General features: G+C 42.9%; 1 protein-coding gene across 1 annotated transcript; it reads left to right on the top strand.

The window, feature by feature from the left end:
- The first annotated feature begins 24,904 nt into the window (after nt 1-24,904).
- Nucleotides 24,905-73,926, top strand: LOC144602797 (ras-related protein Rab-18). Its single transcript, XM_078415927.1, has 7 exons — nt 24,905-25,089; nt 34,192-34,247; nt 42,440-42,501; nt 61,018-61,090; nt 61,200-61,318; nt 71,530-71,596; nt 71,935-73,926. Exons 1-7 carry the CDS (start codon nt 25,004-25,006, stop codon nt 72,108-72,110), a joined length of 639 nt encoding a protein of 212 aa, XP_078272053.1. The 5' UTR covers nt 24,905-25,003; the 3' UTR covers nt 72,111-73,926.
- The last annotated feature ends 43,189 nt before the right edge of the window (nt 73,927-117,115 follow it).

Raw genomic sequence — 117,115 nt, 5'->3', positions numbered from 1 at the left:
ATATAATATTTGTTTTACAGGAACAGAACATGCATTTAGCAGTATTGTGGCTTTGTACACCACTAAAAACTCAAGCAAGTTAACATAACATTTTCAGAGGGGTCTTTCAGTGAGAATGTTTTGTAAATACAGAAACCTCATCGGATCATTGATTTCTGATGATTACTCTGAAGCAAGGTAGTAAACTGGCACTACAAATAGAGGAACAACGATAGCATATTCTGGATTTATAGAGTCATAGCATTGTAGAATCATACAATCATAGAAGTGTCAGATTACAAACAGGCCCTTCATTCTATTAAGTTTATGCCATTCATTATGCCTATTTATATTAATTCCACATGCCTGCATTAATTTCCTACCCCTCTGTACTCCATTCACTCAAGTATCTTTAAAGATGACTTTTAAATGTTGTTGCTGATCCTGCATCCTCCACCTCCTCTGGTACTTGATCGCAGATAACAACTACTCTTCATATGAGAGGCTTACCCCTTTGTTAACTGTATGTTTGTGTTGTCATTTGTGAGCGGAGCACCAAGGCACATTCCTTGTATATGTACATACTTGGCCAATAAACTTATTCATTCATTCATTCATTCATTCTTCTTGCATTTGAGGCAGCAGAAGTTATGTAACGCCCTCCAGGCACTGTAGCCAGTGCAATGTGCTGTTGTCGAGGGCCGTGAGGTCTACCCCTCCACCAAGGGGTCGGAGGACAGTGCAGTAAAAAATGACGTGCTGCGCTGTTTGCTGGTCTGCTCCACACACGCAGACTGCTGATGAACACAACCCCCAACGATGCATGTTGGCGTTGAACCGGCCGACCCACTCTTTGCGGGGTATGTCCGAGCCGGGTGGGGCTGTGGTGTTCAGTGCGACAGTGAATTGAGGAGGTCGCGATGTCTGTTCCCAGCTGGTTCTCCATGCTCCTAGTATGTTGAAACCGGAGCCACAGAGGGTCGCTGCATGACGGGAGAAAGGGTGATGAGATGATTCATGACGAATGAATGATATTCATTCATTCATTCATTCATTCATTCATTCATTCATTCATTCATTCATTCATTCTTTCATTCAATATCCTTCAAACCTCCCATCCATCTTAAATCCATGCCCTCCAGTTTTATATACTCAGATATAGTACTTACATAGCTGTATTCCTCCGGACATTCTGTCCAGTGAAATGGCCAGTGCATCACAAACAGCAGAATGTCCAATATTTTGCTGTTCTGACAGCTGAAAACAAAGTATGAAGATGGCGTACATTGAAACAGGAAAGCAGTTCTAATGCGGGCAACCTCTGAAGACTGTCATCAGGTGATTATGCAGAGATTAAATTACCAAACATTCAACTTAAGAGTCCTGCACTGCCAAGAGATATGAATTCAAATCTTATTTTGGTAGATGTGGAATTTACAGTGTAAATACGATTAGCAAGATGTGGCTTTGCAAAACATTCAGTTATAACAAACCACGGCTCTGAAGCAAAGAAACATCGCCACCTACAGGTTCTTCTCCAAGCTGCAAGCTATTCTCGCCTTGCTGTTCTTTGACTGTTACCAGCTTTAAATTCTGGAACTCTATCCACAGCAGCATTGTGAAAATAAATAAATAAACAAACAGATAGACAGACACACAGATAGACAGATAGACAGATAGACAGATAGACAGACAGATAGACAGATAGACAGATAGATAGACAGACAGATAGACAGATAGACAGATAGACAGATAGACAGATAGACAGACAGATAGACAGATAGACAGACAGACAGATAGACAGATAGACAGATAGACAGATAGACAGACAGATAGACAGATAGACAGACAGACAGATAGACAGATAGACAGACAGATAGACAGATAGACAGATAGATAGATAGATAGATAGATAGATAGATAGATAGATAGATAGATAGATAGATAGATAGATAGATAGATAGATAGATAGATAGATAGATAGATAGATAGATAGATAGATAGATAGATAAACATAGCACAAAAAGTAAGGAAATTTGTGTTTGGTAGATTATTTCTTTGTTGTAACAATGCTTCTTGGCAATAAATCTTATACCGTTGGAAAGCCTGTTTATTTCCCTTTTAAATGGTGCCACATTTGTAAGGAACATGCATTTGTGGGATGAGCAGCAGAGCTGAGTATATGGGTTGCGCCCATGAAAAATTTGCCAAATCTTCTCTGCCAATGCCAAACAGCTTATTCTGCCATTGACTCTTGTTCGGTGTTGTTTGGTGGATTGGATGATTGAAGTCTGAAGAAACAAGACATATTGTCAATTTAACAATTTATTCATTTAATAAACAGGAGCCACAGTAGCGTGTGGAAGAACCATACACAGCCATAACAGCCTGGCACCTCCTCCTCATGCTGGTCACCAGCCTGGTCACACACTGTTGTGGGATGGCATCCCATTCTTGTCAGCACCTGGGGGTACCAGAAGCTCAAAACAAGAGTCAATAGCAACAGCAGAATAAGCTGTTTGGCATTGGCAGAGAAGATTTGGCAAATTTTTCATGGGCGCAACCCATATACTCAGCTCTGCTGCTCATCCCACAAATGCATGTTCCTTACAAATGTGGCACCATTTAAAAGGGAAATAAACAGGCTTTCCAACGGTATAAGATTTATTGCCAAGAAGCATTGTTACAACAAAGAAATAATCTACCAAACACAAATTTCCTTACTTTTTGTGCTATGTTTAGATAGATAGATAGATAGATAGACAGATAGATAGACAGATAGATAGACAGATAGACAGATAGATAGATAGACAGACAGATAGATAGATAGATAGACAGATAGATAGATAGACAGATAGACAGACAGACAGACAGACAGACAGATAGACAGACAGACAGACAGACAGACAGATAGACAGATAGATAAATCCATCCGTCCGTCCGTCCGTCCGTCCGCCCGCCCGCCCGCCCGCCAGAGTGACGGGAGTGCTGGCCAATGGGGGGGGGGGGGGTTGCTGAGCCGACAAGTTGCCGCTAACTTTAATAAATGCGCTCCCCCTGCCGGGAGGACAAGTTGCATTTTCGATCCCATCGATCTGATACAGATGGTCCCTGATTTCCACTTACGGTGCTTTGACCTACGATATGTCGACTTTGCGATGGTGCAAACGGAGTGGGTGGGGGGGAGGGGAGGAGGGGGTAAGGGGGGTTGAGGGGGGATGGAGTCAGTGAGTGGGTGAGGGAGGGGAGGTGAGGGCGGGATAAGGGGGGTTGAGGGGAGGGGGGATAAGGAGGGATGAGGATGGATGGAGTGGGTGGGGGGAGGGGACGAGGAGATTTGAGGGGGGTGGAGTTGAGGAGGGGAGATAAGGGGGGTTGAGGGGGGATGGAGTGGATGAGTGGGGGGGTGGGAGAGTGGAGGGTGCTAGACCAATTTTAGTGCCACCTTAATCACCATTGTCTTGTGGTTCAGATGGTTGTTATATTTTAATATTTTTCACGTTTTAATCTTTAAAAATCACTTTTTTCAACTTAAAGTCCCCGGGAGGATCACGGCTTCTTAATTGGTCATCACGCCGTCGGCAATGTCCTTCTTGTCCTTGGACGGTGTACATTTTGGTTCCAATGAGAGCCATGATCCTGCCAGCGCACCATTTGTTTTGCTTGGTCGTATAATTGCGATAATATACGTAGTCGCCAATGTCGAATTTGGACTTGTTCAACTTCGTTGGCTGAGTGCGTGTTAGAGTTACGGGTCGGGTTCAAAACTGATTGGGGAGAGTGCACCTGACGTTCGAGCATCATCTCCGCTGGCGTTCGACCGGTAATGCAGTTTGGAACAGTTCGATACTGCTGTAAGAAATCGCGCCATGCCGATTGTTTCGATTTCTTTTCAATTTCTACAGCGCGTTTCATGGCTTGCTTGAAAACGCCGACGAGCCGCTCTGCCTCACCATTTGAGGGTGGAAGAAAAGGTGCTGATGTCAGATGCACGATTGAGTGATGTTTGCACCAGTCACTGAACATTTGCGAGGCAAATTGGGGTCCATTGTCGCTTACGATTGTTATGGGCAATCACCAAATGGCAAACAAATCGTCGCGCGCAGAAGTGGTTGTTTCGGTGGTTGTTTCGGTGGTTGGATATTTATTCATTTTGATAACATGTGGCCATTTCGAATGGGCGTCCATGACGACCAGCCACATGTCCTCCAGGAACAGTCCGGCAAAATCTATGTGGATTCGCTGCCATGGTTGGTCGGGGACGGGCCATGGGGAGGTCTTTTCCGGCGGATTCAGCGCTGTTTCGGCACATGGTGTGCAGTCCTTGCAGTGGTCGGCTATATCGGTCTCGATATTCGGCCACCACACATGCATGCGGGCAAGCGCCTTCATTCGCACAATTCCAATGTGTGTCTTGTGCAACATTTTCAGAATTGGTGATCGCAGTTCCGTCGGAATGATCACTCGACAGTCGCGGAGCAGAATGCCATCCTTTGAGGAGATTACCGTTTGCGCATTCTGGAATGAGCGGAATTCCTTGTCCAGCTTGGGACTGTCCGGCCACTCCTGAGTGCCAAAATGTTGTACCTTCGACAAAATGGGATCTGTGCTCGTATAGTTGCCGACCGTCTTTGCGGAGACGGGGAAATCGGTGATGACCCACGTGTTGAGCAAGTTCACGTCCGTCTCAATTTCCCTAATTGCCTCCTCTTTATCAATCGGTAGACGAGACAGTGCATCGGCATTGGCATGCTCGGCAGACTGTTGGTAAATGATGCGGTAATCATATCCCATCATGATCAGGGCCCAACGTTGTAGACGCTGCAACGTCATGACAGGCAAACTTTTCTCCGGACTGAAAATAGTCAGCAGTGGCTTGTGGTCGGTGATGAGCAGGAAATGTCGCCCACTCAAATATTGGTGGAACTTCCAGACACCAAACACGATCGCCAGCGCTTCTATCTCCACTTGGCTATAGCTTTTCTCGGCAGTCGTCAACGTTTTGGATGCAAACGCGATTGGTTCTTCCTTGCAGTTCTGCACTGTTTGTGAGATTACAGCGCCAAGACCATACGGCGATGCATCGGCGGCCAGCGAGATTGGCTTTGATGGTCATAGTGGACCAAACGCGTCTTCTGGGCGAGCATCTCCTTCAACCTGGTGAATGCATGGTCACACTCTTTGGACCAGTGCCATTTGACGTCCTGTTTTCACAGGTTGTTCAATGGTGCACACAAAGTCGAAAGTGCCAGTATGAACTTGCCATAGTAGTTCACCTTGCCAATGAAGCTTTCAAGCTGCTTCACATTTTCGGGCGTCGGCAATTTCACAATGGGGTCCACTCTTTCTTCCGATGGCTTCAGACCACTTGCCGAGATCACATGTCCGAGATATGTGACCTATTTTCGGAAGAATGCGCACTTGTCCATGCACAACTTCATGCCGTAGTTGTTCAGTGCCGTGAGGTCCTGTTTTAGGTTCTGCAGGTGTTCTTCTTCTGTCCAGCCAGTGACAATTATGTCATCTAGGTAGGCTGCTACATACGGAATTCCGGCAACCAGATTGTCGACCAGTTTCTGGAAGATGGCCGGCGCCGGTGCCGATCCAAATGACAACCGGTTGTATCTGAACAGTCCCTTGTGCGTGTTGATCACGAGCAGGTTTTTTGTCTCGTCGTCCAGTTCCACTTGGAAATACGCGTTGGACATGTCCAATTTCGAGAAGTACTGTCCTCCTTGCAGCTTGGTATGGGGTGTTGATCAATTGAAGGTTTACTGTCACTTTGTAGTCGCCACAGATGCGCACCTTGCTGCAAGGTTTCTGAAAGACAACTATGGGTGTGGCCCATTCTGAATGGTCCACATGGGTGATAATTCCCATTTCTTCAAGACGGCAGAGTTCCTTGCCGACAGTGTGTAAGATTTGAGAAGTTTTCCCTCATTTGGAAAGCAACACCAAACCAAAGAGCTGCAGTTTGAACATTTTAAACGAGAGACTGGGGCTGATAGCGGAGAAAGGCTGCGGTCAGATTACCAAAGGATGTCACAATCCGTGGGTCCTAAAATGGCCGCAGGACCTCGTGACCAGCCACAAAAAGTAAAAACCTTACAACCCAGTCTCTAGGTTTCTGCAAAGCCACGGCCAGAACAATGGATGGGTATTGGCCATGCAGAAACCTACGAAACCAGGTTGAAGTCCAGACACTGGGGCGCTGACATCAGCATACTCACAATGCCCCAAGCCGACCTAAACAGTTCATCTCGTTAAGGGGGCACAATAGCCCATAGAAAACTACCAGGTAGGTGATGGGAAACCAGTTAAACCCATCACCTCGCAACGAAATACCAATTAACACCATCTGGCCATCCCCGGTATCCCCGGACATAAGCGCAGATCAGAGAGAAAACTCATACATATCTTTTTAAACAAAGAGATTCCAAGATCTGGCGGGAGATAGGACGGGTCAGAATAGTATAACTGGCCACGACTTTTGGGTTTTAAACTCAAGAAGAAAACCTGCAAGGAACGCAAGCAGGCAAGAAAACGGAGTAAAAAAAAGCAAGTCAAAACTCGAGTCAAACCACGCAGAGAAAACCGGGTTCCAAGAAACGGACGCGAGAAGGAAGAAACGACAGGCAAGAAGAACGGATGCAAGAGAGAGGAACAGGCACGCAACTCGAAGAGAAATACTGAAAAACGAACAGCCAGTAACCCCAGTAATAGCCCCATGGTGAGCATGTACTCCAAATCCTGCATATCCTGGACATAGTTTAGTGTAGAGGGGGAGGGTGGTTTGAATAAACGTTGGGTGTGTGAAGAAATATGTGTTGGTCAATTTTGCGATGTGTCGTACGTTCCCCATCTTACAGTCGTGTATATGTCTTGTAGAACTGTGTGTTTAAGAATTCAGCGAAAAAGGTATTCGTGTATATGTCTTGTGGAACTGTGTGTTTAAGAATTCAACGAAAAAGGTATTCGTGTATATGTCTTGTGGAACTGTGCGTTTTGTGATTCATAAGTCAAAGGTATTCATGTGATTCAATATGTGTTTAATAGGTATGTCATATAGCAATGTATAAATATTCATGGACAATAGTTCCAAGCGCTAAATAAAAGCCTTTTCATTTAAACCCTGGTTTTCAAATGTGGTCTGGTGGAATTTTTCTGCACTATAAGAGCTCCTGCATCTAAGTCCAGTGTCTAGAACCGTAAGGGGTGAGTGGGTCGAACCACTCACGGGGAACCAGTGTGCGCGGCCTGGTCAAGGGATCAGAGCAAGGCACGGGGACCTTAGGTCGGGCGAAAGCTCGGCGCTGAAACCCCTTACAAGTAATGGCGACCACGAAGGGACCCTGGCAGCAGGATGATAGTGTACCAGAAAAAGATTTTAAAACTAGGGATGTAATGGACGAGCGCATTGCGGACTATGTTTTTAGCAAGGTGAATATCACCAAACAATGGATGTGTGGCTTGTTAGAGAACAAGCGCCCACTGGATGCAGCGATCCGGTGGACGGCCAGTAAAGCCCACAAGAAATCGGTAGAGAAGGCGGTCTGGCTGACCTGCTATAAGAAGCAGGTCCAGCTTTTGGACCGCGTGGTTGTGGCACAGGCAGCCCAGATCAGGGACCTTCAGGAGGAGGTAGAGGAGAAGGCTGCGGGTGGGAACCAATTGATCGAGGCTCTGGACTCTTTAAACAAGGAGCGCCGGGTCGTGACCAACCGCCACGAAGCCAGGGTAGAGCTGATGGAGTGTCAGATCACTGAGGCTATGCGCAGTAAGGGCAAGCTCAGGGAGCAGTGCGCTTACCTGAGCCGCCAGCTGGAGACCCAGGAAGAGAAACTTAAGGGAATTAGGGCAGCCTACAAAATGGTTTTAGAGGACAGGTCGGAAGGGGCTGACCACGGGGCCTGCCTGCAGGAGATAGAGGGTCTGCGGGGTGCTTTAAATAAAGCAAGCGGGCTGGTCTGTTTGATGAACCCCCCCCCCCGCGGGCCAGTCACTAGCGGGTGCGAAGGTCCCGGTTCAGGTCCCCAGAAAGACCATGGTGGCTTCAGCCCCCAAACTCCGCGATCCCCCTAGCTACGAGGCATCCTGGGAAAGGGGTAGTGTAGGGGAGAGAGAGAGAGAGAAGCTCCCGGTAGAGGACTCGGCACCGGCGCCCATGTGCCCGGTCCTGGAAACCAGACAGGGACCCACCATGCAGAATGGGGACGCCGGACCCATTCAGAGCGAGATCGTGGTGCCCCACAGCTCCCAGCAGTTAAGAGCTATGATCGGGCATGTAACAAAATTGTCCGGATCAGGGGACCCTTCGCTGCATTTCAGGGAGATAGAACAGACCGCCGCAATCAACGGTTGCGACGAGGGAGAACGGGCAAAATTGTTGCTGTTCTCCCTGGACAGCTCGATCCTCCAATGCCTCTCAGACGAGATTAAAAGAGGGACCAGGACCTACGATCTCCTGCGGGACGAGGTCCTGGAAGTCTTGGGGGTGGGCGATGAGGGTCCATTTGCCCGATTAGGGAAGACCCTCCAGATGGAGGGAGAACCCCCAAGGGTTTTTGCGGCGCGACTGTGGACAGTATACCAGAGCAGTTGCCGCACATCCCCGCGCGGGATGACCTGGTCGGGAATGGGAGAGCCCAGTGGCTCCGATGCTCACGACTCACGGTAGGGTATAGAAATACCCGGAGTACGACCACCCGGCTAGTAAAAGGGAAGGTGCACGTAGCGGAGGCTACTGCACCGGCCCAAAAGGGGTGGCGACAGGAGGATAACCCTACCACACAGTCCAAGTGTTTTAAGTGCGGTAAGGTGGGGCACTGGCGGAAAGATTGCAGGGTCCACATCAAGGAAGATAGGGTTGGCACCACCCAGCGCGCCGATGTCCCAGTTAAGCCCGAGATCATCGAAACGATGATCGAGGTGATGCGGTCCCTCATGACAGCACAGGGGAAGGTGGCAGTTGCCATCGGCTCCCCGGGTACGGGGGACACACTGGACATTCCCCAATGACATCAGCCCGCACAGCCCGCCTATCTGTGTCCTCTCCGCTACGATGCGTGGAAGAGGCCGCTTGTGGAGATGGTAGTGGAGAGGCAAAGGGGCAATTATCTGTTGGACACGGGGGCTTCATGCACCGTGGTCCACACAGAGGAACCCTTTGACTCTCCCCTGTCCACAGGGGTCCCTTTCGCACTGGCGGGGTTCACAGGGAAGGAACAGGCTGGCGCGCGTTCCATCCCGCTGTCCGTTCATTTGGGGGCACTCCGCACCACATGGGAGTGTATCCTAATGAAGTGGACAGAAGGGGGTGGGAAGGGGATCATTGGATCCGATTTTTTAGTAAGCCATGGGATCCTCATGGACTTACGGAACCACTGCCTTTGGGTGGACAAGGGCGGTAAGGGTGAGATAATGGTGATAAAGGAGGGGAAAGGGACTCTGTGCACCATGAAGCCTCCCGAGGGTTATGATCTCGAGTGCATGGTGGCGGAGGTCCCGGCCGAACTACAAGAGTGTGTGGGGAGCAACCTGGACGCGTTTGCGACCCACAAACACGATTGTGGTAGGGTAGTGGGGTTCGAGGTCAGCATAGACGGGGACCCCATGATCAGACCCCAGAGGCAGTACAATTTCCCCAAGGAGGCAGAACCCGATTTGGAGATAGCCATATCTTCACTGGTGCAGCAGGGCGTGCTGAGGCCGATAGCCACACACGTGAACTCTCCATTGTGGCCGGTTAGGAAACCGGATAACTCATGGAGGGCCACGGTGGACTACTGGGTCCTCAACAGTAATATCCCCGCCTGCGCACCCACGGTGGCAGCAGTTGCCGACCTCATCGGAAGTATCCCAGCATCCGTGACCACGTTCACGGTGCTGGATATTTCCAATGGGTTTTGGTCCATTCCGCTGCGGCGGGAGGACCAATACAAGTTTGCTTTTACTTTTAAAGGGCAACAGTATACCTGGAACTGCTTACCACAGGGTTTCCACAACAGCCCCAGCATTTTTCACCAGTGTATGGCGGATAACCTGAGGGAGTTTAGCCAGCGCCACCAGGTCATGCAGTATGTGGACGACCTCCTTTTGTTCACAGACACAAGGGAGGAGCACGGTCCACTGCTGACCGAGTTGCTAGAGCTGCAGGCTAGGAAGGGTTTTAAAATAAATCCGAAAAAGGCACGGATCGGTCTGCCAGAAGTAAAATTCTTGGGTTTGACCATCCGCGCTGGGGAAAGGGCCATAGATCAGGCTAGGAGGGAGTCAGTGCAGGAGTTGCCGATTCCCTATACAATAACGGGTGTGAGGTCTTTCCTGGGACTGACCGGGTATTGCAGAGACTTCATCGAGGACTACGCGGCCACCGCAGCCCCGCTACTCCGACTCCTACACAAGGGAGTGGAGTGGGCTTGGGATGAGGGTTGCCAGGCCGCGTTCGAGAAGTTGAAAGGGGATCTGCAAACCGCACCAGCCTTAGGAGCCATAGATGGGGAGAAAGGGTTTTCTCTGGAGGTGGCAGCCAGTGGGGACAGCCTGAGTGCCGTGCTGCTGCAGGAACGGCACGGTATGCTGCGACCAGTGGTGTACTCCTCCAGGGTGCTCACCGATGTGGAGAGGAGTTTCTCCAATTGCGAGAGGCACCTTTTAGCCACGCATTGGGCTGTGAAGAGGGCTTTAATCTTCACAGGAACCTCTCCAATCACTCTCCTCACCCATCACACACCCACCCAGATGCTTTTGGATGGAAGGATCAAGGATGGGACTGTCAGCAGCGCCCGCATCGCGCGCTGGACCCTCCTCCTTTCACAGATGAATCTAAAGATTGAAGGTCTGTGCGGGCCAAAGCTCGCGGCAAATTTAATATATCCCGGAACGGCCCATCGGTGTTCCGTGGAGGGGGTCTGGGACGTCGACATAGGTCTACGGGCTGGGATCCATCCCACAGGCCGGGAGATCTATGTGGACGGCTCCAGCACGGTGTCAGCTGGCGAACGACTCACGGGATGTGGAGTTTATGACCCCAAGGCAGGCATTGCCTTGGCAATTAAGCTCCCCAGTCTCATGAGCGCGCAGCAGGCTGAGCTGTCCACAGTGGCGTACGTTATCACCCACCCAGAGAGGTTCCCAACCCCGTACACGATCTGCTCGGACAGTATGTTCACCTGCAATTCGTGTACAGAGTACCTGGCCATCTGGTCCCGTTGCAGATACACTTCCTCAGACGGGAGGCCTTTAACCGTTAAACCCCTGCTAGAGCAGATTTTAGCAGCAGTAGGGGAGAAAGGGGAGGTTTTCATCCATAAGGTAAAGGCTCATTCCGCCACAGAGCCCCGGTGGGATGGCAACAAGCAGGTGGACGCCCTGGCTAAGGAGGGCGCCCGCAGTGGCATTTTTTGGGACCCCTATGGGCACAGGCGGATAGCAGCGATCCAGGGTAAGGAGGGTTACGTCGGGACCCCAAAGGTCACATTGCCTCTGGACCTGAGGACCGTCCAAGCTCAGGATCCTGTTTTCAAAGCCGTCCTCAGCGCAGTTAGCGAGGGCGAGCAGGTAGAGGGTCTCTACGGTAAGGCGACCCTCTCCGTAAAAGAAGGCATGCTCTTCCATGCCGAACAGTGGGTTGTGCCACAGCAGCACAGGAGGGAGTTCCTCCAGCTGGCACATGAGGGTCCAGGGGCAGGGCACCCCGGACCGGAGGTTACGTGGCAGCGGGTAGAGCAGGCGGGATGGTGGCCGGGGCTTAGGGACGAGGTCCGTGAGTTCTGTGCCAGCTGCCTCGTCTGTGCTGCCAATAACCCAGACCCCCAGAAAAGGAAAGCGCCCACGGGACACGTCAGGAGGGTGGAGGGACCATGGCAGTTGATCCAGATCGACTACATCGGGCCCTTGCCCACCACCCAAGGAGGCTATAAGTATTGCCTCGTCCTCATTGACGTGTTCACAAAGTGGGTGGAGGCTTTCCCCTGCAAGGCAGCTACGGCACTGGGTACTGCTAAGATCCTGGTCCGGGAGGTGTTCTCATGGTGGGGGCTCCCTCGTTTTGTGGAGTCCGACCAAGGGAGTCATTTCACCGGGCAGGTAATGCAGAACACCCTCATGCTCCTGGGCATTGAGGGGAAGTGGCACGTAGCCCACAATCCCCAGTCATCAGGGATTGTGGAGCGTCAGAACAGGACCCTGAAAGAAAGGCTGAGGAAGGAGGCTACGGGCTCGCCCCAAAAATGGGCGGAGGTCCTGCCCCTAGTCCTCATGGGGATCAGGGCCAGCCAGTCTAAGAGCACGGGATATTTCCCATACGAGCTGATGACTGGCAGGGTTATGCGCACTCCCACCCATGTTCTGGCCCCGGTGCTCACGGAGGGTCAGCTCGAAGAGGTTAAGAGGGACAGGTTTGTCCAGAACCTCTTCGAGCATCTAAAGCAGGTCCACGGGCAGGCGGCTGGGAACATGGGAAGGCAGCACCTGGGTAACAAGCTGTTGCTGGAGCCGCGCAAGCTGCAGGAGTGGGAGGTAGGAGAACTAGTAATGGTTCGGAACTACGCTAGGGTAGGTAGAAAAGATGAGGTACGAGGGTAAACTAGCCAATAATATAAAGGAGGATAGCAAAAGTTTTTTTAGGTACGTGAAGAGGAAAAAAATAGTCAAGGCAAATGTGGGTCCCTTGAAGACAGAAGCAGGGGAATTTATTATGGGGAACAAAGAAATGGCAGACGAGTTAAACCGTTACTTTGGATCTGTCTTCACTGAGGAAGATACACACAATCTCCCAAATGTTCTAGGGGCCGGAGAACCTAGGGTGATGGAGGAACTGAAGGAAATCCACATTAGGCAGGAAATGGTTTTGGGTAGACTGATGGGACTGAAGGCTGATAAATCCCCAGGGCCTGATGGTCTGCATCCCAGAGTACTTAAGGAGGTGGCTCTAGAAATAGTGGAAGCATTGGAGATCATTTTTCAATGTTCTATAGATTCAGGATCAGTTCCTGTGGATTGGAGGATAGCAAATGTTATCCCACTTTTTAAGAAAGGAGGGAGAGAGAAAACGGGTAATTATAGACCAGTTAGTCTGACATCAGTGGTGGGGAAGATGCTGGAGTCAATTATAAAAGACGAAATTGCTGAGCATTTGGATAGCAGTAACGGGATCATTCCGAGTCAGCATGGATTTACGAAGGGGAAATCATGCTTGACAAATCTACTGGAATTTTTTGAGGATGTAACTAGGAAAATTGACAAGGGAGAGTCAGTGGATGTGGTGTACCTCGACTTTCAGAAAGCCTTCGACAAGGTCCCACATAGGAGATTAGTGGGCAAAATTAGGGCACATGGTATTGGGGGTAGGGTACTGACATGGATAGAAAATTGGTTGACAGACAGAAAGCAAAGAGTGGGGATAAATGGGTCCCTTTCGGAATGGCAGGCAGTGACCAGTGGGGTACCGCAAGGTTCGGTGCTGGGACCCCAGCTATTTACGATATACATTAATGACTTAGACGAAGGGATTAAAAGTACCATTAGCAAATTTGCAGATGATACTAAGTTGGGGGGTAGTGTGAATTGTGAGGAAGATGCAATAACGCTGCAGGGTGACTTGGACAGGTTGTGTGAGTGGGCGGATACATGGCAGATGCAGTTTAATGTAGGTAAGTGTGAGGTTATTCACTTTGGAAGTAAGAATAGAAAGGCAGATTATTATCTGAATGGTGTCAAGTTAGGAGGAGGGGGAGTTCAACGAGATCTGGGTGTCCTAGTGCATCAGTCAATGAAAGGAAGCATGCAGGTTCAGCAGGCAGTGAAGAAAGCCAATGGAATGTTGGCCTTCGTAACAAGAGGAGTTGAGTATAGGAGCAAAGAGGTCCTTCTACAGTTGTACCGGGCCCTGGTGAGACCGCACCTGGAGTACTGTGTGCAGTTTTGGTCTCCAAATTTGAGGAAGGATATTCTTGCTATGGAGGGCGTGCAGCGTAGGTTCACTAGGTTAATTCCCGGAATGGCGGGACTGTCGTATGTTGAAAGGCTGGAGCGATTGGGCTTGTATACACTGGAATTTAGAAGGATGAGGGGGGATCTTATTGAAACATATAAGATAATTAGGGGATTGGACACATTAGAGGCAGATAACATGTTCCCAATGTTGGGGGAGTCCAGAACAAGGGGCCACAGTTTGAGAATAAGGGGTAGGCCATTTAGAACGGAGATGAGGAAGAACTTTTTCAGTCAGAGGGTGGTGAAGGTGTGGAATTCTCTGCCTCAGAAGGCAGTGGAGGCCAGTTCGTTGGATGCTTTCAAGAGAGAGCTGGATAGAGCTCTTAAGGATAGCGGAGTGAGGGGGTATGGGGAGAAGGCAGGAACGGGGTACTGATTGAGAGTGATCAGCCATGATCGCATTGAATGGCGGTGCTGGCTCGAAGGGCTGAATGGCCTACTCCTGCACCTATTGTCTATTGTCTATTGTAGTTTCGAACCACTCTACACGGGGCCCTACAGCATTGTAGATAAAGCCAGCCCCATGGTCTACGCCGTGAAGATGCCCCGGCAGATTAAGTGGTTCCATGTCAATCAGTGTAAATTGTACAGGCCGGGGGCACAGGGGTCAACCACAGGGGCCAGCCCTGTGAGTGGGGACTCAGCCAAGAATGAGGCAGGCCACGCAGACAAGTACGGTTGCCTGCGTGAGGGGGGAGGACATTCTCCAGGAATGGAGAGTCTCGCGTTTTGGGTGGGATTCGGACGAGGAAGAGCCTGATCAGCTCGACCAGGGGCTGGATCCCATTACGGAGGAAGAGGAGTCGGAGGGGGACGACAGTAACGTCCTCGACTCAAGCACCAGGAAGGCGGGGGTAGCGAGCGAAGGCTCACCACCTGTAGATACAGGCAGAGTGAGGCCGGATGCCGCGGGTATACCCAGCACCAAGGGGGCAGAGCTGGATGAGGCGGGGCCAGGGTCGGCAGCTGCGGGGGGTACCCGAGCTGCGGCACGGCAGGAACCGGTCCTCAGCCAGGCTGTCCAGGGGGAAGTGTCTAAGGTGATCCTCCGTAGGTCCAGCAGGAAACCCCAACGTAGAAAGTTTTGGCCAGAGGTCAATCACGCCCCGAGGTACGGGAGCCAAGTAGGGAGGAGGGAGCTTACGTCTCGGAGGGGACCTAGCCCCCGACAGGCAGCAACAGGCTGCGGAGGATCAAAGGTGGGAGACAGCACGGTGCAGCCACAGGAGACGACCCGCTGCAGCCCTGAGAGGGATTAGCTGAGCCGCCCTGGGAAGGCGGCGCTGTATTATATTTTAGGTAATATAGATAAGGATTAGGTAATATAGATAAGGATTAGGTCATATAGATAAGGATAGGTATTTTAGATAAGGATAAGTATTATAGATAAGTTTTGTGGGGATAGTTAGTTGTAAATAAAGTTGATGCGTCCAGGATGTGTGGGTGTGGGGTGCAGGCTGGGGGTCAAGAGACCCGCCCGCAGAGGCGTTAACAAAGCCAAGCGCTCCCCAAGAGGCTGGCTATACCATTCTTCTTTATCTGTTTTCTGGAGTGGAAGGAGGCACTCGTGTGGTGGATCGTTGCCACGGCGATCGAATGTGGGTGGGCCTATCGGGGCCTCACCAAGGACATCATCGTCTACGGCTGCTCCGGGGACACGGCTCCCATCGCGACCGATGGGACTGGAAGGAGAGAAGCGGAGGAGACCGCAGTTTACTTCCATGAAGGCCGGTGGCCGGGATCGAACTCTTCAGAGTATTCCAGCGCCCCAGGTTTTGCTTATCGGGACACTTCATTATTGTGCCCGAGAGTCAAGATCATCGCCCAAAAGATCAGCGCCACCGTTGGCAAAAGGATCTGCCTGGTATGCACGGGGAAGGTCCCCGCGAGCAGGCGGTGGTGGCTGAGGAAAACGAGCAGGACAATGGCCAACTCCACTGTTGAGTGGGAGAGACTTGACAACGACGCTCACAGGACTATTTCTGGGACTAAAGAACAGTTGAGTGTTTTTGGGACAAATGGTGGGAACCGGATGAGGGGATTTATATGTGCATGTGGGGTTCGAGGTATCGCTGCCCCACGGGCAACAGCATATTTTTTCCAGAGACAGTGGCAGGATGACGGTAAGGGGATGAGGTGGGATGTTAGCTCGCGGGCTTGTGGGGTCCCCCTTTCCCCGATCCCGGTAAACGCCACTGAACTCATCACACGACCACGCATAACACCTCCCACAGTTCCACTGGCAGTAGCACAGGAGGGTGAGTGCCCAAAAACCACTAAGGGGCCCGGGAATGGCCTGGTACTGATACCGACTGACCAGGTATTGTACCAGGGGGTGCACTACGCGGTAGCCTCGGTGATCTTAAACCTCACCGAGGTGCGGTTGCCGGAGTGGTGCCCCAGGGAAACTGAAAGACTAACCGGGTATATCAGGGAGAATGGAGAGACCGTTACGTGCGGGTGGGCGAGCAGGACCCAGCCGCAAGCTGTTAGGAGGACGTGCCCCCTCCGCACCGAGTAGACTGTGTTTTTATATTGTCCTCTTCGAATTTGTATAAACTGTGTTTTTGTATTGTCCTCTTCGAATTTGTATCAAGAGTGATTGTGAAGGAATGTACAAAATGTATCGTTTTGCTGTTGTGTTGTTTTCATGTCCTACATTAAAGCTGACACCAGTAGGAGGATGGCGGAGGCGTATAACAGTATAACAGTATAACAGAGCTTTATTTGTCGTTCGGTACCGAAGTACCGAACGAAACTACATAGCAGTCATAGAAAAAAAGAACACAAGACACATAGCCCCAACACAAACGTCCATCACAGTGACTCCAAACACCCCCTCACTGTGATGGAGGCAACAAAACTTCCACTCTCTTCCCCACGCCCACGGACAGACAGCTCGTCCCCGACCGACCCGCACAGTCCCCGCAAGGGGATGGAAGTCCCCCCGGCCGAATCGCACCGGGCGCTGAAACGTCTCGCGGCCGAGCCGGGCGATGAAAGGCCCCGCGACCAAGCCTTGCGCAGCTAAGTCCCGTGGTCGAGCCGCACCAGCGATGTAAAGTCCCGCAGCCGAGCCGCACCGGGCGATGTTAAGTCCCGCAGCCGAGCCGCACCGGGCGATGTAAAGTCCCGTGGTCGAGCCGCACCAGCGATGTAAAGTACCGCAGCCGAGCCACACCGGCCTGGGACGAGGTGTAGGTGTATATGTTTGACATAAAAATGTACACACTTGTAATATAGTTTTGCCCGGGACACGGGCAGTAAAGGTCAGCCTAAAAGATGGGGACTGTACGTTCGCAATGAAACACTAGTTTAGTTAAAACCTCAGGGGTCTGGATATGGAGAATCGGGAAAACATTGCTCAACCACATTATTTAATTGATTCGATAAGCTGGGGTTATGCAAATCAACAGGAGGGACTGTAAGAATTGAGAAGTTTTCCCTCATTTGGAAAGCAACACCAAACCAAAGAGCTGCAGTTTGGACATTTTATACGAGAGACTGGGGCTGATAGCGGAGAAAGGCTGCGGTCAGATTACCAAAGGATGTCACAATCCGTGGGTCCTAAAATGGCCGCAGGACCTCGTGACCAGCCACAAAAAGTAAAAACCTTACAACCCAGTCTCTAGGTTTCTGCAAAGCCACGGCCAGAACAATGGATGGGTATTGGCCATGCAGAAACCTACGAAACCAGGTCGAAGTCCAGACACTGGGGCGCTGACATCAGCATACTCACAATGCCCCAAGCCGACCTAAACAGTTCATCTCGTTAAGGGGGCACAATAGCCCATAGAAAACTACCTGGTAGGTGATGGGAAACCAGTTAAACCCATCACCTCGCAACGAAATACCAATTAACACCGTCTGGCCATCCCCGGTATCCCCGGACATAAGCGCAGATCAGAGAGAAAACTCATACATATCTTTTTAAACAAAGAGATTCCAAGATCTGGCGGGAGATAGGACGGGTCAGAATAGTATAACTGGCCACGACTTTTGGGTTTTAAACTCAAGAAGAAAACCTGCAAGGAACGCAAGCAGGCAAGAAAACGGAGTAAAAAAAAGCAAGTCAAAACTCGAGTCAAGACACGCAGAGAAAACCGGGTTCCAAGAAACGGACGCGAGAAGGAAGAAACGACAGGCAAGAAGAACGGATGCAAGAGAGAGGAACAGGCACGCAACTCGAAGAGAAATACTGAAAAACGAACAGCCAGTAACCCCAGTAATAGCCCCATGGTGAGCATGTACTCCAAATCCTGCATATCCTGGACATAGTTTAGTGTAGAGGGGAGGGTGGTTTGAATAAACGTTGGGTGTGTGAAGAAATATGTGTTGGTCAATTTTGCGATGTGTCGTACGTTCCCCATCTTACAGTCGTGTATATGTCTTGTAGAACTGTGTGTTTAAGAATTCAGCGAAAAAGATATTCGTGTATATGTCTTGTGGAACTGTGTGTTTAAGAATTCAGCGAAAAAGGTATTCGTGTATATGTCTTGTGGAACTGTGCGTTTTGTGATTCATAAGTCAAAGGTATTCATGTGATTCAATATGTGTTTAATAGGTATGTCATATAGCAATGTATAAATATTCATGGACAATAGTCCCAAGCGCTAAATAAAAGCCTTTTCATTTAAACCCTGGTTTTCAAATCTGGTCTGGTGGAATTTTTCTGCACTATAAGAGCTCCTGCATCTAAGTCCAGTGTCTAGAACCGTAAGGGGTGAGTGGGTCGAACCACTCACGGGGAACCAGTGTGCGCGGCCTGGTCAAGGGATCAGAGCAAGGCACGGGGACCTTAGGTCGGGCGAAAGCTCGGCGCTGAAACCCCTTACAAGTGTCGATCCGACTGAACGGAACTGGTCTTGGTTTGAACTTAGGGACGGCATTGTCTTTGAGTATGAGCCGTGCCTTCATCTTTGTGCAGTGCCTCGGCTTGTCGGTGATCGTGGACACACCGAGCACTTCAATAGAAATGGTCTCCACGATTTGGTCGACTGTATTTTGTGCTTTCTTGCCCTTTCTCCGCTTTCCTACGGATTGACACACTGCCTGGAGATGACCTTTTCGTTAACAGGCATAACAAACGGATAGACGGACACTCACGGTGATGATGAGCAGTCGCGCCGCACTGGTAGCAGGGTTTCAATCCTTCCCCCACAGGGGGTCGGCTCTTCTGAAACTGCCCCTTCTTCTCCGGATTTGTTCTGGTTCGATCAAATGGTTTCTGGCGTTGCGGACAAGTCTGACGAACTGTATGCACCTCTTGAGGGGGCTTCGATGCTGTATCGCCGGCCATTTTGTGCAATTCTTTACTTAGCAGCTCTTCAATGAGGCGTCCGATTCCTTGAGAATCGCCTGCTGGATGAATGCGTGCCTGCAGCCCGTGACCAGTCTATCCCGCAACGCATTGTCTTGGCACTTTTTGCAGCAATGAGCTTTAAAATCACATGCCTTTGCCTTGGTGCGAAGTTCGGCAAGAAATTCAGTGATAGATTGCCCTTCCTGTTGCACCGTCTGACTTTCTTCGTAATGCCACTGCAAAGCCGCTGTGATTTCAGCATATGAAACTTCAGTTACTTCTTCTGTAAGTAAATTTTGAAGTAGTGCAAAAGTTTCTGGAGACATTGATGAACACAAGACAGCCTTCTTCCTCAGGTCAGTCGTAATTGCCAAACTTTCAAAATAAAACTCAGCGCGCATTAAATATGACGACCACCTTTCTCGCTCGGGATCGAAACGATCAAATTGCAGAGACATGTTTAAAAACATTGGACACAATCCGGTCTCCCGTTCCTGACACCACTTTCGTGTTCTTGTTCTACGTCTGTATGAAACTTTGCGAGTCTTCAAGGTACAACAGAAGTTTTTATTACAGTAACTCAATGCTGGCAGCAAGACAACTAAAATGGCTGCCACCCCACAATCTGACTACACACTCCACACTGTGTACAGCCAAGATAACTATATACAAAACATCTCCCTTTGTCCTGTGCAGCGCCACCTGCTGCGCGGGAGGAGCAACGGGTCCTCCCACCCCACACAGTACACCAAACACCACAGCGGGGGCTGAGGGGAGGATGAGGGGGGATGGAGTGGGTGAGTGGAAGGGGCAGTGCCGGAGAGCTCCTAAGAGTGGAGGGGGGGGTGAGGGGAGGAGGGGGGATACGAGGGATGGAGTGGGTGAGGAGGGGAAGGGGAGGAGGGGGGATAAGGGAGGTTATGGGGAGATGGAGTGAGTGAAGGGGGAAGAGGAGGGGGGAAAAGGGGGGTTGCGGGGGGATAGAATGGGTGAGTGTCATCAGTTGGAGGAGGGTTGCTGGGCTGGGAGGGTATCTAGAGAGAGTGAATCACATAAGAGTGCCACTGAAGAGTTATGTAGATATTTAAGATAAGACACAAAATGCTTGAGCAACTTAGCGGGTCAGGCAGCATCTCTGGAAAAAAGGAATAGGTGAAGTTCCTTCTCCCGTCACGCAGCGACCCTCTGTGGCTCCGGTTTCAACATACTAGGAGCATGGAGAACCAGCTGGAAACAGACTTCACGACCTCCTCAATTCACTGTCGCACCGAACACCACAGCCCCACCCAGCTCAGACATGCCCCGCAAAGAGTGGGTTACCCTGAACCGGCTCCACACAGGGGTCAGCCGGTTCGATGCCAACATGCATCGTTGGGGGTTGCGTTCATCAGCAGCCTGCGTGTGTGGAGCAGACCAGCAAACAGCACAGCGCGTCATTTTTGACTGTCCTGTTGGAGGGGTAGACCTCACGGCCCGCGGCAACAGCACATTGAACTGACTACAGCGCCTGGAGGGCGTTACATAACTTCTGCTGCCTCAAATGCAAGAAGAAGAGGTGAAGTTTTGGATTAGAACCTTTGGTAGGTGCATTGAATATGGATGTCTGGAAGTCTTGATACAGCTCTATAAGACTTTGGTTGGTCCACATTTGGAGTATTGCGTGCAAGCTTTGGAGAGAGTATTAAGAAGGTTTACCAGAATGCTGCCTGGATTACAGGGTTTCAGCTACAGGGAGAGGTGGATAAACTTGGATTGTTTTCTCTGCAATGTTGGAGATTGAGGGGAGACTTGGTAAAGTATATAAATTGATGTGAGGCATTGATAGAAGATATTCAGAACCTTTATCCCAGAGTGGAAATGTCCAACTCTAGAGGGCCAGGCTATAAGGTGAGAGGTGGGAAATGTAATGGAGACGTACAGAGCAAGTTGTTTACACAGAGTGGTGGGGGCCTCAAACGCATTGCCAGGGGTAGTGATGGAAACAGATACAACAGTGGCATTTTAAGAAGCTTTTGGATAGGCATGTGGATTTGCAGAAAATGGAGGGATATGGATCACTTGTAGGCAGTTGAGATCTGTTCAGCTAAGCATCATGTTCGGCGCATTGTGGTTCCTGTGCTGTACTGTTCTAAGTTCATGCTCTATGTTCTTAATTCTCACTTTTTTTTCTTGGGTTTTGCAAGATTGTACTTAAAATGTAAGTTTAGTGGCTTTGTATATAGCAGTATTCATCAAAAACAACTTTCTTTCTCTGCAAACATTTACACTAAACTTTTATGAAATGTTATTAAATATTGTCTTTAAATCTTTTCGATTTTGTGCTGCTCAAGGTCTGCCATCTGGTGGAATTTATGGTGAGGCTCGATGTGGAAGTTTTAGAGGGAGATCCCGAGATTAATATTTCCTGTTCTAAAACATTTTACTGGGATGAACCAAGAAAGTTATGACCTAAATTTTATCCTGCGAATTTGGGCTCAAAGCTTACTTGTTTTACAAAAATTGAACCTGAGATTTTCCAGGGATTATGATGCTGTATGTATACTGTTGGCTTTCCATCCTAGGTAGCCAAAACAAAGAGTAATGTCAAGTCCAAAGAGCATGAGGACAGAGCATAATATGCAGATAAAGCAACAGTTATGAAATGTTTTCACAGCCTCAAGCTATTCCAAAGAAATGTACATTGAATTACTTTTGAAGTATGTTCACTGTGGGAATTTCACTGTTTGCATACAAACATCATTGCAATAATGACCTAGACAACTTATTTTGAGGGATGGGTAAATATTGGCCAGGAGCCAGGTGATCATCCCTATGTATCAAAATGATCAGTCAGGCTAGAATTCTGTGCCCAGATTATCGGAGATTTAATTGAATTCCATTATGTGTTCCTGTACCTCGACAAAATAAAAAATAAAAGCTAAAGTAGGCCAATGACCCTCCTATGTTTATTCTCACATTTAATAAGACTATGGGTGATTTTTTCCTTAACTCTGCTTTCCTACATTAACCCCTACGCTTCCCTTAATAACTGAAAATGTCCCCTTTTCTGCCTTGAATATATTCGGCATTGTGGCGCAAATGAAACAATCACATAATTCTGTGCTTAGATTAAACAGAGAGAGAAAAAAGTACGTTTGAGCCATCTTTGACTTGCTGGGGTCAGGTGGGGTGGGAGGATGTGAAGAGGTCTGTTGCCACCAAGAGCACGATCCCCACACTATCTCTGATTATACAGGTGTCAGAGGTTTTGGGGAGGAGGCTGGAGAATGGGGTTAGGAGGGAGAGATAGATCAGCCATAATTGAATGGCAGAGTAGACTTGATGGGCCGAATGGCCTATTTTTTGCTTCTATCACTTATGATCTTATCTACAAAATATGTTTTTTTGTACACATTTTGAATATGAGGTACTGCTCTTAATCAATCCAAAACAAGGAAGTGCACGATTGCCAATTCTAACCCTCCTGTATCTCAAATAATGCCTCTGGGTAGGATCTGATTACTGCAAAATATTCCTTTGATTCAATCGAAGATAGACACAAAATGCTGGAGTAACTCAGCGGGACAGGCAGCATCTATGGAGAGAAGGAATGGGTGACATTTCGGGTCGCGACCCTTCTTCAGACTCAATCAATCACTTAATACTTGATTATTAACTGTAAATCTCCATAAACCATTTGTAGTCAGTTGGCCTTTCATCACTTTCTGCATTCCTATAAAAATTAATTATGTTTGGATCATGTTTGTAGTTTTTTTAAATCAATTTTCCAGCAGCAATATCACTTTAGCTATTTTACAGCCTATCTATCTTGATTCATTAAACCACAGAAGAATTTCCTGAATATGCCATCGATGTTGTCGTCTTTCAACATGTCCTTCTTTTAAACCATGCCCATATTTGCCCTGGAGTTACAGTAAAAACTGCTAAAATTGCAAAAACAAATCCCACGACTTCCAATGAAAAGATATTATCATTTTCCATTTTTTCTACCAAACACATTCACTTCACCTGTCTATATCCCCATGAAGCCCCTCTGTCCTCATTCTTGTTCACATTGTCATCAGCCTTTGTATCATTTGCAATAGACATTACCATGAAAACCTGTTGCACTGCAAGTACAAATCCAAATATTGATATTGTAGAAAAAGAGGTTCAAGGGTGGGGCAGATGGACCCAAAACATCACCCATTCCTTCTCTCCCAGGAGCGTCCGGCTGAGTTATTCCAGCATTTTGTGTATATCTGAAGGATGGGGCAATCGGGGTGAAGTATTGCTGATTTTGATTGTGGTTTAGGCATAATGCATTTTGGTATATAACTTAAACTATGCATAACCACTGGCAATTTCTAACCACCAAACTACCTGTGGTATACCGAGCTTCTAAACTAATGTAAATATTTTATTCTCATCTAATAGTATAGCATACAAATACAAGGTGCTTATGTCACACACAAACAATCTTCTTATTGAGCCCACTTCACAAGATTAGAAATGGTTCAGCCGGAGCTGAACACACTTCTCAGCATCTGCGCACAATGGTGTCTTGCGCTTCTTGTGCAAAGTGGTAGAAAGATTGGTGGAAACAGGTCCCCAACATGAACCCTCTTTCCTTGACCCCATATAAGCAATGATGTTATTACATGCTTAAGGGAGATACAGCAGTGCAGCCATTAAGTGTTCATGCCTTGTAGCTCCACTGCCCTGGGTTTGAACTCAGATGCTTTCAATGCGGAATAGCACATTTTCCCTGTGCATTCCTGATGTTCTCTTGAATTTCTTCCATGCCCCAATGACATGCTGGTCGGTTAACTAGCTACTCCAAGTTATCCCGTGGTGTAGTTTTATAGCTACAGTGCAGCGCTGTAGCAAAACATATCAAGTTGAGATAGATTGCAGAGAACTTGGTATAACTAGACCAAGTGGACCCGTTGGGCCCAAACCTCTCCTGCATTGGTGCGGGACGACGGTAAGGTGGGCCTAAAAGTGTCGCGCTATCGTGTACCGTTTTGGCTGTAGTTCAGGAACAAACAAACGAGTTTTAGTATACAAGAGATAGGGCTGATCAGCATGGACCAGGTGGGTTGAATGGGCCCATTTCTGTGTTGTACGTTCCCCAGAGGTCGGCAAGGACCCACTGACCTCCTTTATATACTTTTAGAGATGATGAAATACACCAATGGCAGATTTATTTTTTTTAAATGGGGGGGGGGTGATACCAAAAAGAATAGAACCAAAATAATATTTTGGTCCCTTTTACAGCATCACTTGCCATTTGTTCCAGCATTCCACTACAGTTACACTCTGTTCTCATCCTAAAAGGTTTTTGAATTTAAATGGGAGTTGCCATAATGTAATTTCCTGAAATGTGGGAATTTTCTGATTCACCTCGCCGACAAAAAACGCCCCACACTCAATGAAGGATCCCGACCCATTCCATCCACAGATGCTGCCTGTGCCGCTGAGTTGCTCCTTTGTGTCGTACCCTGGTAACAGCTCTAACTGCGCTGCTGTGCTGCCAGTGATAAACACACACCTTCACCTTCTCACGTCCTCGCTTTGCGTTTTAGAGGGTAAATCGCCAGACGACAGCAGGCTGGCGTGTGTTGTCTCGCAAGTGCCTGCGTCGCGGAAGAGGCGCGGCTCCGACGAGGGGGCGGGTCGTAAATCGGATGCTTCGTTTGTTGGCCGGGCTGGCGTGAAGAGGCAGAGGGGGTGATTTGAGAGCGGATGCTGGTGGAGGGAGCGATGGACGAAGACATATTGACCACCCTCAAGATCTTGATCATTGGCGAGAGCGGCGTCGGCAAGTCCAGGTGAGGCAGTGCCCGGGTGGCCACTGGCTCCGGGCCGGCTCGGCTCCGACTCCGAGCCGCTGCGCCGTAGGCCGCGGGCTTCCTGACGCAGCACAGGCACAGCTGGCGGACGTTGCAGCCTGGTCTCTCTGGGCTTCACCTCATCCAGCTCTCTCCCCGAGAACAAGACTGCATGGCAGCATTTAGCGACGGGCAAGATCGAGGTGGTAGTGCGGGTACACAACATTGCCAGTCTTCGCAGCCTCAGTGGAAAGAGAAGCAGTTCAGGTCAATCGGCAGCCGCACTGCCACCTCTGCTCTGGCTCTGACATTACTCATCTCCACAAGTCATATTCTAACTATATTACATTAAACCCTAACCTAACCGTTTATCTAAATACCACTTGCCCCAAAATAAGCATTCCCCGACTTGATTTGATACCATTCTGCGGAAACTTTAACTTAAGCCAAGTGGAAGGTGCAAACAAACATTGAAATAAACGTAATAAGCTGAGGAGTAGCTGCCAACAACTGTGATATCTTGAGCTCAGACACAGAATAACAAGTTAACTCATGACTGCACTGTGGTTTATTCAATCATTTACAATCAGCCACCAAAGGTGGCGCTATTACAACTCTTCCACCCTAATTTTTTTTAAAAATCCTTGTGGACATTTTGTTTTGAATATAACAAACGGTATGAAATTATTACAATCTTGTCTTGATAGTTTACTTTTATATAACTTGAATAAAATGAGGGCATCATGCATATATGTTGCATATACAATGATATGTGCATGTCAGGAAATAACTTCACAAATTTAACCTAACCACTGGGTTTCTCCTTTCTGGATATCTTCTCTGACCAAATGTTTCTGACTGTTTAGAACCACTTGGACTTATTTTTAATCGAGTCAAGCCTTCCTTTTGACTTGCATTCATAGATTCCAGACCATCAGTCAATTTTGTTTGACTGTCAACCCCCCTTGAACCTCCATTTTCAGGCTGATTCAAACTCTCACCAACTTGTGTGCCTTGTACCATTTCTGGTTCATCTGGTACCTGTACTTGAGTGGTAACCCAATTATCTGACTCGTCTAATTGGTCTGATTTCAACCCTGTTTGTGCTTGCATAGGCATGACATGGTCAATGTGTACTTTTCTCACCTTTCCACTTCCAAACATCTTGACCAAGTATGTCTGTGGTCCGCACTTTCTCACTACTCTTCCAGGTAACCACTTCACCCACTTGTGATGATGGTTTTTCACCTTTACCTTCTGATTCAACTCAACACCTTTCCTTTACTTCCGTCATGGTATGCTTTTTGTTTCTCCTGTTTCTCATCTACTGTTTGAGCCAAGTTTGGTTTCAACAGTGAAAACCTGGTTCTGGGTTTTCTTTTCAAGAACAGTTCAGCTGGTGTTTGACCAGTAGTGGTGTGAGGTGTGTTTCGATATGTAATCAGAAAGTTAGCCAGTTTGTGAAACAAAGACAACTGTCTTCTTTGGATTTGGATCCAGCAGTTGTTTGACTAATGTATGCTTCACAATTTGCACTGTGCGTTCTGTTGCTCCATTGGAAGCGGGATGGTATGGAGCGACTCTAGTGTGTTTTACAGCATTCCCTTTCCTGCACTCTTGACAAAAATCTGTCAGTGCGAGTAGCCTTCCGAATGTCCTCTGATGTGATAGGTAACTCATCTACATGAGAGAAGTAAAACAAGTCCTCTCGGTTTGGGATAACCTCCAATTCCAAAGGTAATCTAGACATGGCATCAACATTGCTGTGCTCTGCTGCCTCACGATACTGAATATCATACTGGTATGCAGACAATATCAATGCCCATCTTTGCATTCTGGCTGCTGCCAGAGTTGGTATGTGTGCTTTTGGATTTAGGATCATTGTCAACGGCTGGTGATCTGTCTCGATTACAAACCTTCTACCATACAAGTATTTGTGAAACCTAACGCCAAAAATCAATGCAAGAGCCTCTCGCTCTATTTGCGCATAATTTCTCTCACTGGCATTGAGTGTTCTAGACGAAAATGCTATTGGCCTTTTCTCTCCATTTCCTAACACATGAGAGATCACAGCACCAACACCGTATGGTGAAGCATCACATGCTAACTTCATCGGCTTATTGACATTGTAATGAACAAGCATTGAACTCTCTGCCAACTGAGCTTTACATGACTTGAAAGCTTGATCACATTTACATGTCCACTTCAATGGTACATCTTTTCTCAAAACCTCATTCAAGGAATGTAAACAGGTGGACAGATTTGTCACAAACTTCCCATAATAATGCACTAATTCTAAAAAGGATCGGATCTCAGATATGTTCCTGGGAGTGGGTGCATTCTTGATCGCAACAACTTTACCCTTGGTGGGGTGTAGACCATCCTTGTCTATCTTATGACCCAAGTACTCTACCGAGTTCTGAAAGAACTCGCGCTTCTATGCCTTTACTCTTACACTGTGTGTTTCAAATCGTTTGAGTACCACTTCCAACCTTTCATCATGTGTCTGCCTGTCAGGGGCTGAGATGATGTCATCCAAGTAACACACCACACCTTCAATTCCCTCTAGAATTTGTGTCATTGCCCCTTGAAAAATCCCTGGGGCTGATAATATACCAAATGGAAGCTTATTGAACTGAAACAATCCCAAATGCGTGTTAATAGTTAGCTTGGATTTAGATTCGTCATCTACACCTAACTGCAAGTAGACATTTGTCAAGTCCATTTTTGTGAAGACTTGGCCGCCTGTGAGGGTACTAAACAAATCCTCTGCCATTGGTAGGGTATCTGGTATGCTATCTTCAAGTACCTGGTTTACGGTCACTTTATAATCCCCACAAAGTCTAACACTACCATCAGGTTTAGGTACAACTATAATGGGTGTGGCCCATTCACTACTTTCTACCTTACTGATAATGTTCTCAGCTTCAAGTCTTTTCAGTTCTTTCTCAACCTTGTCCTTAAGAGCTTACGGCACAACCCGTGGTTTGCAATGCACTGGTGTCGCATCCTGCTTCGCGCGTACTTTAGCCTTTTACCCCTTGATTGGCTCTCCCTGGTCGCTAAACACCTTCGGATGTTGCTTCATTTCGTCCTCCGGACACTTTAATTCTTCACGAACGAGGAATATCTCGTTCCAGTTGAGCTTCAAGATCTGTAGCCAATTCCGACCTAGCAACACAGGTTTATCTCCCTTTACAACTATGAGGGGCAACTCCGCCTGTTGCTCCTTATACCTAACTGGTACATGTACGCATCCTAACACTGGAATCTTCTCTCCAGAGTAACCATGTAGCTTGATTCGCTTAGCTTCCAGAGGAATTTGACTCGGCTTCTCCCGATACACCAATTCTGGAATCACGCTCACAGATGTGCTCCTGTGTCGACTTCCATGCTAACATGAACTCCATTCAACTGGACTTGCCCGGACACATTCTTTGTCTTCCGGTTTACTAGCTCATTGCTGCAGATGGTGTATATCTCGAGAAGCTCTTCCTCTGCCTGCAGTTGCTCCACAGAATGCAGCTTATTTGTTGTTGAACCTTTTTTCTGCTTAGCCTTTCGACAAGCCTTCCCATCTTGTGACACGAGTAACACTCTGCCTTGAAGAACGGACAAGACTGTGCTAGATGTGAGCCCAAACAGCGATAGCATGATTTTGCAGTCGTCTTGCTACCCTTCCATGGATAACGATTCTCTGACGTCTTTGTCGACTTATCCATCTTTAGTTTGCTGGACTGCAGCTTGTTCAACTCTTCCGCTGGTTGTCTAGAAGTTGTCCTGACTTCTCTAGAACCCCTTTCTGCCATATCCATTGACAAAGCAGTTTTACAAGCTGTTTCAAAGATCAGGTCATACACCGCCATCAGCTTACTTTGGATGTGCTCACTTCTCAGTCCACACACGAAACAGTCTCTTAACGCCCGGTCTTGGAAATTTCCAAAATTACAATGAATTGATAACCTCTTGAGTGTCACGATAAAATTACTAATATCCTCCTCTGGAAGTTGGCATCTCGTTCCAAAACGATAGCTTTCAGCTATTTCTAAGGGCTTAGGGTCATAATGTTCTGTTAACTTCTTCAGAATATCCTTCAAAGGTGTGTCTGGTTTGGCTGGAGCTAATAAATTGTTTACTGTATCATAAACATTGGGACACATTTCAGTGAGAAAAATTGCTCTTTTCCTTGTTTGAGTTGCTTCATTCAACCGTCTTGATTCTGCATCAGAAACTTCTACTTCAGTGATGTTATTTGCAGCAAAAAACATCTCTAAACGTTCGATGTATGTACTGAACGTTTCCCGGCTTTGCTGGAACTCACCCAATCTTCCGATATATCCACTGGGCACCGCCATTTTAGATTTTTAAATTTTTTTTAACAGTCGCAGAATTCAACTTTGTGACCCGATTACCTGCTTTCCTTGACACCAAAAGTTATACAACCTTTTCCGTGCCTCTGCAGAATTCCTTATCTACACAAACAAGTAAAGCTGGGGAATTGACGATCCTACTCTCGTCGCCAATTTGTGATATCTTGAGCTCAGACACAGAATAACAAGTTAACTCATGACTGCACAGCTGCACTGTGGTTTATTCAATCATTTACAATCCTCCACAAAAGGTGGTGCTATTACAACAACCTCAAAACTTAACACTCAACATTGGAAGTCCTCATCTCTCAGCTCCTACATTTAGTTATCCTGAATTATAGCTACTGTACCCTACAGCTAAATTGCCCATAACAACAGTCATAGTATCCTTGAATCCCAAAACTTAAGTTAAACCATCTATCACAACTGTGTTAATTTCAAGCATTAATGACACCCAATCTTAAAGATTTATAACAAGAGCAAACGGTCCTCATTTCTCTTAACCCATAGAAGAGTACAGAAACAGGATCTTTGGCCCACAATATCCACGCTGGACTTGATGCCAAGTTAAATGAATCTCCTCTACTTGCACATGATCCATTTCCTGTGACTATCCAAAAGCCTTAGACACACTGTTATGCTATGCCTTCACCACCCCTGGCAGTTTGTTCTAGAAACCCACGATTATCTGTGTAAAAACAAACTTGCCTGACCCATCTTTAAACTTTGCCACTCTCACTTTAAACCTATGCCCTCTTTTTGACATTTTTAGTTCTAGCCTACCCAACCACTCCCTATAGCTCTGGCCCTCGAATCCTGGCAACATCCTTTTAAATCTATGCACCCTTCCCAGTGTAATAATATCCTTCCTATAGCAGGGCAACCAAAACTGGACACAATACTCCAAATGTGACCTCCCAATGTGTTCTGCAACTTTAACATAACATCACAACCTCTATGCAATAAACTCTGTTAGCTATTCCTCAGTCCACTTGCCCAACTGATCAAAATCCTGTTGTAATTTTGTGGGCTGAGTTTATTCTGACCGGAACCCAGAGGCTGAAGGATGATCTTACGGAGGTTTACAAAATTATGAGGCTGGTGAGTATTTGGAATGTGCTGTTGGAGGAGGTAGTGGAGGGAGGTACCAATAAATGTTTAAAACCATTTGGATAGGTATGTGAACAGGAAAGGAGTATGGGGATATGAACCTAATGCAGACAAATGGCATTATTGTAGAAAGGAATCACAATTGGCATGGATGAGCAGGGCTATAAGTTTCTATACATTTCTGTGATTCTAGGACGCTAACTGACAATTCACACCTTTAAAAAAAAAAAGGGAAGATTTCATATTTATCCAGTGAGACAGATTGCAGTTTACTATGGATGCAGAACTGAATAAGAAGTTACCATTAAACATAGGCACCAAATAGTGGCAGATGGAGAACCTTTTACTCGCTCTGGCAATGTGCTAAGAAAGACATGATTACCCAATGTTGCTGCGATGATTAGGGGAAGTGCTTTGAATAATTCCACAGGGATAATACCATGGACTAATACAGAATGGAAACAGGTCCTTTAGTCAAATTAATCCATGCCGATAAAGATTTGCAACTCTCTTTATTCAAGTCAAAGGTGCAGCCATGGGCCCTAGCTATGCCTGTGTTTTAGTATGGGGGGGAGGGGAGGCTCCTTGTTCCAAAGGTACACCGCATCTCCCCTGACTCTTTCTCTGCTACATTAACGACTGCATTGGGACTGCCTCCTGCATCCGTGCAGAACTCGTTAACTTCATCAACTTTACCACTAAATTCCACCCTGCCCTCAAATTCACTTGGAGTATGTCCGACACTCCTCTTTCGTCAATTGCAGTCTCCATCACGGGGAGCATACCATGTACAGTCTTCTACTACAAAATCACCAACTCCTACATTTCTGTGGGCTACATATCCCCACCTCCCTTTGTGTGGAAAAAGTTACCCCTTCAGATTCCTATTAAATCTTTTCCCCTTCACATTAAACCTATATCCTCTGGTCCTCGATTCACCTACTCCGGGCAAGAGACTCTGTGGATCTACCCGATCTATTCCTCTCATGATTTTAGACACCTCTGTAAGATCACCCCTCATCCACCTGCACCCCAAGGAATAGAGTCCCAGTCTACTTAACCTCTCCCTATAGGTCACACCCTCTAGTCCTGGCAACATCCTCATAAATCGTCTCTGTACCCTTTCCAGCTTAACAACATATTTCCTATAACATGGTGCCCAGAAATGAACACAAGACTCTAAATGTGGCCTCACCAATGTCTTATACAGTTGCAACATGACCTCCCAATTTCTTTATTCAATACTCTTGACTGATGAAGGTCAATATGCCAAAAGTCATTTTGACCACCTTTTCTACCTGTGACTCCACCTTCAAGGAACCTTGCACCTGCACTCCTAGATCCCTCTGCTCTACAACACTCCCCAGAGTCCTACCATTCACTGTTTAGGTCTTACCCATGTTAGACTTCCCAAAATGCAACACCTCACATTTCACAGTATTAAATTCCATCAACCATTCCTCAGCCCACCTGACCAATCGATCAAGATCCTCTGCAATTTTTCTCAAGCATCTTCACTATCTGCAAAACCACTTTTGTATCGTGTAAACTTGCTAATCTTGCCATGTATGTTCTTATCCAAATCATTGATATAGATAACAAACAGTAACAGATCCTGCACCAAACCCTGAGGTACACCACCAGTCACAGGCCTCCAGTCCGAGAAGCAACCTTCCATCTTCACCCTCTGTTTTCTTCTATGAAGCACATTTTCTCTCCATTCAACTATATCTCCTTGGATCCCATGCAAGCTAACCTTCCAGAGCAGCCTACCATGTGGAACCTTGTTGAATGCTTTGCTGAAGTCTATATATACAAAATCTGTAGCTCTGTCCTCATTGACCTTTTTGGTCATGTCTTTAAAAAACGCAATCAGATTTATGAGACATGACCTCCCTCGTACAAAACCATGCTGACTATCCCTAATAAGCCCTTGTCCGTCTAATTACGTATATATCCTTTCACTCAGAATACTCTATAGTAACTTTCCAACTACAGATGTTAAGCTTACTGGCCTATAGTTCCCTGCATTTTCCCTGCAGCCCTTGTGTAAAGGCACAACATTTGCCATCCACCAGCCTTCCGGCACCTCTCCTGTATTTAAAGACAACTCATAAATTTCAACCAGGGCTCCCACAATTTCCTCTCTAATTTCCCACTATGTCCTTGGATATATTTGATCAGGCCCTGGAGATTTGTCTACCTTCATACATGATAGTACCTTCAGCACCTCTTCGACCGTAACACTGTCTGCTCTCAAGACACTTCCATTAACTGCCCCAAATTCATCTGTCCTCCTGTCTGTCTCCTGAAAAATACTCATTGAGGACCTTGCGCATTTCCTGTGGCTCCACACAGAGTTGATCGCTTTGATTTCTGAGGGGTCGCACTCTCTCTCTAGTTCCCCTTTTCCCTCTTATGTATTTATAAAATCTCTTGGGATTGTCCATAATGATATCTGCCTGAGCTATCTCCTGGCCTCTTTTGCCCTTATTTCCTTTTTTAGTTTGCTCCTTGGTTCCAGAAACTCCTCCAGGGATACACTTGACCCTAGCTACCTATACCTGTCCCATTCGGCCTCCTTATTCTTGACCAATGCCTCATTTCCCTCGTCAGCCAAGAAAGTTTGCTTTATTTCATAAATTGCTGTATTTAATATCTTAACATTTTTCATGTAAAATCTGTAGTTAAAAATTGTTTCGTCCTAGGAATCTTTTCTACTCTATCAGTTCAGATGGTCATATCAACAATAAATGTCCCTCTTTTTATTGGGCTCAAATGTTAACTTTTAAACTACAAATAACTGAGTCTATTCTTGCCCAGTCACAAATTACTGAAAGTCATTTCATTCACAGTCCTTGTCAGAAATGAAATGTCTTGTGAGTAACCAAATGCTGTTTTATTAAAGAATTTCTTCATACTAAACTGTCACAATTATATTTGGGCAAGTTATTCATTTTACTAACGAGTGTCCAACAATTGGACTTATTTATCACAACAAAAAAAACTTCTGTACAAACTTAGTTGCTCAAGCAGCATCTATGAAGGGAAATAGAGAGATGATATTTGGGGTTTGGAACGTTCTTTAAAACTGGAATAGAAAGGAGATAGGTGAAAGAAAGTGGCATGGAGGAGAGATACTGCCTGACTCCTGAGTTTCATCAGCGGTTTGGTTTATTTTCGTCAAGGTTCCAGTATCTGCAGATTCTTGTGTCTCGACTTACTTATCAGAAGAATCAGAATCAGAATTACATTTATTGTCACCCAAAATAAACAAGAGCTTTTGTCATCCACAGTCCAACAGTAAGAGCAATAAAATAAGCAATTACACAACCACAAACCAACACAAAACAAACAAAAAAGAAACATCCATCACAGTGAGTCTCCTCCAGTCACCTCCTCACTGTGATGGAAGGCCAGAATGTCTTTTCTCTTCCCTTGCCGTCTTCTCCCGCGGTCAGGCTGTTGAAGTTGCCACGTTCCAGGCCGCGCCGGACGATGAAAGGTCCGCAGCGGGCCGACCCAAGCCCCGCGATCCGGGGCGGGCGAAGACGCTGCCACTGCAGACTTAATAGTCTGACATGTCCTGTTTGTACTGTGAACTGTTGTTTTTATTTTTCAGCTTACTACTACGGTTTACAGATGATACCTTTGATCCAGAGCTTGCAGCAACAATTGGTGAGTTTGTTCGGCAGTAGATTAGTGATAAGAATCTTGTGAATAAGATTATTGGAATAATTTCATGCAAAAATGTATTGAAACATCAGCAAAAGTCAAAATTATTAATAGCTATTAAAAAAACCTGACTAAGAACCAGGAATTTAAGATTAAAACATATAAGTGCTGGAGGAACTCGGTGGTAAAGCAACATCTGTGGAGGGAGTGGACATATGTTTTGGGTTGGGTCCCTCCTTCAGACTGATTGGAATGGGGGGGAGAAATCAGGAAAAGAGATGTGGGACAGAGTCTGGCAAGTGATAGGTGGTGACAGGTGAGGAGGTGGTTTGTTTGGCAGATGAGTGGAGTAAGTGACACAGGCTGGAGGTGAAAAGAAGACAAAAGGGTGTCAAGATAAGGCCAGCAGAGGAGATATGAAATATAAAGCTGGAGAGAGGGATATGGGTGGAAGGTGAGAGGAAAGGGGGGGGGGAGGGAAGGAAATGGGGGACTAGGGAATGGTAAATAAGTTTAGGAAAGGATCAAGGCGATTCGGGAGGGGAACGGATGGGAGAAATTTGTGCACACGGGGTAGGGGTATGTGCATGGGAAAGAGAGGAGATATTACTTGAAATTGGAGACCTCAATATTCATACTGTGAACTAACCTACTAAAGCAGAATATGAGGAGCTGTTACTCCAGTGTGCATGTGAACTCAACCTGGCAATGGAGGAGGCCAAGAAAAAGAAAGGTCAGTATGGAATAAAAAGGAACTGCTGATGCTTGTTTACACCAGAGATAGACACAAAATGCTGGAGTAATTCGGCGGTCATGGAAATAGGAAGGGGAGTTAAAATGGTTAGCATTCGGGAGATCCAGCAGGCATTGGCAGACGGACCACAAGTGTATGGCTAAATGATTGCCTTGTCTGATGCGGTACATGAGTTTTGAAGAGGTGTATGTGAATCTTTTCGCCTGGAAGAGCTGCTGGGGTTCCCGGATGGAAGTTGGTGAAGGGCTGAAAGAGCAGATATTACAACTCCTGTGGTTATGGGGCAAGTACCTGGGGTGGAGGCTCGTTGAGTAGGAATGGATGTGAGCCAAGAAGTGGAAGGCATGGCCTCTACAGAAAGAAGAAAGGGGTGATGAAAAGATATAATTAGTGGTGGGATTACATTGGAGTTGACAGAAATGTCGGAGAATGTATGTTGGATGCGGAGGCTGGTGGGATGAAAGGACCCGGGGAACTCCTTGTTCCATCTGGGGGGAGCGAGAGCAGAACTGCAGGACACAGAGGAGACAAAGGTGAGGGCTCCATTCACATCAGTGGGGGGGGGGGGGGTGATTGTGAATCCACATTTACTGAAGAAAGGGAGTATCTCGGATCTCCTAGCATGAAAAGCCTCATCTTTCGAGTAACTGCTGCAGAGGTGGAGAAATTGAGACTAAAGAACAATGTTCTTGTAAGAGGCCGAGGGGAGGATGCAGAGGGGGAAGGGAACCCATAGAGAACTGGGTTGATGATTTTGTAGTAGACATCTGCTCCCTGTAATGGAGATAGATTGAGAGAGTGTCGGAGATACTCCAAGTGAATTCGAGTGCAGGGTGCAAGTTAGTGGTGAAAATGATAAAATCAACGAGTTCTGCATGGGTGCAGGAGGCAGCCATGATACAGTCAATGATGTAGTGGAGAAAGAGTTGGGGGAATGATGCTGGGGTATGGTTGCAACAAAGAGTGTTCAAAGTAGCCAATTTAAAGACTTTGCCATAGCTGGGGCGCATGGCTACAGCTTTGACTTGAAGAAAGTGAGGAGTCAAAAGAGAAGTTGTTGAAGCCGAGGATAAGTTCTGCAAGCAAGGAGTGTTCGTTGAAGGGAACTGATTGGGTCTCTGTTCAAGGAATAACCAGTGTTTCCCCCGAGACCTACCCTGTTGGTGAATGGAGGTTTAAAAGGATTGAATGACAATGACAAAAATGAAGAGCAAGCTGGTCCAGTTAAATGCGATGGGTCCTTGGAATTGAAAGATATGGAAGTGTTGAAGAGCATGTGAGGTTTCTTGGATGTAGATCGGAAGAGACTTAAGATGAGTGGTTCTAAAAATTAAGGAACTTTATTGTGTAATTTCTCCGTTCTTGCTATTTCTTTGCACTAATGTGTGCAAATAGCTATGAGCTGCAGATTGCACTGTAGAAATAGAATCCTTTGACTTTTTAGCATTTAGTGTAGGTTTTGCACCTTTGTTGCAAATAAGGTTAGGTGTGAAATAACATTTCAAATTTTACTTGGGTTGAAAAAGCCCCCTCTTATTATTGTTTAGCTAAACCAGGTTTCTTTTGAATTTTACTCATGACAGGAGAATATTTTGAACTTGTGTTGTTTTTGGCAGATAGACAAATACCCACTGAAAGCCTTATCATTAAATGCAGAAAGAAGCCTTTTGGCACATGATGCCTGTGCCAGCCTGTGTTATGCAATTAATCCCACATTCCTGAATTTTCAAGTACTTAATCTGTTTTCTTTTTGAAAGTCAGTATTGGAGTTATTTCCACCACTTTTAGGCATTGCAGTCAAATCATTTCAAGGATTCCTCACAATAGTCATATTGCCAAGTATTTTAGATCATTGTGGTTACTGGCCATGCTGCCAATGGAAACAGCTTCTACCTTTTCACTGTCGTATTTTCTTAAAACTTTGAACACACCTACCAAATCACTCCTTCAACCTCTTCTCCCCCATAAAGAACAATTCTGATATCTCATGTCTCAATTTGATTCATTGTTCAGCCATATTTTATTTCTGATAAATTTCCTTTCCTCCATGATGTCAAAAGTGAAGATTTGATTTGAGTATGTTAATTTCCTTTCATAATTCTTCAGATAATGGAGCAGCTTGAATGTGCTTGCAGTAAAACTTAGACAGTGTGCTTCAGTCGGTATTGGCGATTAACATATTGGCTGGCAACAATACTTATTAAATGTGCACAAATGCTCAATTAACGTAAGACATACTTTAATACAATTTAAAATCATACATAGATTATACTACTCAAAAACTAAATTAAATAAATTTTTCCCTAACGTTTCACCAATTTGTGATAAATGCCATTGTCAAGAAGCTACTATAGCGCACTCATTCATCTTTTGTACAAAAATTCAAAAGTTTTGGACTGAAATTTTTGAAATTTTCACAAAAGTGTTTAAAATAAAAATGACACCAAAGCCAGAATGGATTATTTTCGGAATGACAGAAGGTAGTTCGGAATTAAATGCGTATCAAAAGAATTTATTTGATTACAGTTTAATAATAGGAAAAAAATTAATCTTAAAATTCTGGAAAAATGCTCCTATACCAACATTAAATATGTGGATTTCAACTATGTTTGAAACACTACATCTGGAAGATATGAGACTCCGCCTGGAAGGAAAATCAGAACGCTTCTATCAGACGTGGTCTGCATTTATAGAATTATTACAAAGATAGGGTGGAGGAGTACCTCGGGCCTTGGTAGGGGGGGGACGGAAAACTATCGAGTTGGTGGATTCCTTTTGCGTGATAAAAGTTTTTTTTTTTCTTTTTTTTTTTTTTCTTTTTTTTTTTTTCTCTCTTTCTCTCTTTCTTTCTACTATTTTTCTTTTAAAGCCATAAAATTATGGGGTACAATGATTGTAACAAGATATATGTGAAGTACATTGATGTATTTAACCTCTAATAAATAAATTTTTTAAAAAAACAAAAAAAAACAACAAAAAAAAAAAACATATTGGCTGGCACGTGTGAAGCATGCCATGTTCAACAAGAGATTCTATCATCTCCCTTGATCATTGACATTATCTTTGGAAAATCCTTCACACCTAGTATCCTGAGAATTGATCAGAAATCTAAATCTATATATCTATCTATATATACTACTAGAACTCAGATCTTTATATACATATTTATATATATATATATATATATATATATATCCGTATGTATCTATGTATTTCTGTGATTTCGCCAAAACGGTAAACCATAGCGCCCCAATTTTTGTGCCACCTTAATCACCACTCTCGCAGCAACTCTTTATAACAACTTTCATTTAAATCGGTCTTTTTTTTTTTAAGTTACAGACATTTTAAAGTTCAAAAATCTCCTTTCTAAACACCTTTTTCCAAGGGCTGCTGTGCATATGACGTCACCATAGGGCACGCACGGACTCTCTCTTCACTCGCACAAACAGATGGACGCCATTAGCGGAGCTGCCCGCCCGCAATCAGGGGCTCCCCTCTCTCTCCCCTCTCCTCTCTCCCCTCTCCTCTCTCCCCTCTCCCCCACAACCGCCGCAAGTAATCCCAGCTCGGATAGGCCACAGCCGCCGCGGCGGCGCTGCCCGTCTCCAGTAGTCCGCCGCTGTGGGGGTGGGAGGGAGAGTGCGACTGGGGAGGGGCAGGGTGGGGGGGAGAGGGGTTGGTGGTGGGGGGAAGAGAGAGTGGGGGGAAGGGGGGTGCTGGGGAAAGGGGGGTGGGGGAGAGTAAGAGTGGGGCTGGGGGAGAGTAAGAGTGGGGCTGGGGGAGGAGAGAATGGGGGGTGGGGGAATGGGCCCAACGGGGCCCACTTTGTGCTTCTCTCCTCTCTCCCCTCGCTTCTCTCCTCTCTCCTCTCTACCCTCTCCCCCACCACCGCCGTGAGTAATCCCAGCTCGGCTTGGCCACAGCCGCCGCCATGCTGCCCGTCTCCAGTAGTCCGGCGCTCCCTCCTCCCTGAACGCTCGGTAAGTGGCTTTCGCCGCCAACGGCTCCACGGAGGGGAGTGGGTGTGGGGGGCGAGTGGGTGGAGGGGAGAATGGGGGTAGGAGGGGGGTGAGGGTGGGGGAGGAGAGAGTGGGGAAGGCAGGGGGTGGGGGAGGAGAGAGGGGGGCTGGTGGGGAAAGGGGGGGTGATGGAGATTTCATTCATTTCTAAATCTTGTGTCTCTTACCTACTTTAAGCTGACTCTTAATATCTATATTGTTGCTGTGCAACTTTTAATTCATTTAAACCATCACTGCAACACAGGCCCCAGCACCTCCTCCTTCTTCAGCGGCCGCTTCCACCGATGGCGTCGTCGACAAGGGCCGCTTCCACCGACGGCCTCGTCGCGACTTCAGTAAAATGGCGGCCGCTCTCCTCCTCCTCAGGCTCTGCCATCTTGTGCGTGCCTCCCACCGCCGTGCTGCCCACCTCGCGTAGTCCCAGCTGCGCCAGGCCCAGCCGCCACCGCTGACCTCTAGTAATCCCAGTTCCCGCCGGGCCAACCGCCGCCGCCCGCCTCGGGTATTCCCAGCTCGGCCAGGCCACAGCTGCCGCACCGCCGGCCTTGAGTAGTCGCAGCTCAGCCAGGCCGCCGCCGCCGGCGCTCTCTCCTCCTCCCTGCACGCACGCCCAGTGGTAACTGGCTTTCCAACAGGTCCATGGAGGAGAGTGGGCTTGGGGGCCGAGTGGGTGGAGGGGAGGGTGGGGTAGGAGGGGAGTGGGGGTTGGGGGAGAAGAGAGTGGGGGAGGGAGGGGGTGGGGGTGCGGGAAGGAGAGTGTGGGGGGTGGGGGAGAGTTGGGGTGGGGGTGGGAGGGAGAGGAGGTCAGGGGAGAGTGGGAGGAGGAGGGGTGGGGGGAAGGGGGACAGTGGGGGTGGGGGGCAGGGGAGGGTGGGGGTGGGGGGGGTGGGAGTAAGAGAGAGAGGGGGTGGGGGGGAAGTGGGACAGTGGGGGGCAGGGGAGAGTTGGGGTGGGGAAGAGGGGAGAATAGGGGTAGGGGTGGGGGGAGGGGTGGGGGGAGGAGCGAGACGGGGTGGGGGGAAAGGGGAGGTGGGGGCGAGAATGGGGGTGGGGATGAGGAAAGAGTGGGGGGTGGGTAGGAGGGCCGAGTGGGGGTGGGGAGGAGGGAAGATTGGGGGTGGGGTGCGGGCAGGGAGAGTGGGGATGGGGGGAGTGGTGGGAGGTGGGGGCGAGGGAAGGGGGGAATAGGGGTGGGGAGGGGGAAATGGGGGTGGGTAGGGGGGATGGAGTGGGTCAGTGGGGGGAGGAGGGGGGGATAAGGGGGATTGAGTGGTGGGGTTGAGGGTGCTGCACCAATACAGGAGAGGCTTTGAGTCCAGGGCTCGCTCAGTGACACCCTCTTCCCCCCTCTATGAGGAATGGGTCCACTTGGTCTAGTATATCATAAAGGCAAGTGAGTGGCTTTTAAGCTGCTACAAATGAATCATTAGTTAACTTTCAAGGCTTTCCTGCTGTCAACAAACCCTTCTTAAGACGGATTGTGCAAGAAAGAACTGCAGATGCTGGTTTGAATCAAAGGTAGACACAAAATGCTGGAGTAACTCAGAGGGACAGGCAGCATCTTTGGAGAGAAGGAATGGGTGACGTTTTGGGTCTTCAGACCAAAGACCCGAAACGCCACCCAATCCTTCTCTCCAGAGATGCTGCCTGTCCCGCTGAGTTACTCCAGCATTTTGTGTCTATCTTCGGTTTAAACTAGCATCTGCAGTTCCTTCCTCCAGAATTAAATTTTCACTAGCGTCAGGAAAAGCAAGTGTAAAAAGTCTGCAATTGCATCTCATTTTTGAAAATGTATGAGTGCAGTATATTTTAAATGAAAATGTTGGCAGTAAAATGCAATCTGCCAATCTTCTGTAAGTCATAACAATTGTGGAAATAGTCAGCAAAGAATTTACAGTAGTGCACTTAGGGTGCTCTTAATGTTTGGTTCAAATGTCTGTTTTTGCATAGTAGGTTTTTAGTAATATCCCTAAGAATGAATAATGTTGCCAATAGATATTAAAAATATATTAATGTTTTGTTTAAATTGTACACAGTCACCAAATGTCTAAAAAATTAAAACAGCTGGCTTTTTTTAATCGGCAGACTTTATTGAGCATAAGGAATCTAACCAGGCAGCATTTAGGTTGAAAATCAAAGAAGTGCAGATGCTGGACATCTGAAGAAAACTCTGATGAGAAAACCCCGGTAATTCTGGGCAATGGCCGTGGAAAGAGAAACACAGTTAATGTCTTGGGTCGAAACCCTTTGTGGGACTGGGAAAGTGAGAAAATGAATTGGTTTTCAGAGATAGAGAATGTGGAAGAAGGGAAGGCATGGGTAGAGAAATGAATACCACTAAAATGATGAGACCAAATTATTATCTGTAACAGTTTGAAGCATATTTTGTTTCTTTGTGCGGTGTGTTAAAATGAGGTTGTGGGACATGCCCAGCAGGCCAAACTCTATTTACTAGCAGTATAGTTTAGAGATACAGCGCAGAAACAGGTCCTTCGGCCCACCGTGTGCGAACCGACCAGCGATCCCATACACGAGCACTATCCTACAGACTAGGGACAATTTACAATTTTTGTCGAAGCCAAATTAACATATAAGCCTGTATGCACCTTTATACCCACCTAATGAGCCTATTGATATTTTTTTGCAGTCTGCGATTTTCTGATCGCCTGCAGAATCCCATTCTACACATTCTTTCTGTCACTAAAGTTTCCATTGACCATTAACAACTTTTTTCTCCAATTGAGTCTATTCATAATCCACCTTAATACTTTACCTTTGGTCCCATGGGGTTTTATTTTCGTGATCAATCTACTCGTCGGGCTTTATCAAATCCATAAACTATGTCAGCTATGCTGCGCTTATTAACTTACAGTCCATTCAACTTAACTTAACTTAAATATTAGTTTATTAATCAAACACAGCTGTTCCTTTAGAAATATGTGCTAATGAATGATTTATTTGTGCCCTGTATGCTGAATTATGCTGTCCCTTATTTTTCCCACCATTGATGTTGGGCTGGCTGTTCTGGTCCGTGCAGTGAACTGGGCTACATCAACAACTGCAATTTCTCAAGTTCTTGCGAAGAACTATTCCCAAACCAAGCTGTGATGCTGGGAAAATCCCTTGTATTGATTGCTAAATCATATTTCTATCATTAAAAAGGAGCAACTTGCAGGACTGTAGAGGAAGGGCATGAATTAATTTTTGCTTTTTTTCTTAAGGTGACACCAGTGGAATGCTGCCTCTAGGGCTGTATGTCATCATAATTTCATAAAATGTCAGGACTAGTTCACTCCAAGTGTCTCTCAACAGGAAAATGCAAAAAGATTCTGAACGGATTGGGATTATTCAAGGATTCAATTGAACGTAAAAGTTACTTTGGAAATGATCTGCAAATTTTAAAAATCAACTTTTTTTTGCAGGTGTTGATTTCAAAGTGAAAACAATTGCTGTAGATGGAAATAAAGCAAAACTTGCCATATGGGTGAGTATAGGATTTGAATAAGAGTTTTTAAATTGAACATACATGCTGTTCTCCGTTGGAAATGGATTAGTAGCTTAAAGCAAGTTACGTTAAAGACAGGAAAAATAGCTACCCTGGAATCATTGCGTAGAATTGTGTATAAAAGTAATATGACTGTATTAATCATCAGTGCAAACCAAAGTTTGGGCTGAAGGGCCTGTTTCCCTGCTGTATGACTAATGGCTCCCATTTTTAATAATTACCTAGTATGTTACTAAGTTTACAATAGAAAAATGTATTTGATGTCTTTATATTGATTGATTCTACTTTGTTCATTCTTAATTGTAGGAAAGAGCCACGGAATAGTCCTGCTGCTCTTCCTCCAAAGCTCTGCAAATTTCTCCTTTTCAATTGTTAGAAACTTGGTAATCAAATCATAAACAATTTAAAGTTCGCACAGAAATGAATTTAAAGTTGCACAGCAACAATATAGATATTAAGAGTTAGCTTAAAGAAGGTAAAAGAGACAAGAGATTTAGAAATGAATGAAAGGACAATTAATAGTGGTAGATGCATAATAGGCGAGAGTTCCATAGATGGGTTCTTGTAGGTTATAACTATGCATCTTTGCATGCAAGTGGAAAGTATTGTGGTCCTTGACTTTTTGAATGCGTGAAATCTCGTAGATATTGTGTTGGCCCTTCCTGCTTTGAGGAGATGTTTATTAGAAATTGCCTGATAAAGATCAAGCTTGAACTAAAGTTGAAGGTTTATATAGTTGATAGTTTACAACTAACTTTGATAAAATCTTGACTAACTCCCAGAAGTGCATTTGCAGGAGTCTATATTGTTCAGCACCCCAATATTGTTGTCCCATCCTGGCGTGTGGGTTTCCACTTGGCCTGTAAAATGCGCACCTGAAGTACATCGCTTGATTTAGCTACCTTGCAGTTGTTCTAATTCATGTTGATGTTTTTGATGCTATCAAACGTCTTGCTTCTTGCACTTAATTGCTGCATTTGGTCCGCTGACACCCCTCCCCCTTTTACTTCCGTTATTTTTGCATGGAGCTATAACTTGGATAAAAATTTTGAATATTTTTTGTATTATCTGTTTGTTTGCTAAGTAATTAAATAATATTTTGCAGCACAGAACTAGGTCACTTTTGCAATAGGTCCATGATGACAATTGCTCCTCTTGCCACTCCATTGTTCCATCTAACTTTTGTGTCTATTCTGTTCCTTTCTCTCATGTGTCCCAGAGCTATCTTTAAATGCCTGATACTTTTGTCTCGTCTGATTATGGTAGTGAGTTTCACACTGTAACTCACTGAGTAAGGTTTCTTATTAGTTGTTGTCTGCATGGGTACAAGGTCTGGCCTTTGCTCGTCCCACCAATAAAAGCATTCCGTCTAAGTCTACCTTATCAAAGCTTTTTGTAATCATAGATTATATCTGCTCAATTTTATTTTAAAGGAAAAAAAATACCCTAGCCTATAATTAGAGATTATCCCTATCAAGAAACGACCAAGTTGAAATAATATATATTTTTCTGAATCCTCTGAAGTGTTTCTAAATCATTGTAATATGAACAGAAATGTTCATGTTTATAACTGTTGGTGCATGAGTTTAACGCATCATTGTTTGTCATTACTTTCCTTCTAGAATAAAATACATAATTGGTTTATTGACTTTTGTTATGACCTGATAGCTGATAATGCCCCTTTAACTAAATGATGCACCTCTGTCCTTAGAAAATTATGCAATTGATAGATTCTGTACTTCATCTCTAAGGCTAGCCTTTCTCTCATATTCGTAAGTTATATTGAACCTTTTGCTGAATCCATTGGAGAAAAATGGGAGAATAAGACTAGGTGATGATTCTAGTCAGCAAAGGTATCAAAGATGGTCAGAGTCTCACTGTACATAAAGCACCAAAAACTTGGTGGAGCACATAGCCAAGATAAAACAAACAAAGGATGTGGGAGTATTCTTCCCTCCTGATTGTGACAAGAATCTGGTCATCTGGAAACACAAATAAAATATCTTGTTTCCATAATTTTGTCAATCAATAAATTAGTTCTCTTGAGTTTACTACTCGAGTTCCTCAGGAAAGAAAGCCATGAATTATATGCATGAACTATAAAACCCTAAAATTGCGTGGCCTAACACTTCTGAATGGTTTAAATTGAAATTAACTCTGACAAGTGCAAACTATTGCATTTTAGTAAGGGCAGGGCTTGCACAGTAAATGGAGAGTGTTGTAGAACACAAAGAGCAAGAGGTACAGGTACTGGTTCCCTAAATGTGGTGACATAGGTAGACAGGGTGGTGAAGAGAGCATTTGGCATGTCTGTCTGCATCGGTCAGGACATAGAGTGATGGAGTTGGGATGTCAACTCCATCACTCTATAACTCTATAACTGTAGAAATTGCTGGTGAGACCACACTTGGAGCATTGAGTGCAGTTCTGGTTGCCCAACAATAGGAGGGTGTCATTAAACTGGAAATTGTACAGAGAAGATTTGCTTGATTATACAGGACTAGAGGGCTTGGGTTACAAGGAGAGGCTGGATAGGCGGGGGCTGTTTTCCCCGCAGCAAAGGAGGTTGCGGATTGACCGTATACAGGTATATAAAATAATGAGGGGCATAGATAAGGTGGGTGGTCACAATTTTTTTCTCTCAGGGCATGGGTATCTAAAACTAGAGGACATGGATTTAAAGTAAGAAGGGAAAGGGATCTGAAGGGCAACTTTTTAACAGAAAGTGGTGGGAGAAGGGAATGGTGCCCAAGAAAGCGGTAGAGGCAAGTACAATTACAATGTTTAAGAAGTTTGGACAGATACATGGATCGGAATGGTTTGGTGGGATTTGGGCCAAAAAACAAGCAAATGGAAGACTAGCTCATATACATGGGTGAATTGGGCTGAAGGGCCTGTTTTTGTGTTGTATGACTCTATGACTTACATTATACCTTTGCACTAAATGACAAATTAGTGACAGCCAAGCAAAAATGATTAAATTAAAAATAGAGTATAAAAATCTCTACATACCTGCAGCGTTTGATTAACCATGTCATTTTTACTCTTGATGGACTGAGTTTCCATCAAACTTCTGTTCTGTGCGTTTCACAAAACCAGAATACGCCAATTCAGTACAATTCGGCTTCACAGTAAGTCTGTATTTATCATTTTGCTTACTGTCCTTAATCCTTGGTCTGCTGCAGTGATTTTTTTTTACCAATTCTTTTCTTCAGTAAGATAATTAGTCATTAGGAAAGAGTTTGATTTTTACCTGCATTGAGCACCTTTTCAGGAGAGGAAATCCTGCTTCATGAATTTAGTAAGTGACTTGTTTGCTAGTCCAATTAAGATAAAGTATGATAGATACAAAAAGCTGGAGTAACTCAGCATCTCTGGAGAGAAGGAAAGGGTGACGTTTCGGGTCGAGACCCTTCTTCAGATAAAGTTTTACTGGTGCTTCTATTTTGGATCACCACACGTAAGTAACTGAGCCAGTTCAGGAGCAAGTATTTATCTTTGACCCCGGGGAATATTTTTGGACTAGGGGCTTTCTTTGCCTGCATTACGTCAATTGGAGTTTGTCCAGTTAGAGAACACAATTCAACATGTATCTACTGGTGACTTCCAATTTAATTAAAAATAATAATTTATGGCTATAGTAGCACATGATATAGATTAAGCTAAAATAAAATTGAATGACTAAAACTCCATAGAGATTGCCTTGGACTCTGTAGTAGCTTGATTATCCTAACAGTACATCAGCGAACTAATCCCAATAGATTTTACTTTTCCACAGTACAGGTGCCAAAAAGTGTTTTGCTTAGTCTATTTGCTCATGATTAGTATTTGTGAACGGAATGGCAGACCTGTATGGTCAAGCGAACATCCACTTTAGGCAAGTCTGTAATTGAGTAATATGAACTCTTGATGACTTCAGCTGTTTTAGTCGTCCAGTTTTTTTTTTGGAAGGCCCAGGCTTTCAATTTTTTTCTGTAGATGTAATATTGCCTCTAATAACTGCCTTGGCCACTATTCATAGGAGAATTGGCAAAATTCCCTCCTTGTGGTTATTCTCCAAGAACATGGCAATTTGATTTGTAATGTGAAACAAGAATCTGGTTATCCAAAAGGGAGCTGTTGAAGCATGACTTAAACTGTCTGGCGGAACATGCTTGGTTAGGGTAAAGGGCATTGTGATCCAATCATCCTATTGACCCAATTTCACATTGGAACAACGTGGACAGTGAGTGGGTTGAAATGAAGAATGATTGATTTAAAAGTATGAGTAAGATGTGGCTTAACAGAAATGATCTCATTCCACTTGTATAAAGGCAAAGTGCCTATCTGTATTAGTTGGCCTTGCAGTCTCGGCAAAGAGCCATTATGCTGGTGGGTAAATTATCTAGTGGGGTATTGAGAATGCAATTATTATTTCTTACAGGTATGTGAGGCAAAGCCAGGAAAATGACAGTGCCAAAAGTTTAATGTTTGAGCATAAATGCTGACATCTTAATTGTTTTGCTTTCTGGGCAGGTAACATCGAACTTAATCAGCCAATACTCTTCCCGGAGGAGGAAAGGTTATCCTCTTTTCAGAGTTTCTAAGATGTATCAATGTAATGAGTCTCTTGTGAGAAGATTACATCTGCTTTTTTATAAAAAGGACATGCCTTATATTTGCACCTGGGAAAGATAGTTCTCTTTTTTCTTGAGGAATGTTTAATTTGTTGCTTAAGGGCAATTAAACAACACTGATCTAAAAACACGAGTCTAGCACTGCCACAGCCCAGCATCATTTGTAGATCATAAAACAATTTATTTAGGGACTGACATAATTCAAAGTTAATCGTACGTTATATTTAGTACGTTATATTTTTATAATGGCATCCAGTTGTGCAAGAGAATTTGCTGTGCATTTCTTGTTGTACAATGGAAGGCTTTATCTCTGCAGGTACACCATCAATTTTCCGGCACCCTTGGTTCCAGAGCCTTACAAGGTTATCCATGTTGTCGAAACAACAGGTCATGTAATAATAATTCAACAATATCTCTGACCCACTAATTATACCCCTCCTGTGCCTCTAAAGCACCATGAAATACTAGAAAGTTATATAAAACAAATATTAAATGTAAATTAAATTTACAGGAAAACTTGCATTTCTTGCATGGGCAGCCCGGGTGCTGATTAATGAGTTGCCCTCGGAAATCCCGATGATGGTTGGATCAGTGGCCGCCTGCAGGTCCGAAACGCTTCTTTCCCAGCAGGACTACCAGGCCAACCCCCACCAACCTGCGATTTGTCAAGAATGCTTGCTGTCCCCGCCATCCGCTGCGAGCCTCCGAGAGGTCGAATGGTACCGACACCGTCTGCCTAGGCTGACGGGATGCCAAGATACACCCCTGCAAAATTGGCCTCCGAGGTCGGCTGTGGGAACAGATCTGTGGGCTCTAGCCAGACCGTAGTTCAGGTGCCTGGCCACGGGGCAAATTCAACCCACTGACCGGATGTCCGGCCGTGGGAATCCCGATGAAGTCGAGATTGGCCACCGCTCTCATAATTTTGTCTGGATTAAAGGAGGTGCCAGATCATTAGTTGCCTGAAAATTGGTGGTATACCTGCATCAACCTGTTTGTACGAGGTTATAACTAATAATTACAAACGAAAACGCTGGGCCATTCAGCCTTGCGAGTTTATCGAGTCATTCAATTAGATTATGAATGATCAAACCTTAATTCAATTTATTCACCGTGGCTTCATGTCACGTCATTTTCTAAACCAAACAAGAGTTAATAAATAAAAATGGCGGGTCTGATGCTTCAATATTCTCTTGCATTCCACACAAAATCTACAAAGTCTTAGGACCCCTTGTTTCAAATCAAATTCAAAGAGGTGGAGAGAAGGTGAGTTGCATTTGGATTATGACAGTACATAGGATATCCCTGGAGGATAGTTCAGTGAGGTTAATTTCTGGATGGAACTGAGAAATAAGAATGGGGTGATCATTTTGATAGTCATCGGAAATTAGAAAAGGAAATATGTAGGGAGATCTCAAATAACTGCAAGAATAATAGATGTGTAATTGTGGGGATGCTAATTTTCCGACCTTTTACAAGGTTTGCCATAGTGCTAAGGGCTTGAATGGGTAGGAATTTGCTAAGTGTGTTCAGAAAAAAAAATCCTAATTAATAAGTAGATGACATATAGGAAGGGACCTAAACTTTATCTCCTCTTAGAAATATGGTCTGGCAAGTGACTGAAGTGTTAATGAAAGAGCACTTTGGGACCAGTGCCCATAATGTTATCGTGAAGAAGGGTTCCAACCCAACACATCACCTATCCATATTCTCTGGAGATGTTGCCTGACCCACTAATTTGCTCCAGAACTTTGTCTCTTTTTGTAAAACGGCATCTGCAGTTCTTTGTTTTTTCATAGTTTTAAACTATTTATGGAAAAGAATAAGACTGATCCAAATGTTGAAGCCCTAGATTGAGGTATTTTGGTGGTATTAGACAATATCATTAAAAGTTGATGAGGAGAGGCTGTTTGCAGGTAAAGTGACATCTGGTAAGTGGGAGGCTTTTATATGTGAAATAGTGAGAGTTCACGGTCAGCATGCTCCTGTTAGAGTGAAGGGCAAACTGACAGGAGTAGGAATCCCTAGATGACAAAAGAGATTGAGGTTCAAGGAAAAGGAGAAGGCATATGTCAGGCATAGGCAACTGGGATCAAGTAAATCCTTTGAAGAGTATAGTGGATGTGGGAATGCACAATAAATCAGGAGAGCAAAAAGGTAGCTTTGTCAGACAAGACAAAGGAGAATCCAAAGGCATTCTACGAGTATATTAAGGGCAAAAATGTAACTAGGGAGAGAACAGGGCTCTTTGAAGATCAGCAAGGTCATCAATATGTGGAGCCACAGGAGATGAGTGAGGTGTTAAATCCATATTACTCATCAGCATTTGGTGGAGAAAGACATGGATGCTAAGGAAATCAGTGATGTCTTGAAGATAGTTTACATTACAGAAGAGGTGTTGCTAGCCGTCTTGAAATGCAAAGTAGATAAATCCCCTGATCAAATGTATTCTAGGACATTATGGGAAGTTGGATAAGAAATTGCAGGGCCACTTGCAGAAGTATTTATATGATTGATAGCCACAGATGAAGATTGGAAATTAACTAATGTCGTGCCTGTATATATGAAAGGCTGCAAGGATAAGCCTATAAACAACAGACAGGTGAGTGTAACATCAGTAGTGAGTAGTCGATTGGGAGGAATTCTGAAAGACAGGATCCACATGCATTTTGATAAGCAAAGTGATATGGCTTTGTGCTTGGGAAATTGTATCTCAGCGAGCTAATTGAGATATTTTAGAGGTGACCAAAAAGATTGATATGGGCAGTGTGGTAGGTGTCGTCTATGTGGACTTTGACATGGTGCCACAAAGTAGGCAGGTCTGCTGGTTGGATCACATGGGAAGCAGGGTGAGCTGGCCATATTTTACAAAATTGGCTTGAAGGGAGGAGATAGATGGTGGTGGTAGAGGGTTGTTTTTGAGATTGAAGCCCTGTACCAAGCGATGTGCCACATGGATTGGTGTTGGCTTCACTGTTGTTCATTATTCATGTTAACGATTTGGATATGAATGTAGGTGGCATGGTTAATTAATTTGCAGATTACACTAAAATTGATGGTATAGCAGGCAGTGAAAATTTTATCGAAGATTACAATGGGATCTTGATCAACTGGGATAATGAATTACTGATAGAATTTAATTCAGATAAATGCAAGATGTTGCATATTGGGAAGACAAACCAGGCAAGTACTTGCACAGTGCTTGGTGCATGATAGAGGTAATGTTGTGGGGGTGCAGGTCCATAGTCCATAATAAGTCCATAGGGTGTTGACATGGATAGAAAATTGGTTGGCAGACAGGAAGCAGAGTAGGAGTAAACGGGTCCTTTTCAGAATGGCAGGCAGTGGCGAGTGGACTGCCGCAAGGCTCGCTGTTTACCATATATATTAATGATTTGGAAGAGGGAATTAGTAGCAACACTAGCAAGTTTGCGGATGACACAAAGCTGGGTGGCAGTGTAAACTGTGAAGAGGATGTTAGGAGGTTGCAGGGTGACCTGAACAGGTTGAGTGAGTGGGCAGATGCGTGGTAGATGCAGTATAATATAGATAAATGTGAGGTTATCCACTTTGGCGATAAAAACAAGGAGACATATTATTTTCTCAATGGAGTTAGGTTAGGTAAGGGGGAGGTGCAGCGAGACCCGGGTGTTCTTGTACACCAGTCACTGAAAGTTGGCGTGCAGGTACAGCAGGCAGTGAAGAAAGCTAATGGAATATTGACCTTCATAACAAGAGGATTTCAGTATAGGAGTAAAGAGGTTCTTCTGCAGTTGTATAGGGCCCTGGTAAGACCACATCTGGAGAATTGTGTATAGTTTTGGTCTCCTAATTTGAGGAAGGACATCCTTGTAATTGAGGCAGTGCAGCGAAAGGTTCACGAGATTGATCCCTGGGATTCTAATTCCTTCATCCAAATTATTAATATATATGGTGAATAGTTGCGGCCCCAACACCGAGCCTTGCGGCACTCCACTCGCCACTGCCTGCCATTCTGAAAAGGACCTGTTTGCTCCTATTCTTTGCTTCCTGTCTGCCAACCAATTCTCTATCCATGTCAACACTCTACTCCCAATACCATGTGCTCTAATTTTGCTCACCAATCTCCCGTGTGGTACCTTATCAAAGGCTTTCTGAAAGTCCAGATACACTACATCCACTGGCTCCCCTTCATCCATTTTAATTGTCACATCCTCAAAAAATCCCAGAAGATTATTCAAGCATGACTTCCCCTTCATAAATCCATGCTGACTTGGACTTATCTTTTTACTGCTATCCAAATGCACCGTTATTACCTCTTTAATAATTGACTCCAGCATCTTCCCCACCACCGATGTCCCTCACTCCTTTCCTTGAAAAGTGGGATATCCTTTGATCTTGAGCGTTTGAATTTCCAAACCAGGCCGTGATGTAACCAGTTAATATGCTCACCACCATACAGCCATTCACTATAGTATTTTGCAACATACTGAATATCCTCAAGCGTCAGAGGAAGTAGAGGCATTAGTGAGCTTTCTTTGTCATTACATTAGTGTGTAGGGCCCAGGGCAGATTATCAGAGATGCCCCTGTATGAAACTTTGGACTGTAGCAGTGAGAGATTGAAGAAGCCAAAATCGGCGCAGAGTTTAAGGACGCTGCCACTGACAGCATTGGGGCAGGCGTTTTCCTTGGGTTCACCCTAAAGAAGAATCTTTTGACATTGACCCTTTTGACTCATTGTAGTGTAGTCTTGTATGGTCACAATAAAATTTGTGAATGTATCACTCTACGATTAACGAAACACAGCAGTCCAGCTTATCATCACCTGTATCACCTTTGCATGAATTGGCGATCTTTGTTTTTAACACTCAAAGAAGCTCTTGATGTTTTTCAATAACAGGTTTTTGCCCCTGTTTTGTTGATTTAAGTGTAATCTGCCATACTTTAATTTCCCCTCTTCAAAGACATAATTTTAGTATCTACTTTGCAAAAAAATCTGTCAAATACTTATTTGTTGGATTAAACTGTGACTAAATTACATCAGAATGCATGATACGTTTTCCTTTCTTTCTGCCAATTTTTCCCTGTTCTCTGAACGTATTGACTATTTGGGTAAAATGATTCCATTGCTACTAATACCTCACCTTTTAAGTCGGTCTCAACATACTCCAGGCACAAGCTTTACATACTGAACTATAAAGAACTTTAATGCTTAACGTGGTCTGTTGCGAAGCCTGAAATCACTTGTGTATGAAAACAAAACTAAAGTTACTCTACTGGAACAGCCATTTTCTCCAATTCATGCCATTTTAATACTTTTGGCAGGGGATTTAACTTTTCCTTGTGTCGAGCTTCCCCTGATGTCTCTAATTGAGTCTGACAGGTCCATACAAAATCATTTGTGTAATTCCAACAAGCAGTTGTTGAGAGGTCACAATCATCAATAATAATTCACATCTATAAACACTGAATATGCACCATAAATGTAAAAGATTGTTGATTATTTAGCTGCAATATGAATTTTGAGCATGGCAGTAAGTAGAAATCTTTTAGACTATATGATTGCAAAATATTTCAAATGTAATGTTCAATGTCACTTAAGCAAACCTCAATAACTGCTCATGCATATTGTGTTTGCAAACTTTTCACCTTATCATACAATATTGTATTTGGCATCTTTAATGGCATCTGAAGACCTCTAAAACTGGCAAATTTGTTGACAAATTATTTATGCTTTCATAATGCATGGATACGATTGGTTTAGAGGGTTATCGGCCAAATTAGTGTAGATGGGACATGTTGGTCGGGATGGACAAGTTGGGCCAAATGGTCTGTTTCCTCACTGACTAAGTGAAATAAGTAATGAATTAAAAAACATCTTTGTTATAAAAACGAAATTACTTTCAAAACAAAGCAAATTAAAATATCTTTTCCATTTTAGCCTAGAAAATAATGACCTCATTTACTTAAAATTTTATCTGCAGTATAATGGTTAAATGTCATGTATGCAGTAGTATATTTACTAAATAAGCTGGCAAAATAATGGAACTTTACAATAGCAGGAACAAATACTAAAATAGGATTTTATTTGTAGAAATATGTAAATTGTAGATAATTCTTCTGACTCAAAAACATTATTGTTCATGACTGTAAATGCTGGCACTTCTTTCCCAACAGCAGTTGGGAAGACAGTACTGGTTTACCACGGTAGACACAAATGCTGGAGTAACTCAGCGGGTCAGGCAGCATCTCGGGAGAGGGTGACGTTTCGGGTCGAGACCCTTCAGACTGATGTCAGGGGATGTAGTCGGAGATAGGAAGACTAGTGGGAGAACTGGAAAGGGGAGGGGATAGAGACGGGAAGCAGGGACTACCTGAAGTTAGAGAAGTCAATGTTCATACCGCTGGTGTGTAAACTGCCCAAGCGAAATATGAGGTGCTGTTCCTCCAATTTGTGCTGGGCATCCAGCGGTATGAACATTGACTTCTCTAACTTTAGATAGCTCCTCTGTCCCTCTCTTTCCCTCCCCCTTCCCAATTCTCCCCTATAACTCCCCTGTCTCCACCTATATCATTTCTTTGTCCCGTCCCCCCTGACATCAGTCTGAAGAAGGTCTCGACCCGAAATGTCATCCATTCCTTCTCTCCAGAAATGCTGCCTGACCCCTTGAATTACTCCAGCATTTTGTGATACTGCTGGGGTGTAAGCTGCCCAAGCGAAATATGAGGTGCTGTTCCTCCAATTTGCACTGGACCTCACTCTGACAATGGAGGAGGCCCACGACAGAAAGGTCAGATTGGTAATGGGAGGGGGAGTTAAAGAGCTGAGCAACCGGGAGATCAGGTAGGTTAAGGCGGACTGAGTGGAGGTGTTCATCGAAACGATTGCCGAGCCTGCGCTTGGTCTCGTCGATATACAGGAGTTGACACCTGGAACAGCAGATACAATAGATGAGGTTGGAGGAGGTGCAGGTGAACCTCTGCTTCACCTCATAAGACTGTTGGGGTCCTTGCACCTCCTCCAACCCCATCTACTGTATCTGCTGTTCCAGGTGTCAACTCCTGTATATCGGTGAGACCCAGCGCAGTCTCGCCGATCGTTTCGCTAAACACCTCCGCTCAGTCCGCTTTAACCTACCTGATCTCCTGTTTGCTCAGCACTTTAACTCCCCCTCCCATTCCCAATCTGACCTTTCTGTCCTGGACCTCCTCCACTGTCAAAGTGAGGCCCAGCGCAAATTGGAGGAACAGCACCTTATATTTCACTTGGGTAGCTTACACCCAGCGGTATGAACATTGACTTCTTTAACTTCACATAGCCCTTGCTTTCCCTCTCTCTCCATCTCCTCCCCTTCCCAGTTCTCCCACCAGTCTTACTGTCTCCGACTACATTCTATCTCTGTCCCGCCCACTCCCCTGACATCATCTGAAGAAGGGTCTCGACCCGAAACATCACCCATTCCTTCTCTCCAAAGATGCTGCCTGTCCCACTGAGTTACTCCAGCATTTTGTGTCTACCTTCGATTTAAACCAGCATCTGCGTGCGGTTCTTTCCTACACAAATTGCTTTGATCCTTGGATCCATTTTGCTCCCATGGAGTGTGAATGGTTTTGAGACAGACTGGGTAGTAGACCCCAATAACATTTGCTGTAGTGTTTCTTCTTCAAAAAAAAAGAGCTCTGGCATGTCATCTAGTGGCTCACTTACTTAGTTCAAGAGTGTCTGGAATTGTTTCTAATCAGATCTTGATGGCATGTCTGTCCAAGATTTGGTGGCATCATTGCTGATTTTTGAAGAATTAAGTGCTTCCAAGATAGTGCCCAACCCATGCAAATATTTGTGTGCTTGCCGCAGAAGCAGATCTACAACCACATATTACAATCGCTCCACACTATTACACTGTAAACGACTCGATTGTAATCACGTATTGTCTTTCCGCTGACTGGATAGCATGCAACAAAAGTTTTTCACTGTACCTGTGAATACACGTAATTATAAACTAAACTAAACTGTAAAAAGTCTGAATCAATCTATGACCTAATGTTTCTAAAAATTTAATATTCATTGTATCATTGAGGCAAAACACTTGCCTTTCCCATTCCATCAATCTGATGGGACAGGAGAGGTTGTTACTTGATTTCTCAGTGACCCAACCTGTATTCACTGTCTTTTTACCTTTAAAGTGGCTCAATGTTTTCCAATTTTGTTTCTTCTTATAACAATACAATCCTCCCCCCCCCCCCCCCCCCCCCCCCCCCCCCCATTCCATCAGAATGAGTAAACTATTGTTCTCAGCTCTGTAGCTGTGTACATTCAATACAAGGTTTCAAGGTCAGTTTATTGTCACATGTGCTAATTAAGGTACAGTGAAATTCGAATTACCATTCAGCCATACTAAAAAAAAAGCAACAAGGCATACAACTACATAAAGGTTAACATAAACATCCTCCGCAGCGGATTCCCACGTACATGTACATGAATAACATTACAAAATCAAATATGAAAAAGAGCAGGAAAAAAACTTAATAGCTCTATTGGGAATAGTTATGAAACAGAAGATAGAAACAGAAGAATTTTGTGTTTTATCGCTAACTTTTTCTTTTGAAGTGGACAATGGTTTTATTTTAAATCAACTGGAATGAAAGGGAGTCTATTGAAGCACATAAGTGAGATTTCTTTATGAAGTGACAATTTATTTTGATTTCAATGTTTTGAGGATACATAAATGGAAATTGCAAATCTATGAATCCTAATTAAATTATTTTGCTGCCCCATGTGATTTGTAAAGTGCCAAAAAGGAAGAGAAAAGAAGAGAAGAGAATCTTGATTGTCAGTAGATTCACAGCAGACACTTGTTGATTGCCATCTGTGACACTCTGTGGCACCAAATGAACGATGCCTGAGCAGGGATGATTTAAGATGAACATAGCATTCAACTTTAGAACTGCATCCCAATTAGGATCCGACATAAACCCAGATGGGGGAGCGGCAGAACTATTGTTGGAATCCGCTTTGATGTTTTTTGCTGTGCAGAAAACTAAAAATGGGATCTCAATGAAATGTGTAAGTGGACGCATAGGAATTTTTTTTTTGTCCCAGTTAAGCAATGTAGATACATTGGTGCAAGGGCAATACTCTGCATTGGATATTTCTCTGCCTTTTGAATTATTGGGATAAACTTGAGAACAATTTATTTTAGGTAAGAAGATTTTCCCAAAGTATGGAATACAATAAAAAAAAAGTATCAAAAGCCTGTAACTGTATGAATTACTTTGCAAATGCCGAACAAATTTACTTTTAAAATAACATAATACTCGTTCCACTCTTTTAGAGGCAGTGCCACTTCATAACAATACTTAATGCAAAATAAAATGTCCTCACATTTTTCCATGCAGCCCCTGCACATATCTTTAGGCATGCCTTTAAACCTTTGCATATGTGTTCCTTGCTCCCTTCTATGACATTCATATACCCAGATCAATAGGAAAGTTAGGGCTATCAAGCAAGTCATGAGAATATCAAAATAAATTTTATTTGTTTCCATATGTGGACCTGCAATAGAATTTGTTTTTAGTTCATCTTTGCACAAATATTTATCTCCTTTGACAGTTGCTAAATATGGGTGAGGTTTCTAAATTCCACTTCAATTTTAAGGACTGGTTAGAATTAAGGGCATATGTGATGACTTAACTGTAATGATTTCCCTGCTACTAAGACAGTCTCAGTGTTTATAAATCTTTCATATTCTGGAACCATGTGGATTACTGTCAGGAATCTTTTCTTCTCTGAATTGTAGGGAGTCCAGGGACTTTATTCCTACCCATCATTTCTTGGGTTTAAAAGCTTTTCATTCTTGCAAGTAAAATTCATGGTTTAGCTCAGCTACACATTTTATTCTAGACATTTTGGATTAAACATCTGGATCATTTCCTTGCTCCTTAGCTTTCCATTATACTTTCACTCCAGCATTTTGTGTCATACTTTTTCAAATTTAGTTTAGTTCAGCGATACAGGGCGGAAACAGGCCCTTTGGCACACTGAGGCCACGCCGATCAGCACATTAACACTAGTCCTACACACACTAGGGACAATTTACACTTGTACCAAGTCATTTAACCTACAAACCTGTACGTCTTTGGAGTGTGGGAAGAAACCGAAGAGCTCGGAGAAAACCCATGCAGGTCACAGGGAGAACGTACAAACTCCATACAGACAACACCCGTAGTTGGGATCGAACCAGGGTCACTGGCACAGCAAGCGCCGTAAGGCAGCAACTCTACCGCTGTGCCGCCAATGTTATCTTGGCTCATTTTGTCAAAATCGGGTTGGAACTCCTAACAGGGCATATTTGTCATTAGCTACTGGCTACTTGGGTGAGTTTAATTTTTAGGAATGGATTAAGAATTTTTGTTATTTATTTGGCAACATTTTATCCAATAAATTTGGTTGTTGCTATACTTTGGCCATAGGGGGGCGCTTGCAGCCAAGGTTTGATATTTGTTGCTCCTGTGACTGATCTGAAATCCTCGTACAGTTATTGCTGCAATCAGTGGAAAACATTAGATTTTATGATAATTGCTTTTATACATGATAAGTGCGAAGGCCATCGGTTTGTGAAGCATATACAATTAGTTTATTTTATGACAGTTTGATACTTAATCTAATGTTGCTTTGTCAGAATTTTCTATATTGTAATAGGTGTTGTGATTCTTCTCCACATAGACCAATCACACTCTAAATATAGGAATGATTTCGCTAAACTGTTTTTCAAAGTTAATGTTTTAACATTATGGTCTCTTTCAGGCACTTGTAAGTAGTTTCCAAATATTATACCAGTTATATCATGTAAACATGTAAAATTAACATTCTTCGCCAGAAAGTTCTACATTTTGCAAATTTGCAAATTTGCAGATGATACTAAGCTGGCGGGTAGTGTGAATTGTGAGGAAGATGCAATAAGGCTGCAGCGTGACTTGGACAGGTTGTGTGAGTGGGCGGATACATGGCAGATGCAGTTTAATGTAGATAAGTGTGAGGTTATTCACTTTGGAAGTAAGAATAGAAAGGCAGATTATTATCTGAATGGTGTCAAGTTAGGAAGAGGGGATGTTCAACGAGATCTGGGTGTCCTAGTGCATCAGTCACTGAAAGGAAGCATGCAGGTACAGCAGGCAGGGAAGAAAGCCAATGGAATGTTGGCCTTCATAACAAGAGGAGTTGAGTATAGGAGCAAAGAGGTCCTTCTACAGTTGGTGAGACCGCACCTGGAGTACTGTGTGCAGTTTTGGTCTCCAAATTTGAGGAAGGATATTCTTGCTATTGAGGGCGTGCAGCGTAGGTTCACTAGGTTAATTCCCGGAATGGCAGGACTGTCGTATGTTGAAAGGCTGGAGCAATTAGGCTTGTATACACTGGAATTTAGAAGGATGAGGAGGGATCTTATTGAAACATAAGATAATTAGGGGATTGGACACATTAGAGGCAGGAAACATGTTCCCAATGTTGGGGGAGTCCAGAACAAGGGGCCACAGTTTAAGAATAAGGGGTAGGCCATTTAGAACGGAGATGAGGAAGAACTTTTTCAGTCAGAGAGTGGTGAAGGTGTGGAATTCTCTGCCTCAGAAGGCAGTGGAGGCCAGTTCGTTGGATGCTTTCAAGAGAGAGCTGGATAGAGCTCTTAAGGATAGCGGAGTGAGGGGGTATGGGGAGAAGGCAGGAACGGGGTACTGATTGAGAGTGATCAGCCATGATCGCATTGAATGGCGGTGCTGGCTCGAAGGGCTGAATGGCCTACTCCTGCACCTATTGTCTATTGTCTATTTAATTTGAGAAGTTGCCACACTCAGCCAAATTCATTAAGTTTTACATTTACTTAATGAATCTGGTTGAGTGTGGCAACTTCTTAAATTTAGCAAATAATGATTTCAAGTAATGAGATCATCAATGAATTTTAAAGAATAAATCAAAATATTAAATGAAGCATGCCTTATAATAACATAATTTTGTTACTACCTATAAGAAATACTATTCTCATAATGCATAATTGCCTCATTTTGATTACATCTACCATTTTTTAAATGGACATTTAAAATGCTTTTGCAATGGAAACAACTTTTATCTTTAGTTTACTGGCTAAATCTCTGCTTTCATGCAAATTTGTTAAGTAATTAAAGATTAGGGGGATACACAAGAAACTCCAGATGCTGGAAACTTGAGCAAAATGCAAAGTGCTGGAGGAATTCAGCATGTCAGGCAGCATCTGAGGAGGGAATGGATCAATGACCTTTCAGGTCAGGTCCCTTCGTCAGACTGATTGGAGTAGGAGGGAGAAGGTTGGAAAAGAAAGATGGGAGCAGGACAAAGTCTGGTCTGAAAGTCTTCTATAGAGAAGTGGGTTGATTAGCAGATGTGTGGAGTTAGTGACAAAGGCTAGAGGTGAAAAGGCAAAAGAGCGTCAAATAAGAAGAGAAATGATTAGTTAGTTGGTCAAAGGAACCCAGGCGTGCTGCTTGCACACGTCACCAAAGGCCAACATGCCAATGCAGCAAGTAATTAAGAGTTTGATTAAAGGAATGAAAAAGACATGCTGCATTGTAAAGGGTCTTGGTAAGACCTCATCTGGAATAATAAGTAACATTTGGTGTCCTTCTGCATTGAAAGAAAATTAAAAATGGCTATAACTTTATTGTCATTCTTTTCTGGAACTACAACTACAAACCCAAATTTATGCAACATTATATACTAATATTATAAATCATGAAAAATTACAGATAATCAAACAATAAATACAATTACTCTTCTCTTCCCGTACACTCATTCCAAAAAGTGAGTTCGGTATTTCGACTGAGCATGCACCGGTCATAGGTCGCAAGGGCTAAACATTCTCGCCGGCTGGTCTGCTGCGTGTACACAGACCTGTGTTTCATCCGTATTTTCCAGTTTTGCTTCGCAGAGGTAAGAAAATACTGTTTTAAAAATATGAATTAGGTGTATTTATGGTTATTTTGTACTCCGGTAGACACAAAATGCTGGAGTAACTTACCGGGGGACAGGCAGCATCTCTGGAGAGAAGGAATGGCTGACGTTTCAGGTCGAGACCCTTCCTGTTGGTCTCAACCTGAAACGTCAGCCATTCCTTCTCGATGTAAACCAGCGTCTACAGCTCCTTCTTACACGTTTAAAAATCCCCACGCTTTGTGCTTCATTGCGGGTTACAGAGCTTCCTCCCAACCCAGGCAATGTCATTTGTGCCGCCGTCCGGAGGAGACACAGGCGCTGCACAAACTCACCATCATTCCACACAAACCTCGCTCCTCATCACCCCTACGCTGCTCCCCGGGATGGCGGTGCCAGCAGAGGCTGTGGTCGCCAGCGCTGGCTCCCTGTAGCTGGTTGTGTGGGTCGCTCCCCACAATCACCCCCCCCCACTGCGCGTTTCCTTTTACAACACTTGTAACCTGACGGAGAGGCACCCATCAGGCTCAATCCTCACAGTGAAGCACCAAGCGTGGGGATTTTGTAACGTGTAAGAAGGAGCTGTAGACGCTGGTTTACCGAGAAGGAATGACTGGTGTTTCAGGTCGAGACCTTTCCTGTAGGGTCTCGACCTGAAACGTCAGCCATTCCTTCTCTCCAGAGATGCTGCCTGTCCTGGTAAGTTACTCCAGCATTTTGTGTCTACTGGGGTATATTAACCATAAATACACCGAATTAATATTTTTAAAGCAGTGTTTTCTTACCCCTACGAAGCAAAACTGGAAAATACGGATGAAACTCAGGTCTGTTCACACGCAGCAGATCAGCCGGTGAGAATGCTTAGCCCTTGCGACCTATGCTCAGTCTAAATTCCGAACTCGCTTATTGCCTCTGAATAAATGTCAGTGTTTATTGCTTTCAGGATACTGCTGGACAGGAGCGATTCAGGACCTTGACACCCAGTTATTATCGTGGAGCGCAAGGTGTTATCCTGGGTAAAATTATTTGTACTATCTAAAATTCAATCCATGCACTCCGTCTTGTAATTTTTTTGTCTTCAGTGGTAAATTAACAGCATTTGTAAGTTTTTTTTAATCATTTCAGTGTATGATGTGACCCGAAGAGAGACCTTTATAAGACTAGAAAATTGGTTGAATGAACTAGAGACCTATTGCACAAGGAATGATATCGTGAAGATGTTAGTTGGAAACAAAATTGATAAAGTAAGTGCTATAATGAAGTTGTGTGCTTATTGTAATTTTCCATTAATAATCTGTCATGTTAATAATGGGCTTATCACGCTAACAGTAATGAAAGATCAATATTTTTACGTGGGCCAATGGAAGACGCTTTGACCATGTCATCTCAAACCGTGTGATTTAATCGTCTTTTTCTTACATCAGTTGTCTTGCACATCTATATCTTCTCTAATCCGATTCAATCTTGCATCCCTCAGGTTTCCCAATTTCACAAATTGCAACTCATTTTCCCTTATCCTGCCATTGACCATACTAGCCTACTATCAAGTAGCCTGCTTACAATTCCTGCCAAAGTAATATTTTTTTCAATGAGGGAGATCATCAACAGAATTTTGTGTGAATATAAATGGATCCAGTGAACATGACAGGCAGCAGACTTGAATGGCAATGAGGAAAACCTGAAGTCTGAAACACAATTGGAAACATAGAAACATTGAAAATAGGTGCAGGTGTAGGCCATTTGGCCCTTCGAGCCAGCACCACTGTTCAATATCGTGGCTGATCATCCAGAATCAGTGTCCCGTTCCTGCTTTCTCCCCATATCCCTTGATTCCATTAGCCTTAAGAGCTATATCTAACTCCCTCTTGAAAACATCCAGTGAATTGGTCTCCACTGCCTTCCGTGGCAGAGAATTCCACAGATTCACAACTCTCTGGGTGAAAAGGTTTTTCCTCATCTCAGTCGTAAATGGCCTACCCCTTATTCTTAAACTGTGACCCATTTGTAACCCAAGTCCTTGCTACTTAAACATTGCCTTCGCCAACAGTTCAAAGGTGTGGTGGGAGGTGCTCAATATTAAACACATCTGTACAATAAACGCTTACACTCCCATTCTCTGCTATCACTGTGATTGTTAATTCAGCTCCAGGCTCAATTGTGGAAAATATCGTTGGATGTGGTACAGTTATGATGTAGCTATTTTGCAATCAGCAGTCCTTTTACTAGCCAAGATGCAAGGAGTCACAGCTGAAGTACTGTGCAAACTACAGAAGTAAGGGTACCATGCATCTTTCGTGTCTCCAACTGTGGAGAGTCAGAATTCAGCACTATCCAATCCTTTGTTGTCTGCAAATTATTTGTACAGATGTGTTTAATATTGAATTACATGACAAAAACTGATATGTAATACAGATGGTATGTTAAGCATTATTTAAGCTGTCGATTTTAATTATTCATCTGCAGATTTTAAAGAAAATGTGTGATAATTGTACATTTCAAATCAATAGCTCTACTTAAAATTAAATAACTATAATTATGATATAAAATACAGTAGAAAGTGGACATTTTAAGTAAAAACAATTTGCTAGAAATATTCATGATTGGGCAGCATCTTTGGTTTCACGTCTGTTTCAGGCTGATGTGCTTTCATCATACGAAACTGCTGGAGAATCTCAGACTAAGGAAGATTCCCGAAACATTGTCTGTCTATTCCCCTCCCCAGATACTGGCTGACCCGCTGAGTTCCTCCAGTAATTTGTTTTGCTCAAGATTCGAGCATCTGCAGTCTCTTTTTGTTTTGCAACTTCCCTTTTCATTATAAAAAAAACTGGAATATTTCTTGTAACTCCTTGCTCCTCTGTTCTCAATGGGCCTTTAATGTAGTGTACTTGTATTTAAATTGGATCCAAAGTAGAATTTTAATTTAATCCCCAGTTGTTTCAACGCACCTGCCCATATTATGCTTTTACCAGTACACTCTAAGCCAAGACCACTGTACAACAAACCATGTAGTCTCTGCAAGGGAGAATACTGTATTTTGCTTGTGAACTGGCTGTCAGTGAATACAAGAACTTTCATGTCCAGATGCACCAAGATGATCTATTACAGTTAGGTAGTCTTTTTTTTTTGCGTATCTGCAGGTATTCATTGTTTCCAAGTTTTCTTTCCAACTTTTTAGACTTCATGTCTTTTTTTATTGTGAGGTAAATTAAGCAATCAAAACTAGCACAGAATCACTTATATAAAAATAGTTGGTTTTTGATGCTTATTCCTCCTGTTATTGGCTGGAATAAATTATACAAAGTTTACTGCTTCCATAAAATTCTGGATGATAATTTGTGGGGCATAACTGGATCCGATATTCAAGAAAATATTTATTCACGTTGAAGTGAGCACTGTGCAAATTTACTAGAATAGTATTAAGAATTGAAGAGTTCAACTACATGGAGAGATTGTTAGACCAGGGTTGTAATCTTTAATTTAAAAGACTAATAGATGATTTGTTATAATTTTATGCGTGTTAAATGCAACTGCATGTGCTGATAGAAGCTTTTTTTCTATTATTGGAGAATATAGCCCTAATGGTCATTGCCCAAAAGGTAGAGCCTGCCTTCCTTAGAGAAATTCAGAGAGTAAATTGAAGTTGGTAGAAAATTGGGATTCCTTTCTGAAAACAAATCTGTTATTGGTATGATTGTAATTTTTTAAATTTTATAGACAATAGACAATAGGTGCAGGAGTAGGCCATTCAGCCCTTCGAGCCAGCACCGCCATTCAATGCGATCATGGCTGATCACTCTCAATCAGTACCCCGTTCCTGCCTTCTCCCCATACCCCCTCACTCCGCTATCCTTAAGAGCTCTATCCAGCTCTCTCTTGAAAGCATCCAACGAACTGGCCTCCACTGCCTTCTGAGGCAGAATTCCACACCTTCACCACTCTCTGACTGAAAAAGTTCTTCCTCATCTCCGTTCTAAATGGCCTACCCCTTATTCTTAAACTGTGGCCCCTTGTTCTGGACTCCCCCAACATTGGGAACATGTTTCCTGCCTCTAATGTGTCCAATCCCCTAATTATCTTATATGTTTCAATAAGATCCCCTCTCATCCTTCTAAATTCCAGTGTATACAAGCCTAATTGTTCCAGCCTTTCAACATACGACAGTCCCGCCATTCCGGGAATTGACCTAGTGAACCTACGCTGCACGCCCTCAATAGCAAGAATATCCTTCCTCAAATTTGGAGACCAAAACTGCACACAGTACTCCAGGTGCGGTCTCACCAGGGCCCGGTACAACTGTAGAAGGACCTCTTTGCTCCTATACTCAACTCCTCTTGTTACGAAGGCCAACATTCCATTGGCTTTATTCACTGCCTGCTGTACCTGCATGCTTCCTTTCAGTGACTGATGCACTAGGACACCCAGATCTCGTTGAACATCCCCTCTTCCTAACTTGACACCATTCAGATAATAATCTGCCTTTCTATTCTTACTTCCAAAGTGAATAACCTCACACTTATCTACATTAAACTGCATCTGCCATGTATCCGCCCACTCACACAACCTGTCCAAGTCACCCTGCAGCCTTATTGCATCTTCCACACAATTCACACTACCCCCCAGCTTAGTATCATCTGCAAATTTGCTAATGGTACTTTTAATCCCTTCATCTAAGTCATTAATGTATATCGTAAATAGCTGGGGTCCCAGCACCGAACCTTGCGGTACCCCACTGGTCACTGCCTGCCATTCCGAAAGGGACCCATTTATCCCCACTCTTTGCTTTCTGTCTGTCAACCAATTTTCTATCCATGTCAGTACCCTACCCCCAATACCATGTGCTCTAATTTTGCCCACTAATCTCCTATGTGGGACCTTGTCGAAGGCTTTCTGAAGGTCGAGGTACACCACATCCACCGACTCTCCCCTGTCAATTTTCCTAGTTACATCCTCAAAAAATTCCAGTAGATTTGTCAAGCATGATTTCCCCTTCGTAAATCCATGCTGACTCGGAATGATCCTGTTACTGCTATCCAAATGCTCAGCAATTTCGTCTTTTATAATTGACTCCAGCATCTTCCCCACCACTGATGTCAGACTAACTGGTCTATAATTACCCATTTTCTCTCTCCCTCCTTTCTTAAAAAGTGGGATAACATTTGCTATCCTCCAATCCACAGGAACTGATCCTGAATCTATAGAACATTGAAAAATGATCTCCAATGCTTCCACTATTTCTAGAGCCACCTCCTTAAGTACCCTGGGATGCAGACCATCAGGCCCTGGGGATTTATCAGCCTTCAGTCCCATCAGTCTACCCAAAACCATTTCCTGCCTAATGTGGATTTCCTTCAGTTCCTCCATCACCCTAGGTTCTCCGGCCCCTAGAACATTTGGGAGATTGTGTGTATCTTCCTCAGTAAAGACAGATCCAAAGTAACGGTTTAACTCGTCTGCCATTTCCTTGTTCCCCATAATAAATTCCCCTGCTTCTGTCTTCAAGGGACCCACATTTGCCTTGACTATTTTTTTCCTCTTCACGTACCTAAAAAAACTTTTACTATCCTCCTTTATATTATTGGCTAGTTTACCCTCGTACCTCATCTTTTCTCCCCGTATTGCCTTTTTAGTTAACTTTTGTTGCTCTTTAAAAGAGTCCCAATCCTCTGTCTTCCCACTTCTCTTTGCTATGTTATACTTCCTCTCCTTAATTTTTATGCTGTCCTTGACTTCCCTTGTCAGCCACAGGTGTCTCTTACTCCCCTTAGAGTCTTTCCGCCTCTTTGGGATAAATTGATCCTGCAACCTCTGCATTATTCCCAGGAATACCTGCCATTGCTGTTCTACCGTCTTCCCTGCTAGGGCCTCCTTCCAGTCAATTTTGGCCAGCTCCTGCCTCATGCCTCTGTAATCCCCTTTGCTATACTGTAATACTGACACTTCCGATTTTCCCTTCTGCCTTTCCATTTGCAGAGTAAAACTTATCATGTTGTGATCACTGCCTCCTAATGGCTCTTTTACCTCTAGTCCCCTTATCAGATCAGGATCATTACACAACACTAAATCCAGAATTGCCTTCTCCCTGGTAGGCTCCAGTACAAGCTGTTCTAAGAATCCATCTTGAAGGCACTCTACAAACTCTCTTTCCTGGGGTCCATTTCCAACCTGATTTTCCCAGTCTACCTGCATGTTGAAATCTCCCATAACCACCGTAGCACGGTAGCGCAGCGGTAGAGTTGCTGCTTTACAGCGAATGCAGCGCCGGAGACTCAGGTTCGATCCTGACTACGGGTGCTGCACTGTAAGGAGTTTGTACGTTCTCCCCGTGACCTGCGTGGGTTTTCTCCGAGATCTTCGGTTTCCTCCCACACTCCAAAGACGTACAGGTATGTAGGTTAATTGGCTGGGTAAATGTAAAAATTGTCCCTAGTGGGTGTAGGATAGTGTTAATGTACGGGGATCGCTGGGCGGCACGGACTTGGAGGGCCGAAAAGGCCTGTTTCCGGCTGTATGTATATGATATGATATTTGTGACACGCCAATTTTATCTCCTGATTCAATTTTGAGTTTGGTAACTCATTTTGAAAACCAAAAATTTAATGGAATATTTGGAAAAAATTGGTAAATGGTGTTCGATCAAAGATCAACCATAACTTAATTTAATGGCTATTCAGTCGCAAATAAATAAATAGACTTCATTGTTACTTGTATTCCCAAATCTTTATAATTTTAAAATGTCTTTCAAATCATAAATTTAATTAGTTCTAAAAAACCGACAAATATTCATGCTTGTTGATGAGTATATTTTCAAAAATTTAAAGAATATACTGATGAAAACTTAAACAAGTGGATTTTGGGTGAGAGGAAAAAATTGTGGAGTAATCGAGTATTGCATTGAAAATGCTGGAAATACTCAACAGATGGTGTCTGTTTAGCAACAGGTACAGTTATGATTTCAGGTGGATGATCTCTTATTGTGTTGTTGCATTTTGTTAATTCACTAGCACTAAACCTGCCCTAACTCATTTTATTCTCCCCACATTCCTATTAACTCTCCCAAGATTTGCCCAGTTATCTACACAACAGTGATTAACCAATTAGACAGTTTTCACTTCCAAGACATTCCCTGGAGTGTGTTAATGCTTTGGATGCTTGCGGTTTCAGTTTGCCTTATTGGAAAATAATTCCATTCCGACTTTGTCACAAGAAATTGGTATCCATATTAATCTTTTCCTCCTTTGTTGTGTGGAAGTACTTGGTCTGACCCAGGTGCTTATCATATCATATCATATATATACAGCCGGAAACAGGCCTTTTCGGCCCTCCAAGTCCGTGCCGCCCAGTGATCCCCGTACATTAACACTATCCTACACCCACTAGGGACAATTTTTTACATTTACCCAACCAATTAACCTACATACCTGTACGTCTTAAGTTGCCAGGCAAGCTTTAAGTTGTCAGGTAAGATTTGAAAGTCACGGTGGAAGATAATCAACAAGGAAAGAGGGTGAGAACTTTGGGGTAAAATATCCATCCAAGGGTGGGTAGTATTTAAAAGTATTAAAATATTGCATGCATAAATAATCAGATTATAAAATGTAGCAGCATTATATTTCATTATAGATGAACTGAAGTAAAATCTAAATGTTGAAACTGCAAATTATTATTTCTGAAAATGTACCTTCTCCCAAAAACCAAAGGACTGCGGGACAGCTCCAGCACCCTGACTTATGTTGCACATTTTAATTTAAAATCGAGAAAACAAGTTATTAAGGTATCAAATTCAGCCAGATGTGTTCAGGGGAGAAAGGAGAGTGCTGACTGTTCTGAAACTCTGACTAGCACTAGTTTGTACATTGATCCTGAATCTCAAGGGGAAGATTGAGAAATAAATCTTTGCTGTTATGGCCAGATCTAGAAGTATCTTGTGTCGGAAAGCACTGCAGATGCTGGTTTAAACCGAAGGTAGACACAAAATGCTGGAGTAACTCAGTGGTACAGGCAGCATCTCTGGATAGAAGGAATGGGTAACATTTTGGGTCAAGACCCTTGTTCAGACTGAGAAATATCTTACCTTTTAATAAAAAAATATTCAGAGTATCATGGGGAGATATTGGAAAGGCCAGTAAACAAAACAAAGCTAAGATCAAAGTTCCGCAGTTGACCTAGAAATAATATTTTTTAGATTGTTCTTTAGTACGATATGACAAACTGAACTTCAGACTCCGGATGTTGAGATGGACTGCAGTGGTGCAGCTAGCTGAGCTGCTTCCTCACAGCTCCCATGACCCAAGTTAAATCCTGACCTTCAGTACTGAGTTTGTAAGATCTCTATATGACCATGTGGGCTTCCTCTGCTTGCTCTGATTTTTTCCCAATTCCCCAAAACCTGCAGATTGGTTGGTTTGTTGGACACTGTAAATTGCCACTGGTGTGCAGATAACTGGGCAAATCTTGGGAGAGGTAATGGGAATGTGGGGAGAATAAAATGAATTAGGGCAGGTTTAGTGCAAATGGTTATTTGAAGGTTATTGTGGTCAAGGTAAGTCAGATAGATATTTTCCATGATGTATCTCAACGACAAAGAGTGTTGAATTACAAAGATGAAACAATTAGACAGTTTTCATTAGAACAGTCCAGACAATGAAGCAAAAACGGTAAATGTTAGAAAAACTGAGCAAGTCTGTCTGCATCAGCATAAATAGAAACTCAGTTACAGTTTCACATTGAGGATTCTTTATCAGATTTCCAGCATCGCCAGTTTTAATTATCTGACAATGGAGCAATTCATTACTGTTTAAACTTATTAAAAGGATTGGATAAGGTTGATACAAGATGTTAAATATCAGAGGATCTATAAAATGGAACCAATGGTAAATTTAAATTACCATTGGTTTAAACTTGGGAACAGGCAAAACTTAGAACCTGTCTGAATCACTTATCCCTCAATCTAAATCTTTGTCTTTGTGTGGGCAAAAAATAGCGGCGTACTGTGATGACATTTTGCAAGCAGCATAACAGGATAGAATCAAATATATAGAGGTTCTGAACTTATCTGGATGAAAGAAATGGCGCAAATCATTGCTGCAACTGCCAAGCTGCAAGTCCATGGATTAGCTCTATCACAATCTCCCAACGGCAACGGAGTTACTGATTGTAAGGCATTTCCCAATGGCAAGGGAATCCTTGATCTCACGGAGGATTGCACTTACAAGGAATATAGTTCCTGGAAATGCTGGGGCGACCTCTATTGCACTCGAAAATGTAGCTTGCAAGTAAGACTGAAGGGGACGATGAATCCACCTCCCTACTATCCTACTGGCCAGTGTACAGTCTCTAGCAAATAAGGTTGAGGACTTAAGAGCAAGGCTGCTTTATCAAAAGGTGATGAAGGAATGCTGTGCGCTCTGTTTCACAGAGACATGGGTCACCCTGAGCTCCCCATACACAGCCCTCCAGCCCGGTGGTTTCTCCATGGACCGAACAGGAATCAGAAAAGAGAGAGGCAAAGCCGCCCACTCAGATGTAGTGGTCCTGTCCAACTACTGCTCCCACAGCTGGAACACCTGACAGTGATGTGCTTTCCCTATTCCCTCCAGATCCTGGTCATTGAAATCTTGTGACACAGATTATTTCAAGAAGTCCAGGTACCTCAACGAGGCCATCAAAAAGGCTAAAAGGAACTTTTGCCTGTAAGTTGGAGGATGAGACTGACGCTCGGCAGCTGTAGCTGGGCATGCACGCTGTCACCTCCTACAAGGCAAAACCAAATGGCAGCTCAAGCGATAGCGAGGCATCACTTCCGGATGAGAATGCATTCTGTGCATGCTTCCATTGGGCCTTTAACCTGTATTTGGTGTTCCCGATGTGGGCTTCTGTACATTAATGAGACAAAGTATAGACTGGGCAACTTTCACTCAATAGTTACTCTCTGTCTGCCAAGGCCTACTGGACCTCCCGGTTGATAACCACTTTAATTTCCCTTCCCATTCACATACTGACCTTTGTATCCTGGGCCTCCTCCATTGACATATTGGTTAAACAGCCCCTCATATTTCGATTGGCACTGATTTTGCCCTGGTCTTTTTTCCCTTCAAGCCTTCCCTCATTGCCCCCAGCTCCCCACTACAATCGGTCTGCAGAAAGGATCCCTACCCGAAATGTCACCTATCCATTTTCGCCAGAGATGCTGCCTGACCCGCTGAGTTACTTCAGCATTTTGTGTCTATCTGTGGTATGAACCAGCATCTGCAGTTCCTTTTTATTACGAATTTCATTGTTCCATTAGACAATTAAATACGCAACTTTTATTTACCACTGATATAGGGAGTTTCCTTATGTCGACCCTATCTGTATCCCTCATAAATTTTATACACATTATTCATGTCCCCTCTCGACCTCCTCCCCTCCAGCGAAAACCAACTAGCCTCTTCATTCTGTTTGGATATTTATCCAAATATTTATTTGGATATCTATGTTAATTAAGCGACACAAACTGTTAACAACATTGAATTAATTTTACAAATAGATGAATCATGATGCTTTTAATGTAATGCAACAAAGTTAAACGAAGATGTGCAGAGCGGTTTTGGGGTCCAGGTCCATAGCTCCCTGAATGTGGCAACAGAAGTAGATAGAGTGGTAAAGAATGCATATGGTAAACTCATCTACATTGATCAGGACATTGAGCATAAGAGTCAAAAAGTCATGATGCACTTTGGTCTTTAACACTTTGGTCAGGCTGCATTTGGAGTATAGCATGCAGTTCTGGTCGACCCATTACAGGATGGATTTGGGGAGGGTGCAGAAGAGGTTCACCAGAATATTCCCTGGATCAGGGGTTATTAACAATAAGAAGAGTTATTGGATTATTGGATTATTTTCAAACTTGGATTATTTTCTCTGGAATGCCAAGGGTTGAGGGGAGACCTGATAGAAGTATATCAAATTATGAGAGGCAGAGATATGGTAGACAGTCAAAACTATTTACCCAGGTTGGAAATGGCAAAGACTTATTGGCATGGCTTTAAGGTGAGAGGGGTAATGTTTAAAGCAGATGGGTGAAGCACATTTTTTTTACACAAATGGTGATGGGTGCCTGGAAGTGCTGCCAGGGGTGGTGGCGGAGGCAGGTAGCGTTTAAGAGACTTTTAGATAGGCATATGGATATGCAGCAAATGGAGGGTTATGGATCAAGATGATGCAGTGAACAAGAAGCCTGTCCTATTATCATACGATATTAGTTTATCTTGGCATTATGTTAGTACAGTCATTGTAGGCTAAAGGGCCCCTTCCTGTGCTGTACTTTTCATTGTCCTATGAGACTTGTTTCCCACCTTTCTCCCACACAATCCAACCCTAATGTTTATTTTCCAACCCAGTGGATAATTTTTCCCTATTTAGAATTTTATAGAGGTCGTATTTTAGGTGATTAACATAAAACTTTTTGTTGAAGGACAATCGTGAGGTGGACCGAAATGAAGGATTGAAGTTTGCCAGAAAACATTCCATGTTATTCATAGGTAGGTTGTCCTTTCAGTCGAGGTTATTTTAAATTACTCTGTTTATTTTTACAAAAACATTTGGTATCTACTAGAAAAAGAAATTGGCAAATGCTGAAAATAAAGTGAAAACAAATGGTTCTCTTGGACACTTTTGGATTTGGCTGTTTCATCCATGCATTTCTAGTTTTTAAAAGTAGCTAGTTACCAGTGCACATCTGAAATGAATGTGATGCATGATGAATAGATGAGAAATGATTGAATTAGATGTTATCATGTTTCCTCAGTCTCATTCTTATTTGTTTTGATTTTAGTGCAAACTTGGTCTGCTTTAAAAAGTTAAAACATTTACTTTGCAGAATCAAGTGCAAAGACGCGTGATGGTGTGCAGTGTGCATTTGAAGAACTTGTTGAAAAGATTATTCAGACACCTGGCTTATGGGAAAGTGAAAGTCAAAATAGTAAACTAAGGCTATCGGACTCGCCTAATGCCAACAGTGGAGGTTCTTGTGGTGGATATTGCTCAGTACCGTAAGACTCTTGATGCGGCAGCTTCTTGCCAATATTAAATAATTGGTGAATCATTTGTATAAATTCTAGAGTTGACATTGCAGTTTGCACACTTTGTTCATGTTGTATAAACCATCCCTGAATTTCACCAACGATCGGTGTTCAAAAAACATTTCTCCGTGGCAAACCACATTGTAATTTGAAAATAACCTTTAAAAGCACTCATCAACATGTGTTCACGATTATACAAGCTAGGTTCATCTTGAAACAGTCTATCCATCTAAACATCAAGATGTTTTTTCGTGTATTTTCACACTTCAGTGCTGAGCCACATTACTGTCTTTCCCTGAACTCAACTCAGTCTCAAATATGGTTTGCAAATTTTGTTATGTTTTAGGATAACTATATTTTCACTGCTGTTAGTCTAGCTGACTAAACATAACTGCAAGAGAGGAGTAAATTTGTATCAGATGTTAAAATATCGACGTTTCTTTGTAACTTCTGTTTCACATTGTTTTTAGTAAAATTCTGCTTAGTTTTTTCACAGCAGCAGAATTTTTAAATCTGTCAGATCCACAGTTGTGTTAAACAGATGTAGCCTAAGAAAGATAAGTGGCATGTAACTCTTAAGTTGTTGAAAACATGTGATTTTTAAAGCCTGCAGTATTGACACGAAAGATTAGACCTACTGTAAAGATCCATTTCATAACAACCAAAAGATTTGAATATTTTGAAAAGGATTCACCTTCGTTTATGAAGTTAATCTTTGCAATTAACTAAATACTAAAATACTCTTCTACCATTCTAGCTTTAAATTACCCTGTATGTCAACGTTTCTGTTCAATCTTACTCATATAGACTCCTTTATTATATATTTGCATGTTTCAGAGTATTGTGCAAGGTACATTTTCATATACACTACAGTTTTTCTTTCAAGTGATAATTCTGAAAATGGTTTTTAAGTAATATCGATTTACGGTTGAATATGAATTGTGGAGAGTGAGGTGTTAAAGTTGAGTCAAAAACTAAAATGTAAAGTCTGTTATTACTGTATGCTTTCATTATTTATTTATTACTTTATCGTATGCATATTTGATGAAATAGTTAAAGTAGATTATCATAAACATGACATTAAAGAAATAATCCCAGTGCAGTTTAATTTTTCCCCTTTTTTTAAATGAGTTGCATGACTATCTGATTTTTTTTGGTGGGGGAACAACATTTGGTATCTAAATAGGATTCTAAAAAAGGCGAAATATGTTGGATTGAGCAAGTTAATATAAAATAAATGTTTTTATATTGTGCCTTTTAAAGTACTAAAATGTGCCAAAGTGTTTCACAGTGGCATTGTCAATAAAGGCTTCTGTTACATATGCAATTGTTGATTCGGTGTACAAGACACAAGTGATGCTTTAGGTTTGAACAACACTCTGACCTTGCCGAGCATCCCATATGAATATTAGTCCCAGTATTTCAAAAAGTTAGACAAATAATTTGGTGCTCTTCTCTGTTGTCTTTCCCTTCAAAAGAGGGGGAGACTGGAGAAGATTGCTGAACAAGGAAAATAATATCTTAAGTTGGTGTAGGATGCTGGCTATGTTTTAAAGAAACTAAATTATCTGTTTAATTATGACTTTAATTAGTTATATAGAACTGTAAAGATTGGGGAATGTGAATGAAAAATGAAAATGGTGTAAATTGCATTGTGCAAATATAGTCAGACGATAATTTGCATAAATATTTTACAGTTTTACAGCAATGATAGCATAAGGTATTACATTAAAATATATACTGTATATGAATAAAAATTCCACAAGTCTTCTCCAGGATACTTGTTTTTTTATATTTTAGATTTTGTTGTCAAATTGTCAATTGTCATTTTCCTAGGAATGTGTGTTCATTTGTTTTAAAATACTGGGGTTACAACAAAGGCACATTGGTTAAACTAATTTCAACCACCAGTTCCTTTCCCTCTCCATACCCATACTTCCTCTCTCATCCCTAGTTCAGCTTTTGAAAACCAATTTATTGGGGCATAAAGTTTCTTGAACTTAGGAACTAATTGGGTTTGCCATGTATGATAATATCATCATTTCACAATAAACAATAGGTGCAGGAGTAGGCCATTCGGCCCTTCGAGCCAGCACCACCACCATTCAATGTGATCAAGGCTGATCAATCTCAAACAGTACCCCGTTCCTGCCTTCTCCCCATACCCCCTGACTCTGCTATCCTTAAGAGCTCTATCTAGCTCTCTCTTGAATGCATTCAGAGAATTGGCCTCCACTGCCTTCTGAGGCAGAGAATTCCACAGATTTACAACTCTCTGACTGAAAAAGTTTTTCCTCCTCCGTTCTAAATGGCCTACCCCTTATTCTTAAACTGTGGCCCCTGGTTCTGGAATCCCCGAACATTGGGAACATATTTCCTGCCTCTCACGTGTCCAACCCCTTAATACTCTTATATGTTTCGATAAGATCCCCTCTCATCCTTCTAAATTCCAGTGTATGCAAGCCTAGTCGCTCCAGTCTTTCAACATACGACAGTCCCGCCATTCCAGGAATTAAACTAGTAAACCTACTCTGCATGCCCTCAACAGCAAGAATATCCTTCCTCAAATTTGGAGACTAAAACTGCACACATTACTCCAGGTGCGGTCTCACTAGGGCCCTGTACAACTGCAGAAGGACCTCTTTGCTCCTATACTCAACTCCTCGTGTTATGAAGGCCAACATTCCATTGGCTTTCTTCACTGCCTGCTGTACCTGCATGCTTCCTTTCAGTGACTGATGCACTAGGACACCCAGATCTCGTTGTACGTCCCCTTTTCCTAACTTGACACCATTCAGATAATAATCTGCCTTCCTATTCTTACCACCAAAGTGGATAACCTCACACTTATCCACATTAAACTGCATCTGCCATGCATCCGCCCACTCACACAACCTGTCCAAGTCACCCTGCAACCTCATAGCATCTTCCTCACAGTTCACACTACCACCCAGCTTTGTATCATCTGCAAATTTGCTAATGGTACTTTTAATCCCTTCATCTAAGTAATTAACGTAAATTGAAAATAGCTGCGGTCCCAGCACCGAGCCTTGCGGTACCCCACTAGTCACTGCCTGCATCTCAATCTGATTCACAGAGGTGCTAAAGAACATTGAGCCAGATGTCTCATGTTGAAGTTCAAGATGGATAAAAATGTTCCAATCAATTAGAGTGAGTTGCACGAAAATCAGATATGTCAAGATATAGTGGAAGAAATAAAATTGGTCTGAAAACCTATATAGACTCAATGGGTCTCCTTCCATATTGAGGGAGAGAAATTCAGTCTCGAAATTCTGGGATGTAGGCTAATAACAAGAGATACTTCCTGGTTAAAGGGCAATGAAGATAAGTTGATGATCAACATTTTAGAAGAAGTCATTTCAAGAGAGGAAAATAAAAGATCTTCATAGAAAGAGTGTAAGGTGTGAGAAGAGTGAAAGAAAAATCTAATTTAAGTTAGGGTAGGCCAAAACTGGGACCAGTGATCTGACCTTTATTGCAGGACAGGCCAGAGTGACGAGCTAAATTATTCATCAGAGCATGTCAGCGAGTGGAAAAAGGCTGCCAAATATTCTCTAATGTTGGACTTCTGGGAGTCCAGCTGCAAAATTTCAAATTTCTGCATTTTACCAAAAATTTCACTGAACTGGAGATTAGGTATAAGACTCAATAACTTGCTTCATTTCAGTAAATGAAGAGTTCTAAGGGAAATTTGAACTAATAAAATGTAATTGATTCAAGTTTACTTAAATGTTTCAATGTGTATGTTTTAACATTTCAAGTCTTTTCGGTGTTTCTGGAATCCTTGCACTACTAGTTAACACATCACTGCCTTTGTGAAGGTGTAGGAGTGTCACCTTATTTGACCATTGCATTCCTTTGTGAAGGTATTCTCACTGTGCTATTGGATAAGGAGCACAGGTGATGAAAGAATTTCCATCAAATTGTTGTCAACTTTGAGTGGAACAAGGCGTTTTCTCATGCATCTGAATTCCTCCTTCTTGGTATTAGCGGTTTGGGAGTTGCTGTCGGAGTAGCCTAGATGAGTGACTATAGTGCCTTTATGTAAATGGTATACATTGCGTTCCAGTGATGACAACAATATATGTATCAGCAGGCTGCTTTGGCTTGAATGGTGTCAGGCTTTTGGGTGTTGTTGGAGCTGCACTCAGTCAAGTTTATTCCATTATAATCCATCATAATGCTTTGGATGGTGGAAATCCTCAAGGTGTCAGGAATGAAGTATTTGTTGAAGAATACATGACCTCAAACATTGTTATAACCAGAGTATTTATATGGCTGGTCCAGGTATGTCTATTCAATGGTGACCCCTTCCACCCCATAAAATGGTTGATGGCATGGAATTACAGTGGCATTACATTTTGGTTAGACTTTCTTGTTAGGGATGCTCTGGTACTTTTCTAACATGAATGTTACTTGCCACTTACCCAGCCTTGAAATATGTGTAGATTTTAATGTGTGCATACATGGACAGCTTCATTAGCAGTGAAATTATATATGGAATTGTCAGAGGTATGGCTTCAACTATGTTTCCTATGTGATAACCATGCGACTGAAGTTTTACAAGGGCTCCTTTATGACAGTGTTCTTAAAATGCTGCTTAGATGTCAATGTCAGTAATTCACGCTCGTCCCTAGAATTCAGCCCTTTGGTCCATATTTAGAGCTGAATAGTTTTGGTAACGTAAAGAGCCATTGATGAACAAGTTAATGAAAGTAGGTGCTGATTAATGGTAATGTCAAGGATATCTTTCATCATTTTGTGGTGATTGAGGATGGAGATTCGGCAGTAATTAATGCTGGTGTGTCACAGCGGGTCAGGCAGCATCTCTGGAACATGGATAGGTGATGTTTTGGATTGGGATCGGGGGGGATGTTTGTAGGTTAGTTACCTAAAATGGGTAAATTCATTGTTTATCCCGTTGTGTTGTAAGCTACCCTTCCTCACATCAATCCAGGGAAGCCAATAGCCTTTCCAGGTGAGACAGGTTTCACAAGCATCTCCTCTAGCTTCATCTACTGCATTTTGTGCTCCCGAAGTGGCGTCCCTAACATCGGCGAGAGCAAGTGTACATTAGACGACTGTTTCGCTGAACACTTGCTCTTGGTCTGCCAAGGCCAACCTCCAGGTTGGTAACCATTTTAACTGCTCTTCCCATTCCCGTAATGACCTTTCTTTCCTGGGGCTCCCCCATTGCCAGAGTGATGCAACATGCAAACTGAAGGAACAGCATCTCATTCTGCTTGGATAGCTTACAACCTGCATAGAATTTACAGCCTACACAGAACTTACAATATAGATTTCACCAATTTTAGGTAATTAACCGACAAACCGCCCCCACCCCCCTTTTTTACTCCCCTGGATGCACACCTTTTTCTGTCTTTCCCGTTTTCCCCATCCCATTTGACCTATGGCTTCCTCTGGTTTCATATAGCACGCCTCCCATGCGATCCAATTTTCCAGATCAAGGTTGTAATGGCAACTTCAGTCTTTTTCCAATAAAGTCCTTTCTGATTGCCTTACTTCACAGGGTAGGAGTGAACAATCTTCACGCAGAGCCCCAACAGAGAGATCTTAAAGACGTTTCAGTTTAATTAGCCGTTTATTGAAGTAGTAATACAAACAGATCTGTATCCAAACTTTTCTCTTGTCGCAGGTTTGGTAAGAACTATATCTCACCATGGCTCCTCGTGTCTGACCCTCCCATCTCTGCATTCCCAGATATATTCCTAATTCTGGCTCCTCCCAGTCCATTATGCCCATATACCCCGATCAGCCAAAACATTATGACCACTGACAGGTGAAGTGAATGACATTGATTATCTCGTTACAATGGCACCCGTCAAGGGGTGGAATATATTAGGCAGCAAGTGAACAGTCAGTTCTTGAAGTTGATGTGTTGGATGTAGGAGAAATGGGCAGGAGTAAAGACCTGAGCGACTTTGACAAGGGCCAAATTGTTATTGCCAGACGACTGGGTCAGAACATCTCTGAACGGCAAGGCTTGTGGGGTGCTCCCGGTCAGCAGTGGTGAGCACCTACCGACAGTGGTCCGAGGAGGGACAAACCACAAACCGGCGACAGGGTGTTTGGCATCTAAGACTCATCGATGCACGAGGGCAACGAAGGCTATCCCGTCTTGTCCAAACCGACTATGGGAAGATGACAAGCTGGTGGAGGGAGTGTGATGCTCTGGGCAATGTTCTGCTGGGAAACCCTGGGTCCGGCCATTCATGTGGACGTCAATTTGACATGTGTCACTTACCTAAACATCATTGCAGTCCAGGTACACCCCTTCATGGCAAAGGTATTCCCTTATGGCAGTGGCTTCTTTCGGCAGGATAATGCGCCATGCCACCCTTGCACACATTGTTCGGGAATGGCTTGAGGAACATGATGAAGTGTTCATGGTGTTGCCCTGGCCTCCAAATTCTCCAGATCTCAATCTGATTGAGCATTTGTGGGATGTACTGGATCAACATGTCCGATACACGGCAGCTCCACCTCGCAACTTAAAGGACTTGAAGGATCTGCTGCTAATGTTTTGGAGGAGAAGAGGGAGTGATCGTGGTGAGACTGGTCCTTGATTATACTGGTGGCCTTGCTGAGGCAGCCTGAAATATAGATGGAGTCAGTGGAAGGGAGAATGGTTTGCGTGATGGTCTAGGCTACGTCCACAATTCTCTGCAATATCTTGCGGTCTTGGATGGAGCTGTTCCCAAACCATGCCTTAATGCATCCTGATAAAATGCGTTCTACGGCGCGTCTGTAGAGGTTGGTGAGGGTTATTGTAGACATGCCAAACTTCCTCAGTTTTCTAAAGAAATAGAGACATTGGTGTGCCCCACTCTCATCAATCTTCTAGGTTATTCAAAAAAAAATTGCGAGACACGATTTGCCACACGTAAAACCATGTTGATCATCCCTAATCCACCAACTCCTGTGTTTCCAAATGTGTGTATATCATATCCCTTGGAATCCTCTTGCCTACCACAGATGTTAGGCTTACTGGTCCTTAATTACCGTTTTCTTTGCAGCCCTTCCTAAATATCCTCTGGTCTTCTGGAACCTCACCCATGTCTGACAATGATTTATTTCTCTCAGCAAAGGCTCCTGTAATTTCTTCTCTAGATTTCCACAATGTCTTTGGATATATCTGATCAGACCTGGGACATTTGTCCAAATTCATATATTTTAGGACATCCAGCACATCCTCGATTGTAGCACAGACAATCCTTAAGACACTCCCATTAATTTTCCCATGTTGTCTCATCTTTATGTCTTTCTCCGCAGTAAAAACAGGGCAGATATATTCATTAAAGACTTTGCCCATCTCCTGTGGCTCCATACGTCGATGACTCCTTTGGTTTTGGAGGGGCTCTATTCTCTCTCTAGCTACCCTTTTTCCCTTAATATACTTTGGATTGCCTTGGATTCTCTTAATCTTACCTGACATATTCCCTTTGTGCCTTCCTAATTTCCTTCTTAAGCACTATATGCTCAATCCCCTCTACTCCAGGGATGAATTTAACCCTAACTGCTTACATATGACCCATGCCTCCATTATTCAGACAAGAGCCTCAATTTCTCTCATCACCCAGGATTCCATGCACCTACTTGCCTTGCCCTTCACTCTAACAGAAACATGCATACCTTGAGCTCTCACTATTAAAAGCATCCACGTTCCTTTGCCACAAACGACCTACTCCAATTAACTTTTGCAAGTTCCTGTCTAATAACCTCAAAGTTGGCTTTGACCAAATTTAAAACTTTTTAATTTGTGAACCCAGCCCTATCCTCATCCATAACCATTTTAAAGCTAATAGAACTGTGCTCACTGGTCCTAAAACTCCCCCACTGACAGTCACTTGCCTTACCCAATTTCATATAGGTCAATCTTAGCTCTCTCCCTTGCAATTCATCCCTCTTCTATTGGTCACCTCTGCCTGAGAAGAGATCCCAATGATACAAAAATATGAATCTCTGCCCCCTACACCAACTCCTCACCCATGCATTCATCTGCCCTGTCTTCTCACCTTCACTAGCACACAGCATTGGGAGTAATCCTGAGGTTACTACCTTTGAGGTCCTGCTTTTGAACTTTTTTATCTAATTCCCTATATTCACTCTGCATGACCTCATCCCTGATCTTACAATGTCATTATGTGCCAATGTGCACAACGACTTCTGACTGCTACCCTCCCTCCGAGACATTCCGACCCTGACACCAGTGAGGGAATGCACAATCCTTGCAGTCACAGAATCTTCTATTTTTTCCCCTCACTCTTGAGTCTGCTATCACTATGTTCTGATCTGATTTCACACTTTCCTGCTGTGCTTCAGAGCCAAGCCTGATGCCACAGACCTGACTGGTACTGCTGTTCTCAACTGAACAGTCATTCCATCTCCTTTCCACCCTCCCCAAACACTATCCAAAAGGCTATCCAGAAGGAATGGGGTACTGATTGAGAATGATCAGCCATGATCACATTGCTGGCTCGAAGGGCCGAATGGCCTACTCCTGCACCTATTGTCTATTGTCTATTGCTATACTTCTCTTTGAGGGGAGTGGTTACAGGGGATTTCTGCACTCTCTGCCTATAATCACTTTACCCTTCCTGGTAGTTACCTATCTACTTTCTAGATTTTTTTAGATTTAGAGATACAGCGCGGAAACAGGCCCTTCGGCCCACCGAGTCCGCGCCGCCCAGCAATCCCCGCACATTAACACTATCCTACACACACTAGGGACAATTTTTACATTTACCCAGTCAATTAACCTACTAACCTATACGTGTTTGGACGTGTGGGAGGAAACCGAAGATCTCGGAGAAAACCCACGCAAGTCACGGGGAGAATGTACAAACTCCGTACAGACGGCGCCTGTAGTCAGGATCGAACCCGAGTCTCCGGCGCTGCATTCGCTGTAAGGCAGCAACTCTACCACTGTGCCACCGTACCGCCCCTGCACCTTAGGTGTAACCACCTCGTTTTAACTCCTATCTATAATCTCGTTCTCCTGGATTATCCGGAGGTCATCCAGCTGCAGCACCAGATCCCCCGCGCAGTCTATCATAAATTGAAGTTGGTCACACTTCCCACAGGTTGAGTCCTCATTGGAAGTTTCCCTGATTTGCCACATCTTGGATAACCATACTAAAACCCTAACTGCCATCCCTTCAAATTTATCAAATGTAACGTGGATTTGTCTACATGTAAAAAGGTAATGAACAAACTTAAAGCAGACGCAAAGAATGAGACACAAAGAATGAGTAAAGCACACAAAACTCGTCACTCCCAGCACCATGCAGGTGCTTGTTACATTCCTCCTGCGCAGAGTGTTGAGTTTTATTTAGATACTTATCCAGCTCAAAAGCTTTTCACTGTACCTCAGTTCAAGTGACAATAATAAGCTAAACTAAACTATGCTCCCATTTGAAGTTTACAACTGAATCTTCCTCCATTATTACCCTTGCATCCCAGATCCTAACTACTTTTGGTTCTTTGGTCAATCATCTTTATGCCCCCTGATTCTTGACCTTTCCAACATGAGAAGATTTTTTCTTCATCCACTGCCCATAAGCTTTATGATTTGAAATTTGCCTTGCTAACTTGAACCCTTTCCGAACTTTGTTCGACGGAGTACAATCTCAAAATCTCCTACATATCTTTCCACGTAACTGGAACTCCATCCTCAGACTCATTCTAGTTAATATGTTTTGCACCGTCTAAAGTGTGGAACCTAAAACTGGACACATTGCTTCCAGCTGTCCTAAGCAGGCTGATCATGCTTTCTTTATGCCTCATAAATAAGTCCTAGGATTCTCTATGCTTTTTTTCAAGCATTTTCTCAACCTGTTTTGTAGTTTTCAACAAGTTATGCACATATAACCACAAATCTCTCTGTTATTGAACACCTTTCAGAATTGTGCTCTTTCATTTATAATCCTTTTCCCATTCTTACAACGAAAATGTAACACTTAGTATTTCTCAGGATTAAGTTTTACCTGCCATCTATACACACATTCCACCAGCCTGTCGATATCTCCTTTATGCAAACTGCAAACCTCCTCACAGTTTATTACACCTTGTGGCGGCTCCCAAGGGTCGGGCCATACTTCTACCGACCCCTCGGCACGGGAATGGACCAGTCCAGGGAGGCGGTCCGGGACCAGGTATATAAGGACAAGGTTTGGGCGCCAAGCCATTCCGGCAGACTCGACCCGTCTGATAACCGAGGTACAATAAAATATAACGTTCCCGAAATACCTGGCTCCTTGCCTTTATTTCGGGCCTTTATCGACGCGCTACATTGGTGACCCCGACGTAACATTCATTAGGATGGGCACAAAAGCAAAAGCCGACCGCCCGTCCGGCTCGCAGGCCGACCAGGCCCCAGCTGTCGACGCGGTAGGAATCAAGCTCCCGACCTTCTGGACCACCCAGGCTCGCATTTGGTTTTACCAAGCGGAGGCCCAGTTCCAGCTGCAGGGCATCACAGTGGATAACACACGTTTTTTCCACCTGGTGGGAGCCCTTGACCAGGACACGGCCGAAGAGGTAACAGAGTTCCTCCAGGGCCCCCCACCTCCATCCACCTCCATCCGCTTCATCGAGGGGAAGGAAAACCGGGTGGCCGACGCATTGTCTCGCCCCGCCATCAATGCCGTGTTAGAAGTGGCACCCGGCATTGATTATTCTGCCCTGGCGGAGGCCCAACTAACGGACGGGGAGATGCCCGCCTACCGGACTGCCATCTCTGGCCTCCGCCTTGAGGATGTTCCCCTCGGCCCCGGAGCAATGACGATACTATGCGATGTGTCGGCAGGTCAGCCGCACCCCATCGTCCCGGCCGCATGGCGCAGGAGGGTGTTCGACGTGGTCCACGGGCTGGTTCACCCATCCATCCGGGCAACGATCGCATTGGTAGCTGCGCGGTTCATGTGGCATGGTCTGCGCAAGCAGGTTGGCCACTGGGCCCGCACCTGCATTCCGTGCCAGACGGCAAAAATTCAACGCCACGTCCGGGCGCCACTCCAAGGGATCGGTCTACCCTGCCGACGTTTCGACCACCTGCACGTGGACATTGTGGGCCCTCTCCCGCCGTCCTGGGGCATCACCCACCTCCTCACGGTGGTGGACCGCTTCACGCGGTGGCCGGAGGCCATACCACTGGCCGATACATCTACAGCCACATGCGCTCGTGCGTTGGCCGCGCACTGGATTGCTCGCTTTGGGGTGCCGGTGGTCATCTCATCGGACTGGGGGCCACAGTTCATCTCCGAGCTGTGGTCGGCCATGGCCCACCTGTTGGGCGTGCGGCTGCACCACACCACGGCCTATCACCCGCAGGCAAACGGCCTGGTGGAAAGGTTCCACCGGCAGCTGAAGGCAGTGCTGAAGGCGCGACTCGCCGGCCCCGACTGGATGGACGAGCTACCATGGGTCTTGCTGGGCATCCGGACTGCGCCCAAGGAAGACCTGGCTTCATCCTCAGTGGAGCTCGTCTACGGGTCCCCGCTCACGGTGCCCGGGGAGTTCGTGCCCTCGTTGCCGGGGCGAGAGGAACCGCCCTCATCCACCCTACAGCGCCTCCGAGAACGAGTTGGCAAGCTCGCACCCGTGCCGACGTCCCGCCATGGGACATTCCGCCCTTACGTGCCATCGGCCCTCCGGGACTGCGCCTTTGTGTTCCTGCGCCGTGACGCGCACCGGAAGCCACTCCAGAGGCCGTATGAGGGCCCGTACCGGGTGCTGGAGCACGGACAGACAACCTATGTCTTGGACATGGGGGGCCGGCCGGAGGCCGTGTCAATTGACCGCCTGAAGCCGGCCCACTTAGACATCGACCAACCGGTGCGGGTTGCCCAGCCTCGGCCACGAGGTCGCACCCTTTGCGGGTCCCACCACCTGTCCCTCCAACTGTGCCTCCGCCGGCCCCTCTGTCGATCGATTACCGTACGCGGTCCGGTCGGGTTGTGCGACCACCAGTGCGTTTCGTGCCTCCGGTTCTGGGGGGGGGGGGTACTGTGGCGGCTCCCAAGGGTCGGGCCATACTTCTACCGACCCCTCGGCACAGGAATGGACCAGTCCAGGGAGGCGGTCCGGGACCAGGTATATAAGGACAAGGTTTGGGCGCCAAGCCATTCCGGCAGACTCGACCCGTCTGATAACCGAGGTACAATAAAATATAACGTTCCCGAAATACCTGGCTCCTTGCCTTTATTTCGGGCCTTTATCGACGCGCTACAACCTCCAGGTTTTGAGTCATCTGCAAATATGGATTTAGGGCCTGCGAATCCAAATCCAAGTCAATAATTTATATTAAGATTACAAAGTAGTTCTAAAACCAACTATTAGGGAACTCCAAAGATTGACACAAAAAGTTGGAGTAACTCAGCGGATCAGGCAGCATCTCTGGAGAAAAAGAATGGATGAAGTTTTGGGTCAAGACCCTTCTTCAGACTTTTCGGGAACTCCTGTGTGCTGTTCCCTCTAGTCCAAAAAAATGTTTCACGTATTCTGAAGGGAGAGTGAGTTGTTTATGGTAGATTCATGGATATTTTTGGGGGAAAAAAGCAGAGAAGGAAGGTAGGATATAGTGAGGAATAGAAAGGAGTGAATTAAACCGGGATTATCTTTGGAACCATCAGTTTATGCGCAATGGAAAGGACAATTAGATGGCTATTTTGGGATAATTTGAATAAATAGCATTTACAGAAAATATATGAAAGAAAATGCAACTTTTTTTTCTATTTAACTGAATTTTTGTTGCTAGTCTTTTCAACGAATAGGTTGTACTATGAGTTTAGTGGAAAACTCTTATCGGAGTTTTGCATTGTATGGAAAGAATCACAGATATTACAAAAAGTTACTTTTTTGTGCACGGTATTTAAATCTATTCAGTAACCACATCCTGATGTGAAGTTGAATTAGCAGGAAAGGGGAAGAAAAGAAATTGCACACTAGCTCCAACATAATGGAAACAATTTTTCCCTGTAAAAATTCAAAGCTTCTGGATTTAAAATTTGCCCTTGAAATGTCACACATCAGTTCACAAATTATTTCAGTCTTGAGTTTGAAGTGAACAGAAAATAAATACTTCATGTGGAACTTATATAACGAAAAAGCATAATGAACACAGGTTTCCCAATCAGTAGTCATGAAATATTTTACTAGATTTGTCTGCCAGATTTTGGCTCTCTACCTCAACATAAGTTTAGACTCTTTGATAGAAGGTATTAATAATTTTAGATAGTAAAGATTGTTATGGTATGAAGGTTATGCTGCTTATTTTATTATTACAGACAATTACATTTTATATGTATTTTCTATTCTAATCTTCAAAGTGCATTAAAGAATAAATATACTGTAACCTGTTCCTTGGCACCATTTTAAAACAGTCTAAATACTGGGCTGAGTTGTCATAGTGAAAAATATCAAGGAAACTGTATTTAAAATAGGATTTACTAGAAATGGCATGATATAATATCTTTCAATCTTATCTGGTATTCATATGAGGAGACCGAAGAAAATGAATTATTTTGGTGCTATTAAGGTTGGAATACTAGTTTCTTTGAGATGGACAGTTGTGATAAGTCCCATAAAGTATGATCAGTTTTAGATTGCCTGCTTACACTTCTTCCAGGTGATGCAGAAATGTACTTATTTCCATATTAGTGTTGTGCATTTAATGGTAACAATTGGTTGCCTCTACATTGGGGAAAACAGATTCAGATTGTGTGACTGCTTTGCAGAGCAGTTATGTTCAATTTGCAAAGGTGACCCTGGGATTCCATTTCTTATGACTTTAATTAGAATCATAGAGTAATGGAAACGGGCCCATTAACTCACCTCAAACATGCTGACCAGGTTTTATGACTGAGTATGTCCCATTTGCCTGCATTTGGTCCATATCGCTCTAAATCTTTACTATTCATGTACATGTGTAAATGTCGTTTTAAAGTCAACATTGCCCATGCCTCTACCACTTCTTCTAACAGCTCACTCCATAAATGCACCACCCTCTGTGTGAAGAAATTCCACCACAGGTCTATTTTAAATTGTTCCCCTTTCACCTAAAACTCTGCCCTCTAGTTCTGCACTACATTATCCTGAAAAAAAGACTATTAACATTCACCTTATCCATGCCCCTCCTGCATTTGTAGAAACAAAGAACTGCAGATGCTGGTTTATACCAAAGATAGGCACAAAGTGCTAGAGTAACTCAGCGAGTCAGGCAGCATCTCTGGAGGAAAAAGGATGGGTGATGTTTCGGGTCGGGACATTTCTATATCTCAGGAAGGTCACCACCTCTTCCTCCTATGCTCCACGGAAATGTCCCAGCCTCTCCTTCTAACTCGAGTCGTCAAGTCCTGGTATCATCCTGCTGAATTTTTTCTGCACCCTTTCCAGTTTAATGACATCCCTTCTAAAGCAGGGAGACCAGAGTACTGCACATAAATACTCTGAATGCGGTCTTGTTCTGCTGTAGCATAACAGCCCAACTTCTGTGTTCACTATCCTTTCAAGTTATAGGTTATAGTGTTCACTATCCTTTCAAGTATACCAAGCACCTTCTTCACCACCCTTAATATCTGTGTTGCCATTTTGAGGGAGTTGTGTACCTGTACCCTGAAGTCTCTCTGCTCTTCAATACTTTCCAGGACCCTACCCTTTAATGTGTAAATCTTGCCTGGGTTTCATTTTCAAAATGCTTGACTTCACATTTGTTCAAGTTAAATTCCACCTGCCTCGTCCCACTTCCTTAGTTGATACTGGACTTTCTTGTAAATTTAGCAGCCTCCCCCACTGTCCACTATACCGTCAATATTGGTATCCCCTGAAAATTTGCTCACCACGTTAACTACATTGTCATCCAAATCATTAATATTGACAAACAACAGTAGATACAGTACCGATCTCTGTGGCACACCACTGATCACAGGTTCCGATCAGAAAAAAATAATGCTCCACTACCACCCTCTGACTCCTTCCATTAAGCCAATTTTGAATCCAGTTTGCTAGCTCACCCTAGATCCCTTGTAATCTAATCTTCTGGAAAAGCCAACCATGCAGGACCTTGCCAAAGCCTTGCTAAAGTCCACATAAACAATGTAAACTACTCTGACCTTGTCTATCCTCTGGTGACCTTGTTAAAACAATTCTCTTCCCCACCATGACTTTTCTGTCTTTACTTTTTACTCCATTCCAATAAAGCCCAATGTAATCTCCAGCAACACCATTTCATCATCTGATAGGCATGTTCTGGACCTCAGGCCTCAACAATTTAAGATAACCAGCCTTTCCAGTTTATGTCAAAACTGTCCAGTTCTGATAAACAATCATCAACGTAAAAATCCTCTTATTTCATTCCCTTTTGTTCCAGCATCCTATTTGTATCCTATTAGTTCCACTATTTGCCCTTTCTCTGTCCTCATTCATCTCCTTTTTTTTAAACAACTCTTCCAGGCAAACTAATGTCCCTCAACAAGTGTTCATCACACTCTTTCAGCTGGCTCCTACACCATCTGTGACTTTCAGTAGTTCATGATTCCAGCTCACCATAGATTCTGCCATGAGCAAAACACAAACTGCTGGAGTAACTTGGCAGGTCAGGCAGCATCTGTAGAGGGAATAGACAGGCACCATTTCAGGTAGGGACCCTTCTTCACACTGGGTCCAAGAAGGGTCCAGGCCCGAATCGTCACAAATCCATTCCCTCCACAGATATTGCCTGACCTGCTGAGTCACTCCAGCATTTTGTATTTCGCTCAAGATTCCTGCATCTGCAGTCCCTTGCATCTCCATAGACTGCCTCCTTCATAAATTAAAAAAATGACTTCCAACTTTTCACAGTTCTGATGAAAGGCCATCAACCAAAAACACTGACTTTGTTGCATAGATACTGCCTGACCTGCTGAGTATTTCCAGCATATTCCGTCTTAATTCAGCCAATCATTTTTTTGCAAATTCACTGCAGTATGAGCTATAGACTACATTCAATTCCTACCTGGCTGGATTAATTTCCTGCAGGAGACTACTGCCAGTGTCTTTTTATCTTAAGAAAACCAATAACAAGTACCAATTCTTCAATCCAACTATTTGTTTTCCTCACAAACCATTTTATTTCAAATTTCACCCCTGGATGTAAAATAGTTTGCAAACGCAAGGAAAATGTGGGAAGTTTCAGCTTGACTCTTAGTCTCCAACAGTTTTAAAGTCCATTTGCTGCCATTAAATAGCAGCAGAAAACAACTCCCCATGTATCCAGTAATTCTAGTAGCAGTACATGTTTTTGCACATCGTTTAGAATAGTTTTTCAATTCCTCAACTATTCATTGTATTTCCCCCTTGGCCACCGTACAATCTCATTCAGCCAGGAAGGCAATAAGATTGGACTGTGAATATCCCTAAGTCTACTTTTAATCATGCTGTTAATCTCTGATGTTAAAACAAGGTTACAGACCATTACATTTATGAGCAGAAAATGAAGATAAAAAGAGAAATAAGAAAATTGCACAAGGTGATAAATTAAAGAGAAAGAAAGTAATTGTTTGAATGTATTAATCAATGCACAGCACAGAGTTTTGAAGCATTCCTTTTTCAGATGCATTAACCACTTCCCGTCTAACTGCGTGTTCTTGCTAAAATATCTTGTTTATTTTCGTGCTCATTCCCAGTCTAGCACGTTGCTAGTACTACTTGTACTTCGAGGTTGGCGATGGAATTTTCTTTCTGTTATTACTTATTCCGTATTTAATCCTGAATCAAAACTATTTTTATAAGAACTACAATATGTTTCAAGTTGTTTTACTTCTTGTTGTTATGAGATCAGCAGGACCTGTAGCAGAGCAGTTTGTTTGGGCTGCTACATGGTTGCCTGTCTGCTCCAGCAACAGTGAACTTGATTCAAACAGGTCGAGCCAGACAATAGCTATTTTTTTGAACACCCACTGGGGTTAAGATGGAATGCTTTGAATGCTTTACCAAGTGAGCCAACTGAGAATGAAAAAAGCTCACCAGATCTATGCGTGGGGATTTAAATGATCACTTTGGGATTCATTTTGTGGTCTTTCAGCCAGACTAGAAATAGATTAATATTTGTAGAGCTATCCTGATTATTTGAATAATTTCTCATGTAAATTCCAGATCGAAAGAGTAAATCTCGTTAAATAATGACTGTAGCAATTTAATTGAAACTCCTGATGATAAAAACAAAAAATAACTTGTTTATATCCAAATTGAATTACAGCATTTAACATTGGATTTTGATGAAGATTACTATCACTAACAATTTAAAATAATTTAAAAAATAATGTTTAAGAATGAAGAACATTTTTAATGATATTTAAAAAAGCTTTGTTTTAAATTATGGAAATAAACCATGCTTCAGATTGAATACCAGAAACCTTTGCTAGAGAACCGTTGAAATATTTTGCAATGTGCCAAAATAAGCATAGTATTTCATTGGAATCTATTTCACACCCTGCTGTTTTGTATGGAAAATCTGGTAGCAAACTCTCATAATGTTATCCAGAGAAAGGTTACTGTTTACTCTTGTCACAGACTGATTAAGCTCGAACTTCATATTCTCTGGGCAGTAAAATGCGAACAAGCTGCTTCCTGAGTAGCTTTGTCCCGTTTTACTGCATAAAGTTCAGATTATGGTAGCTGTTAAACTCTTTAACCCTTGTATACTTATGAAGTTCATCTCACATGATCTGAAGCTGCATATTATGGAGTTAGTGTTGTAAGCGAAGACTTTTAAAATTGCTTAGCATCAGATTCATTAGTAATTACCTGATGTTATGGATTAGTATTTAATAAAGAGTTTGTATTCTTGCACAATTTTAATTGTGCAGACCAGCCAAATACATCCCACCCCCCTCCCCTCACCCTCCCCTTCCACCATCGACGCCATATATACTTCTGCCTCGGGAAAACAGCCAACATAATTAAGAACCATACACACCTTGATCATCCTCTCTTCTCCTCTCCCATCAAGTAGAAGATATAAAACTTTGAGCCACCTGATTCAAGAATAGCTTCTTCCCCCCAGTTATCAGATTCTTGCTTGGACCTCCCGTAAACAAAGGATGTATACCTGATCACCCAATCTACCTCATTGAGGCCCTTGCACTGTTTTTATCTGCACTTTCAGTTTAGTTGTGACACTATATTCTGCACTGTGTTTCATTTCTCACTTGAGTACCCATTGTACTCGTGTATGGTTCAATTGTTCTCTTGTAAGATATGATCTGGCTGGATAGCAAACAATACAAAGTTTTTCATTATGTCTCGGTACACGTGATAATAATAAACCAATACCAATACCAATGGTTTGCTTTCAAATTGATGCAAGTGCCAAGTGTCATTTTTGATGAAAGTTCATTCAAACTCAATTGAAATAACATTACTTGAAAGCAGGAAACCTATCCAGGGTGCTTCCCATTAGTTGCACTTAAATTGATTGGTTTAGATGTAATCTTTTAACGTTGGAAATCTATCTGCCAAGTTGCTATTTGTCACAGTAATGGTAACCAATATATAGATACTGACCTGAGTTGACCTTCATACACATGGATCATCACATGGTCATTGCATGGTGTGACAATGGATATATAATGTAAGTCTCCTTACCCATTTTAACTAGATTTTACATAAGACTGATACCAAAATGTAATGTAGAGTAAATGTAGACTTTATATTAATTGATGTGTTACATATATAAAACAATTATTCAAGAGACATTTGGATGTATCACAATTTTTAATGAAACTTTGAAAGTATGAGTTTGTGTTCTTAGTGTGTATATGTAAAAATAGGTGCACTGTACAGTCTAACAAAAGTGTCCTGTATGTTTGGATGAAGTCAGCAGTTCTTTCAAATATTTTATTCATAAATCTTACATTTGGTAATGGACTGAGGTTGACCATTATGCATGTTGTGTCCTTGCTTGTGGCTACTGAGCACACATTTACTATAACATAAAGTAAGATTTATTACCTCAGTGTATAAACTTGGCATCACGTCTGATAAACTATAATCCAAGACGATCTTGACATGAAATATTCACAAGACTTTGCTGAGACATTTGTTCCATCTGTATAAAAAAGCATTTATTTTCTTTAAATAATGTTTTCATACTTTGAAGATGTTGGAATCAGAGGTAGCTGTCAATGTGTGTTTTCATACTGGAACTTATTAGAGGCTAAAGTTAAACTGTTGTCCGTGTGAAAAAGAAAACTTGAGTAGATCTTGTAGCATAACTAAATCTTGTTACCTGCATTAAAATAGGGAAAGAGATCTCATTTGATTATACCGGCCAACTGCTTCTCGCCAAGAAGTAATAACTTGGATCTTGGATGGGTTTTAGTAACATGGATTGACTTTGTTTAGTTTTGTCAGATGAGCTGTGGCTATCTTGGACACATTCCAATAACATTGGAATTAAAAGGCTGAATTTATTAAAATTCTTGACTATAATGTCTATTCGTAAAGAAGATGGCCTATTTAATCTGAGTATATCCTTTAATGTCCTACTCATTGATGGTGTTTGTCCTGCTTAATCAAAACCTAACAAATGAAATCACATTTCAAATATTTCTGCCTTGCCTCTGATTCTTTACTCCGTTTGAGGTGGGGCTGTGGTCGAAGTTTCTTTACTCACTTCTTTGCCTCAATTCCATTGTGTTCACATTGACATGAAGCAAAATAATCAGGTACATTGGTAATTTCCCCTATATTGTAAATTGACATGACGCATGGTAATTCAGCCTTTTTCCTTAATAATGTAGCTCTCATTTTTCAAACAGCCATAATTGCACAGAGACCATAGTGGGATGACTAAAATTCATCACTTCCAAAAAATCAACCATAACATCTTGGAATAACTATGGAAAAGGACATAGACTACTCCAAGATAAAGATAAATTGGAAAAGGACCAATTTCAATTGATAAAAATGATATGGTTCCTATAAATTAGAAACATAGAAAATAGAAAATAGGTGCAGGAGGAGGCAATTTGGCCCTTCGAGCGAGCACCGCCATTCATTGTAATCATGGCTGATCATCTACAATCAGTAACCTGTGCCTGCCTTTTCCCCATATCCCTTGATTCCATTAGCCCCTAGAGCTCTATCTAACTCTCTTTTAAATTTATCCAGTGAATTGGCCTCCACTGCCTTCTGTGGCAGAGAATTCCTCAAATTCACAACTCACTGGGTGAAAAAGTTTCTTCTCACCTCAGTTTTAAATGGTCACCCCTTTATTCTTAGACTGTGTCCCCTGGTTCTGGACATTAGGAACATTTTTGGAATGAAATTTTAGAATGAAATTGGAATGAAAGATTGGCAGGCAAACCTGTCATGAACAATAGGTGGTCTTTGAGATGTTTCAGTTGTAGTTTAGTACTTTTTCATGAGAGAGAAAAGTAGGGGAAGACAGAGTTCATGGGATGACCAGGAGAGAAGGTAAAATAGAACAGAAAATGTGTATAACAGATGCCAGTCTGTTAACATTAGTAGAAACGAGGATAATATAAGTTCATGGGGAAAGTGAAAAAGGGAATATAAAAAAGTTTAAGATAGTTTCAGCAATGGTGGCTCAGGCAGGAAAATTGCAAATATTAATTGCAAGTGCATTTAACTCCAGTTGGGCGAGTTCTGGAAACAATAAGCGCAACATAATTTATGGTTACGTGAACATAATACAACACTGGAAGAGGATCTTCAGCTTACCATCTCTGCGATGACCATGATGCCAATCTAACAAATCCCACTACCTGCATGCAGCCCTGTATCCCTCTATTCCCTGTCTGTTCATGTATAAAGGCCTCATAAAAAGTGCTATAATATCTGTTTCCCCACCACTAAAGGCAGCATGTTCCAGGCATCTAATGCTTTCTATGTAAAAATAAATTGCCCCACACATCTTCTTTAATCATTCCCCCCTGACTTTAAACCAATGCCTTCTAGTATTTGTCATTTTCACCTTGAGGAAGATATTCTGATTATCTACCCTATCTACACCACCTATAATTTTATACTTCTATTGGGTCTCTCCCAGTCTTCAATGCTCCAAAGAAAGCAATCCAATTTTGTCCAACCTCTTATGATAGCAAATACACTCCAATCCAGGCAACATCCTAGTTGAACCTGGTGGGAATAGCACTCCAAAGTCTCCATATCTTTCCTATAGTTTGGTGAAAAGATGCACACACTATTTCAAATGTCAATGTTTCAAAGTTTTATAGTGCTGCAACATAATTTGTCGGTTTGAATAAATATGGATTGATCTGAGAAAGTATGGAATTGTTAAAAGGAAATTGCAACTGAAAACTTGATAGTTTTGCTTGATGAGGTTAATGATGGAAATGTAATTGATTTGGCATAATGGACTTCCAAAAGGTATTTAGCCTAATGGACTACCAAAGGATATTTGGGAATACCATGTAATAGACAGAATCACCAAGGAAGCCCATTGAAGAAAAGGGGCTATGGCAGCATGGATATAAAATTGTCAAGGTGATAGAAAATAGGTTATTTTTCAGTCTGCAGTGGAGTATACAGTGGAGACTCGGGGGATTTAATATATATTAACATTTTATCAGGATGCATCATAGCATGGTTGGGAACAGCTCCATCCAAGACAGCAAGTAATTGCAGAGTTGTGGTTGTAGCCCATTCATCGTGCAAACCAACTTCCCTACCTTTAATTTCCTTCCGTCTACACTTCAAGCTGCCTAGGCAAAGTCACCAGCATAATCAAGGAGCAGGCTCACCTCGATCACTCCCTCTTACCCTCTCTCCCATCAGGCAAGAGGGACAGAATTTTGAAAAAGCATACAAAACATTCCAGATTCAGGAACAGTTTTGTCCTTGCTGTTATTAGGCAACTGAATGCTCCTCTCATCGGCTAGAGTGCGGTCCTGACCTCCCATCTCCTCATTGGAGACCTTTGAACTATCTTTAATTGGACTTTATCAGATATGGTCTTGCACTAAATGTTGTATACTTTATCTGCACACCGTGGACGCTTGACTGTAATCATGTATAGTCCTTTCTTTGCCTGGAAAGCACGCAAAAAAAACTTTTCACTGTACTTCGATATACATGGCAATAATAAACTAAATTAAACTAAACTAAACAATAGCAATTGTAGATCATGTAAAACTTGGAGGTGTAGTGTGCAGTGAGGAGGAATATTAACAGTCTTCAAGCAATTATAGGTGGGCTGATGGAATGGCCAAATGTGTCAGATGAAATTTAATGCTTGTAAATGCAATGTTACATTTTGCTAGGTTATAATTAGAAAAATCAATATATCTGAAAGTGCAATAATAATATGGTACAAGAATATCCAAATGTACAAGTCTATGTATAATTGAAAATAGTAGGGTAGAAAGTGTTTAAGGATCTGGGATTTATAAATATGTTTAAACTGTACAAGAGTTAGGAAAGTCATGGTTAAATTTTGGAGAAAAACTGAATTGCTCATATGTTAGAGTGCTACGGCTTGAGGCTGCCTTCCAAGTTGAAACCATTTTGTGATTTTGTGAAATTTGTTCTGGATCCCTTGCGTCCCATGAATGTGCAGCAGTCCATATCATTACAATGAAATCATATAGAATGTCTTTTCAAACCAAAGTAAAATCCTGTTATGCCGGCTGCTTAATCAATATACAGCATGAAAAGTCAGTTCTGTAACTAACTCCAACACTCAGTAACCTCAGCCAATACTACTTTAACATCAACATTTTCACCAAATGATTTCAAACATAAATATGTTTAGAATTCCCATCTGGTTGCAGCAAACATACCATAGAGCACAATTACAATGCACCAGTTGAAAAATAATAATGAAAAGGCTGGTTTAGAATACAGTTTGGTAAGAAGAACAGATTTTTGCAATTATTTTTAAAATTGTAAATGACACATTATATTGCTAAATGAATAACTGTATTTCAGCAAGCTTTATAATATCAGATTGCACGCTGGAATCTACACCTACTGTTCACTATCATCCCCTCTGTATTTTTCCTTACAGCTGGATTTTGACTCATTGCAATTCCTGATCGTGTCGCTCTCTCCCAAGACGTCATTTAGCATTGGATGTCTGTCCTTCTAATGTGCAGAACCTAATCAAATAACAATGGAAACTTTTTTCGTTTTTCCTACTGTGCTGGTAGACAAGGAATAAAGAGTCATCCTCTGCAATAAACCCTCTGTAGTGTGAAAGAGGATCATTTATTAAAGTAACTGACACCCATGAAACTAAGTAGATACACAGTGGTGCAGCAGTAGAGGGGCAGCACTGTAGCACAACGGTAGAGTTGCTGCCATACAACGCCAATGACCCAGGTTCGATCCTGACTAAGGGGCGCCGTCTGCACAGAGTTTGCACCTTCTTTTGTGACCGCGTGAGTTTTCTCCTTGTGCCCCGGTTTCCTCCCACACTCCAAAGGAAATTGTGTAATGTTCCTTGTGTGGGATAGTCCTAATGTATGTGGTGATCGCTGATCGGCGCAGACTCGATGGGCCGAAAGGCCTGTTTCCACTCTGTTTCTCTAAAGTCTAAAGAAACTCCAATGATCTGGCATGCTTAGAACTTTAGTGGTGCTGGATTTCTGAACTGTAGGATGTTATTCCTATTTGTACTCCAAGACTTTCTCTTTAGATATTGCACAGTATTAGAATATTTTTCATGTGAAACTGGAATATTTAAAGGGAGTGGGGGAACTAGGGGCCTGGTATCAGACAGACTCAAAAGGCCCATATAATCCAATTCTGTTCCCATTTCTTATATTCACAAAGGAAAATTCTAAGCCATTATAGAATAATTGATTTAGATGTTTGTTTAATCAAATATTTATTATCAAGCCTGTCTCATTTGAACATTTCACTGAAATGTTTGTTTCAGGAAGTCTACAGATCTTTTTTTGCTGTTAGAATAGGTCTTTGGTATAGATGATTCCAATTGAAAACCAAATAAACTGAGGACTAGAGAGTTTCCATTTGATGAATACAATAAATTTTCAGTAATCACTGGGTATGTCACTATAATAGCAAAACACTTTTCATTACTTGATTTGAGATTGCAGCAGTTCACTAGGGAGATAGGTTTGACCCCTAGTACTATGGTATCTGCTTTCAGTGTGATTAGTGAATTTATGGGTGTAACGTAATGTGGAACATGTGTATTATTCTTTGTACTAAAAAAAACCAAATTGGCATGCTACCATTGCTAGGTAGAAGAAATAGCTCTGGTAGGTGTAAGAAACAGCATATTTTCCACACAGAACGTAGTAATATAGGAAGTAGAGCAGAAGTAAGTATTTTATCCATCACTGAATGAGATCATAATCAATATATATTCTAACTATATCCACCTATGTAGATTCATATCACATAATACTCCTGGGCCGCAAAAAAAATCCAAGCTAAGATTTAAAATTAATGACAGAATCTGTTTTTTTTTAAAGAGGTACTTTCACCCTTTTGTCACCAGAAGTATTTCCTTACTTAGCTTCGCTTAGAGATACAGTGTGGAAAAATGCCCTTCGGCCCACTGGGTCCACGCCGACCATCCCTTTTGAATTGTTTGGCTACAGTCTTAAAGTCCCTTGTCTCAAATTCCAAATTGTCCAAATTATTTCTATTTAGTTAATTCCTTTAAAAATCTTCTAACATTCCCAACAGAAAGAAATTGTGTTTGAAATCACAACAAGAAAGAACTCACAATTGCGATATTGATCATTAAATTAGTGTGTACATTTATACCGTCCCACTTATAATTTCCATGTGCTAATTGTTTACGTTGCACAGAACACATTTTTGATGTTTGATTATTCATTCACTTGAGAAAACAGTTTAACAGAATAACATTTCATGATGCAGATTTAAATTCTAATTTCTATTGAACCAAGTTATTAGTCAAACAGGATAATTATCCCATACGCATTATGGGCAAAAATTAGATTATCAGTGGCCATTCAGATTGTAGTTATTTTCACAATAGACAGAAAAGTCTGAAAATATGGTTCCGGTGCTTGTCAGTCAACATCAGTAAATAGCTGTCTTCAACTCATGATTGTAGGAGACATTTTGTCAGTTAATCGATTGATAAAAAATGGAAAAATGATAACTTAAACGAGAGAGATTAAAGATACAAGAATACACTAGCAGGAACTGTCTGGATATCATTAATAAACTTTAATCTAAGGATAATTGAAATACCTCATCTAATTACACCCTCAAAGCACTATAACTTTAAGGTTAACGATTAACCATAATCATTCTCAATTGTGGTTAATGTTGATAATAATCACCTCTGGGAGGAAATCTTTATCATCTTCTATCATACTTCTTAGAAGCCAGATTTCAGTGATTCAATTAACCTCTCATGGACTATATCAAGTCAGTGAAATGACCCTTCATGTGTGCTTCCACCTAGAATCAGTCCTTTGACAATGAGCAAAATAATGAAATGCACATGTTGCTCAATATGAATGGCATCCATGCTGTGAAAAATACATTTCATACATTGTTGAAGATACGACAGCAAATGAAATGAAATTAACAATTTGTGTAGGAAAATAACTGTAGATGCTGATACAAATCAAAGGTATCACAAAATGCTGGAGTAACTCAGCAGGTCAGGCAGCATCTCTGGAGAGAAGGAAAGTGTGACGTTTCGGGTCGAGACCCTTCTTCAGACTGATCGTAGGGAAATAACTGCAGATACGGATACAAATTGAAGGTGTCACAAAATGCTGGAGTAACTCAGCAGTTCAGGCAGCATCGCTGGAGAGAAGGAATGTGTGACATTTCGGGTCGAGACCCTTCTTCAGACTGAGCATCTGCAGTTATTTTCCTACATCAGTCTGAGGAAGGGTCTCAACCCATTCCTTCTCTCCAGAGATGCTGCCTGTCTCGCTGAGTCACTCCAGCATTTTGTGTCTATCTTCATATACGTTTACGTTATCAACTATTGTAAGAAGTTCCTTTTTCATATCCACCCATACCACAATAAACTTTATTTTGATTATATATATATATATATATATATATATAGTTATAATAATCCTTTTCCTTTTAGGTTGACCTATTGTTGGCTATTCCAATGTAATTACTGCTGTCTGTATTTTATATTTGTCCTATTCTTTGTTCCCAGCCATTGTTGATCTTACAAAAATAAATTAGATATGTGGAAAAGTATAATTTTCGGATGCAGTGGATCCTGGTATAAGTAGCAGAATCAATTCAAGTAATGCAATTCCTGTTACATTCATTAACATGTTTGTGCTTTCAGTGGTACTTTATTTAGTGGTACTTTATTGTCACATGTATCAATGAATAGTGAAATTAATTTTTGCATAGTTTCATGCAAGTATTACCATACAAGTGTTACTATACATAAGCACCTTCGATTAAATGCAAGTGTATAAGAATAGTACAGTGAGACTACATACAAGAATCATCAGGATTTGGTGCCATTTTCAAGTCCCAGTTATTAGGTGCAGAGTTTCTTAACTAGGCCATGAAGACCCGTGGTCTTGGCGGCGTTGCAGGGTCAGCCTGGCCAAGCGTAGCCATTGGTGTCTTCCACCACTGCTCCACCACTCTGTGCAGCTACAGGTCACGTCCAGTCCACGTGTTCAGCCCCTTGGAGCGGTGCCTGTTCCAGCCGAGCCCCAGGTTGTTGCAGGACCTCCAGCAGCCCACCACCATCGAAGTGCACTGCACTTCCTCCCACAGCCGGATATCTTACCGGCCCTCTTTACTTGCCTCTGCCGCCACCATCTTGGATATCTTTGTGCCTTTTTCCAGTGTCTGCCACCAACTCCCTCCATCCTCCTCTCCAGTTTGGGGGCAAGCAGGGGCCGGGCTCAGCGACTTCCCCTTCCCGGTATCGCAGCAGGTGAGTCGGGCCATGGCTCACCTTCTTGCCAAGCTCCGAATAAAATCCCACAAGCATCATTGTGGCCCTTAGTTATGCTATGTAAATATTACATACAAACAACATTTTAAAATGTATACAATTCTACTATTATAATGGTCATAATATGCATTGTTTAAAATATCTTATTTCAGGATTGTGCGAGGGAATGCAACCTTAGAATAAAGTGTTTCTGAATTGGAAGGATGGAGTGATAGAGGTTTAGGTTTAGATACAGTGAGGAAACAGCACCTTAAGCCAAGCAAGCCTGCACTACCATCAGCCACTCATTCATCCCATTTTATTTAACTTATCAACTCTCCAGCCCTCACCTACACATGAGGACTAATTTCAGTGGCTAATTAATGTGCTCTAAGATGTGGGAGGAACCCACATAGTTTTGCTTAGCAGGCAGCAGTCAAGGTCAGGATTTATTCCCAGTCTCTGGCACTGTGAGACAGCAGCTCTACTCACTATGCCACTGTGCCGGCCTGAAACAGAGGACATTTAATTATTAAAATAGAATAATATTGAAGTTGCATTCGTGTCACATCTGGTCGAATGTGGATAAAACTTAATCTATCCAGTTTCTCCATATAGCGCAAACCTTCCAGATCAGGTAACATCTTGGTAAAAATGAGGAAATGAGGAATATTACTTTCTTCAGAATTTATAGCATTTATGTCTGTAAATGATGATGGATTAAGTATTTGAGTGTTTGCTATTTCCTCACTTTTACCTCCAATATACCATCAGATGTCCAAAGATAACTCCTTTAAGGTGTTCTGATGGTGGGCCATAGACCCGGAACGTATGCTCCATTTCTCTCTCCACAAATATTGCATAATCTACTGAGTATTTTTTTAAATTTTTATTTCAGACCAGACCAAGTGGATAAGTTGGGCCTAAACCTCTCCTGCATTGGTGCAGCACCCTGTCCTCTCCCCTCTCTCCTCAACCCCCCCCCCTCCCCTCTCCCTTCTCCCCCACTCCCCCCTTCCCCCCCTCCCTCCTCCCTGCTCCCCTCCCCCCTCCTTTTAAACTTTAAAATGTGAATAACTTTTAAAAATATAACCCCGATTTCAATAAAACTACTTGCATTATCACTAAAGAGACAATGGTGAGTAAGGTGGGCCTAAAATTGTCGCGCTATCGTGTACCGTTTTGGCTGAAGTTCAGTCACAAACAAGATAACAAATGAGAGTTTTAGTATATAGATGAGTGTCTTCAATATTTACCTTTTGCTACTTCCTTCAGACTGTTGCTCTCCGATTTGTTCGGGAGAAATAATGTTTATTTGTTTTTGTCAGTCTTCATCTCTTTACGAAATTCAATTGCACTCACTGTGGAATAGTGTGAATTTCTTAAATATTTAAATAACTTTAACCCTGGAATTTGAGGCCATGTTTATGTGGGAAAGTTCAAAGGGAAGGCAGTCAGAGGAATGAGACACAGTCAACTCTGAGGCTTGGAGAGGGCTTGAGAGAAGCTGGAGAAAGACAAATATTTATAAACCCAACTAAATGAGGGTTTTTCTGGAGTTTGTAATTGATATATAACAGTATTAATATATTTCAATAGGCACAAAATACTTTAAAGGTGAATCCATTTGCCTATTCGTATTCTTTCATTTTAAATTGTCCATGAAGTTAGATAAATTACAAAGTTATGATTTGCTGTGAAATCTATAGTTGAAAGCCAATTTCTTGTTATAATGTGTTTCATGCAAATGTTGGAAATCCCTCTTGCTCCCTATCCTCTTAACCACACAGCATGTATTTGTAATGAGGAACCATGAACCCTTTTTATTATGTAACAAAGCAATAAAATGAAAAACATTTCACAGCGTAGAATGTTTAATGATTTTTTTTCTTCCTTTCTCTGCTACAATTCATATCATGATTGACTTTCTGGCTGCCAAATTCCAATAAAATTTGAGTTTGACAGACTATGAAAGAAAAACTTTGTGTATTGGCTATTATTTATCCCTCAGAAGGCATCAATGAAACATAATCAGATCATGTTTTGGGACTTGGGTGTCCTTGTGCTAAAGTCACATTTATTGCAAGAAGATTTGAATACATGAATAGAGTCGTAGGGGCTATACAGCATGGAAACAGGCCCTTCCCAACCAAGCTAGTCCCATTTGTCAGCGTTGGGCCCAATTCCCTTCAAACATTTTCTATTCATGTACATGCTCCAGTGTTGTAATAGTACATTCGTCAACTTCCTCTGGCCGTTCTTTCTTGTCAAAGATCTTGCTAAAATCCACACACACAACATCTTCTGCATTGCCCTCATCAATCGTCTTGCTCACTTCTTCAATAAACTCAATCAAATTGATGAGATATGCTTTCCCACACACAAAACCATGCTGACTATCCCTAATTAGTCTCTGCCTTTCCAAATACTGGTAGATCCTGTCTATTAGAATGCCCCCCAATAACCTACCCGCAACTGATGTTATGTTCGTCATTTGTAGTTCACAGCTTTTCCTTGCAGCCTTTATTAAATAGAGACAAAACATTAGCCACCCTCCCCTTGCAGTATTCAAGTATTGATTTACAACAATTACATAGGGCCATGTTGAGTTCATACCTGGTGTTTGGTGTACAGTTTTAGTCTCCTTACCTAAAGATGTATATTGTTGCGATAGAAGGAGTGCCATGAAGATTCACAAGATTGTGCCAGTAGATCTGTCATATAGAATATAGAACTGTACAACATAGGAACAGGCACTTCGGCCCACAATGTCTGTGCCAAACATAATGCCAAGTTAACATTAAAAGCCAACCTCCTTAGCTGCATGTTATCCATATGCCTCTATTCCATGCATGTATGAAGTTGCAAGAATAACAACAAGTTATTAACTTCAAGCTAAGTTTATTGAGCACGAGGATGCAAGTTTACAGTCCAAGCTGCAGCTCTCGAACAAAATACCTCCGCTCATGTGCAAGATAACTTCTTGCAGGAACGGCATATGTTAGCACTTCAAACCTACAACAGGCAGAGACCTAGGAGGACAGTTCACCAGAGAGAATCTGACCAAGCTGACAGCATTGCTGATGAAACATCAACGGAATAACACTGCAAATGCCTGCTGATTCCATTGAGACACAGATGGAAAAGAATGATGAAGCCTTGGTCACTGGCATTCCAGTTGAAATGAAAGTAGACAAACAAGTGTAATGTGCTGTTGAGAGATACATTTGACCAACTACAGGATGAAGAACAAATAAGAGCATGCACTAAAGCCACAAACCTTGTGGCATATGGGGGCAGTAAAATCAAGCCTGTCGGTATAGTTAAGTTGCAGTGCCACATAGAGGGACAGCAATACACATTGCCATTCTACGTTGTCGAGGAGGATGCTCTGCCACTGCTAGGGCTACATGCATGCTGGCAAATGGGGCTTGTCTCATTCAGTAAGGATGTTCACCAGGTGCGCCCCATTGAAGATGATCAGATGTCACGTCGAATTCAAACAGAGTATAGTGATCTTTTCACTGATGAGCTGGAAAGCTGCCTGTAACCTATTCCATGACACTTGACCCGGATGTGAGGCCCGTTGTTCGTCCTGCACATCGCATTCCTGGGGCTATGAAGGACAGAGTCAAAGCGGAGCTAGACAGAATGCAGCAATTGCGTGTCATCGCTCCGCTGTCTAACCGATTGGGTGTCATCCATGGTTGCCACCAACACGAAGAACAAACAGGAAATCAGAATATGCATCAATCCAGGAGACCTGAACACGGCTTTGAAAAGACCACATTACCCTATGCGTAAGGTAGAAGAAGTGGCTGCACAAGTCAAAAGCAACGGTGTTTTCTGTCTTGGATGCCAAGAACTCCTTTTGGCAGATTCCACTTGACCACACGTCTTCGATGCTGACCACTTTTAGCACTTCTTTTGGTCGCTACAGGTTTTTGAGGTTGCCATTCGGACACCTCTGCCAGTGAGGTGTTCCAGCGCTCCATGGAGCAGATTTTCGCTGGATATCCCTGTGCGATCATAGTCGATGACATACTCATCGGAGGCAAGAACGTAGGAAAACATGACGCTAATTTGAGAAAAGTGCTCAACTGTGCCAGAGAGGTGAACTTGAGGCTCAATCCTCTCAAATGCAATGTCAGACACGTTTTCACAAGTGAAGGCCTCAAAGTGAATCCTTCCAAAATAACAGCAATCAGCGAAATGCCGGTGCCAATAGATGTCCCTGCTCTGCAAAGGTTTCTGGAGATGGTCAATTACCTTGGGAAATTCCTTTCAAACTATAGTCTGCTGACGGCTCCACTGCGACAACTCACACACAAAAACACTGTTTGGACTTGGCATGAGCAGCAGCAAAATGCTTTTGAGTCACTAAAGCGGCATATATCTTGCCCACCTGTTCTATCATACTATGACATCAGCAAGTCACCTCAGCTGTGATGCTTCTCAATATGGACACGTTGCGGCATGTTTGCAGGAAGGAAAGCCCATAGCATATGCCTCACGGACGTTACCTGATACCGAAACCAGGTATGCTCAAATTGAAAAAGGGCTGTTGGTGGTGGTCTTTGCGTGTTCCAAATTCAACCATTACATCTACGGCAAGCCAGTGACCAGAGAATTGGACCACCAGCCCCTGGTCACCATACTGAAAAATCCCATACATGCAGCACCGGCACGACTTCAAACTTACACCATCACTCATTTACAAATGTGGAAAACAGATGCACCTGGTGGAAACTCTGTCTCGAACTCCCAGGAGTTCCACGGTTCAGTATGCTGGTGAGGTTGACAGCTTTGATGTCATGACAGTCAGCTACATACACTCTTCTCACCTGGAGGAGTTAAGGAGCCACTTCTCGGTTCATGGAGCACCACACACCCTTATATCAGACAATAGCAGACAGTTCACAAGTCAATGCTTCAAAGACTTTGCTACATGGTGGGACTTTGCTCATGTTACCAGCAGCCCTAAGTATCCCACTTCTGACACCATGTATGAAGTTGCAAGAATAAGAACAAGTTATTAACTTCAAGCTAAGTTTATTGAGCATGAGGATGCAAGGTTACAGTCCAAGATTGTTCTTTTCTCGAACAAGATGCTTGTTCTTGTTCTTCTCTCGAACAAGATGCCTCCCGCGGGTACTGCACATGTGCAAGATAACGTCTTGCAGGAACGGCATATGTAAAACCCGACATGGACTGTGAATTCAGTGACTGATCTACAATGTGCCTATCTGAAAGCCTCTTAAGCACAACAATCATATCTGCATCCATCACCACCCCTGGCAACGTGTTCCAGGCACCCGCCACTCTGCAAAAACCATTACCCATCTTCTTGAAACTTTGCCCCTCTCACCTTATAAATATACCTGCTCATATTTGATATTTCCTTCCTGGGTAAAGGTTCTGACTATCTATCCGAACTACACCTCTCATAATTTTACATACTTCTCCCAGGTCTCCTCTCAACATCCAACTCTCCATATCAAAACATCCAAAGTTGTCCAACCTCTCCTTTTAGATAAAACCCTCTAATCCAGGCAGCATTTTGTCAAACCTGCACCCTCTCCAAAGTTTCCACATCCTTCCTGTAGTGGGGCAGCCATATGAGGAATGGTTGAGTAGGATTGGCCTTCATGGACTGGACTGAAAACACCGATGCGCTATACAGAAAGGGCCAGAGCAGACTTTATCTGCTAAGGAGACTCAGGTCCTTTGGAGTGTAGGGAGCACTCCTAAGGACCTTCTACAACACGGTGGTTGCATCGGCCATTTTCTATGGAGTGGTCTGCTGGAGCAGCAGCATCGCAGCGGCGGAAGGGAAGAGACTCGACAAGCTGGTCAGGAAGGCCAGCTCTGTCCTGAGTTGCCACCTCGACCCAGTGCAGGTGGTGGGAGAGAGGAGGATGATGGCAAAGTATGCATTTCTCAATTTTGAGAAATCGTTGGATATGGAGGGAAAACAGAAATATTAAGGTTGATGTAGAAAATTGGGTTCATGAGGCTGAATGCTTGCTCCTGCTCCAATTGCTTCTAATCTTTTGTTTTTATTTACGTCATTGCTCTTTGTGGGCAGGGTGCAACAGCACCTTCACTCCAAAAAGAACTTTACATTCATCAATCTGCAAAAACACATTGGGATATCCTAAAGTCATGAAAAGTGCCATTTCAATAAAGATTTTTTTTTTGCGCCTTTACAGTGAAAGCCTTCGTAAGATTGAATGGATGCCAATTGTTGCTCTGAATTCACTGATGTCCAGAAATCTCATATAATTTCATTTCAGAATTGTTGGCTTTTGTAGAAGGTACTGAGCAAGAATATGCCATTCGGGAGGGGGAGGGAAGGTTATTGTGCATCTGGTGTGCTTGAACCAAATCATGTCAATCTCTCTTGAGGTTTCTCAGCATGAAACGCATGTGGCCTACCAGTTCAACAATACATCTAATTTAATTTTCTTGGCTGAGGATTTTACTGAGAAATATAAAAACTGCTGACTGTTTCATGGTTGATCTGTAAAGTAATGTGAAATAATAACAGAAAGTTCTGGAAACAGTAAGCCAGGCAGCATCTGTTGGGAGGAACATGATTGTTTTAGGTTAATGAGCTTTCATGTGAATGCTTTAACCTAGGTGCTCAAGTTTAATTCTGTCACCCTCTTCCCGCCCATTTGTGCCTACTGCTTATCAGGTAATATGGGTCAAGATGTATGTTTGTGCTAGGACTCCTGAGGAGACATCAAAATGGTGATAATTATTTACTGCACCCTTGCAAGGACGTATGATTAATTATCAGTCTAGGTGAAGGGTATTGACCTAAAATGTCAACTCTCCATTTCCATCCACAGATGCTGACTGACCTACTGAGTTCCGAACACTCCTTTTTTTGCTTTGTTGTGCATAATTATTAACAGCTGTTGTGTGAAATGGGAAGTAACATACTCAAATGCAGATAAATCTCTTTAGGAATTTTTACCTGATAGGAAAATGACAAAATCAGTCGCTGTCCAGATGAAGTCTCGACCCGAAATGTTATCTGTCCATTTCCATCCACAGAAGCTGCCTGACCTGCTGAGCTGTTCTGGCAGTTTTGTTTTGGTCCAGATTCCAGCATCTGCAGTCTCTTGTGTCTCCTGACACTTGGGTAATTTTTCATTTAGTATATTATTGCCAATTCCTTGTCTTGGGAAAGTTTATCGCCTGCATTAACATCCATATTCAGCAAAAAGCGATAATTGTGACCAGAAAATATAATTAGCAGATTTCTTTCAGTGCACAATTTTCAATGTTGTTAAGTTCACTATAAGCTACCTGTTTGGTTGACCATAGATCATAACCTGCTGCGTTGGTAGCTTATTTCGCAAACTGAAAGTTATTGTGTCACTTACTGATTATTGGATTTACGGATTTGATGGTTGTCAACAATAAATTTGCTTGTTGTCAATCTGTAAAATGACAGATAATAGTCTGTCCTTGCAAGGGTGCAGTAAATATTTATCAACATTGTGATGTTTCCTCAGGAGTCCTAGCACAAACATATATTATCTTGACTCATATTAATGACAGATAATAATTTACAGCAGCCAATTATCTTATATACTTGCATGTTTTTGGAATGTGGGGAGAAACTGGATAAACCCCAAGAAAACCTACATGGTCACAGAGAAAACGTGCAAACTACACGCAGACAACACTGAAGGTCAGGATCGAACCTGGGTATCTGGCGTTGCAAGGCTGCAGCTCTACCTGCTGCGACACTGTGCTATGTCTGATGGGGAGAAGGGTTGAACCCAGCTTTACATGGCCTTGTGTGCAAGATGTGAGCCAATAAGCTTGAAAAAAAAAGTAGCTGGAAAACTGAAAATATTTTTAAAGTTACTACCACAGTTTTTAGCTGAAATGAAAATGCCTCGAGTGATAATCTGAAAAGCACAAAAGCAAAAGAGTTTTGAATGATTTTTTTGCCAATGCTTGAGGCAGCAATGTGATTTAAATATATAGTTTATCAGGGCTATTATTACCATAAGATAGCTCTCTTTTCATTTTCCTATTTCTAATGTTTCATTTTAACCTACGGAGGAATTATGTCCACATTTCTGGTCTGTGCCCAAAACGTAACTGGGTGTTTGACTTAGCATAACTGACAGCTCATTACCTCAATGTAATGTACTGGAAAAGAAAATGCATGATCCATATTTGAAAATACTGGGAATTGTTTCAAAAATTGCTTTTGTTTCATTTGAAGCATAAAGATGATCTGACCACCAACATATTGAATGAAGCTTGTGTGGGAATGTAACAAGGGCTCCACAACATATTTCCAATGGCTCAGAGGGTAAGTGCAGTGGATCTGGCACTAATAAAGAATGCTCCAAAACTTTGTTCCAGGATTATGCTGAACTCTGTGATTTCGAAATGGGCACCAATGGGGCTCAACAGGCTGATACAGCGTGTCTGGACTAAAGGAGAAATCTTGGTCTTAGTTTCTGATCATTATCCAACGACCTCTACTAGAAATGTGTATGTGGATCTCATGTGAGCTTGGGACTTGGCTGTGATGGTGAAGCAGCCAGCCAACACTCATTTTGAAAAGAAACATAGGGCTTACATTTATATTATACCTCTCATGACCTCAACACATCTCACAACTTTCCACAGCCAAGCAAGAACTTTGTTAAAATGGTTAGATTTAATTAATGTCGTCTTCACTGAGGTATGAGTGACTGGAGTCTGTGGAGAAACATCCTGGAAGAGATCACGGAGTTTAAAAATAAAGACAACTGGTTTGGAATAGAATACCTTCCATAATTTAAACAGCACTGTTGGAGAAGTAAGATAATGTTGTGCATGCTAAATTAGCCATGTAACGCCAAGTGCCATGGGCAGGAGGTCCCCTGTGCTGTAAGATCAAGGGAATACAAGTGGTTAGGAATGAATAGTATAAATGCAGATTGGACAGATACCCTAAAGTTTTGCTTGATTACCCCAGGGTAGGATTTGAGGAGAAACCAAGCAGAACTTCCTATTGTAGAAAGAAGGGAGGGAATGTTGTTCATCTGTTTGCGTACTCTATAAACACCAAGAAGCATAGCTGCACCTGAAGACCATTGAAGCACAGGTATTATTGCTAGTATGCGAAAGAACAAGTGAGAATTGCCCTAGAATTCATAGCCAACAAAAATATTGGAGAAACACATTGGAGCACTGCTCTAAAACATATGTACAGAAGCCATAGCAACTAAGGAAAACAATTTGCATTTGAATATACTTTTGTTGCTGAAGGAACACCCCAAAGAAATAAATACGACATAAATAGACTTAGACTAGCCAGCTTGAGAGGTCAAAGTCCCTCTTCTACTTGGAATGCATTCCTGAATTGGGAGATGAGGCTATCCAGTTTATGAAATTGATTTTTGATTACCAGACAGCCTTTGATAAAATTCCCTGTTCTTTAAAGAAGTTGAAAGCTCATGAATTAATGGAAAATTGGCGAGTTATATGGAAAACTGGTTTAAATAGAAAGCAGAACGTGCTGATAAATGGAAGATGTTCATTTTAGGTAGTTGGCAATGTTGAGCAGAGTCCTGTAGGCTTCTTTTTTTCTGAATCCTTTCTATTTGTATCATGTCTAAATTGTTGAATGTTGTGTTGTTATTGCAGATGCCAATTGATTTTGCAAGATGGCAACCGCAGGTAAGATATAGTCTTATGGCATCAAGCCAGATGGGGTCTATAAAAACTCCTGGTGATTTCTCCTCCACATTGAACACCATTTGTAGAAAGCATTGAGGGTGACAAGAGTTTATGCTGAGTAAGGGAATTCAATATCCATCACCAAGACTGACTTGTGTAAGAAAGAACTGCAGATGCTGGTTTAAGTCGAAGGTAGACACAAAATACTGGAATAACTCAGCGGGACAGGCAGCATCTCTGGAGAGAAGGAATGGGTGACATTTCTGAAGAAGGGTCTTGACCCGAAACGTCACCTATTCCTTCTCTTCAGAGATGCTGCCTGTTCCGCTGAGTTACTCCAGCATTTTGTGTCTACTAAGACTGACTTGGTAACACCACCACATACTAACTCGCTGAAGCCTAAACCGCACAGCTACTAGATTAAGCGATAAGTAAACTGGCACATGAGAGAAATCTACTTAGCTTCATCCTTGCTAATCTACTTTTTCACTTTCTTCAGCCCTTATTCACTCTAATCCACCCATCCCCGAACTTCTTCTCGCCAAAGACCAACCACAACATTGCTATCAAAGCTACTGACAAAGTTCATAAGTTCATAAGTTCTCGGAGCAGAATTAGGTCATTTGGACCATCAAGTCTACTCTGACATTCAATCATGGCACATCTATCTTCCCTCTCAATCCCATTCACCTGCCTTCTCCCCATAACCCCTGACACCCTTGCTAATCAAGAATGTGTCAATCTCCGCTTTAAAAATATCTATTGACTTGGCCTCCACAGCCGCCTATGGCATGGTGTTATTATTACATTTTGGTGAACTTACCTCAACTTTACAGAGGCCAACCATCTATTCTCAGATACCTCCTCACACCTTCTGCTGGATCAGAACTTCACAAACTAACATCAGGTTATGGTTTCTTTCTACAGCTTTCAGGTGAAGCAGAAAATTACTTATGCTTCACCGCTTTTCGTATTTACAATGTAGAATCCTCTCAACTGGGGAAATGAAATGGAGGTCAGATGACAGTTTTCAGAACACCTCAATTCAATCCAAAAGGGTTATTTTTTGCTTCTGGGTGCCTGTCACTCTAATCCATCCCACTCACTTTCTGACCTTGGTGCCTTTAGCCTCCAATGAAGCCTAACATAAGGTCAAGGAACAGCACCTCACTGGTGCAGAGTGGGCGGCTCAGTAGTGCCTCACAGCACCAGACACCCGGGTTTGATCCTGAACCTTGGGTGCTCTCTGTGTGCATTTGCATATTCTCCCTGTGACCACATGTGCTTCCTGTGGGTGCATCCCAAAGAAGTGCTGGTTTGTAGGTTAATTGGCCCCAATGTATAAGGAGTGGATAAGAAAGTGGGATAACATAAAGCTAGTGTGAACAGGTGATCGATGGTGGACAAGGACTCGGTGTGCCTGTTTCCAAGCTGTATCTCCAAAACTAAAAACTAACACTCATCTTTCTCCTCATTGTCCTTGGAGCTCAATATTAAACTTTCCAGTTTGTGTCAGGACTTACCAGACCTGATGTAAGATCATATCAACGTAACTTCCAATATTCTCTTTTATTTCAGATTTCCAGTAACTATAGTATTCAGTATCTCACAGTTCCAGCAGGTTGGTTTACTTTCTCTCCCATGGCCCTCATTCATCCTCTGCTGCAGTATTTACACTCAATCAGATTGACCAGCTTTTATTAACTATCATTCATTCCTGTACCTTAAACAGACACAAGAGCAATTGTCACCTGGACAACCATGGCTTCCACCACATAATCAATACTCCTTGAATTGAGGTGTTCTCTCCACCACTCTGCAATTTCAAACATGCTTGTTTTTTCACTTCTTCCGTTCTGATGAAAAGTTATTGACTTGAGGCATTAATTCTGTTTCACCATGCACAGACACTGCCGGATCTGCAGAGATGTTTCTGGCTTTTTCTGTTTTAATTTCCGTTCCAGCATCTTGAGTTTTATGACTTTTGGTTATTACTTTAGTTTAGTTTAGTTTAGAAATACAGTGCTGAAACTGGCCCTTCGGCCCACCGAGTACACGCCAACCAGCGATCCCTGTCCACTAGCACTATCCTACAGACCAGGGACAGTTTACAATTTTTACTGAAGCCAAATTAATGTACAAACCTGTACGTCTTTGGTGTGTGGGAGGAAACCGGAGCAACAGGAGAAAACCCACGTGGCCATGGGGAGAACGTACAAACTCCATACAGACAGCACCCATAGTCAGGATCGAACCCAGGACTCTGGCGCTGTAAGGCAGCAACTCTACCGCTGCACCACCATGTCGCCCCAAACTGGTTAAGACGGGGTCAACTATTTGTCGAAGGACATTCCTCGTCCTGTTGTATGAAACTATCACTGTGCTCAGTGGGATAGATTCAGAACAGATCCACTGACTTAAGGCTGAATGCCCACAAGGCACTGTGAGCCTCATGGATGTAACACAGTTCTGGCTCATCTTTGCCCTCAGTTCACCATTTTACCATCATTCCAGGGGCCCAAACGTCATTCACAGGCAACCATAGAACAGCATCGCCAGGAGGCACACCAGGGTGATCTTGAACTGAGCTGCCAGCCGAGTGCAGTCACAACCTAGGGCTGCCGGTATGTCTCACAGCAGGAGGAGCATTCTATAAACAAAGTTAATTGATCCAAAACCAGTGGACAGGATGAAAGCCCTGCAATAGTAAATTGTGGTGGATAATTAAACAAAAATAGGAAGAGGAGTTCTCGTGGGTCCCAATGTGCAGTGAAAGTGAATAATGCTATGCAGTCCTTCATCATTGTCTCTCATTTTATCATTGGTGTAATAGGCAGGGTTCTGATCTAATAGCACTGCAGGAGTATCTTCACCACACATGTTGCACAGGTTCAAGCAGACAGCTCACCACAGCCTTCTCAAGTGCAATTAGAAATGGGATATACAGATACGTTTGGCTGCATCCCACACACGTATATTTGCAATCAGAGTCTGTGCTCCTTGTATGATTTCCCCCAGGTGGACCTCGTGCAGAAGTATTGGTCCAATCCTTTGTGGTGAGGTTCTGCATTTCACAGAAACTCATGCAGTAAACAAACATTGTGAAGGGCCTCCAAAGGAAGCCCTTCCCAAAAGATGAAGAAAAAAAATTGACTGCAGGCTAAAGTCACATACCTCAGCCAGAAATGAGCAGGAAAAGTCACAAACTGGTGCCGGGAAATTTGATTTTTCCCACTTTCATTACACCACAATTGTGTTGTTTTAGCCTCAATCGCCATTCTGGAACCCATTGAAAACACTGAGTTGGTGAAGTTTGACGTTAAAAAATCATTCTTATGGATTTCTCCCGTTTGTGTGCTGTGCAATAGCAATACTATGAATTAACAATTCGGTTGCATGCGCCACAAATTATTAGAAGCTGTTGTATTTAGGCTGGTCTTGTATGAAACTTACCATATTCCAAACAAGACCAGCCTAAATCCACAGCTTCTGATAAATTTGTGGCACCTCTTCCTTAGGTATTTCTGCCCGCCTCATGATGTATTGCAGGGATCGAATTAGCCCTATGTGTACATGTACAAAACACAATTAAATCCAATTGTTAGACAACGATATTCAGATCTGTAATTCTGTCAAAAATGAATTGGATAAATATACAAATTGAAATGGCAGTATTGGGGCATGTTCAGTCCAATCAGTAACTTTAGAAAAATGTTGGCTGTCGAGTATTAAATGATGCTAATGGGTGTCCCTGTAGCACAGCTGGTAGAACGGCTGCTTCCCGGTGCAAAAGATATTGGTTCAATCCTGACCTCCAAAGTTACTAGAATAGAGATTACAAATTTAGTTTAGTTTAGTTTAGTTTAGAATTACTGCGGAAACAGGCCCTTCAACCCACTGAGTCCGCGCTGACCAGCGATCACCCCATACACCCCAAGAGCACTATCCTAAATACCAGGGACAATTTTACAATTTTACCAAAGCCAATTAACCTACGAACCTGTATGTCTTCGGAATATGGGAGATAACCGGAGTACCCGGAGAAAACCCACATGGTCATAGGGAAAACTTACAAATTCCGTACAGACAACACCCATAGTCAGGATCAAACCCGGGTCTCAGGCAGTGTAAGGTAGCAACTCTACTGCTGCGCCACCATGCCGTAAGTCCTCCTTGTAACCACATGGATTTCGTCTGTGCGCTGTGGTTTCCTCTCACATTTCAAAGTTGTGCTAGGCAGGAGGTGAACTGCCCTTAATGTGCAGATGTGAGAAAGGGAGAGATGAATAAAATGTGGGAAGAATAAAATTACATAGGGATACGATAACTATAAAAATTAATGTTTGATGTTCAGCACAAACAGTGGGCCGGTGTTTGGGTGCTGTATCCAAGCCTATATGACTTTAGTGGGAAATGAATGAGAGTTCTATTCTATTGTCTATTGTGATTTGTTCACAGTTCATAAATATTTTTCTGAGGATATTTTAACAACGGGATTGCGCTATGTAACATTAGCAAACGGGATTGTGCTATGTCACACTAGCAAGATCGCAGATGACACAAAACTAGGTGGCAGTGTGAACTGCGAAGAGGATGCTAGGAGGTTGCAGGGTGACTTGGACAGGTTGAGTGAGTGGGCAGATGCATGGCAGATGCAGTATTATGTAGATAAATGTGAGGTTATCCATTTTGGTGGCAAGAACAAGGAGGCAGATTATTATCTCAATGGTGTCAGATTAGGAAAAAGGGAAGTGCAACGAGATCTGAGTGTCCTTGTACACCAGTCACTGAAAGTAAACATGCAGGTACAGCAGGCAGTGAAGAAAGCTAATGGTATGTTGGCCTTCATAACGAGAGGATTTTAATATAGGAGTAAAGAGGTCCTTCTGCCGTTGCACAGGGCCCAGGTGAGACAACATTTGGAATATTGTGTGCAGTTTTGGTCTCCTAATTTGAGCAAGGACATCCTTGCTATTGAGGGAGTGCAGCATAGGTTCACAAGGTTAATCCCCGGGATGGCGGGACTGTTTTATGATGAAAGATTGGAAAGACTGGGCTTGTATTCATTGGAATTTAGAAGGATGAGAGGGGATCTTATAGAAACATATAAAATTATAAAAGAACTGGACAAGCTAGATGCAGGAAAAAAAATGTTCCCAATGTTGGGAGAGTCCAGAACCAGGGGCCACAGTCTAAGAATAAAGGGGATGCCATTTAAAACTGAGATGAAAAAAAACTTTTTCACCCAGAGAGGTGTGAATTTGTGGAATTCTCTGCCACAGAAGGCAGTGGAGGCCAATTCACTAGATGAACTTCAAAGAGAGTTAGATAAAGCTCTTCGAGCTTGCGGAATCAAGGGGTATGGGGAGAAGGCAGGCACAGGTTACTGATTGTGGATGATCAGCCATGATCACAATGAATGACGGTGCTGGCTCGAAGGGCCGAATGACCTCCTCCTGCACCTATTTTCTATGTTTCCATGTTTCTATGTATGGACAATGGAAAGACAAGCCATTGTTACAGAGTAGAGTAATAATTTAAAACCCATTAAATATAAATAAATAAATGATAAATAGTTAAATGCATTGTTTCAAGAATCATGATTGTCATGCATTTTGTTTATTATTTTGATAATTTATACATTTGTAACAATATTTGCAATAAATTGCTTAATGAACACAATAGAGCATTAAATACAATTAGAAACTATACAAACAATTGAAAGTAATACTTTACTTGATTGAGATATATTAAAAAAGACACTACCATAAAAAGCTTTTATTTTAAAGCAGCTTTCTTTTATACAGGCCAAAATCAGAAGTCAGTTATCTGTTTTACACTTAAGGGCATATTACAATTTGCAAAAAAGATACAAAAATATGTACAAATATTATCCCAAAATACATTATGTTCATTGCACAAAGAAGAGGGCATGGTCAGAATGAAGTTACACTGGATGGCCTTAAAATATTACATTGGATTTTTTACATTTCAAAATAGGAAATATTTTTTAAAAATCATATAGAATTATTTCCTTTGACATGTTAGAAATTCGGAATAGTTTGGTGCCTGAATATCAGATAAAGGTAATGCTGGGAATGTAATGGAACATAGGCTCCTTGCTAATTAAATCACAAAGAAAGCTTAAAAGTTAATTTATTTTAGGTTAGTTTCGTTCATTGTCACCTGTACCAAGGTGCAGTGAAAAGCTTTTTTGTTGCATGCTATCCAGTCAGCGGCAAGACTACACACATACAATCTCTTCGAACACATTTTCCACCAGTTGTCAATATATGCTGAAGTAGGTTGAAGAGGTGCAAGACTACTTTCTCATCATATCTTGCACCTAAACAAGTACTCAACCCATTCCATCCGACCATCAAACAGACAGTATTACCAGCATGCTTTCAAGACCAATATAGCACAAACAGAGAGGATTCAAATTCCCACAGCAATGCAGGGGATTTAAAACAAGAGAATCATGAAACAACGTAAATGGCTGACGTAATTGGAATACATGGGTGTTATGCATGTAACTGAGGCATGTCTAACAACCTTTGACTTCAAGTGAATTATAATGGTCCCATTCCTAGTTTATCTAGATATTTCATGGTTCACACACAGATTCAAAATAAAATTGAACTATAAGGCTTAACAGGAAGCAGTAATTTAATTAATGTTTTATCCCTATTTCGAAAAGAATTAAAAACTTTGCTCGATGAGAATTGCATTTTTATTTCCAGTTATTTATTTCAGCATGTAACATTGAACATTGAAAATCTTCCACAACTGCATGTTCCTGCACTTGTGCATGAATGCCAGATGGCTTGAAACTCCAATTTTGAAAGGAATATTTGATGTGAAATTACCTCATTCTTTGGGCTTTGATTATGTTCACCAATATCTTCTAAGTTACGTCACTTTGGATAATATTTGGTTAATAAGATCAGCATGAAATTTGGATGTAAATATGCAAGCCACACCTTGGAAAAAAATCCACCCTAACGTAGTAGATTGTGTGTTGAACTCCTGTGCTTGTTATCCTATAATAATCAGCCTTCTATTTCTTTATGTTGTTAAGTCCATTGTGCTTGGGTTGTTAATAAAAAAATTATACTATTTCTTCACTGAATCCAATTCATGCCTAGGACCCGAGGCATAAGTCCTAGCCTCAGAATAAAAGGACATACCTTTAGGAAGGAGATGAGGAGGAATTTCTCTAGTCAGAGGGTGGTGAATCTGTGAAATTCATTGCTGAGGAAGCCAAGTCAATGGATATTTTTAAGGCAGAGATTGACAGATTTTTGATTAGTAAGGGTGTCAGGGGTTGTTAGTAAGGGTGTCAGGGGTTTTAGTTTAGTTTAGAGATATAGCTCTTCAACCCACTGGGTCTGCTTCGACCAGTGATCCCCGCACATTAACACCATCCTACACACAATGGGGCAATTTTACATTTATACCAAGCCAATTAACATACAAACCTGCACGTCTTTGGAGTGTGGGAGGAAACCGAAGATCTCGGAGAAAACCCACGCAGGTCACGGGGAGAACATACAAACTCCATACAGACAGCATCCGTAGTTGGGATCAAACCTGGGTCTCCGGCGCTGCAAGCGCTGTAAGGCAGCAACTCTATGCGCTGCACCACTGTTTTGGGGAGAAGGCAGGAGAATGGGGTTGAGATGGAAAGATAGATCAGCCATGATTAAATGGCAGAGTAGACTTGATGGGCCAAATGGCCTTATTCTGCTCCTAGAACTTATGCCAATGGATTCTTTTATACTTTAATTTGAAATATGCTCATCATGGAAAGTGATTGTTTGAGCATGTCTTAAATATGGAATCTTCCAGCTTAATATTGGCTAATAATTTGGCACAAGTGAATCCTGAGTGCAATAGGTAGCTGCTTATAATTAGATCACAGTTTAGATCTGTATGACTTGCCAGTTCTCATGTGCTTTTAACTTGTGTTCTCTGAGGCAAAGCAATATCAACAGAGTACTGTCAAAATAAAGTGACATGCCGAAACAATCCCAATGTTTTTTTTCAGGACCACAATGTACATTCCTCTGTTGTCGACTTTATGCTTTGTTTGTCAAAATTGAACTTTACAATATGGAACTGATCTTGTTATACAAAAGTACAATTTCACTGCGATAGAAATGCTTCAGTGTGCAACTTGTAGCTTATTGATATATTATTTATATTACTTTATATTCATGCCGATAGCATCAACATGAGATGTCAAAGATTAATTTGAGTAATATAAAATAAGTTAATACTTTGATAGAAATTGTACCGTTTTAACAATTTACAGTCAGTTCTTGATTTTT

Source organism: Rhinoraja longicauda, chromosome 2 (assembly GCF_053455715.1).
Source record: "Rhinoraja longicauda isolate Sanriku21f chromosome 2, sRhiLon1.1, whole genome shotgun sequence".
Taxonomy (NCBI): Eukaryota; Metazoa; Chordata; class Chondrichthyes; order Rajiformes; family Arhynchobatidae; genus Rhinoraja; species Rhinoraja longicauda.
The sequence above is the reverse complement of the archived record's forward strand: the minus strand, read 5'-3'. Positions and strand labels throughout refer to the sequence as shown.

What these genes read in the sequence shown, in the direction of transcription:
- LOC144602797 (XM_078415927.1), top strand. Translation starts at nt 25,004, where the DNA reads ATGCTGGTGGAGGGAGCGATGGACGAAGACATATTGACCACCCTCAAG. An exon ending in TTGGAAACAAAATTGATAAA is followed by an intron (nt 61,319 to 71,529) that starts GTAAGTGCTATA and finishes TTTTTGTTGAAG; the next exon opens with GACAATCGTGAGGTGGACCG. An exon ending in ACATTCCATGTTATTCATAG is followed by an intron (nt 71,597 to 71,934) that starts GTAGGTTGTCCT and finishes TTTACTTTGCAG; the next exon opens with AATCAAGTGCAAAGACGCGT.